At 41.9% G+C, this 114,952-nt stretch overlaps 9 protein-coding genes across 23 annotated transcripts; 5 read left to right on the plus strand and 4 right to left on the minus strand.

Annotated features, from left to right (window-relative positions):
- Positions 1–4,767: 4,767 nt before the first annotated feature.
- Positions 4,768–14,565, minus strand: matk (megakaryocyte-associated tyrosine kinase). The gene is made up of 13 exons (XM_085774335.1): positions 14,404–14,565; positions 14,142–14,189; positions 13,316–13,429; positions 13,051–13,166; positions 12,499–12,718; positions 10,195–10,288; positions 9,910–9,975; positions 9,729–9,828; positions 9,453–9,537; positions 9,060–9,133; positions 8,703–8,898; positions 8,246–8,332; positions 4,768–7,152 (listed from the first exon to the last, which is right to left on the minus strand). Exons 2-13 carry the CDS (start codon positions 14,148–14,150, stop codon positions 6,925–6,927), a joined length of 1,389 nt encoding a protein of 462 aa, XP_085630461.1. The 5' UTR covers positions 14,151–14,189; positions 14,404–14,565; the 3' UTR covers positions 4,768–6,924.
- Positions 14,566–14,835: 270 nt separating this feature from the next.
- Positions 14,836–34,125, minus strand: zfr2 (zinc finger RNA binding protein 2). Of its 10 annotated transcripts, XM_085774347.1 has the most exons (20): positions 34,049–34,125; positions 31,192–31,447; positions 30,849–30,966; positions 29,299–29,526; positions 28,732–29,066; positions 28,095–28,283; positions 27,604–27,835; positions 27,362–27,409; positions 27,204–27,331; positions 26,845–26,964; positions 25,788–25,933; positions 25,107–25,233; positions 24,786–24,994; positions 24,242–24,410; positions 22,740–22,914; positions 19,244–19,332; positions 17,931–18,026; positions 17,645–17,756; positions 17,059–17,156; positions 14,836–16,631 (listed from the first exon to the last, which is right to left on the minus strand). In XM_085774347.1, the coding sequence occupies exons 1-20, from the start codon at positions 34,099–34,101 to the stop codon at positions 16,455–16,457; spliced, it is 3,105 nt and encodes a 1,034-aa protein (XP_085630473.1). In that variant the 5' UTR covers positions 34,102–34,125; the 3' UTR covers positions 14,836–16,454. The 10 variants fall into 10 exon arrangements, with proteins under 10 accessions (XP_085630473.1, XP_085630472.1, XP_085630470.1 ...); XM_085774346.1 differs by having other exon boundaries at positions 27,204–27,409; positions 29,299–29,523; positions 30,849–30,963; positions 31,207–31,447; XM_085774344.1 differs by having other exon boundaries at positions 27,204–27,409; positions 30,849–30,963; positions 31,207–31,447.
- Positions 34,126–35,677: 1,552 nt separating this feature from the next.
- Positions 35,678–46,790, plus strand: atcaya (ATCAY kinesin light chain interacting caytaxin a). 2 transcript variants are annotated; one of them, XM_085774349.1, is made up of 13 exons: positions 35,678–35,884; positions 37,403–37,502; positions 39,569–39,627; positions 39,716–39,994; positions 40,508–40,681; positions 40,841–40,943; positions 41,202–41,333; positions 41,424–41,510; positions 41,832–41,930; positions 42,122–42,157; positions 42,307–42,384; positions 42,518–42,570; positions 44,459–44,593. In XM_085774349.1, the coding sequence occupies exons 2-12, from the start codon at positions 37,426–37,428 to the stop codon at positions 42,549–42,551; spliced, it is 1,158 nt and encodes a 385-aa protein (XP_085630475.1). In that variant the 5' UTR covers positions 35,678–35,884; positions 37,403–37,425; the 3' UTR covers positions 42,552–42,570; positions 44,459–44,593. The 2 variants fall into 2 exon arrangements, with proteins under 2 accessions (XP_085630475.1, XP_085630477.1); XM_085774351.1 differs by lacking the exons at positions 35,678–35,884; positions 37,403–37,502 and adding an exon at positions 38,232–38,472 and having other exon boundaries at positions 44,459–46,790.
- A 1,610-nt stretch (positions 46,791–48,400) lies between these two features.
- Positions 48,401–52,291, plus strand: mibp (muscle-specific beta 1 integrin binding protein). 2 transcript variants are annotated; one of them, XM_085774336.1, is made up of 8 exons: positions 48,401–48,649; positions 49,479–49,569; positions 50,100–50,148; positions 50,402–50,576; positions 51,394–51,465; positions 51,562–51,668; positions 51,799–51,884; positions 52,000–52,291. In XM_085774336.1, exons 1-7 carry the CDS (start codon positions 48,624–48,626, stop codon positions 51,882–51,884), a joined length of 606 nt encoding a protein of 201 aa, XP_085630462.1. In that variant the 5' UTR covers positions 48,401–48,623; the 3' UTR covers positions 52,000–52,291. The 2 variants fall into 2 exon arrangements, with proteins under 2 accessions (XP_085630462.1, XP_085630463.1); XM_085774337.1 differs by having other exon boundaries at positions 48,441–48,649; positions 52,003–52,291.
- A 4,597-nt stretch (positions 52,292–56,888) lies between these two features.
- Positions 56,889–61,718, plus strand: loxl5a (lysyl oxidase-like 5a). Its single transcript, XM_085775416.1, has 7 exons — positions 56,889–58,035; positions 59,171–59,279; positions 59,938–60,075; positions 60,573–60,729; positions 60,923–61,018; positions 61,140–61,255; positions 61,364–61,718. Exons 1-7 carry the CDS (start codon positions 57,036–57,038, stop codon positions 61,368–61,370), a joined length of 1,623 nt encoding a protein of 540 aa, XP_085631542.1. The 5' UTR covers positions 56,889–57,035; the 3' UTR covers positions 61,371–61,718.
- Positions 61,719–67,160: 5,442 nt separating this feature from the next.
- Positions 67,161–74,923, plus strand: mydgf (myeloid-derived growth factor). 3 transcript variants are annotated; one of them, XM_085774376.1, is made up of 6 exons: positions 67,161–67,401; positions 70,255–70,305; positions 70,410–70,471; positions 70,754–70,852; positions 72,927–72,982; positions 74,586–74,923. In XM_085774376.1, exons 1-6 carry the CDS (start codon positions 67,249–67,251, stop codon positions 74,663–74,665), a joined length of 501 nt encoding a protein of 166 aa, XP_085630502.1. In that variant the 5' UTR covers positions 67,161–67,248; the 3' UTR covers positions 74,666–74,923. The 3 variants fall into 3 exon arrangements, with proteins under 3 accessions (XP_085630502.1, XP_085630503.1, XP_085630504.1); XM_085774377.1 differs by having other exon boundaries at positions 70,754–70,835; positions 72,919–72,982; XM_085774378.1 differs by lacking the exons at positions 72,927–72,982; positions 74,586–74,923 and adding an exon at positions 72,089–72,208 and having other exon boundaries at positions 70,754–70,835.
- A 1,387-nt stretch (positions 74,924–76,310) lies between these two features.
- LOC146988723 (uncharacterized) lies at positions 76,311–86,819 on the minus strand. The gene is made up of 3 exons (XM_085774374.1): positions 84,961–86,819; positions 80,500–81,635; positions 76,311–76,442 (listed from the first exon to the last, which is right to left on the minus strand). Exons 1-2 carry the CDS (start codon positions 86,116–86,118, stop codon positions 80,649–80,651), a joined length of 2,145 nt encoding a protein of 714 aa, XP_085630500.1. The 5' UTR covers positions 86,119–86,819; the 3' UTR covers positions 76,311–76,442; positions 80,500–80,648.
- A 4,786-nt stretch (positions 86,820–91,605) lies between these two features.
- On the minus strand, positions 91,606–107,003 carry tnfaip8l1 (tumor necrosis factor, alpha-induced protein 8-like 1). Of its 2 annotated transcripts, none has more exons than XM_085774352.1 (3): positions 106,689–107,003; positions 95,484–95,763; positions 91,606–94,181 (listed from the first exon to the last, which is right to left on the minus strand). In XM_085774352.1, the coding sequence occupies exons 2-3, from the start codon at positions 95,753–95,755 to the stop codon at positions 93,893–93,895; spliced, it is 561 nt and encodes a 186-aa protein (XP_085630478.1). In that variant the 5' UTR covers positions 95,756–95,763; positions 106,689–107,003; the 3' UTR covers positions 91,606–93,892. The 2 variants fall into 2 exon arrangements, with proteins under 2 accessions (XP_085630478.1, XP_085630479.1); XM_085774353.1 differs by having other exon boundaries at positions 106,685–107,003.
- A 1,245-nt stretch (positions 107,004–108,248) lies between these two features.
- On the plus strand, positions 108,249–114,389 carry cope (COPI coat complex subunit epsilon). The gene is made up of 10 exons (XM_085774359.1): positions 108,249–108,363; positions 108,546–108,608; positions 108,732–108,832; positions 109,169–109,321; positions 109,677–109,730; positions 109,957–110,038; positions 110,497–110,652; positions 112,108–112,176; positions 113,263–113,337; positions 114,068–114,389. The coding sequence occupies exons 1-10, from the start codon at positions 108,262–108,264 to the stop codon at positions 114,119–114,121; spliced, it is 909 nt and encodes a 302-aa protein (XP_085630485.1). The 5' UTR covers positions 108,249–108,261; the 3' UTR covers positions 114,122–114,389.
- Positions 114,390–114,952: the final 563 nt, after the last annotated feature.

Below are 114,952 nucleotides of genomic sequence, written 5' to 3' on the forward strand. Positions count from 1 at the left end.
CTTGTCAACAACGGAGTAATGATGGTCAAAGGTGCTCATTTATCCCACCCCTTATTCGTTAATTCATTTTTGTCCTTCCACTGTTTCTCCGTTATTCTAATTGAGCACAAATTGGTTAAGAAGGAGCAGTGTAGTTGTCAAGCAGCTTAGTTTTATCAGATGACAATCTAAGTCCTCTTGATCCTACTAGGGGTAAAAAGCAGCTAATGTGTAAATGCGCAGCTTACTGAGGGAGCTGCAGAGAGAGGAGGCGGGGTGGTGGTGGTGGTGGGGGGTGGAGTTGAAGTGGAGGGAAAGGGGAAGAGTGGAGACGGGGACAGTGGAGGTGAATTCATGTGATCCAGTTCTCTGTCGTGTAAAAAGTGCATGCACACTCATACATGCACACATGCACAGAACTCTTTCATCTACAAAGACAAATGTTGGTGGACCGCTGCTGGGGCTCTTGCAGCAAAGTAAAATCTGACGCAGCCTGGAGGCACATTTCGCTTGGTTATCTCTTTTACCATTTCTTTTGGATGAGTGGCCAGCTCCAAGTATAGTCCAGTTTTTTTTGTTTTACAAACATCTTCCATTTAAGAATAATGGGGGGCCACGGTGCTCTTATAGGAGCCTCCAATGCAGCAGAAATGTTATTGCCCTCCCTGGATCAATCCTGCATGAGCTTTGGGGCAGTTCATTCCTACTTGGCTTTTGCCCTGATAAGCCAAGTGGTGAAACCTGATAGATGCAGATGTGAGCCACACACCTGTTCACATCTTTCTCTTTTTTGGTTTTGTTGTGCCATTATGAGGTATTGAGTGTAGATTCGATGAAGGGAGTTTGGAGAAACAGACTGTTTAATCCAGTCCTCACTGTCAGAGAAGTTGAAATTACTTTAACAGAGCTTTATGTTGGAAACTACACTTCCCTCTTTCCCTTTCCTTCAAAGTCGTGGTTAAAGTTGTACTCTTACATCACAGTTAGCTTTTTAAAGCTAATGGCCTCTCACATGACTGAAGCCAAATTGACTTGATTACTCGTTTGTCGCCAGGTGCACGTCAGGACAGCCATAGTAAGGTCAGGGTTGGGGTTATTAATGCTGTACAGCTACATACACAGTACACTGCCTCTGTCTTTTTGAACAGTGTGTAGTTTTACATGAATCTTCCAGTAAATTTAATTCAAGTAGCCTATGTTTCAGTCCCACATTGAGTAATAATGACATCACATAAATAATAAAAATCCAACACAGTAAAACTGTGTCAAGCATATTTCTTATTCTAAGCTCAGTGGGCATTATTTGCCCCCCTGTCAGTCACCTTGTCACGCAAGAACCTCCAATGTCAGACATTGAGGTAGACAGACTGGCCTTAACCTTGTTCACATAATTGAATTAGTGCTGCCCCCTCAGCAGGGTAAGCTTACACAAAGGCAGTATGTTCATGCCCATCCTGTCTTGTCCTGTAGCATCCAAATATTTGCCATTGTTATTATGGCGACATAGTCGTAAGATAAGAGTCAGAATGAGTTCAGTTGGGTTATCCTGTCCAAGATATTAAAGAGGACATATCGTCGCCAATTTCACTGTTGATCACTTTGTTCTTGGTGTAGCTTAAATAGGTTTACATTGTTCAGTGTTTTCAACAACATCATTTTTCTCGCACTGTATCTCGGCCTGAAACACTTTCATTGAGCTCCTACTCCAATCCCTGTCCTCATGGTGACCGATCACATCCCCAGTGTGCTTGTTACGACAGCACCTGCCCACGTCTTCCTCCTTATTCTGACCTAAAGCCTCTGCTACCAGGCAAGTTCAACATACCCAGGATGACGTATTGTTATAGGTTAACTGAACGGAGTGCATTAATGCAACAGAGGTAGAGCTGTTAATAATAGGCATAATTTTCAAAACATTGGGCTCACTTAATAAATTAGGAGAAGAAACTGATACCAGCAAATAATTTTGTGCTTAAAAGTGATTTACTAGAAGGTGCAATGTAATAATATGATCTATTTTGAACTGAATTATGAATTGCAATAACAAAAAAATTGATTTCAATGAAACTGGGGATATATTGTAAATAGGTGCACAACACTACCTGAGTATTTCTGCACTTTTGTCTAATGATTAACAAACTGTTGTGAATATGTGATTCAGAAAATGTATTTCTGCTGGTAAGAGAAAAATGACGAAGAGTCAAAGTCCCTATGCTGTTGGATATAGAAACTGTGTTCAATTAACATGAAGCTATATTTATTTAGTCTCCATCAGCAAAACAGTTCCACTGGTTTATGTAAATGTACTGATTGTTATTATTTATCTGTGAATTGTAATTTATTGTGTTTGACTTCCAGGGATGTGAGATTAAATGAAGACATGGTTTACTTTCTCTGTTTGGTGTAATTCCACTCAGACACGTATGATCTGTCCTCTGTGACGAGGCCAATCCAAAATTTATACGCACCATGTTAAGCCAGACCTATTTATTACTGTACAGCATGTTCTAGGCTAAACATGGTTCTTAGGGCATTTTAGTAGACAGAGAACCTGTTGACTCCTGGCCAGACTATTGATCCCTTACTAATCATCTCCTGACCTCAGTTGACCTGAACGAATGTAGAAAACTTCTCCTAAGCAGTGTAGGCAATCAGCCTCAGAGCAGAAGATGCACCAACTGCATAAAGGTGATGTTTTGGTCTGATTGTTGTTGGAGCACATGACAAACTGTAGTGCTAGATTCATTTCTTTACCTACAGTTGCCATTGTAAATACCTTGAAGAATGCAATGCAGAGCTTACGTGCATTTTGATAATCTGCCATTAATTATAATTGTTAATTGGTTCCACAGTTTTTGGAGTCCAGCCCACACCAGTGTTCATGTAAATCAATTATTAGCTCTTAAGATATTCCTCTTGAGGCCTCTGTGACAAAACTAGAGAGGCTAACAGTGATGGACAAAACTATTGATGCCTTCTCACATCATACGTTACTTTCCCTGCATTTTAAAGATTTACTTTGGGAATTTTTTTTAAATCAGCAAAAAAATATTTAGAAAAGTATCAATGATAAAAGTACTTTCAAGTGTTTCATTATAAAATATTACTAATATATCTTGCGACAACCCCAAGTGGGTGTGTATGTGGTGCCTCTACCCCTTTCCCTTCTCTTTCCTACAGAGTCTGATTCAATCATGGGCCTCTGGTGCGTGTCTCTGAGAAGGGGGGGGGGGGGGGCTGTGTGGACGCCAGCGCTTTCTCTTCCCATTCCCGGCTTGGCACCCATGCAGCTCACCTGTCACTCTCTCCTTTGCTTTAGTTTGCATGATCCAACACTCACACAGCCAGCCATGCACCTGCACACACGGCTGACCTCCTTCATTACAGATATAGGTTCGGTTGTACTTTGTTATTGTTGGATGTTGTTGTCCACGTTTGTTAAATAAACACTATTTGCCGGCAACTTCCCTCTTGTGTTTATTTGTCAGAGATCTGATCCAGCTCTGACAATCATTACAAATCTAATACATAAGCAACATTTAAATGTCACAATGGTGGAGTTGGCAGTGAATTAATTTACTTTCACACTGTTGAATCAACAACCTATACTTAGGTCATATATTTATAAATGTCTGAAATGTAGTGAAGTTTGAAAATGGAAAAAAAAACTAAAAGTGGTTAAAGTAACAAAGAATAAAAATAAATAAATAAAAGGAGGTAAAAAGTATGTGTCTCTTCACATAACAGCAGAGTGAGGAGTTTATATTGGACCATTTAGATTCATATTGTTGTTTTAAGATTTTGCAGCCTGGCTCGTGCAGGATCTGTCAGAGAAAGCAGCTCTCCTGGGATTAGCAGCTGCTGAGATGATACAGTTTTCTAGGAAGAACATATTATGTACTTAAAGGCTCAGAAGGCGGGGCATTTGACTTGGCCCTTGACCTCAGGTGACCACAATCTAGCCAAACTGAAGTGTCATGTTGCAAACTGGATATTGATAGGATCCTAATTTGTACAATTACAGCTGCTCTCTCAATAACTGTAGGACTGTTGTTAGATTTGCAGAAGTAAGCACATAGTGATTCTCCATTTCTCATAACATCTGAGTTGAGTGAAAAAATGAAAAACAATCTTAGTGTCCTGCCGCTTATGGACTGCACTGACTGTCCACAGCTGAAAACAACAACTCACTCTGCTTATCCATTCCAGTGCTTCAACAGATTAGCTCTTCACTACGTATTAGTAGAGAAGCACACCTCGAAAAGTCATTAGACTCTGAGAAAAACGACTCAGCTCACTCATTAACATGGATGCCAGGATAAAACCCTTTGCCTACAGTAGATCCCCACATCAGTGCCACAAAGCCACACACTGACAAACCTCTACTACTCAATAACATATAACTCATCCTCATCAAATACAGCAAATCTTTTAATATCTTTTTTTTTTTTAAACGTTTGGTTTCTTTATAAATCCTTGTGCAGAAAATCACTGCTCATCCCATTAGAAAGGTTCAGGAAAACACAGCAGATTGAACAAATAGTGGCCGCCCCTTGCTCACACTGTATGACAAGAGATAAAGGATCAAGCCCCAATTTGAGGTTTGTCTCCTGGGACAGACAAAGGCTCACGACGACTTAAAACAAATGACATCTTTAATTCTGACTTTAATTTGGTTTTGTGACGTGACAATAATCCAACAAAACAGAGGCTTCGTTTGTGCTGACTTTTTAAAAATTAAAAACTTTAAAAAGATTTTGACCAGTACATATGTTGAATAAGTGATACATGCCCAGTAATAAATAGAATAAGTATTTATGCATGTAAAATTAGCAACTGCATCAAAAACATTTGTTTATATCAAGTCAAAAAAGTACTTAACGTTTTGTACCTGCACTGACAGCAAGACATCCCAAGAGATGCAGGAAGGGGACAGCAGCTAAAACAAAGTCGCTCCTAATCTCAAAATTCGGGAGGAGGAAGTCGTAATAAATACTGTACTTCCCATTGATTTAGTCTTGCGCAGTGAATTCAATTTGAACAAATTTGATCAAATTTGGATGAATTGAATCAAAGTCCACCCCAAGTATGTGGACAATGGATGTGTGGAGGACAAAGAGGTGATAGCATTGTAAAAAGTTTGGACTGCTGGCCTTTGTAAAAGTGAAAAAATACCCATTTTATAGGAGAATTAACCAAAGGCCTACAGAGGATCTGCTACAAATGAACAGTCAAATCCTCCCAATCTTCTCTGCACACAAGCAAAATGCCAACCTTTTTTTTCAAACCAATAAGTAAAATCTTTACTTAAATATTTTTCATATTAAGCCGTGAGTCCTCGGCATATTGCTGAGCATTAATGCTGGGATACAGGCAGATTTTGTTGATCTGTGATTAAATCCAGGATAAACATTTTTCCTTTTTCTTCATCTCTCTCTTTTCACCCTCTTTCTCACAGACAATATATTTTGTTTTTCTCTTTCTCTGTAATAATGTTTTTCTCTGACATGATTAAAAATCACCTGTATGAAATCTCCATGTGAATTATTGAACATTCAGGACATTCAAAATCAATGAATTTTAAGTAATATTATGGCACTAAAGATAAGACTGGTGGTACTGTATTCTCCCACTTGTCTCTCACTCTCAAACACATTTCTTCCTACTGAAGACATGAATCTTAAAAAAAGAGGCCACAAATATTGTTTCCTTTCTAACAAAGAAAAAAAAACAGTTGCCTAAAACATCTGGCACTTGTGTTTTTACCAAACAGTACAAATAGGATTAAATAGTGCTTTTGTTGGGGACTATTTTCATTCAGGGATTAATACACATTAGTTACAGCAGCAGGATGTTGTACTAGAGATCATTTTGAGGGAACATGTGGCTCACTGGTATACTTTCAATGATTTTGGATAATGATGGGAGTCTATATGGCACAAAGGAGTTCCTTTTATATCAGGCATCAGGCAGTAGTCCTTGTTAGAGAGATCAAGTCATTGTTAGCTTTAGGCTTTCATATGTTTTGTTGACAACAATTTGACCAGATTTAGCCTGTGAGGAAAGTGCGAGAGCATGTTTTGGAAACAGCTATTCTACAGGCATAGTGTCACAAATAGTGGCTGTGCAATTATTTATCATTACAGTGAGAGGTTTGACTGTGCCTCACAAGAAGAAGAAAAAGAGTCTACAGCTAGATAAGAAGGCATAGTGATGCTTTGACCGCAACACTAACATCAGCATGCTAATATCAATATTATGATGAATAATATCAATAGGCTGATTTAAGAGGGTCTAATGTTAACTAATAGTCACCATAGTTTACAATGTTAGCATGCCAACTGATAACAGCTGAGGTTTCCGAGGATGTTTTGCACAAACTTGCTGATATATCAAACAACTGTGCAAAGTGAAATTTGACCAGATGATGGTGCTACATTCAAAAGAAAACGGTTTCCCAAAGCTATTAAAACTAATTGTGAGGGATAACATGAATGTATATTCAAAGTGCCGTGGCAATTCTTTCAGAAGTTTTTGTTACTAAATTGGTGGAACAAGAACAGTTAAGAAATCCTAATCAAGTGATCAGGATTTATCCTCTGTGGACCATGAATATCTGTACAGTTTCACAACAGTCCATCCAGGAGTTGTAGAGATATTAAAGGCCCAGTATTAAAATGTTGCTTTTTTGCTTTGCTCAGACCTGCTAGAGCAAAGTTTGCTTATTCATGGCTCCATCTGCACAACCTGTCCATGAACGGTACAACAAGAATCACTGTCCTGTCCCATCCGATAGGAATCCAGTTGTGTTATCTGTATGAGGATGTCTACTCCGCTGGTTCCTCTTGTGTGATGCACACAGGATACCAGCAATGTGTGGAGAAGCTGTCCAAAAGAGGCCGTGCTCTTTTTCCATCATTGTCAGTTTATGATAGACAACCAAGATCAACAGCCAGATCCAGACCTGATCCCATCCCGACGCTCCGACCCAGGGTTCGGGCTGTGTTTACCCATCTCCCGTTCAAGTTTCTCCCTCAGTTTGTGGAAGGCAGGTCTTCTGCGCGGCTCCTGTTCCCAGCACGACATCATTATGGAGTAAACACCGGGGGGGCAGTCCTCGGGAGCCTCCATTCGATAACCCCCCTGCACCTTCTCATGAACCTCCTTCAGAGACTACAGGATGAGGAGCAATGGGGAAAGAGAGAAGCAGAAAGTGTGGAGTTGTCAGTTTGCAAATTGAGGTATAAATTGAGAGATTGTGAATAGTGGTAAGTGAAAGAAACATTTAAAACAAATCATATTGGCTTGGTTCTGTTAAAATAAAATAATAAACACTTTTACAAACCGTACAGTACTCTTATTTGTACTGTGTGGCTCAGTAAAGCAATACTCTGCCTTTGTAATTTTGGCTCTGTGTGCCAGCAGATAACAAATTGACAGGTGAAGAGTTTAATTAAGGGTTAACAGCCATAACCCACATAAACCAACCCCTGTTCATGTTAAACAGGATGTAATTAGGAGATACTCACTGGCATTTAAAAGGAAACCACTTTATGGAAGGTGTGAAAGAGATCAAGACCACGTCACATTAACTGCCCCTTCAATTATTGCTGCCTGATCCTGATCCTGCTGCCCACACTGGAAAAGAGTATCGCCTCTTTCCTTCCTACCAGTATAAACAATTCATGAAGAAGATTAGTCGACTTCCTGAGGACAATGAGATTATTTTACGCGTTTGTGTAACGTTTACTGTACATGTTACACAATGTACCATAACAATAGCGATACTTTGATGGGCTCGTCTCTCTGCTAAACCTCTATCCTCACTGATGCAGTACAGGGATCCGAGTGACCTCGAGTGGTTTCCTGCTCAGACGCACTCAGTTGATCCAGTGACGTGATAGTGACACAGCTGACCACTACGGCTTGGTAGCTTTTCCACTGACACACCTACTATGTAATAGACCGCGAATCCTTGCATGACATAGTAACAGAGTTACGTAACAGCTTGATACTCCTTCCTATCAGGGTTTGGGCTGGGTGGAAAGGCAGGGAGATGACAAACATTTGTCAGAAGTCAAATGTTGTAGAGTCCATACAGGGTCAACCTTTGTAATTTATACAAACAGTGAAAGATACAAAAAAGGGTGAAGTCAAAAAGTTTTGTGATAATTTGACTACGATTAGACCATAGACTGTGGATTAGACACACACACCCACACACACATACAGTACATGAACAGTGGCACCTGCTGGTGTTACGTACCATCTTAGGATAAGGCAGACGACCATATGAGAAGATCTCCCAGAGAAGAACGCCATAACTCCAGACATCTGACTTGGTGGAACATTTCTGCAAAGACAAGGGACAAAAAATATTTAAAATGTAGTCACTTTTTTTGATGGAAAAAATCTGTATCAGGTCACACCAACCTGGATTATGACTGATTTCAAGGCATACTGTTAACAAGGACAATTTTTTGTTGTGTCATTTCTAGTTTTAAATTAAGTAAAACATAAAATGTGTAAAATCCAGTGTTTCTTTGTTGGTAATGGTTAACTTCCCAACATCAAAGAGAATCAGTTGTTAAAATGTGTTGTCTAAGCTGTAGTTGAAATACAATTGAAAAATGGTTATTATGGTTAATCAGGATATAAAAAACAAAAAACAAAAAACAAATCCAGGGTAAATGAAAAGTGATGTAACAGTTATTTGACCTGACCTCTTTCCTCAGAGCTTCGGGGGCGGTCCATTTCACCGGCAGTTTGACACTGTCTGACACCTTGGAGTCCACCTTGGTCAGACCAAAGTCGCTGACCTTAGCCACTCTGTCGTCAGAGACCAGGATGTTTCGAGCTGCCAAGTCTCTGTGAACAAGCTTCTTAGACTCCAGGTACTCCATCCCCTCGCACACATCGCTGCAACATCAACATGACGGCACACACAGGGAATTCTCACTTTGAGCAAACACACTGTACAAAAATACAGAGACCATCCCTAATCCCATCTGGATTTTGCACACAGTATAATAATGTTTTACTGTGGAGAACATACACAGAATGAAAATAAATGAACTCACAGTGCAAAGCGAAGCAGCTGCACTGAGTTTATGACGGAACGTCCCCGTGTCCTGAGGAAGTTAACAAGGTTTCCCTGCAACACACAAAATAACATGACAAAACAAAGTTAATTGGCTCCTTTAAGAGGATGTGGGAGTTTGTGTTATAAGTAACAATACGCTTCACAAAGTTTGTGGTGCAACAGTATATTTGAAAATCAGGATAACAGTGATATGGGTCAAATAGTTTAATAAAACTATGGGATTTCACTATGCTTTTATTTGTGTAATATATTTTTCTTATGAATTTGTACATAGAATATGATAAATTCACAATGCAAGCTATTTTGAATCATTTTATCTGATGAGAAGATTTCCATTGAGAACCTCTGACTAATGATGTGTTCACTGTACCTTACTCATGAGCTCCGTGACAATGTGAAGTCCTTTGTGAAGAATGACGCCCAACAGCCGCACCAGGTTTTTATGCTGGAGTTTCCTGAAATGAGAGAAAACCCATTCAACTAACATGAGCCCAGAGTAACAACAGGAGAGGAAACACTGTGTTCATTTATTGCTGACACATTGCAGACACATTGAAGCTGAAATTCATGCAAAACTTCCTCAGAAGACTAAAAAAGAAATTTGATTGAGGTTGCAAAATTGAAAGTGATGAAACCTAAGACTCACGTCATAACTGCGGTCTCCTGCAGGAAGGCCTGCGCTGTGACGTCACATTTAATGGTCTTTACCGCCACCCTCTGGCCCATGTACTCTCCTTCATAAACAGCTGCAGAGGAGAATCACACACATTATTCACACGGTTTATCATATATGTTCTATATATGAAGGTACAAACAAGGAAGCTCACCACCAAACTCCCCCTCTCCAATATTCTCTCCCAGTGTGAGCTTTGTGATGTCCAGCAGCCATCCAGCTGCAAAGAAGAGAGACATGGACAATACTGTGAACCTGCCTCCTTCATTTACTTGCTTTTATGGTCATTGTTATCTGATACACTAACATGACCAACAGTGATATATGGAAATTATTTTACAAAGAATCCCTGATCTGGTTATAAAGTTTTTCAGTCCTAGGAAAGTAAGTCACAGCTGTATAGATCTAATGTTTTATTAGGTCATAACACCAAACTTACTTTTAGACAGCTCTAACTCAGCTGACTTGGCTCCTTGTTTTTGTTTGGGCTTCAGAAGAGTTGTAGCAATAGATCCTTTGTCCTTTGAGTAGAACTGCAAACATGGAAACACAGAATCAGATCAGTCAAAAAATGAATCAGGTATTAGACCATAATTTCATCTGGTATCTTCAGTTTATAAATTGCTTGGCCACATGAAGTACATGAGGTTTCTGGTCAAAAGAATACGTAAAAAAGCTCACCGAAACTTTGACACAGAGACCTTGAGCTCTGAAAGAACATTTTATCTGCACTCAGGAAGTTGTAACCTGTGGTCGGTGCTGTGGTGAGTAAAATACAAACTGATGTATACACCTTAAGATGCCATGGAGATACTTCACCACACAAAATATGTAGAGACATAGTCAAGTGTCAGTGTAATGTCTCTAATGTTTTTGTAGAGTTCAGGAAACGATTACATTTGTTTTAGATGTAAAAGGCCTCTGCTGATAAATGATAGGCTATACTGTATGTATAAGAGTATTCTGTATTGATTACATTGGTTCAACACTTGAATATGTCATATTATGTATCGTTTTAGATACTAAGCTCACAGCTGTTCCACGGAAACATTAGGTGACAGTGTTAAAAGAGGGAAATCTTTGGGATGGAAACCAGGAAAATAAGCAGAAACCCAACAATGGGGAACTAAATCTGAGCTGCCAGAGCTGAGCTGAGCTCCTCCTGACTGAGAACAAGTGGTGTATCCAGAGTGTAGTTCGATACACCACCCTGCTTTGAAAGAGCAGGGTGTTGGCGACAGCTGAGGTACCAGTACCTCAGACGCCAGGGGGAGGACAGGCATCTTGTGCTGATCAAAGGTAGTTAACAAGCAGCTCACCTGAGATAACTACTTTAAGGAACATCTGGACAAGTGATAATATCGACTCTAAAGCTCTTGGTCTGGGTTGGGCCAGAAAGACCTTGTGTAGCTCAGGTAGGCAGTGAAGGAGACAGAGAGCAATTGAAAACATCATCCTTCAAGATCTTATTTCTACCGAAACTAAACGGATGCAGACCCTAAATGTCAAAGTGTGTCAATAAATGTCTATACATACAAAAAATGATGTTTAGAGTGAATGTGGCACATTTGTTAGATCATATGTGTGAACGAATGCTCGAGCTATAGGGTAGGGTTGTATCTGGAACTACCTCGAGCAGTCAGACCTGGATCCTGATTCAGTTTGAGTTGTAAGAGTCTCAGCTTTAAATCCTGAAGTTTGTCGAGTTGTCTGAAAATGACCATACTGTACAGTAGAGTATGAGCGGGGACCAGTAGATTATGAACTCATCTACAGTGACACATTGGAGTCTGGTTTACTGTCAGCAGTCCACAGGCACTGGGGCAGAGCAGTTAAAGTACAACATGAGTCAGTCCAAATGTTAATCTGGACTATCCTCCTTTGTGTTTCCTCACAGGACTAAGTCAGCTCCTCTGACTCAGGCCTGAAGTCATCTGCCGCTCGCTGATAAGATGTTGAAGAGCTCCAGCTGCTATCTCTGTGGAGTCTGCCTCCAAATGGGCCCTAACACACACACACACACACACACACACACACACACACACACACACACACACACACACACACACACAGGCTAAATACAGATAAACCGTAAAAGTGCTGGGTATCATGGGTTTTTCCTGCCAGTGCCTCAGTTTGACACATGATATTTTTATACTTGTGGTTTTCAGGCTGACAAACACTTCTGACTTAAACACAGCAGAGTGTCAATGATCTTAAAGTGTGAAAGCGTTTTCTCACTGACAAGGTGCAAACCGTCAACTACCATGATACTGAATAAACAAAACGAATCAAATGTCGTTGTTGGTGTTCATGTCCTTTCAGAATGTAATATGAAACTTTGTGAGAGGACTAAGTAGGTGAAATACAGAGAAAGGAGACCGAACCAAACTGACTCTCAGATTAGAAACCACTCAGCACGGAGGAAACAGGAAATGTGGCTGAGCTAAATTAATTAACTGATTATTTATGCATGCGGCAATATCTGGCTAAATTTTGATTTAGGCCACAAGCTTAACTTTCAAGTAAAGGGGAGGTTTCTTTCTGTTTCCTTGCACAGTACATCTTAGATGTAGACGACACTATGCCTGAAATCCTCAGAATTGTGAATGAAGAAAGCGCAGGTGAATCTGAATGAACAATATACTCTTAGTCTGCAGGCCATGCGTCTGTTTTCCATTTCATTTTCCTCACATAAAAGACCCTCAGAGATGTTGTGAACACTCAATCTCCCTTCTCTTACCTCGATCATGTCAATGAGGTTGTAGAAATACTGCGTGTGGTCGATGGTCAGCTTGTTGTCCTGATAGATGACTCGATAGTGGATGACCTCTCCGGAGACACTGATGCACAAGACATAATCACCGGGATGGCGGATAGACTCCCTCACCAGGAACAGGCCGTCCTCCGCTGGCTGCAGCTTACACACCGCCTCTGGACCGGAGATCTTCCCGTGAAACCAACTGAGGAGAAGAGAAAGCACACAGTGAAGCACATAAAAAAAAAAAAACATTTGTCTCTGTAAATAAAGCTGATACATATGCAACTGGGACATCAAAGGAGTCACAAGCATTTTAGAGATCCTGTTCATCAACAGGCAGAGTTGAATTCACAAAAAGAGTAAACCTATACGTGCTGCAGCTACCACACCAAAAAAGGAAGTCACACACTGATTAACCCTCAGACGTACGTCAGCCCACACAGTGTAGTCACAGGATGGATTTACATTTACAAGAGTCAATAATGACACAGAGGTCAGAGGGAGAAGTAATATTCAAAGGAAGAGGAGACGTACGGCATGAGGCTGAGGCTCGGGTCGACACGCAGAGCTTCTCTTTCACGAACGTTGGTGGAGCTGATGAGTCCCTCCTCACCTGTGGTGTTGTGTCTGGCAGTGTAAAACCCCTTCCTCTGCAAAAGAGTGATCGAAGGTCTCGTGTTACGGGGTGACTTACAAAGAGGTGGATGTTTGGTGGTGTAGCCTACAGTACATGCAGGCACCATCACTTCCCTTCTGCTCATTAAACAAACAACGTAGCTTCATTATAACGTGACAGTACCGTGTTCGTGTCAACAATAGTGAGGATGTCTCCCTTGTGGTACATGAGTTCCCCAGGTTTGGGTTTCCTGTGGTCTCCCTTGGCTACACACTGAGTACCTGCTGCCCAGTTCATCTGCAGAGGCAGAGAGACAGTAACGATACAGACATCAACCCTACAAGATCAACACATGTTAAGTGAGAAATAAGATATTTTGTTTTGCATAACCGGTCTGTTATTACCTTAAATATCATTTAGGATTATTTAAGAGTTTTGATAGAAAACCCACCTACAAAAAAATCCTCAATTTAGATCCAACAAAAAAACAATTTATTGATAACTGTATTCTTGATGTTAAAGTTTGGTTGTCATATTCACCTCCATTGACTAGAAAACTACAAAAACATCAATTTAACAATCTTCCTATTACTGTACAGTTTAACAGCCTGATATCATTATTAGTCATTTGATTTGATACACTTCACTAAAAGTCCACCATTAAGCATTCATGTCAATCTATATACATACATATACTGTGTAGGCTATTTGAATTCCATATACTGTATAAACATAAACAGCCAACAGTTTGCATAATAACTTGTATGCTATATACAAACAAGCAAAGCATCTGGTAGCTATGTCCTCTGGGACAGTCTCAATGTACCTGTGATGTCCATATCAAATAAAATAAACATAACATAACATAATATAACATAACACAACACCATGTGGACTTGTTCCAGCCCGCCACATTAGCCTATATTCAGTGAGATCTACTGATTATAGGTTAATCTAATACAGTAGATTCTGCTGTATTAGCAGTAAACAGCTGCAGTGGGCTACATACCTTTGCCATGAATGGGGCAGGAGGTTTGGATAATTCTGTGTGGGACACCTGTCAAAGAGAGACATGTCTCTGAATAACACAAGACACTGTCCATCATGTTTGTTTGTTACACTCTCGAGGAAAAATAGCACCACAGTCGAAAATGTATTCACAGTGAGTGGCTGCTCCTGTCGCATAAATTAAAAGTAAGAGGCAGAGAGCGAGAGAAACGTCCTGACAGCTCGTTCCGTCTGGTTTCTCGTCCACATGAATCTTTCAGTACCTGCGGCTCCGTGGACCGATGCCGACAGCCTCCTCCTCCCAGGGCAGATGCTGCTGCTGCTGCTGGATCAGTAAACTGGAGGAAAACACCAACACGACCACTTCAGCCTCTCAGCAGCTGCAGATCAGTTTAGTCTCATTCAGATTTTTTTCTTTTTTTACTCTCATTCAGTTTCAGTCATATTTCCTCCTTATAACCAGTCAGCAGAACCCGATGGTGTATTTTTTATATCCCAGATGTGGAAGCTCGTGCGGCAGCCGTGAGCTCGGAGTCCGTCTGTCAAACCACTTCCTCAACATTTATGTATAAAATGTAGTTCTCACTAAACGAGGCGGCGCTAGAGGTGACGCTGTAGGTGACAATGCACAAAGCATGTAATCGGATGAAGACCAACCACAGACAGAAGACACAAAAGAGCCCAGTGGACAAAAATGGCTTAAAAGTGTTTTATTTTTATCTCCCCTTAATTTTAGGCAACACTACAAAGACATTCAAATAATAGGACAGCAACGTTCACACTTTCTGTTTAAACAATACAAAAAAATAGATCCTTCAGAAATAAAATAATAAGCAATACTTATATAGGATGCTCTTGGTAAATGAAAATCAAACTAAAAACTGCACAGTTGTTTCTCTCACATCAACTTTTAAGCCAAAGAGTTGTGCAACGGTCCCTTCCCAGTCCTACATCTTTGTGAAATAAGATCAATACCATTAAACCTGACAAAAACAACATGTTCCCCTTAGTCGGACTTCAATAAAACACAACATGATGCAGGCACAAGGAAGAAAAGTCAAAGGACGATAACCATTTGATCATTACAGTAGATACTCAGTCTTATTTTTCTGACTAAAGCTTCTCTCTTCTGCCCTGGAAGAAAAAAAAAGATTACTAAGCGTATTATTTAAAATGATAAAATTATGGTTGCATACAGTCACATTGTCATTTCTTAAGTGCTTCATTCCCTCAGCATGCTACAGACTGTGCAAGGTAAGACTGGCCTCATCTGAGACAAATTCACTCTCCAGTGTGACCTCCACAGAAAACCCACAGGGGAAGTTGCACAAAGCAGAGTCTGATAAAACCTTCATGACGTATTTTGAAGGGGAAGCTTCTTTTTTTTTCTTTTAAATCTTTTTTTTTTAGGCGAGCAGTCTTCAGTTTAAGCTGCAATTGGAGGGGCCTTTGGTTTGATTTCAAAACTATTTTGTCAAATCTCCTGCAACTTTTCCTAATGTATCAGGTGAATGTGTAGACAGCAGTTTAGAGGATAGTTCAGAGGGAACGACGAGCCATAGAGGTCTGCTCAACAGCATCACAATAAATTATTACTGATGTGTCATCTTAAGCACAACGAACATCACCGTACTGTGTGAATGCATGTCCTAAACAAAACCAGTCTTCTCTGATCCCTCTCTTTCTCACAGTTTTAAACTTTCAACAACTTAAACACTCATCTTCTTTTTGTAACATAGACTGAAAGACATGTTTTAGTGTGCACGTCATGCACCAATGTTGTTACTTCAGTGACGCCCTGACTCGAGAGTCGGGTGGTAAACACTGAGCTTAGCCTGAAGAGCAGGAGAGTTCAGTCTCTGGAAATAAAGCTTAAGGTGCTAATGATTTACTGGAGGCTTGAATATCATAGAAAAGAAAAATACAACTGTATGTGACAGTGGTGGTTTAACTATGGTGAATAAACATGGGTAGTAATGGTCAGTAGTTAGTGTGCAATTATAATGAGATGGAATGATGCAATCAGTTATTTTCATGATTGGTTTTTAACTGAGCCAATTTTCTCTGCACACTTTAAAATACACTACATCTGCAGGAAATCACAACAGGGGAGGATTTTCAGACTTCAGCCTTACTCCTCCTCCTCCAACATTTATTATTCCTCTTAATTCAAGGGCAGACATGTAACATGTAGAGTCAGTTATATTCATATGTGTGTAGCTGCGTGTTAAGATTGTTTTGAAGATAAGAAAATTTCTTTAAGTTGTGACATTCTACCAGTCTCTAAACTAGCAAACGCCTCTGGAGGCAGAGGTCAAGCGCTCTCCACCTCCTCCTCCTTTTTGTCTTTTTTGCCCTCCCCTTCTCCCTCCCCCGTGTCACTGACGTCCCGTCGACGTTTGCGGTTGCGAGCGCTGGCCTTGGACGCCGGCAGGGACTCCATGCCCAGAACCTTGTGGATCTGACGGAAAGCGAGCAGCCGCAGAGCATGCTGAAACCAGAGAAAACAGGAATGAGATGTGCGTGTTGTGTTAAGGCAGTTTTGTTTTATGAGACAAATTGAGGAAGAGATAATATGCTACCAGCTGTGTACTGGAATTTCACCATCTTTCCTCAATCATGGCCATTGACAACAAAATGGCATTCATCATTAAAGTTAAAGTTTTCTGTTTTAAATGTCATGAAATATTTCAAAAGTAAGTAATATGGTAATTAAACTAGATATGTAGAAGATGTAAGTGGTTCATTAGATCATTTATAAAGTGTAAGTAAATGATTAACAAACTATTGAGAGGAACAATGTAGGTTAAATGCATCATAAATGACAAGTTTGGAGTTATTATAAAGAGTTACAGGTTAATTGACATATTGAAGCCAATCAGACTGGGTGGCTGTGGTAAACACGTCTCTGTGGGTACCTGTGCGCTGGCGGTTATGTCCTCTCTAGCTTGAGGCATCATGCTTTCCAGAGCATCTGTCTGCTCCTTCTCGCAGGGGTCCATCAACCCTGGTCCATCTGAGGCAGGGAGGAAGAGAAAACAAATTAATAAAACAGATGAATATACGTAGATATAGATAGATTTAATAGTAAACCATTCCCATTTCAAAAGTTCAAGGTCAGATTATAAAAAATGACATGAGAAATCTTTCTCTTTGACACACTAAAGCTCTTGATATAAATAGAAACTTTGTCTGAGTTGCATAGAAATTGCTTTGGGTGGGTTGTTGTGATAGTTAAGTCTACTGTATTTTTTCAACATGCAGGCAGTTTCCACCAAATCATCCAAGTAGTGTGATGATCTGTAGTGAGTAATAATGGATGACTGTTAAAACCACACGTCATTCCAGTTTATATTTAGAACTGCTTATCATTACACCGTCACAGACCTAAAATGAAACACCTACATACTGTATCTTAATCCGAGTAAAAAACCTTTATTGTCTATTTAAAAAAGACTCAGATTAAATAATCTGCATATTCACGTCTCGTTCCTCTTGTCTGACCTGGCAGCAGGATGCCTGTGGAGATGCACTCCAGGACTCGACGCATGGCCTCCCCCGGGCTCAGTGGGCCGGTCGCACTGCTGATCACCTTCTCCACCAGCAGCTCCATCGCCTAGAGGGAGAAACACACAGAGAGACACAGACACACTGAGGCTGAAGGAAGACGCCCACATGGGATTCAAGGTAGGTGCAGAGCTCACAATATTTACCCTCATACACAGAGCAGATAGGCTCACTAAAAGAGTATTTAAATGTCAAAACATAAGAGACAGATGGAGCCACCTACCCAGCTGGGCATCTTCCCCCAGGTCGGCACCCTCTGACATAAATCTCTCAGCACCCGGATGATGATCACACAGGACTGCAGCCCGTTGGCACGCGCCTTCAGAAATGAAAATAAACACATCAATAAGAACAATCAACAGAAAATATCTTTTGACTTGATGGTGATGCAAAACATTTTCAGCGTAGTACGAAAACACGGTGGATTAAACTCAGTTGAATGAGCGTGATGAAAAACAAGGATTGGGTCTTGTTGGACCCTGGACTGTATCATTTATCCTTTCTTAGGGATGAAACAGCAAAACAATGGGATACAGAAGAGGATGAAGCAGTCTGCATGGCTACTGAACATAAGATGCATTCACCATCTACAGTCTCAAAGGTAATGGGACAAACCCTAATCCTGTGGATACACCTATGACGACAGGACATTGTGTTTCTGTCATACAATACTGTGGGAGACCAATCTAACCTGGTGGGACATTTCCTGGAAATACCTACACGTAAGAAGTTATAGTGTCTATACTCTGGCTGACAACAATTTACTATCTGTTGAGACTTTCTAACCTATTGAAATATGACTGTTACTATGCCAACAATATGGCAGAGGTGACTGTAAAAGTGAAACTAGGGCAACGGGTGTGATGATGTGGTAAATGTGTGAAATATCTGCTCCCACAGTGAACCGTAATTTACACCTTTTAGGTGTCATTAATAAATAAGTTTCACAGTAACTCTTTAAAATGAGAAAGTCTCACAAGATACATTTCTCTCATTACACATCACTAATTCTGCAGTGGTAACTTTTCAGAATATAATGAGAGGCTTTTTGTTTTAAGACCCCCTCTATAGTTAGAAGAAGAACAGTCTCAATGAAATACTAGTATATGACTGGAGGCTTAGCAGACCAAATAAGACAAGACAGAATGAGCAACCCTGAATGGAAAATAAAAATACTCTTGAATTCCTCGTGAGAAAAAAACACAATGACTCTTTTTCTAAACCACAAAGACAAACACCTACAAAATGTCTGCTGTGGATGACAACACTATTTATATTGCTCAAACACTAGAGCCCACCATCTTTTTTAGCATTTAAGAGGAAGTGAGAGCAGCTCATTTAGGTTTTCACACTTACACACACTGACTTGTTAGAGGATATTAACAGTTATAACAACCAACATAATAACTTGTTTTAAAGGTCAATTTCATGCCAGTAACCTTTTGTATGAGTAGAAGGAAAGTCATAAAAACAAAGTCAAATGACACTTGTAAGCGTCTCTTGGTGTCACACACACAGACTTCTTGATGCATTTACCTGAAACCATTTGGCGTGACGGAGAGCAGCCAGGTATTCCAGACATTTCCTCTTATTCAGCAGATCGGGAGGATCCTTCTCAGCCACACCTGGTGGAGATAACATGCACTGGCTCATGACTTACAGTCAAACTAAAGCAAAAAACCTACATGATGACTGCAATTCATTGTAAGTGTTGCTGCTTTTCATGTGCATTAGGGATGTCCTGATGAGAGCCGATGCTTCGGTGCCAGGGCTGTGCCGATATCTGAATCTCTGTTTGTCTATAGGGACGTCGTAGGTGCAGGTGATGTGATTCTGACGAGCCAGTATGTCAACGCTACAACAAACATGACCACTCACAGTCTCTTGTTTTTAGTTTTTTGCTCTGCTATGCTATCAAATTTGGTAACAATAATTGGGAAATTTCATTGGTACTGGTACCAAAAATTCTCATGACATCCTTAATATACATATGTTTAAAAAGGCCACTGGACGGACGCTCCTGCTTATTTGATGTGATCAGGCTTTTCCTCGAATCCTTGAAAACTTTCTGGTGTGTTTCAGTTTGTTTGGTGAGAAAAACAATGAGGGGAAGATGTGAAAAAAGGCAAAGGCAAGTATCTGACCATTAAATAGAGGAAGACTAAACTTCAAGTTTTACAGAAATAGTCTGAATGGGAAAAAAAATTATACAAGTGTGGTTTTTTGGGGGTCATAAGTACGTACAAAAATGAAGGAAATCCAAGTCATTCAGAGAAATTAGTGGTCTCATTTCTGTTTTTAAAGGTAATTTTAAGTGTTTCTAGATTTGGTTTGAACCATGCAGATTTAAAATGATTTAAAATGAGAACATCTTTCTCCACATTTGGACTTGTTGAACTAATAACTTTATGTAAGTCCACTTTCCATTTTTCACAGCTGTGCTACTGAGCCTGTTTGCTCACTGTCACAGCTGAGTGAGCCAGGTCAAATGGAACAAAGCCAGTCGATGTTATCAGTTTCACCTTTCTGGTGCCACAAGTCACATTTTCTATTACGAGGAAGGTGCATCAAATTAGTTCATCATGCTAATTTAGTTCCTTCTCTCTACACATATTTCCTCATTTATTATGATGAAATTTCAAACATATGTCCACACCCCCATGTAAATTAGTTTTCCCATGAAGCCTGGCAGAATTTCCCTTTACCAAATGCCTACCCTGTCTGTTTTGGATTTCCTCTATTTTTGCATTCAGTCCTCCTACTTTGCACGAGGAACTTTCAGAGACATGTTACAGTGGATCTTCATCTCTCTGTTGAACGATCACCAAATTTGAGTTTTGAAGTTGAGACCAGTTGTTGTGTCGCTCTAGACCAAATGTTTTTCATTGGCCTCTATATTGAAATTAAGACGTATCAAGCAGATAAAGGCAACAAGAGCGAGCAACATCACTCTCTCCATGCCTCTATATTTTAAAGGATAGGTTCACAGTTTTGTCTTCAAAACAATACTGGCCTTTACAAGATCCCTTCTTCATCAGCTTTCAGTGGAAGTGATTGGGGAGAAAATACACAGTCTTTGTTCTCTGCAAAAATGCATTCAAAAGTTCATCTTGAGTTAATCTGAAGCTTCAGCAGGCAGAGTTAGCCAGTTTTCTTTAGCATAAAATTCCCTCCTTGCGTTAACTTGTTGAGTTCCAGTTGAAGAATAAAACAGAAGAACTTCTCTACAAAATGTTTGAAACCCACCTCATTTGACTAATCCAGACTGTCAAAGCCTCATTTTGGCTTCATATGAACTTTTGAATGTGTTTCTGCACAAAACGAGGACTGTGGATTTTGTCACTTACACTGAAATCACATTAGGAAAGGATCTCTTGACGACCAGTACGAACAGCAGGAATAATTACAGCAAGAGTAACCTACTGTAGCCGGCTGGATTTGACCTTTTTTTTTCTCACCTATCCTTTAAAGCAACATTAACTTAAAAAAGCAAATAAATTACAGTAAAGTCAAACCAATTCAACACAATGTGACAAAGCTGAGGTAAATGGAGTATAAATATAAATATAGTATAAATTTGAATTCAAAGTTGTGTATTGGTCTGTGCTGGATGTTCATGAAATAATGAAAAACTTGTGGACAGATCTGAGACAATTACAAGACTTGCCACCTAAAATGACAAATGACACGCCCCCAAAACATTCAGTGTGGTTACTGCCGACTAAGATGGGGTAATGTTTCACAAAGGCAGCTTTGGGTGCTTTCCACACTTCCATGTTCACTATAACTGTAGAAACAACATAAGACAATAGCTTTCTTACAGGGGAAATGCATATCAAAAACAAAGCCACTTGTTTGAAGTCTACACTACCATACCACTTAGAATCAAAGACCCATATTTATCATGCCTCTTAGAGCTGGGATGTTTCATTTAGCAGCAGCTGAGCCCCTCTTATGACAGTGAGCAAGAGGGTTTTCCTACTCTGTAAAGCTTAATAAATATGGGCTACCTGGTTGCTTTAACTTGTCTATTCTTAGTGGTATGTGTACAAGTGTGGTCTTCAGATTAGCCTTTGGCTTGCCTAGGTCTGCTGATACAGAATTACGGGCACTGATCAACAAACCCAAACAAAATTGAAAAAATGTAAAAGACAACGGCCACAGAAAACATTTCTACCATGTTTTCCAAATGGGAAAAAACACATTAAAATGCTGACAGTTGTTGGAGCAGGCGGAGGAGTGTTTGCAACACAATGATCTTGAAAATTCCTGCACTGTTGAATGGGGCGGAATAAGGACAATGGATTCACTACAGTTGTTTTATTGTTGTAATTATAACAGTACTGATCATTGTGGGGCGATAAAATGACACTCCAGCACCTTTATCAGTGATAATGCCACACTAAGATGCAGGGATGAGACGAGGGAATGGGAAGTCAATGGACCTCAAAATTCCCTCATTAGGAATCATTGCCAAAACGAAACAAGAAACTAAACGTTTTTCTCCAGCCTATAATAGATAGATTTAATCGGTAAAATGGTTGCTCATTAGAAGTATTTCCATCCCTGGGCATTATCTGAACACTGACCATCACTTCAGTCAACTATTATAGTTTTTCCAAAGGTTTTATCTGAGCATGTGTTCATAAAATAAACACACACCCGAGTGGCACAGAAAGGTCGGAGAGCCCGGCTTTTGATTCCCATGTTGTGGAAAAGAAAGAAATTGGCAGCTAGTGTAACTGCAAAAATGGGGAAAATGAAAAGAGTGGGACAAATGAATATGTGAGTTCATTCTTATTTTAGGGGTTAAAGGGAAAAAAAAAATCTTACAAATCTTAAATGTGGGCTTAGTTACAGTCCCACCTCTCATTCTGTGTAATTTAAGGTTTTCAGCCTAAAATTTAGGCTGCTAATGGGTGAAAAGGTGGAGAAAGGGTTATATAATATATATTTATATATATATATGTAGTGTATTACACACATTGCTAGCATTTGGTTGTCTGGTACTGAAAGCTTTGGCTTCTCTAACCTTTCTCAGCCGCTTTTCCTCCTGCCTGCTTGTCCTTCTCAGTAGCAGGGTCCTCCCTCATCAGCGGCGAGGTGAGAGAAATGGTCACCTGCATTTTGGGCTCCTTGCTTGAAAATATCACGATGTTCGCCTCCTCGGGTTGAGCCTGCACCTCATACTGATCTTCAGAAAATGTCTGCCGGTTAAAAGGACACTTGGGATTACTCACTACAGAGGAGGAGGGGTGTAGGGGGAAACAAGGGCCTTGTTCGGCAAAGTTACAGGGTAACACGGTTAGGTTTTTAACCCTGAGGTTGTTTTTTTTCTCCTCTTGAGGCTATTGAGATTACAGTTCCCTTATGCCAACAGGGTCAGTGACGAGAAGAAAAGCATTTCTCAACAATGTGTTTGCAATAGTTACGTTTAAGAGAGAAAAATGGGGAAATTATGAAAACTAGCCCCATCTCACTCTGTAGGATTCAGGTGTCATAACCAGGCAGTAAATCTAAAGATCAGTGAAAAGCACCTTCAATGAAACACTCGTTACAGCTAAAGCAGGAGGGAGGAAGAGTGAGGAATTACAACACATCACAAGCTTGCATTTAGTACCAAACCTCTGTTTTGTGGGCCTTAAATGGAAATTCACATGGGTTTTTCTCTTCTGCAAAAGGGGCAGTTCAGTCATTTGTGAACATGGAAAAAAACCTCCCAAACCTTGAATCCACACACTTTGTCTGAGACATAACGTCCTTGGGTTGAAGCCTAGAAATCTTCTTACAACAATAAATGGAAAACAGACAGAATGGTGCTTAAAAACAAGCTTCGCTGAGTCATGGGGGACGTCAGCAGCAGCAAACATGTGGATCATTAATCCACAGAGAACTGAAATACCAAGAGTCAAATCTGTATATTTCATTCTCAAAGTGGCAACATTGACAATTGTAATCGTCAATACATTTGTGAAGGAAAAACAGCTCCTTTTCACAGCTGTCGAGGACAATTGTACATGTTCACAAATGATACATGGACTACTCTAGCAGAAGAGATAAACCCAACTACCATAGAGTGACTCTTTTTTCTGGTCCTGTCTATGTGGGAGTATAATGCAATTAATACATCAAGGCGTTCGGTTGATAATTTACTAAACAAAAGAACTAGGACTAAAAACTTCTGCTTCTCATTCTATTTGTTGCGTAACTTTAAAACCCATTTCAGTCCCACAGTACTTTGCTCTTATGACACAAGTCATAAGGCAGGGGATGACAAACAATGTGTTCCTCTTTTTCACTGCACCTGACAAGATGATATTCTTGAAAACATTTTGATTTCATTTCTTCTTTACAACCCCACAAAGCACAAAATATTACAATTTAATAGGAAACTTAAACCACGAATATGTTAAGAGCTGTGAATTCCTGAGTAACCACAGTCCCTCCCTCCCACAACCTCACACACAGCATGGAAAGAACAAAACATTTTCTAAAAAGAACTGTCTTTTAGTTTAACGTGTGAGGTTTTCTTACCGCCAGCTCCTTGGGCAGTTGCTTTGCGATGTTCTTCAGTAAAGAGACGGTGGGTTTCTTAGCAGTCAGCAGGATGAGCTCCACGTTTCTGTCCCCACGAAGCAGCAGGCCTTTGGCCAGGATGCCCACCCTCATCACACCTTTCAGCAGCCGGGCTGAGTTCTCAGCACTGTCAGAGAAAAAGTGAGAGTTCAAGATTAAAACTTGGCTGTGCAGACGTTTTTTAAACATATCATGATGTTGAGGTAAAACTTCAGCAGATACTCTTTTGTTCCCTTTTCTGTTTGTTTAAACCGATCTGTGCTCAGCCAGCTAAAGCAGTTGCATTTGGAGCAACTTGATGGATCTCAAACAGAGACAGAGTCACAATGCATTTAGGTATGCATCACTTCCTTTTTTTGCTAGACCACCATCTGTTTGATATTCATGCATCTCGATGTCACTCTTTCACCAAAACAATTAAAGTGCCTTTGGGCTTCAAGTAACTTGTTGCTTGTTTTAACCAACATGCCCAGAGAAACATATCTGCTCAAGGTCGCTTCACCCTTTCTCATCTCCTCCTTCAGTATCTTCAGTGGCAACAGCAGCTGGTGCCTCCTTCTCCAGCAGGGAGTCAGACACCAGTTTCAGGGCTCTCTCAGAGTGGGAGACGATCCTCTGGACGGCCTGCAGCTCCTCCTCCACTGGGTAAATGGTGGAGTGCTTGGCCATGATGTGACGATCATCGGGTGAGTCTGGCCGGCGCACACATGTCTTAGAGGACACGGGAGAATCATGTGATCAAACTTGACATGATAAGTAAAGTTTTAAAAATATATACAGTATATTCTACACAACAAGCAAAAGACCTGAAATTTCAACTCACCAGTAACGGAGGCACTGGCATACCGGGACGGCTCATTAGTGGTGGAGGAGCCATTCTGCGTCGCTGCTCTCCCCAGTACATCTGCTCCTCCTCCATCCTCCTCCAGTACATGTCCTCCTCATAACGCCTGCAGTGGAGACAGGTATTTTTAACATCATCCATTAAAAGGAGTGTCATATCATGTTTTTTTTAGTAATACTGCACTGAGGTCCTGCACTAGAGGTCGGAAGTTTGAAAATGTACACTTGTACCAAACGATTTAATGGACTATCTACAACAAAAATGTCATTGTGCATATAGGGAATTGATTGAAGTGATTGCCCTTTTTCTGGTGATGCAATGTTTATGGTATACGTAATTCAATGATTCACTTTCCGCTGATGATTGAAACTGTATTTCATTGTACAATCAAGAAAGACTGGGTGATTGAACAAGGTCAGAGTCAAGAAAACGTGATGGACATTAAATCCCTTTTTTCCACACATACATGCATCAGCCTGACAGTCAGCTGAGCTGATGCACTTAAGGACTTCCCCTTTACTAATATTACCTGTGTGAATCCATCTTCCTCATCTTTTCCTTTTTAGGTTATTCTGTGCTGACCAAGGAAACTTACAAATCTAACGTCAGAGAGGGAACAAGTTTGGGATTCTGACTAAGATCTGTGGCCACAGGTCTGACCTCATCTCCATGTGCCAGCGCTGCTCATCGTCTCTCTGTCTCTTCAGCACCGCCTTCTGCTTCTGCTTCTTCAGCTTGCTCTCCTGCAGCTTCCTTGCTCTGTTACTGGGCTTGATCTCCACAGGGAGCTCTGGGTTCACTTTCTTCTACAGAGACACAAAGAACAAAACAAATCTAAGAGCAACGTAATGTGAATGTTATGAGCCTGTGGTCATGATCCTGTATTTCATCATGTCAGACCAACACTACTGCAGACGCAACGAAAAATAGCATTTCTCTCTCCATCCTGAGCTTGTATTCAAAAATTAATGTGGACCTTTAAAATAAATAAACAGCAGCAGGGTGACAACCTTTAAAGAACAAAGTTGAGTTCTGACACAGCTCCTGAATGAGGAAGCTAACTTTTTGGAGGTCTCTGCAATAGCTCATATTGTGCATCAATACTAATACCAAGATCAATATTTAGGGCTGCACAACTAATCGAACAATGATTGGGATCACAATATGACCTGTGCCATGTCAAAAGCAGGATCTTCAGTGGTAAAATCTGTCACAATATTGTTCGCTATTAGCAAATTAACATAATTCTATATTTTTTCTGCAGCATCTAAGACCTGCTATCAGACCATCACAATATGATGTCACTTTATAGCAAAATAAAACACTTTTTTGTATTTACACAGGAACAAATGTAATTGAAGAAGTTTGTATTATGTATTTGGTCACGGTGATGCTACAGAGTTTACAAACAAAGCTGCAGAGATCAAGCAAAGTATCCAAACACTGCTGTCAGACTGGTCCTTCCATACGACCTTGCTCCTTATCAGATAATGTTGGCTGAACTGTGTGTGTTTTGTTGCTTTCCAACCAAAAGAAGAGGAAGAGATTTGACCAAGTGTGTGGGCTTGAGTGCATCTCTCATCTCAACTACAGATGGCACCAATTCTAATGTCTTTAAAAAGCTGTGGTCAGGGCCAACCAACTGTTTGATATATTTTTTTGTTATCTCTCTCTGGACAGTCAATCAGTCAGAAAATCAACTCAGTGATGTCTTAACCTTGTACTGCAGTCTGTGCCTTCTTCCCTTCAGGTGCATGTCTTTAGCGTTGGGGTCATTGAAGCTGCACTCGCAGAGTTTACAGTGAAATCGAATCACTTTGCCGTCATCGTTACGAACCTGAGAGAGACAGAGCAGTTTCATTTCATTGAATTCATGACCACGCAGGACAAACACTTCAATTATTAACAAATGATTGAGTAACGCTACAAATTTGATACATAATTCATTAGCAACGGATGTTACTTAAGAGATTACAACAAAGACACTCAAAGTCAGAGTCTGTTGAGCTGTAACAGACCTTTACTCTGATATAAATTGGTTTATACTGAACACCATTTTCCTTTTGAGCTGCCTACCTCCTCTACATAGTCGTGTCCCACCGGTTGGATGTCTCCCTGGCTTCCTGCTCTGTCGTCCTCGTCGTCACTCTGAGGCTCCGTCTTCTGAACTGACTGCAGGATGGGCGCCTCCACCTTGGCAACCACTGCTGCTGCTGCTGCTGCTGCTGCTGCTGCTGCTGCTGCTGCTGCTGTCACTGCTGGAGTGCTGGCAGGCTTATTAGCTGTGGGCCAGGCAACATGTTAAAGAAAACTGTCTGCAAAGGCTGATGAATAAGTTTCATAAGTATTTCATAAGTATTTATTAGTATGACCTGTGCAGTTCTGCTATGGGTTAAACATTATCTCTTAATTATTTGTAGTGGAACTGTGACTTAAAAATGTCCTAATCATCTACATAATAAATCAAACAACTTACAAATGACAGTTATTTTAGAAGGAGCTGGTTTCTTGACTGGCGGCGGCGCTGTTTTAGCTGTGGCGTTTACAGCCACCTGTTTGGATGTCGTAGTAGTTGAGACTGGAGCAGGAGTGGAAACGGGGACTGGAGGTTTCCCAGCTGTCGAGGTTGTGACAACTGGAGCAGAATTCACCAACACCGGCTCAGTGGAAGGTATGGGTTTGCCCAGCTTGGTATGAAGTTTCACCACCTTTCCAAGGTTGACAAAGAGAGACAGAGGGAGATACAACCATTTAAGGCTGCTGATACTTAATCCCATCCCAAATCCCTCAGGGAGGTTTTGTTCTAAGACTTGGCAGCCGACATGGAACATCACATGAGGACACCACGGCCACATCCAGCAACAAAAACACGTCACTTTCTTCTCCAGCTGCCTACAGTCCAATCAATAACAACAAACACTGAGAGACTACAGACAAAGACAAAAGCACCACAGCTGTCCTCCTAACCTTCTGGTGTTTGGCTCCACGGATATGGGCGGCGTAGGCATCCACTCCAGTGCAGGAGACGTCACATAATTCACAGCGTAGCTGAGTCTGGACCCCTCTGGGCCCGTTGCTGGTCCCTGTCTGTCCCCCAGACTTCAGGGCTGCCTCCTTTTTCTTATGCTTCTGACCTTCAAGGTGCTCCCGGTATGTCTGGTGCAGTAAATCAAATAGAAATAGTCAAAAAAGTGATCTTTGATCTGATTCGTATTTTGTCTATAAATTATATTCTTAAATTATATTTCTTATGTAGGCCTTCAATCTCAAATTAAATGTTTTATCTTCTACTATTTTGTATTTTTTGGTATGCTGTCATGCATGACCCTATGGTGCTGTTACATTAAAGGTCCCTAAAAATGAAATCTTTTTTGACGGACCAGTATGTCGGATTCAAGCAGGAGAGAAATGTTATCATCATCACTACGTTTTCATAAAAATAGATGTTCTGTTTGATCTGACTGAGCCCCTCATGTCTACAAAGTAAAAGGGTCGTGTGGGGAGGGGTTTTCAGCGGGTTGCAATCTGCAACGTCACCACTAGATGACACTAAATTCTACACATTAGTCCTTTAATTTGACCCCACGTCGTGTTTGTTGTGTACCTGAGGGCCTGCACAGCTGATCTTGCAAATGTCACAATAGTGGAGCTGTGGCTGCTTTGGAGGCCCTTTGGGCTTCTGCAGCTTGTTCTGGTGAAACGTCGGCTTTTTATAGGCGTTTCCCGCCGGAGCCGTCACCATGTTGCTCCCCGAGTTGCTCCACGATGAGCTCGTCAGCTGCTTGGGTGGCGGCTGGATGGGGGGCTGGGTCTGTTGCGGCTGCTGTGGCTGCTGAGGTGGAGGCTGCGGCTGGGTGAGAGTTTGCTGAGCCGGCTGGTAATAGGAGGGGGTGGATGTGGAGGTGTAGCCGGTTGAATCATAACTGGAGTAGTTAATGCCTGAGGGTGAGAGAGCAGAGGATGGAAAGTTATTAGAGATAAGCATGCAAGATCTTGGCTTAATATGAACACTGAGTCATGCAAACAAATAAAAAGGCTGCAATTTATTTTAACCAGGCGTAGCATCCTGGACAGAAAAAAAATCCCCAAACTGGTAAAGCTTCAAGCATCTTTTGGTCCGGCATGCTACAAGTCATACAGGATCTTATCCCATTGTCTTATTTAATCTTACCTGAGTAGGAAGTCGCTGCAACGGTGGAGCTAAAGGAGGAGCCGAGTGTGTAGGAGGAAATGGGCGTTGGTGGCTGTTGGACACTGGTGGACACTGGGTAAATGTTGTAGCTGGTGGACACAGAGCTGGAGGGGGCCAGAGGTTTCAAAGCTGTCACTTGCCTCTGAGGAGGGGGGGGCTGGCTGTACACAGTGGAGGGCGCCGGACTGTACGCACTCTTCACTCCTACTGATAGAGAGACAGACAGAGAGACGGGGGGCGTAAAGAGGAGGTGCAGAGGAGGGTGAGAGCAAAAGAGATCTGGACCAGGGCACTGCCTGTCAAAGTGTTTGGCAGGGGCAAGAGGGATCCTCGTTTCAGTAGCAAATAGGCAGCTGACACATCTCACATATGTCATAACCCTTCACAAGTGCAAAGTAAATAATACCAAGACTGATGACCGACAAATCCCCAAGCCAGACTGAGGTTCGTGTGTCATGTTCTACAGTTAATTAGACCTGACGCAGTAGCCGTGTATAACAGTCAACAAAATTGTTTGTGAAACTGATATGGACTCTCCTCTATAACAAGCCACGGACAAGAATGACTTTAAAGCCTGTTGTCTCCTTTGGGCTCAGTCTTCTTCCCTGTGTGCTCTCACAAATCCAGGCTGCTGTGTTCTGCATCGTTTCATGTCTGACTGCTGCTTGGTTTGTAGATGTGGGTCACAGCAGCAGCCACACTGACACAATTTGTTCCTACAGTTCTGACAGAGTCTGAATTTTCTTGTAGCACATTGTTGGTTGCTTAAGCTCCAGATCAGCTGTCGGCGGACCACAGATTTTTAAGAGGTTTTTCTCATGACAGTTAAAGCTTACATCCCAAACAACCTTAAACCACAGTGTAAAGGGAACTTCAGTAACTCCTTTCTGTGACAAGAGAAGGCCAAAATCAACCAAAATCAATAGTTTCTGTTGGCTCATGTAACTCAAGTGCTGCAGCTCACTGTATCTTCGACTCACAGATTACAGTCAACTGTGTGGTAGGTAGGTAGGTACATTTGGTTTGCAGTAAAAGAGTCCTACACATACACAATTAACAAACAGCAAAGACGACATCATATGCACAGGGTAAATGGAGATACATATACAAATGCTTCTATGCAGTGTCACTATGACTTATTTATGCATGTCATGGCAGAAAAGAAGCAGAAATAAATCAGTATGGGCTGTGTTTGAATAGATTAGAACAAATATGTTTAGACGTCGGTCAAACCTGACTTCTTGAGAAAGCAACGACCAAGTGTGTGAGGACTTAAATGAACTGTGACAAAGACATTTTTCAGTTAAAAAATTCATGTGTCAGTGCTCCCTAGTGGACAAAGTATGTAATGGTGACACAACATATAATTTTCATTTCTGTACTAAATAAATCCCAATAATCAGCTAAAATCAGGCCAAAACATTGATGTGATATTGTTTGTGCTGTATGCAATAATACTAAATTAGAAACCAGCTTTACAACTGACTAAAACTTTAGACGGACATGATAATAAATAGAAACTGACTCACCAGTCTGGTAGTAATTCTCTGTGGGGGTCCTCTGAGCTGGGGCTATACTCGTCTGGTAGTATTGTTTGTTGTCATAGGTGGTCACAGACGCAGGACGTCCGTAGCTGTAGTTGTCCTGCTGGTGTTTATGAGAGAACATTTAATCCAATGGGAGAGCAGCATATTAAAGTACATAACTGCACAGAGACACATCAAAGCATCTTTTACACAGGCATTGTGAAAAAAATCATTAAATAATGCTGTAAAAGTCAAATTATACGACTAAAAACAAACAACAAGACCACGTCATGCAATCAGACGGAGACAACGGCAGAAATCATAAAAGAAGCAGAAATCGACTGACCGTGTCCGAGTATACCTGGTACGTCTGTGGGGTGGTGGTGGGCTGTGGCGGGGCGGGGGGGTCTGGCTGCCTGTAAGCGTAGTCTGGAGGGGCCTGGTGGCTCTGATAAGCAGGGTAGGGGGCCGAGGCCACAGGTCGAGCTGCCTGGACTGGAGCTGGAGAGTATGATGCAGTCACTGCATGAGCCACAGCTGGAGCTTGCTGGACGCTGTAACTGGCGGTGGAGGGATGGGAGTAGGCCGGAGGAGGCTGGGTACTGATGGAGGGGGGAGAGGGAGGGAAATTTAGTGAAGCAAGAAAAGCATTCACGACAATCTTTATCCAGAGGGAAACCCTGAACTAGAACAAGAAAAAAAAAAAAAGCAGAACGTTCAAACTAAATTAAGGCTTTTTAAAAAACATTTCCACAGTCTTAACTGCGCTGTTGAGCTTTTATCAAAGAGTGTGCTCACAGTATCATCTATCTGAGCCTGGGTTGAACGTGATCTTCCCAAAATATTAATGCTTGCTTGTTTGATGGGCACAGAAAAGGCAATGTGTGATCAGGTTACATACATTCATACCAAGTGCTAAAACAAACTGCTAGATGATATAGCTGAGTTATTTAAACCACGACCAAGGCTGATGCCCAATCCTACAGTGCACCTCACATGGACAGTGGCCTGGCCCGCTTCTTCTAATCATTCAGCTTGTGTAGCAAATCATTTTCAAAACTACAACTAACAATTATTTTAATCTAAAAAACAAACAAAACATCTGGCATTTGTCTCCAAATGGTAAATAATATATCTCAATTTCTCCGACCAGAAAACCCATAGATCTTCACTTTGATATCATACAAGTCATGTAAATCTTCACCACTGAGCAGCCAGCACAGGTAATACTATAGCCAGAAACACAGATATTACTCAAAATAGTCGCTATCAGTCAATGACTCAATACTAATAATCATTTCAGCTCTGCTTCAGAGACAACACGACTTCCTTCAAATGCACATTATTAAAAAAAATATATCAATAACGGGCATGATGAGAAATGGGCAGGGGCACGGACATGCGACATGTCAACCACACAGTTTAAGAGTTCAAATGGATTAAATGTGGAGGAAAAAAAACTGAGATTACAGTGACCAGTATAATGCAACTGAATGAGTAGCCACATAGTGACCTCTCTAATCTCTTCTGTCAAAAAAAAACAACGCAGAAATGAAAATAAACAAATAAATAAATAAGCGGCCACAGCAGCAGTCTTGTCATGTTTCAAAGATGGAGACAGCAGTTTCTGGCAGCGACATCAGTGAGTGATGCTATCAGCATTTTTCTTTATTAAGCTTTCAGTGTCAGGATGGACAAGAACACGAGAGGGCTAAAATTAAAATGTCACCTTCGGGTCATAAAAGAGCGCACATGCTCTAAGATAACAGCAGTGGTTTATCTTATTGAAAAGACACCTGATCCAATGCACAAAACAGTTCAGCAGTAAAATATACAGAGGAAACGGATGAATGAACATCAATTAAATATGTTGACATGTCTGTGCAATGTCAGCTTGGCAGCTTAATAGCTCATCCATAAAAACTGTGAACCGGTCTGAGCATTTGCTTCATTTCCAAGATCTAATATACTGTAACATTGTAGTATCTGATACAATCCCAAATACCTCACCAGTAAAAATAAACAGGAAAAGTAATCAATAAGTTTAGTCAGACACTGGGCTGTTGACCTATTTGTCTGACTACCAAAACTGCCACCAGAAACATTTTAAGTTCTGCAGAAACAACTGAGAGGCCTGATAGACACTATACTCCTCACACTTTGCCTTATTGTTTATAATATTGTCACTATCCCTGTAATACATGTAGGTGTGAGTATAGCAATTCATCAGCAGACCTGCTTTGTGATAATAAAGCATTACTGAGGATTTTTAGCATCAATACAATCATGTACATTCATTCAAGTGAGGCAGAATTTGCAGGATTATACACATAGCCTGCAATGATGTAAAACTGTATCCACGCTGCTCACCTTCTTTGACTACTGTAATCCTGCACTTAAAACTAAATTAGACCTTTGGTTAAAACTGGTCTTAAACATTGATCCAACCCCAGAAGAGGTGGTGAATGAACTCAGAAAAGAAACGTATAGCCTAGATTACTAGCATTAGACTGTGGTGCAGAGAAATCAGTCTTCTCCTGCCGCAGGCAAGTTGGGAAACATTCATATCTGACTGAGTCATAATTACATGTGCTATTTATTTATAATGATCTGTCAAAGTCACCGGTTGGATGATTTATCTCTCTCACTAACTTGCCAAACACCACCTCATCATGCTGCTTGTGATCAGTTATTAACTTTATTAATCTAGTTATTTTTCTTTCTTCCTTTGCAGTAGCGCGTTGTTATTGTATGCACCTATACAGCAAACACTGTGTTTGTGAGACACAGCACCTTCAGTGGTGCCGGACCAGGGTTAGTCCTCTTAATCCTAAACGCCGGCCAAAACCTCACCCGTCACCGCTGCAGCCAGCCCCGCTGCAGCCGCACCAGCCGCCTGACACTCACTATTTCGGGCTGTGCTATTACAGTAAACGACGTGGTAAACACTTGGACCGGCGGCCGCAGCCGTCCGAGCTCAAACGACCGCCCGGGGGTTGGTTCACCTAATGTCAGGCAGCGTGTCGTGAAGCACCGGCCTGCAGCGGACCTCGGCTCGGCGCTAACGCGGAGCTAACAAAGCTAGCGGCGGCTCTCCGCGCACCCAGGCTCCGACCCCGGCCGTGTCTCGGCCCGCACACGACCGCCACCGCCGGCCGCGGCCCCGCAGACACGATGACACCGGCCGGCGCCGCTTCAATTACCTGTACTGTGGACCGGCACCATGTGCGAAGCCGAAGTAATTGCTTGCAGCCATCTTGGCATCTCCAGCACAGTAGAGAGAGAGAGTGGCAGCAGACAGACAGCACCGGAGCAGAGAGTGGCGGCGACCCACAAGATGGTTCACCCCCCGAGTCAGCGGCGGCGGCGCAGCACACAGACACACACACCGGAACTGCGTAACAACAGTCAGTCTCTCTCTCTCTCTCTCTCTCTCTCTCTCTCTCTCTCTCTCTCTCTCTCTCTCTCTCTCTCTCTCTCTCTCTCTCTCTCTCTATCTCTAGGCTACGCATGTTCACCCAAATCATAGGATGGGACAAAGCTAGCCTACATCCTACATCACACACTGGCTAAATATTAACAAGGCTACATGTCATAGTAGCCTAGCAGTAGCCTAGCAGTTATTGAATTATTAGGCTAGCTAGGCTACATACATTTTAAATTCAAATTTTGTGTATGCATATATATCTATGGCCTGTGTATACAACTTAATGGACAAAAAACAGACAAATATTTTGAAAATTAAAGGGGTCTATTTAAAAAAAAATACAAATAAATAAATAAATAAGCGAAACAGGAAGTTGATCGAAGTGAATCATCTCGTTTCGCCATTATCCTCTCTTGCGGTATCTGCCGAATGTCAGTCACGCTTGCACCGACGATTGAGATGAAATCTAATGTAAACCAAACCACCAGGCAGCGAGACATTTGGCAAAAACAGTTTAATACACCATCACATTGAGCAGCGCTGTCAGCGCGGCTATAAATTGCCTGCAAATCGAAATCTTACAGATGTCTGATGAGGAAATGACCTTGGGTTTTTAAAAGGGAGCACCCCCGGAGGGGCACACAACTCCAGACAGATGAGAAAATAATGCTCAAATAAAAACATGGATATGTGGAATAAAATTAACATTTCGATTTAGACTGAATGCACAAAAAAATAAATTAGACAGAGACCTGATATAAAAAAACATGGAGAATAAGTTGGTTTCCTATCCAGCGCTTGTGAAGGGGTGATGGTTCAAGTGAAGTAAAGGCTTGAATAATTCATGTGTGTGGGGAGAGTTGGGAAAGAGAGACTGGGGTGAGGAGACAGAGAGGGAGGGGAGATGCTCTGGATGGAGAGAGATGCTGTTGCCAGGGAACAGTAGCCACATAGAGGACCACTGAAAGCCACAGTCGGGTTATCTAATGGAGTGAAGGGACACAGAGACTGGTACACATTTTACTCCAAGTGGCTGTAGGGATGCATAAGCTGCTGCCATGGAGGGATCAGGATTCAGATGAGAGGATTTGAACTGATTTTGAGGCGAAGGGGAAAAGATGCTCCAACCACAAGTGGGGAAAGAGGATGAGATAAAGAATGAGCTCATGTTGCCAGAGCAGATGTAGTCTCATTTCAGGAATTTTGTGTCTTGGTGGCGTGGCTGTATAGGAGCTAAGAGACAGGCTGTCGTCTCGCTCTTCACGGCCAGTCTTTCCCCAACAAAGGTGGCCAGAGGCGGAGGAGAGGAGGTGGGGGGAGTCCAGCACAGAGGTGCCCCCTGTCTTCAGACACCTGCTGCTGGCGAGTAGCAGACATCGAGGACACTGTACAACTGTGTCTGTGCGTGAGTGTGTGTGTGTGCATGTGTTTGCATGTGAATTAGTCGAAGACAGAGAGGGTGAGGAGGGATTTGAGCCCGACCCATGCTTTTCTGGTGGTGAGGGGGATCAGGACTTTCTCCCCTCGAATCCTTGCATCTGTGACTGAGGAGGAGGGAGGAAACACAGGCACCGACCAGTGAGAGGTTCTGAGGGGATCTCATACCGCTCATGTGAGTAACTACTGACTTAATGTTCTTGCATAGATATTAGATGTCCACTTACACATCGAATCCATTTGCTCCTGTTTTTTTCTCTATTGACTGTTCCAATTGTGGTGACCTAGAAAGGCAGTGGGACCGTTTCAATTTGCGGTGCTGCAGATTTGGCTGCAATTGCTTTTGAAGATTTTTATTCAGAATGAGAGGATTTACAGCAAATGGCGCGTGCATAGGAACAGGGTCTTTAAGACTAATGCAAATACAATAGATATCACATAACATATCATTAAAGCTAGTCCATATTGATTTTAAATATCATATAACATATTATTAAAGCAAGTCCTCCTTATTGACAAGTGCTCAACATAGAATCCATGTTGTTTTCTCAAGGCAAAGGTTAGTTAGAAATCTAAAAATTGTTAATTGAAAATTTTCACATACAGTGACTGATGAACATGACTTTTCCAGTCATCAAAATGCACAGCATGAACAAAAAACGTCTAATATTTAAGAAATAATTAATAATGATTTAGTCTCATTTCATTGTGCACCATTTACAACCACTTTCCCTTATGGGTGACAGATGACATGACAGATGATTCGACCTGCCACCAACCAGAGTGTCTCGAATCATAGTGGATTCAAAAACATGCTGCCATCTCATAACATTTTGCTTTGTTCCTCGTGTATAATTAAAGACTGTGGAAATGAATGATTTCCTCTATGTGAGGCATGGCCACCATCCAGTTTGCAGCTACCAGCGTCGCTGCCAAAACCACGACACTCCTTCTAGTAATTATATCATAGAAATCTATTATGCAGGATAGGAGACAACAAGGTGTTAGTTCCAGTTGAATAGCCTAGTCGTGGTGTCACCAGCTAGAACAGACATGTGCTGCTGATATTAATCTATACTCTGGGTTTCAGCATTAAGTTCAGTAACACTGTTCATTATGAAGCCAGTCACTGTATTGTTCAAAGTAACACTATGTAGATCCTGCTTTATCGGGTCTGAAGTGAGGTTTTTCCTTTTAATACTATTGTTGACATAAAGCCTGAGTGTGACTAGAGATCAAAAAGGCAGCAGTCACATCAGTGAGCTGGGATTAAGGAGCAGTGAGAGAAGATTAAGCCTTAAAGTCGTCCTCCACACTGGCCTCTTGAATTCCACTCAGGAGCAAATTTGTAGGCTACATAATTTTTTAACTTTGCAGGGAGCAGAGCTCAGAAAATGGGCTCTGTCCAAGTCAGTCACATGCCTCTCACATGTGCTCCTGTGGGCAGTGGGATAAAACCCATGTGACCAGCCGTGGTGGCAACCCCAAAACTGGAATGAAAGAGAGTAAATTATATGGATAAAAATCCTCCTACAATGCCGACTGTTCCCTTTTGCCGTTGGAGTCAACCACATGTCCCAGCACTGCAGCCATTAAGCTCACTGTAAAGTCAGTACCCTCAAGCTATCTGACCGTTTTCATCTGTTGTTGTGAAATTTTGTTCATTAATAAATATTTCTCGTCACACCTGCAGGCCCCTGCTCTCGTCTCCGAGGGATGGGCACCACAGAGGCAACTCTACGAATGGAGAACATGGAAGTGAAAGACGAGTGGCAGGATGAAGACTTCCCCAGGTGGGATCCTTTTATTTCCTATTCTGTCTTTCTGATGCCGAATATAAGCAAGTGCTGAGATTTGAGGCTATATAGTAAAATTCACATCAGGGTGAGTGAGAGTTTGTATCAATTTGTGGGTGAATATTTCATTATTTATGATTCATTATACAATTTATAAGTTATAAATGAATAAGCCAGCATCATAAGCATCATATCAGTTCAGTTCAGTTTATTCTATGTGGAGAAGCTGTGGTATTTATGTTACTGTTATTTTCACAATATTGATTTTTAAAACTTCACTGACCTGCATCACTGGAGCCATTCATGTTAATTATAGCTAAAGCTTTTATTACTGTTGTCTATAATATCAAATGATTTGCACAACATGGTCTGAGCACAGTGTGACATTTGACTTCATGTTCACAGTGAGAGGGTCAGAAATAAGCCAGATAATCAATGATCTGCAACAGTAGGAGAGGAAAAAGTGTAGAATATTTCATGGATTCAGGATTTAGAAAATATGAGAGAAGAATCTGATGTTCAGAGGTTTAAATGCAGAGCCTGTCGGGGCAGGGAAAGAGCAGAGGAGAAGTGTGATGATAGTTAGTGCTGGCCTCCCGCCTTCTCCTTCCTCCTCCCTCTCACTCCTCCTTCCTCCCCCTCCCTCCTCTGTCAGATGGGGAGGCAGGAAGCCAGGGAGCAGGTGCAGCGTCTGTCAGTAAATGGTCTCAGGCTACGTCATGTGACGCAACAGCAGTCACCAGCGCCAGGAAAATGGTGGCAGGTTTTGGTTAAAGACAGACAAGAGGCGGAGGAGCAGCTATAGCAGCAAATGGATTATTAAGACAGACGCAGAGAGATGCTCTGCTCTGGACTGTCTCCTACCAGCTGAGAGGACAGGGAATGAGTAAGCAAATCAAATATAAAGTAGTGTGAAGGTTTAAAAGCTCAGTTGAATCGGCTTTGACAAAAGCAGCCCCTCCGGAAGGTAAGCATCATCGGCTCATCCTGATATTGATGTTTGTTGACGAAGGACAATGCAGTCATAAACAGGAACAAAAGAGATTTTCTGGCTTTTGTTAGAAGACGAAATCCACATCAGTCTGTTATGTTTATATGAAAGGCTTCGTTTCTGACAAAGGAAGCGGCGGACTATAAATCACTGCAGGGGTCCCCAGGGAATATATTCAGACCGATCACTCGTGCCTCTTTCTCTGGGCTAAAGCCAGTGTTGTTGGCTCAGGATGGGGCACACACTGTCACACACTGTCCTCCTGCAGATGGGTGGATGAAGCAGTTGGCTTTCATAGGAATGCAGCTAAAACCGCCTCTGCTGAAAAACACTGCGCTGTCGCTCTCTGCATCCCTTGCTTCTTCTTCTTTTTTTCTTTTTTTGACCATTTAGCTGTACAACTCCAACTCTGTGTTGTTGCTGATGGACACACAACTACACATGCATGTGTAAGCACATCTGTCATTATGTGCATAGGTTGCTTCCTTACAAACAAACAGTGTCAGCACAAACACACACACACAGGAGTGAATGCAGAGAACGATTTTGACCTATAGTAAACAAGCTGCAGCTTGAAACAACAGCACAACTTTGTATGCAGGAGAACGCAGAAGAGTTCTTCTTCCCTCTCCTCCACTCGTTCTTTGTCTTTTATTTCTCCTTTTCCCCTCTAATTTCACCTCCCCTCCCTCTCTCTGCTCTGCCTCACACCCTGCCCAGCAGCCATGTAATCTTCATCTCTCCCCAGAGACACGTTAATTACCATCTCTATCCTCTTTCTGCTTACTGATCTTTTCAGTGCTTATCCAGATCAGTGACAACACCCATGCCCTGACTGGCCCCCTGAACACCATCCTAAACACTATGTTGCATTTTATTCTGAGGGTATACTTAATATAGACTTATTGCATGGAGGAGAACAGGATAAATTATATTAGTCAAAAGCTAAGGTTGGTTTTATTCTAGGCCCGAGTAAGTGGGCCAATGAGCAGAGTCATGATTGTTTTGCTGAACCATGACTTTGATGATATTAAATATTAGACAGTGATGATGTGTGGATGTTTCCCTCCAGACCACTACCTGAGTACGGAGACATGGATCCCTCCTGTGGCCTCACAGACGACAGAGCATGTGAGTAACACCAGCCACTGGATGGATGATCCCTGATTGGAGGTCATGCTTCATGGTTTCACTTACAGCCTGTCCTCTCCTCTCGTAGCCCCCCCTAACTCCCTGAATGTGAGCCCACCCGGAGGAGGAGGCGGCGGCGGCGGCGGCGGCGGCGGCAGTGGCGGCGTGTCGTCATCCCACCGTAAACGCCGTACCTTGCTCGCCCCGGAGATGAACCTCTCACTGGATCAGAGTGAGGGCTCTCTGCTGTCGGACGACTTCCTGGACACACCAGATGACCTGGACATCAATGTTGATGACATCGACACTCCAGATGAGACGGACTCACTGGAGTTCATCACCAACGGCACCGAACTGGAGTGGGAAGGTCAGGGATTAAAATACATGCACTTAAATTTTTACTGTTCAGCCATTACAGTACATAACACTGACCAATTTCCAAAGGTAGCGCCAAGAATATGTTTTCAGTAGTGGAAGTGAATCAGTAGCATTTTTGCACCTTTAAATACCTTTTATTTTCCAGGTCCACTGTGTTTTTATCAGTTGTTTCCCCTTTTTTTAAACACTATCTAGCGTGAAAGGAACTATATATAAATGTTTATTGTTATAACATTTAATAAATGTATGAGCCCACTTTTCAGTGCAGAACTAGTAGGCCTACCTTTGCTATTACAATCTAAAAAAAATTATGAACAACTAAACAGTAAATAAATAAAAGTCTGGTCAGCATAATTCAAAATGTCACCAAAAACCTAAAGTCCTAATCCTAAATAAGTGTGAATCTGAATCCTTCAATTGAGACTAAGGGTAATACCGATGTAATCAATCCAAACCTCTTTGAAAAGTAATTCACACTCAGTCTGGTTTTGTCTCTGTTCAGACGACACACCAGTGGCTTCGGCCAAAGCAGGTCCTGCGGACGGTTCAGGAGACGTGGGTGACGAAGGCGGCGCCAACAACGGACGCCTCTGGAGAACGGTGATCATTGGAGAACAGGAGCATCGTATTGACATGCAGGTCATCAGGCCTTACCTGCGGGTCATCACACACGGAGGTCAGTGAAAGGGCAGAGGTCAAGCCGATGATTTCTTCATTGTATTCAATGGACTAAAACTTGAAGCCTTTAACTTTTCTGATGTTTTTTTTTTCTTTTTTACATGTTTCACTGTCAGGCACCACTCCTCAGCTAACTGCTGACTCTCTCTCACATTAGGTTATTATGGAGAAGGTCTCAACGCCATCATTGTGTTCTCTGCCTGTTACCTGCCTGACAGCAGCTGTCCAGACTATCACTACATCATGGAAAACCTCTTCCTGTGAGTCTGACATGGCTATCTTTTTATTATTTAAGCACATTGTTTGATGGCGTACATGAATGGCTTGATGAGCCCCCAGATCAGAAAGGGCTGACATAAGACGATCTTGTTGGAAATACACAGTGCTTGGATACACATAGGCATGTTCCACTTCTACATGTCTGTGTCCATGTCATGGGCTTATGATTATGTAACGTCCTTTCACAATGCTGTACCCTTTTTGTAACTGTGAGAAAACCTGCCTCGTCCCTTCTGCAGGTACGTGGTGAGCAGCCTGGAGATGCTTGTGGCTGAAGATTACCTGATCATTTACATGAATGGAGCCACTCCTCGGAATAAGATGCCTGGGATCAGCTGGCTCAAGAAATGTTACCAGATGATTGACAGAAGGTGAGAAAGATAGTGTGTCCATTATAAACGTGTAAATACTCACCAGTCCCTGCTTACTGTATGGACTTGTCATTTGTGTTGTGATGGCAGATTAAGGAAGAACTTGAAGTCTCTGGTCATCGCTCATCCAACCTGGTTCATACGCACTGTCCTGGCCATATCAAGGCCCTTCATCAGGTGATGCACACAGAAACTACAATTGAGTGATTATACTTCAAAGTAGGAAACTAGGAAACTTGTTCAAGTGCTTTTTGTGGTACTAATTACATATTACATATGACCAAATGTTCTCGCTACACATAGTAAGTCATATATAGCAACGATGTTTGTAAAGAAGTTTCATGTAATGGTCTGTTTCTTCTCAGCTGCTATAATTTTTTACACTGAGAAAAACCAGGTTGTGTCACAAAAGAAACTGCTCTGTTGCCATGACTGCAATAACTTAACCACCGTAACTGTTTTTTTTTTTTTTTGGTGTTGTCTCGTCCCCATCTACAGCGTGAAGTTCATGAATAAGATCCAGTATGTCCACAGTCTGGATGAACTGGCAGAGATTGTCCCCATGGAGCACGTCCATGTCCCGGAGTGTGTGGTGCAGTAAGTATCTCTGACCACTAGATGGAGCAAATGAGCTGCAGAGGTGAACCTCAGCCTCCAGGCAGCACAGACTCCTGCTGTATGTCTTAATAAATGTAAAAAAGAGATTATCACTCTAATTTAATGAAATAGGCTTATGCGGCAGGATTTACTGTGTGAACTGGGGACATTACACTCTTATTCATTTTCAGATTTGATGAGGAGAGGATTAAAGCCCGGCGGGAAAGGTAAGATACAGTATATCTATCATTTATCACTTGCACATGTATAATGCATATAAAGAATTGTACTCAAAGTGAACTGTGGTTAGGGACTTTAGCTAAACTCGCCAACTTCTTCACCATCTATAACTCTGTGTGTGTGTCTGTGTGTGCAGGATGGAGCAGGAGCAGAGACAGCAGGAGCAGCAGCAGCAGCAGTCACTCCCACAGGAGCCAATTAAAAAGTCTGAGAGGTAGCTGCTGGTCCTCTGTCATGAATTCACATTAGACCAATTTTAAATAGTTAGAGACATTAATCAGTTTTGACACACTGTCGTCAATCCAACTTCTTGTAATGCTATCTTTTTTTCTTATTATTATTTTCAGGCCAAAGTCAGTGATTGCGGATCAAGGGTTATGAGAAGGACCATGTTTTGCAGGTGGGTAATATTCTGTACCGCTCTATTTCTTATATTAGCCACAAGATGGCTCTGTCCTCTGAAATAGATAGAGCCACTACATTGTCCATTAAATCTCCGCCTAAATAGTTATTTAACACTGTAGTGTTTTTTTAAAATACATACTGTATATTTCAGGACAGAGATCAAAATAAGGTCAGAATCTGAATCAGATTATTGAATATAATACATAGTTGTACAGTGTGATATTATAATTTTTGTACAATAGCAGGACAATTAGATGCATCTGTTGTATAAGATGAACTGATTTGCATTTGTACAATGGCCTCCTCATCTGATAAAGAGCGTTGTTGCAGAGGGTTGTTGTATGTGGAGGTGAAGGATTTGTGGTTGTTTGTTCAGGGTGTGAATTGGAGCAGATGGGCAGTCAGTCACAGTTTGGAAATGTAGGCTATGGCACACCTTTTCACACTTACACTCGGCCACTGGATGAACTGGCTTTTCAGCGTTTAGACTAGCTTCTACTTCAGTGTGCTCCTCCTGTCTGATTATACAAGGTCATGTCCATGTAGTGTAGAGCAGGGGTTTCCAAAGTGGGGGTTGTGAGGCACTGAGAATGGGGTCGCAAGAGGATTTCCAGAAATCAAATAGCATTTGAAAATGATTAGAAATACCGCATTTACCATGCAAATAAATATTCCTCCTCATGTTTAGATGCATACAGATCGTGTCTAAATGTGGAAGATGGTCTCTGAGTGGCCATCTCCAAAATTAAACCATCTCATTAGGAGATGTAAATTTGCACAGCAACAATGTTCATATGTTTACTTGGTTTGTGGATAACGCCTTGACTGAGGTATTCTGCTTGTATCTTATCTGCTTGTATCTTATAGTAAATAGCTATATAGTACTATGAGCAAAGGTTTCTTTAAAAAATCTTTCACATTGTGTTGAAGGATTACATATTCCTTTCTAGGTTGTACTAGTAAAATATTTAACTTTAGACCAGTGTTGCATCATTTCACAAATTTCCTCAAAATCCATTTGGACATTTTTGATGCAGTACTTTGTGAAAGTTTGGGATCTATACTAGAATTCAAAACAAACTTCTGCTGTTTTTTTAGGAGTCATTTTAGTGCACAGCACGAGTTTGTAGTTGATTTAAGACACAACATGTCCTTGTGGGAGTACAGATTTCCTTCCAAAAGCTGATGTAAGACTTTGTTATACTGTAAACTTTGTCCATTGGGTCCAAAGCAAAGCATGCTGGATAGTATGATTGACATTTTCATTGACTGCAGCAAACAGCAACCATAAATAACATCTTCCTGAGCGCACACTAGAGTGTTAATGAGGCACTTACAGTATGAGCTGGTTGAAGCTGGCTGGTACAAGGATATAGAGTCTATGTAGCTGTCTGTCTTATCACACTGATAAAGGTCATGAGACTGAAACGCAGATGATAACAGTCAACACAACTGATGCTGTACTGATGTAAAACTGTATAGACAATGTACACGAGTCATTCTTGGCCATACGGGATAAAAGAAGCTGAAACTCTATTGGCCCGAACTTCAGCGTTAAAGTGGAAATGAAGCCTCAGGTCATTTTTTATATTAGGATCAACAGATTGAATTTTATTGTCCAGTAAACAAACATAATAGTTTCCCTTAAACCTGTATTCAGAAGGATAGAGTTGTACTGAGGACAGTGTTGTTTCAGAGTCTTCCACATTCTGTACAATACAAGGATCAAGCAGAGACAAAGTTGTACATTTTTTAAATTAGTAGTTTGAATATTGTTGTGATTATTGTTTTTAATTTAAGCCTATTTGTTTAACTTCAGCCAAGAGGGCAACATGTTTTTTTTGTTATTGTCATCCACAAACATGTTCTCTCTCTTCACACAGGGTACGACAGAAGTGTGGAGCATGAAACCTTTGATATATACCCATCAGAAGCATCAAAACAAGTCTATATATATATATATACTTCCTTGTTTTATCGACATCCCGCTGAAAATTTGTGACATCATTTTCCAAACAAAATGGCGAACACTCCATCTCTCTCTCTCTCCACCTTCCTCCACGAAAGGTTTATACATGCAGCTTCAACGTGTAAAGGGAAGGAGCTGCTGCTGTGTGGTTTGACCATGTGAGTAGCTCATATTGAAATGTTGCATTGTCATGAGGACATGGACAGAAATTCTCTATTGGAAAAATATCGAACACAAAATTAATCAAAACTGCAAAAGTTGTTTCTCTCATGCTTCAACACCAGTTGGCAGGTTATAGGCTTGTCTCTACAATTCTGGAGCTTGTTCATAATAGGCTAGAGAATGGCAACTGGATTGTCTGGGGAAAAAAACAAGACAAAAAAAAAACTGTTGGCCAAAAATCCCGGGTATTTTTATGAGGGACTTGAAGATACAACATTTTCACTTGACAAGAGGGATGTGTGCATATACAGTGCCATGACCACACCAGAGATGTTAAACAGCAATGTCACTGACTTAACCAGACCACAGTGGTGACATACATACATCTACTATATTCATCCTGGTTTGTGTCAATATATTGTGTATATAATAACGACAGTATTCCAGTCAATCAGATGCCTTCATGGTTATTTTTTTGCCTCATAAATGCTTTACCATAAGCTCTTTAAACTCTGTCTTATGCTGTAATAACATTTTGACAATGTTAAAATGTACTAACATATAGGGATCGTTTGATACTGTTGTTTCTGATCCCATCTGCTCTGTGACAGTTTCCTCTGTGCCCTTCCATCTGTACTGTACCTTATGTTATGACGTGCCTCAGTCTTCTTATGTGTAAAAAGAGGAGACATCATTTCCATTCTGTCAATATCTAGAAGAATCATATGTGTTGTGAAATATTTGTAAATGGGCAAGAGATATCTGTCTATTTTGTGTTAAATGATGATTGTGGCAGCATTACTACTAGTACCACTACCTATTCTGTGTGAGGAAAATTCTAACCCACAAAATACAAACCATATGTATATAATCTGTATGCCCATGACAACAATCAAGACACAATACACAAATATTGCACATATGGTTCTTTCTCACTGTACATTTTAAACATAAAGAATAGGCTAGTTATAAACTACAACCTGACAGCAATCAGGATTTCAATGTTTTCCACCTTTATTCCTGGTTTACAACAAAGTTTAAAATGTGCATTGTACTTTAACCCATACATCATTTTCACATGGAAAACATGTTCTTAACACTGACTGTATCAGATATTAAGTGACCCCTAAAAAGAAGGCCACAGCTGAGTAATTTTGAACTTGAAAGAGATCGATGACTTTGATGCAGCTTGGGTCGGGGGCTTTTATTTGATCATTTATATTGTTTGCATGCACGATGCCTTGTAGATTTGACATTTTCTGGAGATTCCTTGATTTTATCTCGTCTTCCATTCACTGTAGTCGTTCAACTTATTGTAGCAGAAGAGGGCAGAGGAGTGAGAAATTTTATTTTTGTAAAGAACAACATACTTGTACTGCCTGTATACTGTTGATATTGTTTTGCACTGCTGGATTTGGTTGTTACATAACCTTTGAAGCAGACTGTGATAGATTAGGAGGCGTCGAGTCCCCTTATATGTTTTTTGTGTTGTTGTAAATGAGCATGCCTGATGCCATGCAGCTGTTATCTGCCACGGTCATGCTTATGCATCTTTGGTGAAGAAAATAGGACTCATGAAATGTCTGTTTCTAAAGTGCCATCTCAGTTCTGATTTTCCTCTTTTTCTGTTGCCTTTTTGGTGCAGGGGTGTTAGAGAGCAGATTTGATTTCTAGGGTGAACAATTACATCATCCATGCTGGAGCCGTCCCTGCACAGCAACCGCAGCTTTTCATTCACTGAGAGAAGGTTTCTCTGTGCTTGTTGGGTGAACTGAGTGCCTATTTTTGAACCAAATGTTTAAAAGAAAGTGTAGCCTTTCCATTTTTAGCCATTAGGGTTCATAGGTTTACGACATGAAATGACATCCAATATCAAAAGTCATATAAATGGCTGATGTGAACTTAAAATCTAAATGTTCATTTTGACTATAAAAGCACAATATTCATACCGTTTATTTGCCTTCCATTTGTCTGCTGTAAAATCTTTGCTCAGATTTAAATGGGAAAGATGGTCTATCATCTTTCTAGATTGCCATGATTGTTTTTGCCTTGTAAATATAACTGAATAAATTCTTCCTCCCAAGTTCTGTTCTGTTGTTTGTTTTTATACTTTTTCTTTACTCACACAAAAAGAGAAGCTCTAGTCTTTGGATGCAAACTCTGGTCTGGAAATACTGCCCTTTAAAACCTTCACCAATATAACTTTTATCCACTAGACTTAAATGTGTGCCATGGAAACAAAGTGGAAGTAGTTTCAGTGATAAATCTAGCGGTAAAAGCCAAATACACAACTTGTTCTGCAGGATATTCTGCTTGAATTCAAGTTTAACTTTTTGCCTGCTACTGAGCCTGAGGTGGCAGTACGTCATTTGTAGAAAAAAGACTGACACACCTTTTATCAGTGTTTAAAATGTTGTAGATGCCCAATCCTCTATTTCACGTAGTGCACAGTTGGCTAGAACAAAAAGTACAACTGCCTCTTGAACATATTTTTGCTTGAGGGGCCTCTTCAGTTTTAATGTGAAGCAGTAAAACCACACCCCCAGCAGAGACATGACATGTATAGGATGTATGTTAAATATGTTGCTGCCTTCTCTGTGTGAACTTAACCACATCAGGAGATGTTCAACAAGCCTGGACGAGGCTGTGGTCGTGACTCCAGACTGCACAGAGCTTGAACAAGATAAGACAGACAAAAAAAGTTTCTGCCTTTTCTTGAATAAAGGGAGTGCTTCAACATCATCAGCATAGCATCATTACGAGTCACCCATCACGCCCTATTACCTTACACACTAATACTGACAGAGTGACCCTAACTGTTGACCCCTGACCCCTGAGAGGCTGTGGCAGGATTCACATTGCATATATGCACAGACTCACAAATAGAAACATCCATATTACACACAGCGACCAGAGAAAAAGAGCGCAGCACTCTGTATGGAAGGTGATTGACATCTTAGTCTTAATATAACCCACAGCCCAAAATTAATGCACGATATACAATTCTCTGGTTATATCCGGTTATTCCAAGGACTCCCAAACTGTGGAACGACCTAGGCCTACATACTGAGATCAGACAGGCTACACCTTTAAAGTCTTTTAAAGGTATTCTTAAAACACTCTTTGTTGAAAAACCTTCATGAATGTTTGATATGTTGTTGTGTCTTATTTGTCAATGTATTGTGTTTTTTTGTTGTATGATGTGTTAGGCTATAACTTATAGCCTATAAGCAGTGTTTTAAATCCTCTTTTTCCATCTAAGCACTTTGTAATGTTGTTGTACAACAAAAATAAAGATGATTAATATTATTATCATTTTATTTATTTAGGTTTTTTTTGTCTGCACACTCCTGACACTACAAAAGCTCATATAGGATGTGAGATAAGTTATAAAGTGTAGGAGGCTATTGACTTTTCATAACCCTGTATGGACATAAATAATCATAAATAGGCTATACAATACATACACATACATATTTATAGATATAACTTGAACGGTGTGGTAGTTTTCCACCGCAGCGGGATCATCAAGTGGATTAGCCTACCTGCTGATCCTCCATCTCGCCCAGTATGTGATAGGCTCCTCTGATTGGTTGCTGTGGCGACGTTCACGTACGTAGCACGGAGTGGAAAGAAGAGAGCGCGAGCACGTCCAAGAATGGTCGGTCACGAGAACGTCTGTGACGTCAGAGGAGGCAGCTGGGGTATAAACCGCAGCGGCTCGAGCCCGTAGTGTATGAGCCGGGAGAAGGAGGAGCTGCCGCCTCGGAGCTTTAACGATATTGAGTTTTTGAATTTAAAAACTCTCCGGAGATCTTAATTTTGTAGGATTTGTTTCCCACCTTTGGTTAAAAGTGACTCTTGAAGTTAGTTTCTCTAGCTGAGGCTGAGCTGCACCGTTGAGAAGAAACGAAAAGATGAAATACATTATAGGAATTGGCGGGTAAGTTTAAGAAAAAAAATAACTGTCAGTTGTTTTCTAACGTTTATAGGCTAATGTATGTGAACATCTGTAGCAAACTAAAATACTGTGACGTTGTTTGACTGAATGACTGTTAGTTATTGGACCTAGTCGGTTTGTATTGATAAGTTGACTAAAACAGCACGTGTACCACCATGTTATTGTTCCTGTTAGTCAAACCAATTGTTTATGCAAATTAATAGCCTACATCTATGTAATTTTAGCGTCTGATCGATAGTTATTATCCTTTTAACCACATGCGTTATCAGCTGCGCGCCAGAAAGTTGCATGTCTGCTCTGTTTCACCGGTCTGAGGTCGTGTGTGGTGCGACCGGTTTGTTGTCATAGATTGAGCGGGACATTTGAAATTCACAGTGAGACTCTATTGTAAAAGTGGAGGGAGAGTGAACATTGTTGTCCCACACCACAAAACACTGTATTACTACTCTGCCATTGATACATCAACGTTGACATAAGGAAATGACAAATAAATTGCATTTTATTTACAACATAATTCTTTCACTCAGCTCAGCTGTGCAACTTTTAACACACCAAATTAACTAAAACACATTTAACTCTGCTTCAGTTTATTGTATTTTACCTACATATGGATTTTTGTTTTATGTGCCAAAACTGCCAACATAACTTACTAAATCTAAAATTTAGACAAAAGACACTATTTACTGTGGCAGCAAGTTTGCACAACTGATCTCTTTAACATCAAATTAATTCAGCTTGTAATTGACTTTGGCTGATTAAAGTCAAAGTGTATCTTTTTTTTTTTAAATAACCTTTTGACTTCTGTTCACAGAGTCACTAATGGTGGTAAAACCACCCTGACCAACAGGTTGATCAAGACTCTGCCCAACTGCTGTGTTGTGCACCAGGATGACTTTTTCAAGGTGAGTCTTAGCAGATGGCTAATCAGTGTTTTATATTATAGTTTGCCTCCATTTTCTCTTTTATGAGCGTTGCATGTGAGGAAGGTGGTGGCTGCTGCCATGTTGCATCCCATCCCCCCACCCCCTGCTCTCTGCTTAGATATGGAAATAGGTTTTGATGTCTCTGCAAAGTAGTGTATTTTACCTGTTTGCTTCTTGCTGCTTCAGTCATCTAGCCTAATTAACCTTAAATCAGTTATCCTTTCATTACAGCCTTTATCTCTAATCCCTTTAAGCATATTTATTTTGTGCATTTTTGGCATTTTCCCCTTTCCCTCCTTTTTTCTTAGTTTTATTAGAGCAGTGTACTACTTGTAAATTGCTTGGTTTATTCAGTGTATGCTCTTGTTATGTGCTGTTTTCCTTCTTTTGTGTCTGTGTGAGTGTGTGTGTGCACACTCGTTTTGCCGAACTCTGGCATGTGAGTCGGATCTGCATGTGTTCAGAGCTGTGAGGTTGCAGCAATGTTTTATTGGTGACTGTTATTTCAGAAACCTGATCAGATAGAAGTCGGAAAGGACGGCTTTAGACAATGGGATGGTAAGACTTCACTGAGGACTGCCATTAACTCATTGATTACCTGACATTCACATACCTGCCCCTTAAATGTAATATGCCCACATAATCCAAGATTACATTAATTTATCACCCCCACCACCATATCAATCAACCTCCAGTAACTTGGAGTAAAAAAACAAACACATTCCTGATATTTAGCACTTGGCTTGTCCCCATTTTAATCCTCTCTGTCCTTTCTGTCGCCTTCTTTTCCGTTGTTGATCTTGCTCTACAGTGATCACAGCCATGGATATGGAGGCCATGACCAACACAGTAAAGGGCTGGATCGAGAACCCTGTGAAATTCGCCCGCTCTCATGGTGTCACTCTGTCGTCTGTCCCTGATGTCGCCGACCCTGATGATCAGATCCACATCCTGATTGTGGAGGGCTTCTTGCTCTACAACTACGGGTAAGTTTGCGATGCATGTCCTCTCATGGCTTGTGGTCTGCATTTTCTGAACTGAGTTTAGAAAACTGGGGCTTCTAACTTGGTCGCACTGTCTCAAAAAATGACCTACATGGGCCTTTGATATTGGCTGATAGGCCATCCAATTAATGTTAAAAATAGATATTCTAAACTGAGCTGTATGCTGTAAGATGGACAAAATTGCACCTTTATGTGACAAAGTAGTGTTTATCCTCCCTGTGTTTTTGTATTTCTGTATATGTTTTTATTGATTGGAAAAAAAAAAAGGAAAAAAAATTGATATTCTTCTACACAAGTAGGCATGCATGTCTATACAATTAATTCAGTGAAAGATACTTTTTTTATTTTGCTCCTTAAATGAATATGACCCACATGTTCACCTTAAGCGAGAAGGAGCACGCCATCTTGTTTCTGGTAAATTCTGAGAAATTAATGACAACAAACACGTGCCGGGGTGGGGTGGTGGCGAGTTTTTTCTGTACCGTCACGTGGTAATTTTGCAGCCTTGCTATTGGACCATCTGCTCATGTACCCCTGCATTTAGACTTGGGCAGGTCCTGCAGTCAGAGATAAGAGGTTCAGCAGTAAGAGGCTCTCTGAGTTGCACTTAAAGCTGGGTGCTGGGTGATTGGTACTCGGCGTGCTATGGGTGAATGTCGAGCGTACTGCAGAGATGCAGATAACACACAGTGGGAACAGTTGTATAACGATGCCCCCTTTTTAGTCAGGTTTAGCTGAGGACATAATGTATCCTCGCAGATAGCCCTGTTCATCATCACCTTGTGCATCTCCCCTCTAGGCCCCTGCAGGATGTTTTCAACAAGTGCTATTACATCACGATACCCTACGAGGAGTGCAAGGCAAGGAGAAGGTGAGTGTGGAACATGTTTTATTTTTTGCCCTAAAGTCAAATCTCATCATCTTCTCCTGAAAAGTGTCTTTTCTCTAACTGTGTTTTCATTTCCAGTACAAGGCAGTACACCGTCCCCGACCCTCCTGGCCTGTTTGATGGCCACGTGTGGCCCATGTACCTGAAGCACAGGAGAGAGATGGAGGACAGCAGCTTGCATATCGGTATGTTGCAGCTGATTTAGTGTCAGCATTCAAAATGTCATTTTCTGTAATTTGGTGTACTCTACTTGTTCAGGGTGATTCTGTTATAAATAAATAAAATGCTGATCTGAACACTTTCTCTGTGCTGCAGAGTACCTGGATGGTTTGAAAACAAAAGAGGAGATCTACAACCAGGTGTATGAAGACATCCAGAACAACCTGCTCAATCGTTTATAGGTGAGGAGTCAACGACTGTTAGTTTTTTGTAGAAGTAGTTGAGGAACAGAGCTGTGACTGTGCACCTGCTCATTAAAATCACAATGTCTAACACTTCATTTTCTGTGTCTTACAGCAGGAAGATTCCTCTACACCCCTGTATATAAAATGTAAATAGTCCCAAGGATTTTTTTCCTAGTTTTTCTAATTTTATTTGTGGTTTTTGTACATACAACAAAACAATGTTAACTTATCATTGTATTTTTTTTTTAAATCATCTTCAGATGATCAGTATGTTTTTGTTTTTCTTCAAGGTTGATTGTTGTACTGATCTATGTTAACTGTTAAACCACTGACTTGTACTGGACCATTTCTCTGCCAATTGCATTCTCCTACAAATAAATGCATTAGTTGCTGTTGACATACAGCACATCAAGTATATGTGTGTTTGGCTCAATCATAAAACATTTACAGATGACACAATGTTAGAGCTGAATCTTTATGATACCTTTCCTCGGATTAAAAGCCAGTCCTGGCTTTTATTGCCTATACTTCACATTCATCTTTCTACACTGATTATTCTGCCTTCAACTGATGGACATTAGTGTTCCTGGTTTGAAGGAAAAAGGAAAAGAACAGTTCTGTCCCAATAATTTCCAATTTCAGTTTTTTTTTCTTTTTAAAATACTGGATACATCTACATCTTCACCCTTTTGAAGACTTTGCTTTAGCGGGACAGGAACCAAAATGTTTGGTTTATTGAAGCGGTGAACAAACACTAGATAGAGAAAGTGGATCAGTTTCAAGTGGACTTGCTATACATAGCCTTGTGTAAAATCCTTCTTATCTTAAAGTTGTTTCCTGGATTGCTCCATTAAAGTATACAAACACATATCCATATGAACTACATCCATTTTTGCTCCCGTTTATTTTAGAGACAGGTAAGGCCCTGTCAACTTTTATATCTATGCTCCTGAGGATTTTAAAACGTGAATCCCTGAAATAGCTGGCCTCCCTTTCTTCAAGTAGAAGCCAGAGTAGGTCAGAGACTATCCACAAGATTTAGGTTATTAGCACTGGATTTACAGCACATGAGGCCCAAAGCACGTGCTCACATCACCTATGTCCCCACACCAATATAAATAGGCCAGAATAATTTCTCATTTCCCCCTGAGGGAATGCCCCATCCTGTCACAAAGTAGACTGTGTGAACTACAGCTTATCGTACCACAGCCAGCCTAAATAAAGATCGGGTCAGGTAGGTGCATGTATTGTAAGGCCTTCTTTTTTAAAGTGGATGGGAGCCCACTAGCCCAGTAATACTTTCATTAGGGGAGCAAACGTATGAATCTAGGTTTTATGTGTTTACACAGTTGGTGGATCTGCTCCTAGGGGAAGTAACTGTGCAGAGAGCACAAGTGGTTTTTGTGTACTTTTGAGTGTCTATACAGGAAGTCATTATACTGTAGTTATAAATTCTCAGATGGCGATGTCTTAAGGAAAATAAAGGTCCAATGCATTTAAAGTATGGCCCACACTTTCCCTTTCGTACCTCACTGTAACCATATTTTTTGAATTTGACTCCTATTACAGTCAGTTGAGCTTTAGGTAATTATGTAAACTGTCATGTGCCTGTCAAGTGGAAATGGAGTGACAAGGTGGTCACTGTGACGCTCTAACAGGTGGAAGTGGACTAAACCACACTGGCCTGGACTCCCGGTGCTAAAAATGACAGCAGTATGTGCTGATGACTGTGAAACCACGCACCCAGGTGGGTCCACTTCACCAAGGACACACTATAAGAACACACTCCAGAGAATGAGAGTAATATTTCTGTGTTTAAGATAAATGTACACATTATATACGCAAACATACAATCAAAGGAATGGCCGTTTCACCACATGTAAATCAGGTGAGTGTTAAACAGTGGCTTTATTATCCCAAGCTGCTTTACAGCAAAGGGCAACCACAAATCCGGTCTAGACATTTTCTCTGACAAACTTGACCGCATTACTCACAGCTTGTTTTTTAACCATGTGACTGAGGCACATCAATCAGCAGTGTGAGCCTGTATGAAATCACAGACACGGTACATGAACAGTAGGTATCCTATGAGCAGGGTGTAACACAGGCTATTTTCTGTTTTTATCATGTCAGTGCTTTGTTGATCCTCTCTACGCAGCGTTGCATAGTGCATGCATACAGAACATTGCAGTGGATTTTGTGTGGGTGCATGTGTTACGAGTCACCCTGCTCTTGCTTTTATATATGTCTTACAGTAAATTATCCTATTTGGAACAGGAGGCTATGATGGACAGCTGTCATCACATGGTGTCTCTCTCTCACACACACAAATGTCAAAACAAGCTTTAACTTGCTTGAGTAGCCAGTAAAACACAGAGGACATACAGCTTTTGATTTTTATACAGCTTTTGTACCCAAAATGAAGAATATAACTCAAATTGTGATTTGGGATTTTACAAAAAAAAAACAAATATGTTAAGATTTAAGGTTTACACTATCAGTAACTCTGGTATTCACTTTTGATTCACCACCAGCCTGTTCTTTATGTGTGTCATCGGACACTGGGGTTTATTACCTATTGGAAAAAATCTCATTCACATCCAGAGCCAGCGGTGGAATGTAACTCTATACACACATGTACTGAAGTAGGAGGTCACAATGTACTTTAATTGAACTATTATGCAACTTCAGTATACTACATTTCAAAAGAGGAATATTGTACTTTTCACTGCACCTCATTTACCTATGTAGAGTTGTGTACCCACCAAATGGACCTTCTAGTGAAGAAGTAGTTGCCCACATTTATCCAGAAATTAATCATGAGTTCTAAATATTCTGTAATTTTAGTGGGAGAGGAAGAGCGGATCTAACTTGAATATGTTTTACAGTAAGAAGGTAAAGTAATTGGATTTCGCTTTTCAAAAAAACAACAACACAGACACAAGTTATCATTTAAAACATTTTTTCGAACAACAATACAGAGGTAGACAGAGACAGGTTAATACGTATTTTAGTATGTAGGTATAGTTACTTTAACTTAATCATGATCTCTCTCTCTCTCTCTCTTTATATATATATCTCTCTCCTCCATATATACTGTGTGTGTGTGTGTGTGTGTGTGTGTGTGTGTGTGTGTGTGTGTGTGTGTGTGTGTGTGTGTGTGTGTGTGTGTGTGTGTGTGTGTGTGAATTGAGTATAGCAACTACAGTATGTTGTTTGTACAGTGGAGTGAAAAGAGCAGGTTAATCTGGTTATTATTACAACAGACAAACTGAAGCCTACGTGTTTATTGACGGTCTCAGATATCATATGTGGGACATCAGCGCGAGGAGGCGGATGTCTTCAATCATGTGTGTCACTGGGTGCTTACACAGTGAGAGACCCCGTCACGCTGGAGCAGAGACACATCCGGTCACAACCTGCCTGATCCAACTAGACCCCGTTATGGTATTGCATGACACACACACATACATCCATGCTTGTCTACTCCTGTTTCTCACACTTATTCATGGGTTTATACTCACACAGATTGCTGAAAGGCTCTGAGTGCCTGCCAGGGTATGTGGGTATATTTAGCAGAGGTGAGGTTAGTATGGGGGGCATCCAGTCTGACCACCTCTAATCCTCAATGTGCTGGTTGACTTCGTCACCATGCACTCGGGACTGACAGCATGCTACTGGCCACAGGTCTGTTGGCACGTCCCTGCAGCCGTGGATGTTGTGACAGAGTATGCATGGGAGACAAAGAGGGGAAAGGTGAGGAGCCTCTCACCCACTTCAAAGCAGCTGACAAGCTCTTTATAAAAGAGACAGCTAGAAAAGCCTGAACTACCTGTGACTGTCATCTGGTGAATGCAGTATTCAGTGCTTTGTTCTGCCACTGTATCCGTGTTATGTAAGATCTCCTAAGAACTGGAACAGTTCTCAAAAATGTTTTCAAAAAGAACAGACATCATGGGAAGTGTCTCACTTTGCCTCTTTTTGTCCAAGATGATGCCTACAGTTATCATGCTCATTTAAAACAGCTTTTATGTTGTTTTACTCACATGTTATTCCTCGGGATCACATAAATTGAGGCCATTTTGAATTTGCTGTCAAGGTGTGTGTGGAGCCACTTCTCCAGCCACAGCCACATTGCAGTAGTGTTTTTAATCCACAGTGGGTGTGACAGATCAGCTGCGTAAAGGACATGAAGCACATAGACACACTCTGAATTAATCCATCCTTTTAAATGGTGGCGAGTTAATCATAGAATAAGGTAAGATGTGAGACCACTAATGTATAGATTTATTAGGTTACATATAAATACTGTGTTGAAGACTGATTTTTATACAGTAGATGGTCTGTGGCTTCATATAAGGATGTGAAGCCCAACATACATTGATAGATCTATAGCTAATGGGTTTTGTGGTTCTTGAATACACACAGAAAACGGGTTTGAAAGTGTTAACCACTCACACAGTTATCTTGTCCCCAAGTTTGAAAGAACTTTGTCTTTATCCTCATTCATGTCAAGAGCTGAAGAAAGAGACAAGTCATGTCAGTGACTCAGCAAAAGTTTGGACTAAGTAAAAGTAGTTTTGAACTATGAGTCAGCAGAGAGCTGTCAGTCTGTGAGGATCCACTGCCCTCAAGTGGTGAAGACGACTACTCAATTGTGGGGTACAGTTCATTCATTACTGCACTCCCTGAAGATGTAAATAGATTTTATCCTGGGCAGGAGTTTATCACATGCACCCCCACATGGATGTTTCTTGTTTTTGAACAGCATTATTTCATTAGTTAATGACATAGACCTACATAAAAGATATGGGGGTTATGGTTGTTGAATTCAATGCTTTTAATATGAAACTCCTCGTGGCAGAGGCCAGGCTAAAATCTTGCATCCTACTTGGCTTGAATACAAAAAGAATGCTGCAGAGGTTTAAAGGTGGCACCTCTCCTGGTTGGATAAAAGCTGCTTCTTAGAGGAACTCATATTACAAACTTTGGGAGTGATGCTGTGCGCAACTGCATGACGGAGGCAAGTGCATGGTAAACACCTCCTCATCAGAAACCATCACCTCATCACACATGTCAAACTCCAATGTTCGTCCTCAGTGTCTCAGTGCTGAGGATCTTCAGACAGAGACACGATCACACTGAACCATGGAGAAGTTTTCCTTCCTGTTGATTGTTCTACTTGATGTTCTGGTGCGTCTGAGCACCGGTCAACAGCATTTACGCGCAGGTGTCGGACCATGGAGACACCGGATTCAGTGGGAGAATAACGGGCAGCTGTACAGTTTACTGAGCACGGGGACTCAGTATCGCTCCCCCGTACAACCGAGAAGACGCACACAGCTTCTACTGACATCTAGGAACAGTTTCAACAGAGTTGATCCTCCTGTTGCGTCCAGTAGAGCCGCCAGAGCCAGATTGGACCTGGAGGAAGCACCTGGGGTTCACACTCAACAAAACGACCTCAGTCCAATGGATGCATCAGTTCTCGGTGCTGATGCTGGTCCCTATTTACTCACCTCTGGACGAGCAAGGACACCCACTGTGTCCCCGCCGCGTGCCACCTTCCCTGCGGCTGTGGGATACCGGTCACGCCAAGTTCCGACAAACAGCAGCGATGCCGGTCCCTCTGCCATCCAGGAGTTCTCCGGCAGCGGAGTCCAACGAGGCGGCCGGAGCGCAACCGGAGATGAAGACGGTGCGTCGCAGGCCGCGGCTCCAACTGTAAGATCACCGGACTTTACGCACATCCGAGGCGGCGGGATCAGATCTGAGAACTCGGATTCACTTGTTCGGCCACCACCCGCCACATCTGGACGGCTCACCGCGGCTGAGGAGGATAGCGAGAGCGCGCGTCGCGTCCCGCAGCAGACCACTGTGGGTGACCCTCGCGGTGCGCAAAGGGCGCAGTCACTGACCAGAGTCGCCCCGGAATCAAACGTTTCCCCCGTGTCCAATAATGCTGTAGAAATACACTTTCCCCGCTCAAGGCCGGATGCAACACGGACGGAAACGAGCGACCCGCGAGATCCACACAGTATTTATCACAGGAACTCAGTTTTCTATAATGTTTACCCACCAGACCGCAGGAACAGGGTCACAGCGCGCCCTCCAGGAACCGGCTACGGCACCAGGTTCTTCCACAATGGTGAGGCAGGCAGAGGAACCAGAGTTTGCACTAATAGCACAGTGGGTTACACTGCCTAAAAACGGCCTAAACCTTTTAGTCAGAAAAAAAACAAGCACGTCTAACTAATCTTAGTGGACTCTGAGTGGAGCTCCGAGGTACAGATGCCTCGTGTTCATTTTCACATTCATACGTTTAATCCATCCTATTTATGCGAGTTTTAATGTATTTTTGATGAGAGCTGGATTTAATAGCCCCGATGATAGAAGTAATGTCTCCGGTATGAGAGCCTCTGAGCAAAGTTAAAATAAATAGCTGCCTGGGAGCGAGTCATTAGTGCTTATCCAGTAGTGATGGAGAAACTACATCAAATCCTGACAGTGAACTCCACGCGTCTCCATGTAGATTACTGCATGCTGTTTATGAAATAACATCTCATATGTGCACTCGTGAATGTTAGAATTTCGTTTACAACACTTAAAGTAGCAGCTGGTGTGCACAAATCCACAGGAAAGTTTAAAGCAAAGTTTTTTTCACATTATATTCTCTGCCAGTTTTTTATCTGGAAAATTAAAACTCTGCTGTTTTTTTCCCCCTATCATCAGTTATTGAGTGATTATGATTATGTGCAGATCTCAGTGACACTGTCAACATTTTTTCGGGGGGGTGAACAGTGTGCTTATGTGTCTGACATGAAATGAAAGACAAATTTAATTTTGTGATTCCAACCCTAGGTCTTTTCATTTTTGGAAAGTCTAATTTATCTGTCAATTTAGGCAGAATAAATCACTTGTCATGTCTAGCCACATATCTTGACAGGTTTCGGCATACTAAACATAATGGTTTGTTATTAATGGTTTAAAGTATTTGATATTGAATAGTCTGGTTTAAAAACCAAATTATTCCTTTAGAACGCGCCCTCATCAACATCATTGAGGTGTTTTCATAAGTAAAAATGTCTTATATTTTTCCCTGTTTATAGGCCTACACATATATCACCATATATCATATATCATCAGATCTTATACTAAGCAAAAGATACACAGTTGTGTCTAACATAACAACACAATGCCCTGACTTTCATAAACTTTTAGAAACCACCTTAGTTCTCACACATATCAATGACTCATCAATATCCATTGATTCTTCCCTGCAGGTCTCCCAGACTTGGTACCAGACCCTTTTTACATCCAAGCTGCCTCTTACATCCAGAGAGTGCAGATGTACGCTCTCCGCTGTGCTGGAGAGGAGAACTGTCTGTCCAGGTGCTTGCCTTCATTTTATCTGTTATTCCAGCATCTGATCACATAATCTAGCCTACATATCAATCAGGATTTTGTTTGTTGATTCTTTTGTATCTCACTGTGATATGACCTGTGCTTAACATTATGAGATGCATCAACTCTTTGCTGTGACAAGTCATATTTTTAGAGATAAAAATCAATGGGGGTTCACATGTATGAATAAAACACAAGATAACCATTAAGAATTCCTTTGAGGTTGACACATTAGGATGTGTGTTGGCCACTGTCCCGTTTGGAAGCTACAGCCGAGTGACAGAGTGGCTGGACGCAAACCTGGCAACCGCCCGAGATTCTCTCCTCTGATCTGAGCAGCCACTCCGCCAAGTAAAATAAGCCCTGAAATGAAAAGGCAAAGCATTCCTGAGGTGAATGCAAAAGCTTGTGAGGCAAGACCAGAAACCACCTCTGTCACTTTGACACTGGATCATCATTTGTCTAATGGCCAGTGAAAGGGCGAGAAAGAGCCCAGTGTGCAGAGAAGCAGATGCAAGGTATAGATGCCACAAACAAAGTGGTGACCCCGGCTCTATGTTCAGCAGCTCAGGTTCCTTCACATCGTCATTTCAGCCCAGAGTGAAAAAACCTGCCTCATTCCTTTCCTGTTTCCTTTTCCCTTCAGGTCTGCATATCATCCAAGTGTGAGCGACCTCGACTACAGGGTCTTGCTGCGGTTCCCACAGCGAGTGAAGAACCAAGGAACAGCAGACTTCCTCCCAGTGAAGCCCCGGCACGAGTGGGAATGGCACAGCTGTCACCAGTGAGTTACCACAGCCCTGCACATTGCTGCAGGCACTTGATTTCAACCACATAAATAGTTTGAAGGACTATTTAAACTGAGTTGATGAAAGGAAATTAAAGTTTATACTGTAGTTGTATATTCTGGGCTTTAAATCAGTGGTCCTGAAGAGGAGCTGAGTCGCTCCACAGCATCTGTTGAATAATTGAATACAAGCAGCCTTCATGTGGTGCTCAGAAAATGAAAAATGAATGGTTGATTTCTCAAAGACAAAACATCATTCAAATATATCTGAAGAAGTCACGTTGTGTTTGATAACTCGTAGCTCTGTTTTGTGACAGTTACACGATGTTCAGCTCCATTTAGATGTGAGCAAATAAGCAAGTATAACTTCATTCAGAATAGTAAATGACATAAGAAACACAAAACCTCACCATTTAAAAACTTTAAATCATTTTAAGGCATCAGCATGATCCGACCAGGACGATAAGACAATGACAGTCTCTGTGTCTCTCCAGGCATTACCACAGCATGGAGGCCTTCAGTAACTACGACCTGCTGGACGTCTCCACTGGACAGAAGGTGGCTGAGGGACACAAGGCCAGTTTCTGTCTGGAGGACACTTCATGTGACCCAGGAGTACGACGGCGCTTCGCCTGCACCGCTCACACACAGGTTGGGGTGCACTGCTATGATTTATTTATTTTTCAATCAATCCATTCATTCATTCATTATTCTTTTTTATTACTATCTTTTTATAAGTTTTATTTTTTATTTTTTCATGTGACTAGATGATTCATTTGTGTTTTTTCCTATCATTGGCATATTAAGACATATATTTAGAATAATGAGTGTGCATTTTTCTCAGGGGCTCGGTCCTGGTTGCTATGATACATATCACGCAAATATTGACTGCCAGTGGATCGACATTACTGATGTACCTCCTGGAAACTATGTACTCAAGGTGTGGAGCAGCTTTATTAACAATACAATAAAAAAAAAGAAAATAAAAAATCTTATCTGTAACAATAATAAAACAAACGTTATTTTTTAACTATTTAATGGCTATTTCTCCTGTTTTTCAGGTGACAGTGAATCCCTCTCAGCTGGTCCCAGAGTCGGACTTTTCCAACAATGAGGTTCTCTGCGACATCAGGTACACAGGGCTCTACGTCCAGGCCAGAAACTGCAGGATCACTACGTAAGTGAAAGACATTCGCTGCTCTCACCCTTTAAACAGAGACATGAGAAACACAAATACACACTCACATCACATCACATCGCTCATGTCTGTTCTTTGTTTCGACAGAAGCTGACCTGACTGAAGACAAATATTTTCCCACATAATTATATATTTAATAACTTGTTGCTCTCAGCGCACAGTTGCTACTTCTTCATGCAGCTGTTTTACACTTAAATGTTTACTACCTTTATTTGTTTGTTCATATTTATAACATATAATATATTGTACTTACAGCCATGCTGCCTCTAGTGTCTTAGTTGTAAGAATATCAATTTTCACTGGGTTTTAAGCAATGCAAGATTTTAGCAAGTTAACAATTCAAAATATTGAAAAAAAAATGATTTAAAAAATCCTTTCATTATTACTAAATGGACTGGACTGGTGCTTATATCGAAGGAAACTGTGGTGATTTTATCCTCTAAAATGTCACAAAAATGTCATTGTATAAAAATTCCTATGATTAGCACAGAACAAATGGTTTAGTGCTATCACAATTAACTAAATAGTTTTGAAATGCTTGAAAGTTTCTCTGCGTTTTTATTGTATTTTATAATAAAGTTTGTTTTTTGAAAACAAAAGTAACATTGAAGACTAACAGCATCTTTTCTTTTCTCGTGACGTGACAACCTGTCGATCAAACATTGGTTTAAATAATCACCAGCAGTGGGATAATTTGAACAAACACATGAAGTCATTCTCCGGCCCTGCCTATTAAAAACAACTTGAGTTAGTGCTAAATGTCTTAAATGTTTTTGGAATAACACGCCTTGGAGAAATACGTGACAACGATTCCACTTTGCATGTTTATGTCGCTCAGAAATAGCAGCGGGAGACGTACGAGTTCACATTGGGTGCCTGCTGTTGTTTGTCATGTTGTGTTACAGCAGATGAGTGATCAGGAAAACATTTATTCACCTGGCTCCATGTGAGGTGTCTGAGAAAGTCTCGTTCTATTTTCACTTTGTCAACAGACTCATTAGAGGCACTGTGTGAGTGGTACATGAAGGTATAAATATTCACAGCTACATTTTTTTGAACACAATTCATCAATTCATTTTGCTCTTTTACAACAGTAGGCTACTTTTACAGCCCAGCACAAATACATCGCCTCACAGTCTTCCCATGTTAAATATGCAGTAAACCACAAAAAGTAAGAGGCTTGTCTGGCTGTTTGGACTCACATTTGTTTCAGCGTTTTCTTTCTCTTTCCCTGTAAAAGATGTCAGCTTGAATCATTCTGTGTGAACAGACGAAAGAGCTCCTCTAATGTGTTTCACTTAGTGAGGCTACAAGGCTGTCATGGTTGTCAAAACGAAATATAACAACTGGAGAGATTTGTGCCTCGACAAAAAAAAACCTGTTATGGTGTTTTGGAGAGTGGGAGATTTCAGCAATTTCTGTGAAAAGCCTTGATGAAAAATGAATTGGTTTCAGGATGTTTATGGAGGCAGGTGGGAGCAGAGGTCATGGAGTCTGTTCTCTACCACGCAGCATCTGTTACTATACAGCTATAACCACAGACACATAGACATGATCTCCACTCTCCTGTCACGGCGATGCTACTCTGTCTGGCTTCTTCGACCACATGTGCTGTAGGAGTTGTTGACCATCTGTTTGTTTTTCATTATCTTTATGAAACCATCCAGAAAACCTTCCAGTGGGAGGAAGTGTTCAAGTCTTTTACTTGAATAAAGGTTCAATAAAATAAAAAGCCTGCATTACAGTGTTAGAGAGGTAAAAGTACAGCTGTAGCCTATCATCAGCAAAAAATATGAACTCAAGTATTAAAGTTTAAGTATTTGTTGTACAGAAATATTTCCATGTGACTGAAATGACATCATCCAAAAAAACATTTGATTACTAATGCTGTTGTAGCTGGATGAAGTGAAGTCAGTTTAATCACAGTTGTAGTGGTTTCTAACTATTTGGTCAGGCTCGCGCTCCAGATGACTGATAAGGCACGGAAGACAGAATATTAATGAAATACTGGATCATTTCATTTATTAAGGCCTTGAACAATTATTTTGATATAATGACACACACATTTAGAGAAATGAATCTGAAACATGATAAAGAGCTTTAATACTTTTCTTGAAAGAGAGCCAAAAAAAGTTGGAAACCACTTCACAAATCTTGTGTGGTATTTTATAAGCGTATTACTCAGGGAAATTTTTAATCTGAAAAGTATTCAGTGACTATAGCTATCTGTTATAAATGTAAAAGTCGAGTAAAAAGTATATTCCTCCCAGAGGGTTGTGGAGTAGAAATATGTGTAGCATTATAAATTCTCTTTCCAAGATGCATGAATGTAAAAGTATCAGAAATTCACATCACACGGGGCTTGAACCCATTTAACAAATCCCCAGATTTCACTCATCTCTATCCAAACATGGCCTCCCTGTGGAGCAAACACTATCTTTGGTCAGAGAGCCTCGGAGGCGAGGCCCCCTGATGTGAATTTGAGTGTGACAGAGGGTCAAGACAGAGCCTCCTCTGCCGCTGCAGGTGCTGTTTGCTCAGGGCAAGCCGACGTGCTAATCCTGCAGGGCGTGCAGGATGCAGCCGAGCTGTCAGTCGCTGCTGCCTGCATCTTGTGGAGATGACGAGGAGGAGCGAAATTCCACAGATCCGCAGACGGCCAGCGAAAAAACCCGACTGCAAACTGCTGACATCAGCAGCACCAGGGCTAAAGCGTCCTTATCACGGGCTGACTGTGTGTGAGGCCGTGCCCAAAAGGCCTGACTGTCTGAGATTCCCAGTCAACAAGTGTCAGAGCCAACAGGCGAGACTGCAGTGACACATGGTTTGTTCCATGTACAGACACAAACCACCAACATTGACTGTTTTAGCTCACGCCTAATGTTTCCCTTTATTTTAGCCCCAAAATAAAAAGGTTTTATTTGTCTGGCATTTTCTTTTACAACATCTGAACCTCTTTCACCTGGAGCATGTCAGACTTTATCAAAGCAACACTGAAACTATTTCACCTGAAAATCGTTTTTATTGTCTTCAAACACTGAAAGTGGCCCCCTGTCTTTTACACACTGCGCCCAGCTGGACTGGTAATGCACTCTGTATTGCCTTCTCACACACACAGCAAAACATCACGCACCAACCTCAACATCACTTACCCAGCTATAAGAAGTTATACTAGTTCACTGTTCTCAGTATGTTCCTGATGTCAGAGCTGTCGAAGTGACAAAGGAGGGCATTGTTGGAGGAAGAGAAGAAGGGAGAGTAGCCGGACAAAGGACCGGACAAGGATAAAGACTTGTTGTTCCACTGTCAGTGAGTGGGGCTCAGTTAACAACTTGTATTTATGACAGTCCTGTAAGAGGGAATTAGACTTACACACTACAACTGGCCACTATGAATGGCCTTAAAGCTGCATTCATTACAGGCCCTTAATCACAACACTTCAGCATCTTATGATTTCCTATTTACAAATCAGCACACACTGAGGAACATTATTATTCTGAGTCATGTTTCTGGCCACCTGAAGAAAATAAGTCCAGTATTCACTCTCTCTGTTTTGTTCTCCATGAGGATCATACTTGTCTCTTCAGCGTGTTACATCTCCCACAAGCTTTAGTCACAAACTTATTCTGTCTGCTGTTTGGAGGTGGGCTGACACTGTCCAATAGGTTATTTTAGTTGCTGAGAGAAACTCCAGAGTCTCTGGGGTTGGAAAAGCTAATCCAGTTCTGACAGTGTGATCAACATTATGCCAGTGTTTGAGTCAACATCAATCAGAGTTCATTTTACACTTTCGGAGAGGTTTCAGCTCATCACTGCTGCGAGCCTGCAACTAGATAAAGAACAACACAATCAACATTTTGTCATCTATGACTAATCAGCCAGTGATGTCACACCGTGGTTTTCATCAACCAAATAATCAGAGTGTGATTTTCCAGTGCTGAGTTTTCATCAGTGTTTTATTTTGGGTTGACAAGAACAGATTGGAAAGTAGTTTTCTCCCCATAGAAGCTGATTCAGCTCCGCAGCAGCTGCTTAGGACTAATAAAAGTGTTAAATTAACCCCGATGTGTATAAATCTGCACATATATCACTAGTGACACACTGAAGTGTTGGTTTTAAACGCTCCCTGCTGTGTGTGTGTGTGTGTGTGTGTGGGTAAAGTCTGGAATATGAGCTTGTATCGTTAGCGAAATGATTTGAACGCCTCAGCGCTAATGTGTTTCACTGTCTGGATACATGGTCTGTGTTTACTTTTTAGATCACTGTTTGTGTATAGCAAAGAGTAGAAGCTATTTGTGTGAGCACAGTGGAAATGACTGAATATTTTTCTCTCCTCCTTGGTAATATAAGAAGGAAGAGGAATCTGTGCTTAATGACCCCTGTACTTTCCCTCCTGGAGCTGCTGTGTAAATATTAAAAGAGTCAACGGCCTGTCTTGGTGAATGCATGCTGTTATTAATCCTGTTATTGTATTATTTTTGGGCTGGGAAGTGGGAATGGGCAGGGAGGAGGTCCGGATGAGACTGCAAACACAGGAGGAGAGGGGGGGATGAGGGCGGACAGGTTATTCAGCTGAAACCCTCCAGTTATTTTGGGTCTGAATCTGGTTCTAAATGCCCGTATTGTTTTATGGTATTTTTACACCTGAGTGTTAGACAATGTTTAGGGGTGTCTCCTCTCGTAGCAGACATATGTTCATCTGTCAGGCTGCACGAGGAGGATGCTTCACGGCTCCAGACACATACATATAAAAACACACGCACACATACATTCAGAAGTGCAGGAGCAGACATGAGACTGTCGTTTTCTCCTGTAACACAAAATGTTATTCTACTGTGAAAACAAGAGGAATGTACATGTCAAGTGGTTGTTTTTAAGATTGGACAAGATTGGACAGACATGTCCAAGACTTGCCAAAGATTTCCGCTGATTGAGGAATTTTAATAATTCAATACCAGCTAAAACCACAGAATTTCAGATTTTCTCTTTATTCTCCAAATAACACTAGTTTATAATTAATGTGTGGTGTTATGAACATTTAATATGGTCTATTTAATAATAATCAAACCAAGACTGCAGATAACAGACTGTGCAGGAAAAACTCAACACCCTATGATGAAGCCTTCAGTTCAGTGCTCTGAGAACAACCTCAATGTATCTGTTTCCATCCAAACCACTTAGGAATATATTATTTGCACCTCATTTCAGTGACGTTAATACACCTCATAAATGTAGGAGGACAATATTTTAGGCTATATTTTGTATTAATCATTTGAACTAGCAAAAAAAGAGAGAAAAGCAGTTATATAAATATGATAGAATAATAATATTTACCCCCAAAATGCAGTGTACATGTATAAAAAAGCATAACATTTAAAACTCAAGTAAATTCAGATCTATTTTCCTCTCATGTTTATCAATACATAACAGCTTAGGCCTACCTACTTCAAGATTTCCAGCCAAGCCCATTTTCAGTCCCGGCCTCAGTCTATCCTGACGACCTTGCCTATAAACACAAACTTTAAATGTATCTAGATTCAGCACTTGAGTAAATGTGTGTAGTCAACTTAAATACAAATAGCCTAAATAAATACAAATTTATATGCTCCATTAGTGGTCATACTGCCCTGTCACTGTAACCAAGTGCACTGCATAATATTGGTTGAAAGGGGACGACACTGTGTGGCCGAGAAAATTACTGCACGGTGACAATCCGGTAACAATCAAAGCTTTTCACGATTACAATTTTATTTATAAACTCCAACAAAGAGGGGCGAATTTTCACATGCCAAATCATAGGGGAGAGATTGTGGATGCAATTTTATCGTTAGTATTTTTGTTTATATTTTGTTTTTGTTTGCTGTGTGACGCGCGGTGTGACGACATTCTCGGGCGACGAAGCACCTGAAAAGCAGGAGCTGCCACTTTCAATCAGCGCTGCAACATCTACCAACCAGGGCAGGAAGGAAGATATGGCGACTGGTTTTAACTTCAGTGTTGTTGTGAACCTGGCGGTTCTGTTCGTGCTCGTCTCGGTCTGTGCCTCCGACCCGGCCGAGCAGGTGAAGACGGTGGAGTTCAACGTCAAACCGGGAGGAGTGGTGTACACCTTCACCGAGGCGATTGTAAGTGACTGAGTCAAAGTAGGCAACACATTTTACATTTTACACTGTTAGCTCACGTCTTTAACCACCTGCTCATTGACAGCGGCACTGGTGCTGCTCAGTCTGACTCGTCACCGTCCTTTTTAAGTTTTAATATAGGCTAATGCAAACCATGTTGCTGTTGTTGCTGTGCTCGCACCAGTGTTCCTCATTAGTCAGCAAATGTAATTCTTACAACTGCAGCGAACATATTAGGAGTTGCACAGTGTTTGACAATTGAGTTTCTGTCATTCAGTTGTGGTAAATTTGATATAATTTGACCGTGAAAAAACGCATAAAAGGAAGAAACTACATTCACTGTGGTCGCAGTGTGATGACGACACAGCCCGTGAGAGGCTGACACGTCGCTGCCACAACGGCTCCGCTGATTGGTTCACGGTTCAGATGAATGAGAGCTGCTGTGTTTGATGCAGTCTATGGTTTGATGGGATGTTTGTGCTGAGACTGATTACTTTAATTTTTATTTTTCTGTCAATTAATAATTAATATTCACGTGCTGTGTAATTGATAATATATTTGTCCATATAGCCTAATCTAAATTAATTAGAAATCTGCATCTAATCAAGCAGACATTTTGACTTGACAAAGCAAACATTAATGGTGGCACTGGGTAGGGCTTCACAATATGATGTAAGACACTATTATCATACTAAAAAAAATAAATTGTACAGTCAGAGTTAATCAGACAGACACATGATCATCTCTCTCTGAACATTGACATTAAGGAGCTGTCAACCTGTGTGTTCGCGCTTCTTCACACTTGCAGAACTATGTTGTGTGTCTTATTTGGTACATTTTTATAGGAGAAAACACCCATCAAAGTTCACAGGGGGCCCCTCTGTGCGCCCTGAGTGTCTCAGTATATTGTCACAGCTACATGGTCATTAGACCTGCTCAGGTGGTGGAGCAGGTCTATCACATAGCCCAGCCTACACACCTACACTCAGGTATAGGACAGTACCGTACTCACATCCTCTGATTGTGTCAGCCGATAGCGACTGATGGCTGTCTGTCTCATAATTATAAAAAAAATAATCAGCAACATTTCTTATACTAGTAGTAGTACCATCCTTTATGCTGCAGCAGTGTACCCTGTAGCCTACATGTTGCCTCTTTGCTGATGGTTCTTTTCAGTATAACATAATTACCATAAATAATAATAATTTTATTCATATAGCGCACTGTTCAAAAACAAAGTTAGAACGTTTTTACAACAAAAACTGAAATGTTTTCCTAACGGCTGTCATTTTGCCGTCGGCTGACGTTACACTGAGTATTGTCATGTCTGTCTAAAACACCTGTGTTAGACTGCCGTCAGAGGTTCTCATGGTGATTTTACCTGCTTAGTTTTTACCGAAAACTCAGGCTTACAACTTATCCTAACTTTGATCACAGAAAGTTACCCGTGTGTGTGTATTTGTATGTCTATGTAAGTGTTTGTGTGTCTGGCTGTGCTTCACAGAGACTTAATACAAATGTGTTGGGGGGGAAAAGGGGTCAGAGATATCAGAGGAGTCGCTGTTCACTGGGCTCAGCTGCCTCTGGCCTGAAGCTCAGAGGTTGCCAAGTGGAGAAAGAGGGTGATTTTCTGCCTCGGTGAGGGTCACATTATGATATATATAATTTCCCTGGGTCCTCTTAAAACTGTAGGAGAAGCGAATTGAAATTTGGTACAGAAGATGAATAATAATAAGAAAGAGGAGAATAAGAAGAAACACACAGGATACCAGTAGTGCCTTGGAGCAGAGCCCAATGCCACTGATTACTGGTAATAAGGATGTTTTGTGATACTGATAGGCAAATATATGCAGAATCAACCTAACATTGGAAGCAATGCCCTTCATACCCATTACACCAGACTAGACTAATTTACATCAGACTTTGTGGAAGTTTTCAAAGCTGCTTTCAAAAACAAAGCGAGGTTTTTATTTTATACCAAGTGCAGTAACCAAAAAGGAAAATTGAATCAGTAGTTAATGTGACCAAATTCAGAACGACCACTCCCCTCTGTATACTTGTTTGTTATTGGCTGGTTGTTGTTCCAGTGTCTCGCTGAACTTTCCACAGTTGTCTGTCTGTGGGTTTCCGCTGTCTCACTGTCTTCTGTCTCTTCATGTGATCCCAGACCGACTCCACGGTGCTGAGATCAAGGCTCTGCGGGGGTCAGACCATCTGTCACATGAATCCTTGTTCTTCTTGTCTCTGAAGATAATTCTTTATGACTCTGGCTGTGTTTGGGGTCATTGTCACTATGATGAATTTGATGCTAATCAGACGCTACCCTGATGGCACCAAGTGATGGATAAGAATCTAAATCTGATTGATTACCCAACCCTGTTTTAGCATTGATTCTTACTCACGATACCAGGGATGTGAAACTGGCACACATAAATTAAATTTGCACTGCGACTAACGACATATTTAATTATAAAGTAATCTGTTGAGTATTCTTAAATTATTCAATAAATAATTGAATCTACAACATCTGTTTGAAAAATAGCTTGAAAAATTCATTAACAAAATATTATTTTTCTGCCAAATGATTTATCAGCTAATCATTTCATTTCTAAACAAAATGCAGCCATGCAGAGTGACGGTGGTTATTTAAGTAGATTTTAACAATCTACACTCACACACACGCACACACTTATGAGATTGAGCAGCAGGCTGTTCACGTAAAGCTGTGTGGCACAAACCAGAGGTGAATGGAAACTACTACTGAATACCATGTCAAATGGATTGATATGTTAACAATGGATTTAATACGCAGGCTTAACCACTACCACCATGTTATGTTGCGCTCTTTTATTACAGGGGGACCATGAATGCTCATTCACTTACGCTTCACAAGGGGGAACCAATGAGGTGAGTCTATCTCACTGTCGGGCGATTAGTGACTCATCATATCATTGATTTTTAATCACGGCAGGTTTGAAGCATGAATGTTCCTTTGCTTTTGTGTCAAACAGCAATGGCTGATGAGTGTGGGGCTGAGTGACGATGACAGACTGTTTTCCTGCTCCGTGTGGAGGTGAGACACACACACACACCACACAGAGAGAACGAGACTCTCCTTCAGTTCAGTGACCCTGATGTTCAGTGTCTTCATTGAGAAAACTGACCCATCTGTCTCTGTTTACACTGCGCTTAGCTCTTTGATTGTGATTAATTGTGACAGTCACAGGAGTAATACAAAGAGAAACAGACCAACAAAGTTTCCAACATCAAATGTATTCAAGTCTGCTTTAATAAGTTAATGAATATATGCAAATAACTTAGAGTTGATAACATTTTTTTTTTACCTTTCTGTCAGGCCTCAGGGGAAATCCTACCTGTTTTTCACTCAGTTCAAAGCTGAGCTGAAGGGAACCAAAATTGAATATGCCAACGCATATGTAAGTATAAAGAAACACTGTTTTATGCAAATGTTTTTTATGGCCTCAGCTTGTCCTCATTCTCAACACACAGTTTGACCGAGCACACAGTTCGAGCTGAAAGCTTTAGTAGTTTGGATAAGTGGTGCATTCAGAATAGGAATTAAGGTAACCGCACACAACAGAGCTGCTGCATGATTCAGTTGAGTTTATGTTTTTGCCTCTTTCTGCTGACTCAAACTCAAACCTCCATTTTCAGTGCAGGTTCCTCTTAATACCGGTCTGACCCACTAACCACTGTGTAGTGTATCTTTAAAAAATGCATATCCCTAGTCCTCAGTGTTGTAATTTGTTGGAAGCCAAATTGCACCACATGCCTGCACAATATAGTTATTAATACTCCTGGTGTAACGCATGATGAACGCTCTCCTGTGTTTTTGCTCTTCAGCTTTTCTCCCACTGAGTGATTAGTTGGAGTGGAGCTCGTGTTAGACAGCAAAAAGAAAAAAAGCTCACAGGACTTTTACCACCAAACAAAGACAAAGTGTGGTAAAGCGTTTTTCCTTGATATTACCCTGCAGTTTCAGGCGCCCTGTCAGAGTGGAGATTAAAGCTTCTTCAGAGCCCAAATGATTTTAGAGGGTAGAATTTAAAGTGTCTGCACAAATGTCAGAAAATCAAGGCAAGGATATTGTTGATGATCATTTTTTTGCATAGCCTGCAAGTAATAATCCCCCCACCTATGCACCAGCAATACAGGAATACATTTACCACTAGAGTTAAGGGCTAAAACTCATGGCAGATTTTTTTAGCCGTGCAGTTTCTCAAGTAAAAACAGCTGTCACCATCTTATCTCGGTTTCTGAGACAGAAAAAATTGATTAACATATTACTCATTTTCCTGATGCTGATTCTGTCCTTAAAAACAAAACATGCATTTTAATTTCCTAACGCCCAAGCAGATCTCTGCTGATTTCTTATTTTATGTGTTCAACCAGGGATATTCAGTTTACGATCGTATAAATCAGAGAAAAGCAGCAAATGTTCCCATTTGAGAAGCTGCAGCCATGTTAACGTTCACACTTTTCCCTGATAAATGTCTAAAACAATTATTCCCTTATCAGAATAGTTTCATCTCTAGATTTAGATTTAATTGAATTTCTTTTTTTTTTATCCAACCATATATTCGTGTTATCAAACTCACAACTTGCCAACAAAGTGTCTGCCTCTAAAAGTTTTTACTTTCCCAAATTATTCTGATTAAATTTTCTGCAGACGTCTGGCTCTGGGACACCAAGTGTCACTTCACATCATCGTCTCGGAGACGGAGCAGTGCAGAATCTGGCTGACTGTAACGTCCTGAGCAGAAATGAATAAAATTCGCTGTCACTTGTACTTTGGACCTGTTTTTTTTTTTTTTTTTTTGCTTTAGCACAAGTCCCCTCCGCCTCTATACTCATGTCTCCATGGAAACCATGCGAGCTTCACCCGTCCTTGCCCCATTTAAGTGGTGCGAGCTGCACACCCCAGCCCAACACATCAGAAACAACAGAACAACCAGAGTCAGGCAGGGTAACACCAAAACTTTTTATTTGTCCTGGAAGTCAAACTCAGAATCGTTGTGTCTTTGCACATAATGTTTCATGGAAGGTTAATGTCTGAGCTCAGTCGCTTAGCGGAGGTCTGCCGTGTCTGATGTGGTCGTCGGTGAAGTGAAGCACACCTTGACACGCCTCCTTCCCCCAGCAAGGACAGTCCTGACATTCGGTCATTAGTGAGAGCACATGTTTCCTCCTCCCGCTCTGTCTCCATGCCCTGCAAGAAGAAGACAAAACACACAGAAAATCACCTCACCAAATGATGGGACAGGAATAACCTCGCATACACAAACAGAGACACCTGCCACCCCCACGCAGCATCTCCTTGACCTTGTCGTCACATCCTCCCAGCTTTTCCCGGCCCGTCTGCTGTGAAAAAAAACAACAACTAATATATAAAGAATTGTCATCTGCTGTGCCGCCTCTCATCCTGTTTATTTTTCTCTCTCCTTGTTCCTTTTTCCTCCCATCCTCCTCTTTATCTCTCCTGCTTGTTTGTGTCGCCAGTCGCAGACAGGACAGAGTGATGTGCCTTTGAAGCCGGAGGAATTTACCGTAGGAGACTCAACAGGTGAGAAATTGATTGTATTTCCAAGTGTTCAATCAGCTTTCTCTGCTTGTCAGGTCAATCTGTTACCGCCCCCCCCTCTCTCTCTCTCTGCCTCCCTCTGTCTCTCGTCACGTTGCGAGTTCCCTGCTGGTTCCCTCTAAAGCATATGCTCCAGCTGCGAGTGGGTTGCCATTTGTCCCCGTAGCGTTATTTGTTGTTATTCAGTTTCGACAGAAAATCCCCACGGTGGCTTCGGTTCCAGACTGTGATTAGCAGCAAGTCACACCGAAACAGCAATTGACTGTAACTTCCATTTTCAGCAGATTAGACTCTACGGTGCAGAGGGCTCACATATTCAAAACCTCTCCAACTACGGCACTTCATAAGGATAATCCCACCTCTGGAAAACAATACCAGTCATAATTCCTAGGGATAGACTCCTTAACATTTGTGCAATGGATAAGTTGCTTTAAAAAAAAAAGAAAAAGAAAAAAGATGCGATAGAAGTAACACCAGGGAACAAACTGTGATTAGGAGGTTGCAGATTGTCCACAAGGGGGAGCTGTTTAGTCAGGTACAGACCGGTTTTCCCACAGACAAACCAGCTCCACCAATCGGAAAGAAAAAACTTGTGCGTTTTAGAGCCGACAGATTGAGGTCGCCACCTACAGGCAAAGAAAGTCACAGCTGTTGAGTAAGTGATAACGACAAAAGATTTTAGATCCAACACCACGTCAAGCTAATTGTTGAACTTAAGGAGTTGGTAGCTGTTTTGCTGTTTTGCCTCGCTCCTAGCCGTGACCCAACCACGGTTGATGCCGATCTTTTTTTTACGTCACTCTTGGAGGGCATCGTATGATGCCGGTACTAAAGGGTTATCACGTTGCCCTGGTACAGTGCTCTATTTTATCAAGACTGGTTGTCTGAGATTGAAGGTTTTCTGAAAAGAGGTGCTGTGTTTCCTGAGCTGCATCAGTGTGTGACAGTGGGGCAGTGTGTCTCTGCTTCCACTAACCATGAAGGTGACAAAACGGGAGCAATGGGTGCAGGTACAGATGCTCTTGCCAACCGTTCACAGTTTGTCAACAGAGCAGCTGCAGGAAATGAAATATGGGGTTGTTAGACAGGTGTCGTATCTGCTCGGAAAGAAAGCAATTAAGTGCTTCTCCAAAAATACTGAACTATTCCTTGAGCATTTCTTAGACCAGTGTTGTTGTGCTACTGGAATAACCATCCATCCACAGACAATACCCAGTTCCTCTACTTAACAACAGATGTATATAAGATAATACAGAACTAAGAATAACATAGTCGACCTGTGCTGCTAATTTCTTTCTCTCTCTATCACACACACCTGTTTCTCTTTCTTTGGACAAACGGTCCAGAGTAATAGAAAATTCACCGTGAGCAGAATAAACCCTCAGGTCCTCTTTAATCTGCTGGTACTTTTCTTGCCAACAGGCAGTGCAGGTTGGACTGAGCCGCTACCTCTGCAGCTTCTACAGCTTCTGCAGTCAGACAATGCTGTTTGGGCTCAGCTGCTTTGCATCACTGTCAATGTTTCTATCTATTCTTGTTAATCTACTGTCTGTGACAGCAATTAACTCTGCCTTCTGACTTCTAGTGACCCACAACGATGGAAAGTTCAGCGCTCAGCTCTCCAAACTGACCGCCATCGGACGGACACGACACGACGAGCTGTAATTGATCAGAAGTCGGACTCGGCTTCGGGGTCATGTTGTGACCAATCAGAGCAACTTGTTGAGCCGAGTCGGCCCACGTGTTCCAGCTCAGTAGCCAATGAAGGATGGATGTCCGAGACTTTTCCCTGAGTGACAACCAAAATTTGAAGTAGGATGATACTGACTCACAGCACAGAGTCAGTACCTTAATAACCTGGTATTTTCTTACCACAATGGATTTATGTTTCTTGGGACAAAAAGAATAAAACTGCGGTGTGTCGGCTGACTGTTATGTTGGGTTATAAAAAAAACAAACATATTATCTTAGTTTAATTCCTGCCATAAGATAAAGCGCTTCCATAGTTATTTCTTAGTTTCTGAGGCTCAAAGATTTACAGAGAATAAATCTGCCCTGATCAAAAGGAGTCATATGTGAATGCATAGGGGATTGGTCTCTGGGGGTTTTACAGTATAGATAACATATTTAGAGTAGGGAGGGATTTAGCCATCTTGTGTAATCCTGAGAGGAAAGTGAGTAATCCCCAATATCGTCATCGCACAAACATAAACAATTACATTTTTTCCTCAGTCTCATTCCGTTGTGAGCTGCTGTCAAGAAGTCGCCATCTTTCTCTGTTTCTCTTCATCTCTTCCACATAAGTCACAGCACTCATCTGATCCTCCCAAATCGGTATTATTTGTGATAAGATTTTGTGGTGTTCTTGTTTTCGGCCCGAAGCAACACTTGTAATTAAGCAGATTGCTGCATCATCATATGGTGCTAGGAGAGTAATAATAAACAGAAATACCCTTAAGATCATGTTTTTGAACACACTGTATCGTATACTTGGTCAAATCTCAAAAAATAGCGATGGAAATTAGTTGTAAAAAAGAAGGAATAGTCCTGAAAGATCATATATTTTATGTGCACACAAGATAACAAACTGAACACAGCTCATACACATCATAAAGTCTTATTGATCATCACATCAGATCAAAGACTCCGATTGCACAAGCAGAGAAACCAGTCCCTCTGTTGATCACATGTACTCATTTTATGTTTTGATCCTTAGACCTTTATGAGAGTAATATGTACATTTCACAGAAAATCTGAGGACTCCAAATTGATTATCAATACAGTGATCAGCAGTGTGTCTGAATTCCTGCTGCTTGCACATTAGATGAAATGTATTTCTGACATAAGCAAACATGAATTAGTTTAATTTAATTTAAAACATCAAAACTCCCATATAAACACAAAAATCCCTTATTTCTCGTATCGTTTTTGTTTTCCAATTTTAGGCTATTTGAGTGAACTTTCTGTGGCACGGTGTAAGATGTAAAACCAAAAAGCTAAAAGGGTGCGTGCCACAGACGTGCCTCTTGAACCCTTTTGCTTTCATCCCTCACAATCACATGTGGATCAGGGAGGATATTGTGCATGTTTCAGAAGTGCATCATCATTATAGGTCTCTCTCCTCTCCCTGCTCTTATGTAGCGAGTAGGATTGCCTTTATCTTCCCCACACTGATCCAACCCGCTTAGATCCACACGAGGTGTCCAGAGGATGAGTTCTGGGGATTGATTTCAGATTTGAGGATTGTGCTGATTTGATTCTGCGCTCGGATTAGTTTGTGTGATTCGTACCTTGTTTGGTCTTGGTTTGATTTCTCTCATCTGTCTAGAGGTGATCCTCTGGAGTTGGGGGGGAAAATGCTCAGCAGGGATGTTTGTGTGTCCCTTTTGTCACCATCAAGGGTCCCTCTGGGATAGCAACAGGAAATAACCACGTCTAGATCCTGACCCGGAGTGGAAAGAAAAAAGATGTTACTTATTTTGTACATGTTTTCTTTTTTTTTTTCTTCTTTTTTTTCTACTTCTTGATTGTTTCGATTCATGACGAAACGTGATGGATGTTTCAATAAAGACATGTTGTCACTGTTCTGGAGATAAGTCAGTGTTTTCTGTCTTGTTATGTCAGTCATAATCTGATTGAACCACCCACATGTTCGTTAAAGGGTAAACATGAAAAGAGGAGAAATCTGAGTGCCAGCAAAAAGGCATTAAATATTCTGAGCACTGACAGAGACAGGCCAGAGTGAACATGGCGAAGAGCATTTTTCTGCCCCCATCAAAATAATCTGTCCAAAGTAAGAGCAGTATTAGTACAAGCACTAATGTATTCCTCAGTTTGTGTACAGAATAAAGCCAGGTTGCCTTCCTTTGATACTTAACATTTAAAGAAGCATCCTGATACATTCACTTGAAAACGTATTCTGTGAGCGTACTCAATTAACATATATTGTCCTCGGATAAATGTTTGCATGAGATAAAGCGCTTCCATTGTTTCTTCTTAATTTCTAGGGAGGGAGGCTTTTCAGGGAGGATCTACTAAATCCAGAGGCACATATGGGAGTGTATAGAGCGGTGATCTTTGAGGGCTTATGGAGATACAGAATCAGGAGGGATTTATTCATCTTATGTTAAGCCGAGAGAAAATCAGTATTCTTGATTGTCCTCAAATTGGCATCAATGGTTTGAAATTTGTGATACAACTACATGCAACTTGACGGTGTTTCCATGATGTCAAATGTAGCCGTGACTGAGTCTACGAAACTATGAATTTTATGTCATGAAAATCTGTTTCAGCAAGATAACAACGAGATGAGTTCAGAAACTCCCACAGACTCTCCTGTTTGTAATTAAAGCATCTCATGGCAAAGCTGCGACTATTTCAAACTCTCACTTCCATTTTTGTGGCCTTGTGGAGGAGAAAAAAAAAACATTCACATTTTGTTCTCAAGATGGTTGTTCCATTGAGTAATGAGCCTCTGTAGCATAATAGTTCTTTGTTTAGTATCAGTTCGGTCTGCTGAGAGACTCGGAGCTGCCTCTGTGCTTTCATCCAAACACTAAACACACATCACTACTGTTAACCATCTGGTGTCAGTGGAGATGTTTGCTTTCACTTTTCCCCCCGCAGTATGACTGGTAGGAAAATATATAGGCTACACTTCATGCTGCAGGCTTTAGGCTACGATGCCGTGCATTAAACAAGCTTTGATCAGAAACTGTTTTTACAGCGCGTGTTGCTCAAGTGGTTCAAATAGCCTATTGGATGGATTTCAGTGAGACGTTACAATGACACTCATGGTTCCCAGAAGACGAGTCCCTGACTTTTCATATTGGATAAATGTTTGTAACCTTTGGTGTTTGACTATATGAAAAAAAAAAAGCTTTGTGTGGCATTTCCTTTTCTGTCCATCATATTAAAGCAGAAGTAAGTGGAATGTGTGTGTTAATATAAGTCCTAAATAGTTACGTAGCTATATCTTCCGGCAGCAATCACTTACATTGAGTGTTTGGTCTGAAACACAGGTCTGTCAGTCACTCTGCTCTGCTGTTAGCCGAGGAGAAAACGTTCCTTGTATCCTACAAGTTTTATCCAATGAGGAGAGAGAACGGCATGAAGGGCTGTGTGTGCACTGTGCAGCCAAGGGATGCGCGTGAATGTGGTGACGTAGGGACGAGGGCGGGGGCACTAACTCCATCGGCTTCCCGAAAGGGAAAGGGGGTCATTCCTATGTTCCCACAGCCCTATGTTCCCTCAGCCCTATGTTCCCTCATTTCTAACTTTTGTTGTCACTGAAAATTAGGCCCTATGTTCCCACAGCCCTTTGGTCCCACCATTGGTTGGGTTTAGGCAATGAAGAAAGGAGTTGGTTAAGTTTAGTAAAAAGACCCGGTAGAGGCTAGACAGGCCAGATAGATAGAGTCCAGATAGGTAGAGAGAGTCCAGAGGGAACATAGGGCTGTTAGCCAAAACGACCGGATCGCTTACTTCTGCTTTAATCATCATCATCAGGTAGCCACTTTGCTTTAGTTCATAAAATACCTGCTAAACTGACAAAAACTCCCACCAGGCTCAGCAGCACTTCCTGTTTATTGCCAATTACACAACAGTTAGTTACGACCAAGTAGTTTGATTGGATGAGAGTCATTACACGAGGCTTATAACAGCACAGGGACTTTTAACTACACGTAGCCTATCACTCCACTTTACTGTTAACTAGCGTTAGCCTGATGGTTGTTATCTAACTCAGACTGTACCACGTTTTACAAAGATAAATATATTTCCAGAAATAACATTTGAATTAAATTGGATTGGATTATGTGTGATTGTCAGAGGAGGATGAAGGGAAGGACCGAAGCCTCCAGGATACTTCAGCAAAACACCTGAGGTAACTTGTGGATGATGTTTGTTGCCTGGCAACAGTCCAGTTGTGAACCTATTGGTGTTTGCTTTGCCCAATAAATTATGAAATAAACAACCTGCAGCTAGTCATAATAGGTTTTCTTATCACTGTTAGCTAACATGGTGCTCATTGTGTAAAAAGCAATATGACACTCCATAGCATAGCTGTAGACCTTTACATATCCAGTACATTTTTAATAATTTACCTAATGTCAACAAATCCCATGAAAAGACCAGAGCTAATAATTTTTTGCTGTTGTTAGTTTCTTTTGTTGCTTGGTGCCTGATACAGATCATTTCCTCTGGCCACCGGCTTGTTGCTGTCCAAAAACTATTAAAAACACATCAGTGAGCCACACCATTGCATATTGCTTCCTTTCAAACATGAGCACTGTGATTAATTTCGAGTCAATAACCACATACACCGTCCTGCTGCCAGAAATTCGCAAGGGTATATTGAATGTGTATTAATCCATAGTTGAAAATAGCCCCAATGAAAATGGTAAGGCTCTAAATGGATTTGACATCCAAACACGAACGGAAAGTCAGAGAAGTAATGAAAAACAGACTAACACATTGTTGGTTTTAGTCTGTGGTCTTTTCATTTGATTTGTCTCCAGCCGGTAAGACGTAGTAATAACACTCACTTCATCCTTTAAGGAAGACATAAAAGTGAGCTGAAATGCTCTTCAGTAACATTTCCAAGAGAGGACAACATCATAGCAGCAAAATGAATGAGCCATCGATCTGCTGTGCTCTATTCATGTAGTCAATCTGACTGGCTCTGCAGTGGTGTTTTTTTTCTCTCTCTCTCTCTCTCCTCGCTCTCTGTTACACACACACACCTGCCCCCTGTTTCTCTCTCTTTGCATCTCCTGACATTTGGATGGGAACAGATGGAGATTGTGGCCGGGGCGGTCAAGCCAGAGGCAGCAAAGGAGATGGGATTTTTGTAACACCAGGGGCCCCGGTGAAGGGTACAACGAATGGCCAGCTGCCCCCTGTCTCCCCTGACGCACACCCCCGATGCCGGGCCGGTGACCCAGTCAGCGCAGAACCGCTCGGCCTGTTCGCTTCTTATCAGGCTTTGCTAAGTTTCTCATAAAACGAGACCTTTTCTGTCTGCAGCTCTATCACAGATCTCTGGCCTCTCTGCCCCCTGCGTGTGGCTTTCTCTCCTCTGAGCCAGAGGAACCCGCTGAGCTGTGAGTTCTCGTTATACCGTCAAGAGCCCCGACAGCAATTATCTGACCCAGACGTTGCTGATACATGTGAGTGGAAGTGTCTGGCTGCATAGGACGAAGTGCACAAAAGCAATCAGTTCTTACTTTGTCTTGTCGTCTTGGAATAATTACAATTTGCCTCATATTTCTATCTAATTAGGCCTTCTCCTTTGCCCTTTAACTGTGCAATCTGTGGGAATCTGAGAGCTGGAGTGCAAAATGAGCATCTGCATAGAGGCTCTTGTTACCACAGCAGTAACCCAAACAGATGTTACGATGCCCTGTGTATGTTCAGCTTACGCACTCGAGAGGTTTGTCTAGAAGGGGAGAGGGAAAAGGACGTCAGCAGAGCCAAGCTGCTCCTCCTGACATACTCACCCCAAGTTGCATTTACGTCCTGTCACCTTGGAAACTTGGTCTCAGCTCAACTTGGCGAGCCTTAAATCACTCTCCACTCTTGCTGACTCGCGGCTGGTGCTGTGAATATGGCTCTGTTCGATCGGCCTCCTCCCTCCTGCTGCATTGTCTCACACTGTGGTCGAGAGCAGCCTTCTTTTCTCTGGGTACGGAGGAGCTTTGCGGGGCTCCTTCACTTTCTTTGTGTGTTCTGAGAGTCTGTGGTGGGGGTACGGCGGGGGCTTGCGACCTCTGCGGCCCTTCGCCGTCGGTGGTTTAGCTGTGGCTGCAGAGGCGGCACACACTTGTGAGGACGAAGGAACAGGTGCTTCAGAGGATTCTCCTGTCTCTCTCTCAGGGTTGGCCACAGTTTGAGTTTCTGAGTCGGTGGGTGGGCGGCTGGCAGACGGAGGCTGGATCGATGACGGAGAGTGCGAGCCAGCAGATGGGTGGTCACTTTGTGAGGTCTGATAAGACCCGACTTTGGTCTCTATGATGACAGACGGGCTCAGGGCGGGGGGTGCTTGAGATTTCAGGGGCAGAGGAGAGGAAGGGGAGACGGGGCTGACGCTGACGGGTGAAGACGAAGCAGGGGAGTAAGGCTGAGAACCAGGACTGTTGGGGGGATGGAGGTTTACTGTCAGAGGGGAGAGGCCGGGAGTGGGAGGCCGAACAGGGAGGCTTCTTTGGGGAGGCAACGTGAGTTCATTGGAGGTGAGGTTTTGAAGTTGAGGTGGACAAGATGTAGGGAGGTCATTGCATGGCAGTGGTCCACCTTGTCCGGGAGGAGACCCTAGACTGCAGGTGAACCGGAGAACTCGACTCCTCTCCGATGAAACCCCAGGGGACACGGGGCACAACTGCACACTGGGTGGCGATTGGCTCCTGCCGTGGAAATCTCTCCTGAGGGTGCCAGACGAGCCTGTGGTGCCTGGCTGGTCTCCGGGCTCTGAAGGCCTCTGATGGGTGCCGCCTACAGTCGCTTCACTGGGACTTGAACCTGAGCTGGAGATGCTGTTGCTGGGAGGTTTGGCACTGTCGCCTCCTCTGGCTCCCTGCTGCTCCTCCTCCTCATTCAGATCAATGGACGCAGTGAGATGGTCAATCTGGTGCACAACCTAGAAAACATACAAACAACCATGGATAAATAAAGACAGCATGATGACGAATAAAATCCTGGAAAACACTTGAAGATCAGTTTACTCCTTGTGAGGAGAACCACTCATTCTTCAGATTTCCAATCAGACCTGCTTCACAAGCTGGAGATGTGGATGGAGTGTGTGATGAGAGTGTTTACCAGGCAGAGAGGCTGCAATCATTGAGTTGCATTATGGGAAATGTGGCATCCAGCATTTCTGGAGCTTGACCTTATAGGGCCTAACTAAATGCTGGGAGATTTTAATGCTGCTGCTTTGAGCATTTTGTTTCTAATCTGCCATTTTTAGGGTTTCCCAACAAGTTCAGAATCACTGGAATAACCATTGAAGATATGGCTGAGACTTGAGACTATTTCCATCAGGTGATTTATTCCCAAATCAATAAATTGTGAGAAGATAATGAAAAATGTCAGCCATATATTCTCAGAGCCTTCCTCGGATGTCTTGCTTTGTCTAACGAGCAGTTTAATTTGAAAGATGTCCAAATGCTCAACAGATAAAGGACAACAGATCCTCACATGCGAGAAGCTGCATCCAGAGAGTATTTGGCATTTTTACATGATAAATGACTCACATTTCTGTTGGTTAATTTTCAGTTGATTCTTAAACACTGTATTATTAATACAAAGAGTTTTCTTCCAGTGGGAGACATGAAGGAGCCAGCGCTGTAGCCTCTAGTTAGGAATGAATATCTAAAATGTTCAAGTTTTGAGTAATTCATTTTTCTGCATCAGGCAAAATTCATAATTTAAAGCATTTTTAGCAGTGAACTCTCTCCGTATGTACAGCTCTAATCTGTAAGTGTGTCACACCAGTTTGTACTACTTAGTGTAAAAATGTTTACCTCAGCCTAGAAAGGATGAGATTACCATTACGGGAAGTGTGTGAGCTAAAATTAGGTGGGTTTTCCTTCTAATACCTCTCGCTGGGCGACTGAGAAGCACACTGGATAATATATCACACAGGCATATATGACTGCATGCATTTATTCAAATGAGTGCAGAGTGTGAAGTGTGCGCACAACACACATACAGTGGCACATTCTTACCACAAAAGACACAGTCAGGTTGCTACGCACACGTGCACACAGACACACATACACACATACACACATACAGACACGTGGAAAATGGACAGATTGGAGAAAATTACACTGGGGAAAATGTTTGACCTATCTCTCCACCTGCTCTATGTGCACAGATAAATCCTCAGCCCCTGCAAGAACAGATGAATTATTGTTTTGTTCTCTACGTTCAACAACATCCTTGCCGATGTCAAAAGATGACCTGGTTTGTCTTTTTATATATATATATATATTTTATGATGTAGCTTTTTGGGTGAGGCATTTCATATTACTTTGAAGTACAGCCGGGTATACGCGCATCAAGTGACTCTGGGCAGGTGCTGCTTGTTAATGTCAGGAATCAGGAGATAAAAGAGCAGAGGACCCTGGTTTTCATGTGCTGCTCCCAAGAGTGTTTATTAAAAAAAACGCTTTTTGACCCCTCAGGTCTTCACATATTGTACCGATGAGTGCTGAGGGATGTTTTTTTTTCATATCACGCTCAGTCATTTAAGTTTCTTTTAACTCTTTCCATTCAGCCCTTCTGTTTTTTTCCCCTTAAAGTGCTCAGTCATGAAGCAGTTTTTTTTTTTAGATCTGCCAAAATGCATCAGCTGTCACCGCTGATGGCAGCAACACAGACTGACACATGAGCAGGTTCAGCAAAGGAACTGTAAAATGGCAAACTGAGGAAAAACAAGGTGCACGCATGCACCGGCAGGAAGCAGGCACATTCATAGCTACACTGCATACGTTAAGGCTGTTGATCTGACAAGTAGGCTACTGTAACGCTGCATGGCTGGGAAAATGAGGAAGCTGCATGGGAACAGGTGTGTGAGTGGGCAGGGGAAAGTGAGCGGAGGCCGGTGAGCAGGTGGATGTGGCAGTTGGGTCACTGGGACAGGGAGGAAAGTCTGAGGACATCTGGTGGGCGGATGGAGAGTGGCAGTAAATGGAGGCCAAAGTAAACAGGTCAGAGACAGGAATCCTGGAGGACAGGAGGGGACGCAAGTCCAGGAGAGCGAACGGCAGCCCAGAGACTAATCATGACGTTATGAGAAGACGACTATGTGCAATCTCTTGCTGTGTGTGTGTGATAGAGAGCTTGTAAGTGCTCCTGTAATATTTGTATTGCCTGTCTAAAATGCTTTAAAGGCTCACTCCAATTTCTTTTTATAACCATGATTGATTATTAAATAAAAACTGAGGGTTGCTGCTCATGCAACAGAATGATAAAACAGGGCTTTGAAATAAATATGCGACCAAAGTCTTGTCTGGTGCCTTATCTTCCTTTGATCTGTCATCACTGTTGTGAAAATTTGGGAATTTCTATCACAGTGGCTGCTCTCTCTCCTCCCCCTCCTCCCACCCCGCTTATTGTGTAGCCTATGTGCTCTTTCATCAGCGTTTTATTAATACTGTCACACAAAAAACCTCACAGGCAGGATGACGAGGTTAGTGCCGCAGGTTTTTGCCACAACCCCTTGTGCATGCAGATCAAATGCCAAGAGGCGAGATTTTCGTGTCACTTTTGCTGGATGAGGAACGCGAGGCAGAGATACTCAGACTTAAATGGATTATAAAAAGCATCGGACGCTATCCAGCTGTGCCTGGAGCAGCATCTGTCCACAAGGCGGGAGAGTGGAGGGGGGAGATGAGAGGGGATGTTAGAGGAGCGAAGACAGAGTGAGAGATGCAGAGATGAAGGCTTTGCCTAATGTCACACAGCATCGTCTCAGAGATCTCTGGATGCATCAGCCAAATGGGGCATAACTATTGTCTGATTCACCTCCATGACAATGTGGGCCTCGACTTGAGCATGAGAGTAATGTAAATTCGGAGAGGGATGACAGAGAAGAGTTGGAGAAATAGTTTGCAGACTGTGGTGGATTCACACAGAGCTGCCGCAGACTTTTTTAATGCATGTTAAATTCTGCTGAGGATGTGCATTTGCAGCCTGCATTGTTATCTGTAAGAGTACAAGCCCTCCAGGTTTTTTTCAGCATGAGGACGAACATTTCCTGCAAGAGGAAAATGTCTGAATTAATGTGAGAGGACATATTAACTTCTCTGGCTTTATTAGGTGCTGATTTGTTTTTGTTTTCCCCCATCAGTCCTGGGGAAGACGTGCTGATTTTGAGACACTTTAGCTTCTTTCTTGTCGTATCTGTCTCATTGTTTTTCATGAGCTCAGCAGAATCAACAAATAATGTTCAGCCTTACCTCTTTCATTTCCTGATGAACATCTCTCAGTGCCGTGAGCACCTGCTCCAGATTGCTCATCACCCGTTTGATCTGGTTTCGGACCGCCTTCCTGTTGCAGCCTCCCTCTTTCCTCTGTGACTCCTCCTCGCTGGTTGGTCTGTGCTCTGACGCGGGTCTGTGCTGGACCCACGTCTGGTTCTGGCCCAGGACTGCAATGCGCTCCGAGCTCGGTCTGGGTTTCCTGGGGCCTCGTAGAGTGGCGGTGCAGCCCGGGTCTCTCTGAGGAACTTCAGTGGAGAAGATGACTCTACTGAGGGGCCCGTTGAAACCATCCACAGCTGGTTCCCTCAGCACCGTCAGGTCTCTCTGGCTCTGGGAGTTCCTGCTCTGCTGCTGGATGTAGCTGAAGCCGGAGCTGAAGCCGCGCTGCCTCTCCGATAGTCCCTGAGTGTCTGGGCTTAGCCAGCTGCATGAATGGAGGTCTCTCTGGCGGTAGGTGGTCTGGCTGGCGTAGTCCCACACCTTCCCCTTCCTGTCCTCCATGCTCACCACAACAGGCGCCTTACAGTTCGACTCCTCAGCCAGCAGTGCAGGAGCAGGAACGTGAGGCGGTCCCACCAGTGGGCCATATTTCCTCGCTGAGGCACTAGTTCTGTCTTTCTGTGAGTGGAGGAGGCTCAGGTGGCTGCTGCTGCTGCTGCTGCTGTTCCTAACAAAAGTCTGATTGTCCTGGGCAGAGCTGGAGCTGGAGCTGTTCACCAGAACCTGCGGCCCGTCCCCCGGGTTGATCGGTGCGCCCGAGTCCTGGTCCAACTCTGGAGACTGGTTCCACCTCACGGGACTGTCCTCTCGTCTCTTCCCCAGACTCCCTGGCAGGATGTGGGGTCCCCTCAGCATCACCGGCAGCATCCTCGCCACCCCCATGCCATTGCACCGAAGGTCGCCTTTCTTGGAACGGTCCTTGCCCGGGATGGAGAAGAACCCGATCCCTTTGGCTCTCTCCAGCGGGGTCAGGTTGTTGCGGCCCTCGGAGTTGGGTTTGTACGGTCCGTTGAGCCCCAGGTCGCTGCTGTGATGGGACTTCAGGCTATTGCGCAGCCATGGGATGAAGTGAGGGGCGTGGGGCTTGAAGCCTTTCTGCTCCCCAGGTGCCGGAGCCTGGCTGTCAGAGAACATGGTGATGGATGATGTCCAGCAGCCTCACGGAGAGAGGGAGAAGAAGACGTAGAAGAAGAAGAACAACAACAGGAGGACTCCTGAGACGCAGAGAGCTTCCTCCTCCTTTTCCATGAATCCCCCCTGCCTTTGCCATTAACATAGACTCTATCTACCCTGTCTGTACTCCCCTTCCTCCTCTCCTCTCCGTCTGCTACTCTTTCTCCAAAACTTTTATCGTCTTCTCCCTCCTCAGCTCAGATCCCACCTTCCCACTCCCCTTTTTCCTGCTGTCTGTGATTCTTTATCGCCCCTGCCCTTCTCCCTCTTCTTTCCTCTCAGTTGCTTCTCCTCCCACGATCCTCTCGGTCGTAGTGCTCCTGAGCCCCTCACCCCCTCACTGGGCCGGCCTTGGAGATGCCGAGGGCCCCGCTCGCTCTCTCTCTCTCCTCCGTCTTCTCTCTCTGCCTGCCTGCGTCTCACTGGCTCAGTAGCAGTGGAGGCTTCCTGTCTCTACATCTCTCTCTCTCTCTCCCTCTCTCTCTTCCTGTCTCTCTCTCCCCCCCGCACTGCACTGCGCTGCCTCCTATCCTCGCTCTTTCTTCCTCCCACTCCCTCTACTGCTCTAACTCCCTTTCTCTATTTCCCTTTCCTCTCTCCCCATCTCCTTCTCTTCTCCCTGTTACTCTCTGCTCTCATCTGAGAATCCGTTATCGTCCTCTGTCTTTGTAACTCTCTCCTCTTTTTCTCTCCTCTCTGTCACTCTCTTTCTACCCTCCTATTCCCACCTCCCATTTGCCAGAGAGCAGCTAAACTTCAATCAAGACGCCAGTGTTATTAATCCCCGGTTAGCCAATGTATACCCACGTGATTCCCTCTGCCACTGTTTTCATCTGATTACTCCTTCCCCGGCTCAGCCCTTCACAATTAAATGCTGCTTAGGATACCAGAGGGGGTTTAAAGGAGTAGGGGAGGATGGCAGCAGGAATAGTAGGGGTGGGGGCGGAGGGGTACATAATTGCGACCTACAAGATCAGAGATCAGCAGCAGTTTGACAGAAACTATAAGCTTGCCCGGCTACAAACAACAGCCTGCCCGTGGCACGGCTCTCCCCAGCTTATTGTAACTGTCAGCAAATAGTGTCACGTTACATCCCAGTTGTTTTCTTGTTTTATTTTCTGCTGCATATCCAACTTCCATTTGTTCCAATTACGCCAAGACAGCTGCTATTTTCGGGGGGCTTCTCATTCAAATTCCAATTCTTGGCTGTCTGGATTAGATTTCTTGTGTCTGACAAGCCCAAAGATGCCTCCTAGGTGCCTTTTCACTCAGCTGCGGCTGCATGGATGAGTCCCTCCCTCTCTGGCAGCATCCGAAATGAAAAGGCGGCAGCAGAGCCACACAAAAGCCCTGACAGTTTGCTGTCACTCAGCAGTGAGACACTCAAGGCATCTGTCTTGCTGTTTAGTCAGCACGGCAATCTATTCCTCTGGTAGTGCCCTGTTGAAATATGACTTCATTCACTGACATATTCTACTACACAGGTAGGTAGGGGGAGAGAAAACACACAGGCTAAGAAGAATCCTGCCAACAGGTTGACACACTGCTGTCAGCCTGTAATGACCATTAGTCAGTAAATAAATGAAGAGCAGAAGTTACAGAGCAGCCACCCTCATGAGTGTCTTGTTCCTCAAATTCTGGTGCACATACCCAAGATCTGTACACACCATATATAGTATATATGTGTCTGCGTGTTAATGTTTAAAAGGTTTTGCATCATGAGAGTGAATTTCACTTTGAAATAATGGTTGATCGTTTGAGTTCAAGTTTACTTCAAGAGCTCAGGCTCATGCAAAGGTAATTCAAAGTGCCTCACAGAGCGCTAAAAGATATAAGATTAAAGTACAGACCCACATAAGCATGCACACACACATGGTGATGTAAATCTGATGACGGTGATGATGACTGACCATTGAAAACCATGTACCGCAATGTGTGTGTGTGTGTGTGTGTGTGTGTGTCAAAGACCTTGACTTCATGCCTCTTAAAAGTCACACTTTTCCTCCAATCAGCCACCCACTCTGTGAGCTCCATAAATAACATGGCAGCGAGACGCACAATCATTGCTCATTTCGAAGTCATTGTGGAGTAATACATAGCTGTCACAGCTGTCCATTTAAGGCAGGCAAGGGGCAGCCTTTTGAGTCCTGTTGCCTTCACTCCATCGGTTATATTACACATTGTCCTGAATATGTGTGTGAGTGATTGAAGGACAAAAACGGTCAGAGAGGGAGGACAACATGATCCTTCTCTCCCTGTTTTCCTTACTCACAACCTCTTCTGCTTTTCAAACAGGAAGCCTTTTTGTCATGCAGGCTTCAATATAGGTGCAACTGTCAGGCGCAGGGCGAAGACAGATCGAGCATATGGCTTCATTATAACCCTGTCCGCTGCCTCCTGTAGTGCTCCCTCTCTTGTTTTGAACAGTGTAACAGGCCGACTGCCCATTGAGAGGCAGTAGAGCATGTAGGCCAGGGACACTTCAGATGCATGCATGTGTGTTTGCTGAACTCTGCTGCCGCTGCAGATACAGTTTCCTGGTTAAATTTCTTCAAGGAGACACAGAGAGAGGCAGAGAGGGAGTTGAGAGATCACGCCACTGAACACCTTACATAACGTGGTTGAAAAGATAGATATGAAAGCAACGCTTTGAAAGGCAAAAGGGCCTCGTGTCTGTCAAAATTTGCCGCACAAAATGGCTTTTAAGTCACTCTGTGAACGCCTCCGGGCACTTTGGGAACTTTCTGTGGCCACCTGGACAGCAAAAATGTGGCGTGGTATGGAGGCCATTGTGTGTAGTGTTCATTGTATTTGACACTGTACATACAAAAAAAAAAGAAGTGAAAACGAGAACTTTCCTGAGGAGACAATGTTCTTTTATTATGGTGTAAAAAATGGAAGTGAGCAGATGCTGTCTTCCCTAAAGTGTCCAGTGTCACGCTGGTGATAATCCTTAGGGCTTTGCCAGGGACTTCTCTCTCTCTCTCTCTCTGTGTGAGTGTGTTTGAGTGTGTGCCTGTGTCTATGTGTAACGCCGTCTTTCCCAGCCTCTCATGTATATTTTTGTGTTGTTTGCTTTTTGGATTCCCCTCCGCCGTGCTTTTCATCCTTGAACAACACGTCAGTCAGGTGCTCTCTGAGGACTAGAGTGAGTGAGGAGAAGAGAAAGAGAGAGACGTGGGGACATGAGAAAGAGTAAAAGAGAGAAAGAGGGAAAAGGGGAGGAAGACAGAGAGGAAGAGGAGGGGGTGCGGGGGGTGGGGGAGTTTTGAAAGACTTCTAACTTCGAAGCTGACTGTCATAGCTGTGCTTGCCAGAGGGGAGAGCACCTTTAAGCATACTGGATGAGTAACGATGTACAGGGACTACAAAAGCAAAGCAATACATAATAAGCAGCGCTCACTCTGCTCTGCCAGCTAACCTACATGAGATTGGTGATGGGAGAGAAAACGGAAAAAAAATTTGGAAGTGCTCAAAAGGTCAGCAAAGGCCTCGCGTGAGAGCCTCTTGTGCTTTGCCGCTCTGCACGCGCCGCAGTAAGATTCAGAAAGCGTGGACATCCCTGTTAGACTGGGATGTCAGGCCTCGACTCATGGATTTCCATAGAGATGAGCAACAAAAAAAGCGACAATGTGGGGGTCTAAATCAAAAACGTGACAAAGTGTTTTACATACTCTCTGTGTAAGCTCATTTACATTCAGACAATAATTCACTTGTCTCTGCTTCAGGTAGATCTGCTGCCGAGGATATAAACCCACCGCACATTTATGCTGCAGCATAAATCAACAAACATATATTATTCTGCTGGATTTGTTTGAAAAGTATAATAAAGATATCATCGTGGAAACAGCTGCATCATTTTTTGCAGTTTCTTCTGTAGTGCCACTCATCCTTTGGCAGCAATCCCAGCCCTGTTTCACTCATTAGGCCTGAAAGGCATTTGTCACTGGCATCCACGGTAAAAGAAAATCTAGAAATATGACTGTGTGCTGTACAAGTGTGGAACGTTGCCTGCTGTTTCAACACAATGCCCTGTGGTTTGTTTTGCTGCACCACCCAGAACTCAAACATTAGGGTGTTTGTGCCCGTACTGACAGACAGCCAGACTTTGCAGTGTTATGCCAAAACTAACTGCCTGTATCCTTGCAGGGATGGACCGTGAAAAATCAGACTCGGTTTGTCCTTTTCTAGCAGCGTTGTGCATAAACACAGCCGAGCGAGAGAGTCCTTTCTTTGTCATATTTGATCCTAGAGAAGAGAAAAAGTACAACAGCTCGGCTCAGCCGTTGAGCTCAGGTTAGAAGTCTAGTGTTACGAATCCTAACTCGGTAATCTGTGCATTTACACAAGTGGAAAGAGTAATGGGCCCCCGGCACGCTTCATCTTTTCAGCCCCGTGCTTCTTAGGATGCAGGACAGCTCCTTTGTAGTCTCTTCATTATGTGGAAATGATAATTATGCCCCAGTGGAAGCTAGCTTCACCAAAATATATTAGAGCCCTCATTCACATCCACTGATAATCAAGTCGTGACTGTCATGTTGAAATTTTTAATTTTCTGAAAGTGTTTGAGCGAGACATACTCACACGCACATAGAGGAAAATATTCAAAAATAATAAAACTCAACTTTTGCCGCCTGCCCCTCCAAAAAGAAAAAACACTTTACGACCTACAAAACTGCCCTAAAAAGGAAGACACGCACAAATGAATCATTCAACTTGATGCTGGTGTGTTCTGACTTTATTTGACATCACAGATAAGTCAAATGAGAGGAGGAGGAAGCACACGGGAGAGAAAACAAAGACGAGACTGAGCTGAACTTGGATCTCAATTTAGTCAGACCTCTCCGAACCCGAGGGTGCATTTACTTAAAAAGAAAAAAAAAATGCATGTTGAGATAATGACCATTAGAGGATAATTGGGCACTTGGTGCTGCAGTAGCCTTTCAAGTGTGCTGCAGGGAGGATCTGCAGACGTGCTACTGGGCAAATTATCATTCCAAAGTCTGAGGAGCAGCACAAAGTCAATGACAGATTAAACTCAAACTAAATTAACACGAGAGTTACTCCATATGGCTACACATGGAATTAAACTACAGCCAAGCTCAATGTTTGAGTTTCTAAAAACAGAAGCAAGAAGTCTTTCCATCTTACTAATTTCCTGTTCTATCTTTGACCGCTTGTGGGAAAAAAGGGAAGAAAAAAAAAACAATCTTGAATTGTTTGTCTGTCAGATGGATTTTGTGTTTGCTTTCATAGCTTCCTAACAATGCCGCGAGCGTGGAGGAAGGGATTTGGCTGACTAAATCCAGGTCAGACATAGTCAGATTACCCTCCTGATCTGTCCAGAAAATGCCAACATCCAACGTACAAAACGGACGGTCTCTCAACGCTCCATCATGAGAGAGGGAGAGAGAGGGAGGGGGAAAAAAGGAAAAATGACAAGAAATATATTGTTTTAAAAAAGTAAACTGTATTATATTTGTCGTGTCTGGATATGATACAAACAGAAACAATCATATGTACATAAGTGAAAATAAAAACATCACAATTCACAAGAGTAAAAATGCAAAGTGAAAGGTATTGTAGAGCTTTAGTATAAGTGAGGCTGTTGCAGAGTTTCCTAATCTTTCAATCGTCATGGACTTTAATCGGAGAGAGATTTAAAGTAACCCTGAGTTGTGGAGGGATTGGAGAAAATGGCATCCAAAGACAATTAAAGTCAACTGTTTTGAAGGACTTAAAGAAAGGGATTTGCTTCAAAGCCTCCCAAAACTACGTGGTCAGAGTCAAATGGAAACAAGAATATATTCGGGAAAGTCTTTTAGGAATTAAAAAGGTGAGAAATAATAGTAAAAGGACCTGAAACTACAACAGCCACTACTTCTGTCTTCATGATCACCATCAGCGGGGTTATAATAATCAAGTGCATTCTGTTTTCTGAAGTGTTCCTCTTGGAGAAAAGACTGCATTTTAAGTAACATCAGTCTTCTTTTCTTTGGCGGCGGTGCTGTGGATGAAGTTAAAGTTTCAGCAATCCTATCTGGAAAAGCACAGCGCTTATTACACAGCTCAATTTCCAATTCTCTCACAGGTACGCACACAAACACACACACACACACACACACACCCAGACACAGAATACAAAATGAGGCCGCAGCACAAAACAATCTCCCAGACAGACTCAGTGATACAAAAACACATAGACAAAAAGGCAAAGGCAGACTATTATGTGAGGCTGCAGAGGGATAGTAGTAACTATTCATACGGTCCTTTATAAGGAATAAGCAACACCATCTTTCAGTCCATTAAAGGACATGCGTCGCACAAACAGAGATGGTTATCTCCATCACATTACACGAAGCTGCTGTGTGGTGAAATGGAGTGGCTGCTCGACAGAGGCAGGCTCCATGCCATTATACCACCCCAGAGCGGGGAGCTATAATTGCAGTGGGAGAGTACAATCAGGTGCTGTGTTTGTCTCTGCTCTAATCTCTATATCCTGCCTGGCCCCTTTCATACACACCAAGCTGCCGTTTTTCGTCCAGCCTTTCATCTGACTGCTCGTGGGGAGTCTTTTTAGTTCATATCTGTCAGAATTCAAACCAGAGTTTTTTTTTTTTTTTGTGCTTTTAGGATAAACCTGAGGCGAATAAATCTGAAACATAGCTGACCCACGGCTCCAACATCTATTGTGACGAGAGGTTTTGTCAGTTCTAGTGCTTTATTCTCATCTGATAAAATGCCAGAGCAACCTTTGCACCTGGTGTCACATTGTGTCGCCTCCTTGCTGTGATTCTGACATTTACAGACACAAGCTACACGTTTTTTGTTTTTTTTCTGAGCAAATGAGAGTACAGTCAGCACACAGCCAATTAATAATGCACCGCACAATCAAATTCCTTCATGTTTATGGTCCCGTTATGACCCAAATACTTCATCTTAACTGTGTTAGCTGCAGACCAGACTCTTAAAGGGAAACAGGGTTTATAGGACCGTCTCAACAAAAGCCTGGCCTCTATACAAAGTGGAGTTCAGTGCATGATGGTGAGAGCTGTAAAATGCAGGCTAAGCAGGATTACTTGCCTGCCATGCTTCACGTGGTTTCACTGTTGCACGAAAGTACAGTACAGCGCTTGGTCAGGATTGAGTGCAATACTACTTTTAGAAGAAAAAAAAAAAACATATAAGAAGAAGAAAAAAAAATCACTTCTTTATGTCCTCGGGTATTTGGAAAAGACGGAAATTCACTTCCTCTCCTGGTGCTCCCAGAAACATTTTAGTCCATTAAAAAGGCACCTAACAGAGAAATAACCGGGAGCCTGTGCCTGGATTCATGTCTCTCTGATTAAGTAAGAGAGCAATCATAATGCTCCTGGAATGTAACCAAAAATATATTTGTTTGTTTTTTTCCAAGGCACAGTTGTCAAGACTCCTACCCCTGCATATACTGATTAGAGTATGGAGTTTTACATTCATTTAAAAAAAAAAAAGAGCTTCAGCTGGGTTTTGTTTCCTGTGAGACAACAGAAAGTCAGGCTGGGGAAGAAACTTTGGACTAACTAGCCAAGAGAATTTCAGTGTTACAGTAATATATCTGAAAGGCACACGCAAACACAAACAACAAATAAAAAAAACAAAAATGTTCGTGATTGTCACCTTTAAGAATAAAACCTATAAGATGGTACATGAAGGGTGACTACAGGTGAAGGCGTCGGGGTGACGAGGCAAACGGAGGTCAGAGGTTGCCGTCGTCGAGCATCTTGTTGACGCCGTTGCAGATCCTCTGCAGGTGGGCGCGGTAAACCTCCGACGGCCCGTAGAGCGTGGCCAGGAAGTCACAGTCAGCGAAATGATTAAAGACGTGGTTGACTCTCGAGTGGCTCTTGGCTGTCAGGTGGCGCTTGATGGCCTGGTGTAGTAGTTCACGGCACTCGTTCAAAATTGCGCTCATGACGCGGCGGTCAAAGGTGAACTCGATCTGATGGAAACTGACTGCCGTCATGGCCAGAGTGTGGACTTTCTTCCTGTGAGACACCAGAGAGAGAGAAGAGAGGCTGTCAGTTTCTAATTCTGGCTGGAGCAGCAGAAGTATGTAAAAATAGAAACTGCTGTCTTATGATTTTCTTTAGAAAAGTTTTACTACCCCCATATATCAGTTATGGTATTGTCCTCCACAGCGATACATCTCCATGCTAATATAATCACCATTCTCCATACAGAGCGCTTATGTCAGCTTCACATGCCTCCAAGCTGAGTTTCACTATTTTAGAGGGAAATATATAAACTGATGTAAAAACCAATTTCCTTAATTTGCTTCCATCAGCAGGCAAAAACTGTTCTTGAGCTGCAGTGGCCTCCACTTGAAGCTCTAAAGCAGGATAAGTCCGTTTTTGTTTCTCAGGGGCTCTCATTCTGATATACTATTACACTATTCAATTATAATGATTAATTAAAACTATAATTATAATGAAAGTTTGATGAAAAACCACTCACATTTGTGTGTTAACTATAGAGGACTACACAAACCTTAACCTTTGCCCTCTGGCCAGTGTGAATGTCTTGAGCAAGTCAATGGAAATCCATACAATAGTTGCTGAGATATTTCAGTCCGGCCACCTGACCACCACTGCCTCCCCTAGAGACATACCAACACCACAGCTTGGTTTCAGTCATTGTTTTACAGGAGGAAACACAACTATTTCTTGACAAACACCAGCTGTGGCTGGTGCAGTCACTTCCTCTTCAATGACTTAGCAAGTTGTTAGGTGGATTCTGGAGCTGGCTGTTTCCCTCCGCTTCGACTCTTATGCTAAGCTAAGCTAAGCTAATTGCCTCCCAGCTCTAAGTGGTATAATCTGATTTTCCCAAATCCCATAAAAGGGACCCATTATGCTTTTCCTGCTTTTCTGACTTTTAAATACATTTGAAAATTGGATACTTGCTTTAGAGGACGTGGAGCTGGAAGTGCTGTATCATGAGGTAGGTGCGTGTTGAGGTAACCCCTGGGGGCAGTTTCAGGCAGCTCTGAACCGCTGCAAACACTTACGTTTGGAGAGTTTTTTCTCAAGTCTCATTTTGTAACGTCACAAGTTCAGAGGAAGTCCCTATATATAGTTTGGGGTTGAGGGGTGGGGGCTGAATCTCAGCGTTTCAGAGCGAAGCAGGGAAGAGCCAGAATGGAGGAGTACACAGACAGCTTGTATGCAATGAGTATGCACTTTTTTATTGATAGAAGCTTTCAATATTGCCTCACTGGGGTCCAATATCATATTAAAAGTCCCTGAAATTAGCATAATAGGTCGTCTTTAATGACTGTTGCTGCCTACCTGAAGTTCTCCACCAGAATCAGCTCCTCTGTGTTGAACTGGTTGTTTCTGTAGAGCACTCCCAGCTTCACCACCATCTTGATCAGGTTCTTGATGATCTTCTGGGACTCTTTACGGTTGCGCGTGTACTCCTTGGTGACGCGGTACAGCTCGTCCAGCACTTCGCTGCTGGTGTCGTCGATGAAGAGGTTGGCCACGCTCTTGGTGGCCATCTTGCTCATCAGCTTCTTCTGCGCCTGCAGGGCCAAGCTCTTGGTGCTGAAGGAGTCCATGGTCAAGTCTGGATCAAGATGAGATGGAGAGAAATAAAAAGAGGCAGTCAGCCTTGTTAAATACTTGTGAGTGGCAGGCAGCAGGCGTTTTTCATGCAGAAATATTTTGAAAACATCTTTGTCTGCTGGTGAACTAGAGATGAAAAGGAGCGGAACTTTTCCTCAAATGTCCATTTAAACTTTCCCCTCCTCAAAGCAAAAAGGGCCAAACATATATTACACTAACAGCCTGCAATGTGTGAGGTTATTGCAAATAACATCTTCACTAATACCGTTTAAACTCCAGGGCCAAGAACTGTCCCCTTTATCAGATAATGAGCCGTGGCAGCTGTCAAATTAGTCCCAGAAACCCTCTGGCTCAGAGCCTACAAGGTAGTTAGCGAGGAAAGTGTCATTACGCGAGTAGGACTAAAAGTCAGATACGGCACGACCATGTGAAGCTGACGATGTCAACCCGGACATCTCGACTCCTGAATACATTCAGAGAACAAGGTGTGCCTAAAAAATAAAAAAAATAAAAAAGTAAGCAGCAGACAGACGGCGGCAACTCATTCACGGCACGCGTGCGGCTTGATTTATGTATGGTTCTGTGTTTGTGTTCCTGTGTTGATGAGGTAAGGCGGGGGTGACTCAGTGAAACGCTGCGCCCATGATGGAGGCTCATAAATATTGGTGGGGTGGGGTGTGGGGTCAAGTCTACAAGCATACCACATCTCGATGCACGGTGCAGGTCACTATGGGCTTATACTCTCTGTTTTTGAAAAATGAAAATGAAAAAAAATGAGAAAATGAATCTATTTTTCCCCCATACTCTGTCTCTCACCTTCACACGCCTCCAAGGATAACCTGAGAGTAGAGGAGAGTAAACACACAGCAAAAGCAATGAAATTTGCTACAGATATTCAAGGTCTCTGCAGGACGAATTCTAACAAGCACCGTGATCCCCCTGACTTCTCCTATAGTGCCATCATCCGGTCAGAGTTTTCACTTATGGTGCCCATACTGGGGGAATGGATGCTGCGACTGATCGGTCAATTCTCATTAAAAATACATGATCAGCAGCAGATTGGAATAAATTCTTCTTGTCACGATCACCTGTGGTTGATACGGCGCTGTCTGTGGCTGAGGGAAGCGCCGTGGTCCGTGTAGGGCAGCAGCCTCGCCTCCTCCCACCTGGATTCACTGCGCCCAGACACGACGGGTCACCAAAACATGACATCATGTCGACCGTGTGTAATGTGCGCCTTCTGCAGTGCATGCCAAAAATGATTGAGCGATATTGGCTGATCTGTGGTTGATATCAAAGATGATTTGGTATCAACATCATCCTGGTATCCCTATAGCCCCGTACAATGAGTCCTATATATCCCCAAATGTTGACAATACCTGTTCTTCACAAAAACAGCACACAGGAGAGAGAAGTCTGCATTATGATTTATCAGGTGCTGCTCCTCAAACTGTGTCATGAATTGAAAACTGTGAGTAGCAAAAGCTGGCACTGAATATATGCACCAATTTAGCAAACATTTAATATTTGAAAAGTTCGGCTTCATTTGTTCCAGAAAAAAATGGGTTTGAAGAGAAACATGTTTGTATTCCTCAAAGTGAGCCACTGGATAACATCATGCGTCTGTGAGAAAAATGGTACCCAGTTTTATTGGGATGATTCAGAGGAATCATGGAAACACATATGCAAATATGTAAAAAGGCGTTTTTCAACCCCGGGGAGAAAAATTTGCATAAAAATCAGGCTCAAAAAGTCAGATCTTATTCCCTTCATACATCTCTCTGTCACTGAAATGCTAAATGTGGCCTAATAGGCGACTGCCACAGTGAAAACAAAATAATCGTGTTTAAGCAAAGTGTCCCATTCAAATCACAATAGGGGATTAATCTTAATACAATATCCTTCCAACACTAAAGCGTCTCTCTGCAAATCTGTTTGACTGGCAAATTACCTATCTCTGTGCTGGAGAATAATAAAAGTGCAGCAGACAGAATGAGCAGTGACATACCCCTGCTGGGTGACGTGTGACTTTTACTGTTGTTGGTACTAGAAGGCAGCGCCACTATAGTGTCTGACTTTCATCCAGCTCTCGCTCTCTCTCTCTCTCGCTGCAATGCCATTCTAAGAATATCAATAAGACTCCTTGGAGAGGGTGTCAGCAGGATGCTTCCCAGGGAGGAGACACATGAGGAGAAAGAGAGCAAAGACCGAGGCAGGGAGAAATAAAAGGCACTGTGTGTGTGTTGTGTGTGTGTATATATCAATCCTGAAACATTGGGGGAAATGTAGGTGCTGAATGAGAGGTCATTTATATACCGGTACTGCCTCTTCGTGCTGGTCTGGATCTAGTTTCGCCGCCTCTCTCTCTCGGTGCAGGTGCTGGATGTTAAATCGGGCCTCTCGCTGCGCTGATCAAGGATCACTGGCAGATCCCCATCCACTGTTTCGCCATGATTGTAACTCTAAACTTGCCGAGCCGCACTTGTTACAGAAAATCCTGCTCTGATGCAATGTATGTGAAATGGATAAAAAAAAAAAAGGAGAAAGACACTAATGATCGGGCTGAGAAAATAAATAAATAAATACACAGAACTCTGCAGATATTTATTTCTATACGAGGGGCAACTGAAAACAATGGGTAAGTCCTGCCATCACCCTGTAATCACAACAATCCTCCGGAGGAGAATCACTCACGGCAACAGGGCGAGTCTGCTTTTACCTCCCTTTCTTCCCTCTTCACGCCTCTGCTGATGGATGTACAGGAGTTTAGAAAAGTGCAAATGGGTAATGGGTACATTAAGAAAAGCAACCTCTTTCTCAGATTGGGGTGGGGAGGGAGGGAGGGAGAGGGAGGGGGGTTGATTTCACAGTGCTCATTAAAATCCACTCTCGCCTGGGACCACAGCCATCATAGCTGTCAACCCGCATGAACAACAAAAAGGAGAGAGAGAGGAGGAGATAAGAATGAGACGGGGAGGAGTGCTTGTCTGTCAAGCCCGTGAAAACAAACACTTTAAAACATGGTTGCACTTTGGATTGTTTGTCTGATATTTCACTCAATGCTCAAGTGTGACATAACAGCCCCCTGGTGCTCTTATCTCAAGGATGGAGGGAAATCCTCACTGTGCTCTTGCTTCCTCCCCCACTTCATCTCCCCAAGGCAAGAAAACTAAAGGCTTTGTGAAAAAAAAAAAAAAGGTCCTCCAGGGAAAAATGCTCTGCGTGATGAAACAGTTTTTGATCAAGGAATCATTTTTTTTGGTAACTTCGCAGCATGAGAGTGGTTAGTGCCGAATCTAAACAACCTGTGAAGTCTAGCGCCCGGGGACATTGTGGGCAAAACCCTGACACAATGTCTCCATAGTATATACACAGGCGATATTTTAACCAATTTAAAGTAGAATAAGACATGACAGCAGCAAATACTACTGAGAGCGGATGCAAAATATACAAGCCACAGTCATCGCAGCACGTAGAAATCGCACAAGAACAAACATCTGCGCACATATATGCATACACATCATCACTGATGGGCCTGCTTTGCCGAGCAGCTGAAAACCAAAATGAAAAACAAAGACAGACCGAGGCATAATAACTCAGCGTAATTACAGCAGTTAGACAAGCTACAAACTCATCGGCTCACTTAAAAAGCCAGCATGCATTCACACGTATGAGAATGCCAAAGCTCAGCAAACATGACTCATGGAAATTAAACCAGACCCTGCACAGTGCTGGATGGATGTCTTGTGACAGTGGGAGAGTCCCTGGGTAATGTACCCTGGGACTCTCTCAGCCTCCTGCAGGTGCAGACAGCACTGTCAAGCATCACAGCATGGCTGAGGTAAAAAAAAAAAAAGAAAAAAGAAAAGAGTAACCCACTCGTCCTCTATAGTCCTTTGAGGATTAATGAAGCAGGGTCAGATGAAGCTGGATGGGTCCTTTATTATCCAAGTTTCATTTGCTTTGCCTCTTTGGACTTCAGGGCAGGTAAAGCTGATGTCAGGATTGGGGACTCTTCAGCCCAAAGCTTTTCACAATCCATTTGGGGAAACGGGAAAGAGTGGGATGACAACTCCTACTGGCTGTCATTTTCATTTAATATTACTATGATGTGGTCACTGACAAGACCTTTGAGACTGATGCAGTGAGTAAGGTCTGCAAAAATCTTCAGGGTTTTATATCTTAAAACCCACAAGCTAGATTTGGAGTGTAACATATCTAAATGCCACCAAATCCCACTGTTTAAATTCTGTTTATTTATGAACCAACATCAAGGTGATTGTACGATAATGAAAAATATCACAGATTATTAATGATTTATACATTGAGGCTGTAAAAAATAGTTAGTAGTAGACTTAAGTCATGTGGCTTCCAACTTGTGGATCAGGACCCAAAGGGGTCGCAAGATGAGAACGAGTTTAGTATTTCCGACTTATTGCCATATTTCCTATCTTTGTCAAATGACAGATATATTATCTGTCCAGCCATCACCCCCCTGGTAGACGTAAAGAATGAAAACACTAAATTCGTCGATCACACATAAGGATACAGTCACCAACCGGCCAGATTGGTTTAGCACAAAGACTTGAAACAAAGGGAAAACAGCCACCCTGGCCCATCCAAAGTAAATGACATTCAACTACTACCGTTCCCCTGACTTCCAGCAAACAATCTGACAGGGAAAATCAATCTTTGGTTGGCCTGCTCTCTAATAATGCCTCTACTAGTTTCATTTTAAGTGGTAATACTAAAAAAAAAAAACTGAGAGCCACTAGTTAATCCTATAAAACATCAGAAGATGTAGAGGACATAGTATTGCAATTTCAAAGCAGAAGACAACTTCTTATTGATTTGTCAAGTCACAACTGAACCATATGAGACTGAATGAAAATTCACGACAACCTGGAAACAGTGAATGTTTTACATTTTTAAATCATCAATATGAAACTGACTATTACTCAAATTTAATCAACTGATCAATAGTTTTAAAATTGTACCATTTGATATGTTCTGTGACATCACTGTCGCTGTGGTTTTTCTCGTCTGTATTGGCTCATCGATTCAGAAAACCAAGAGAAACAACATAAACCTTCCACACTATACTTGACATACGTATATCTCCTTTCTTCCTGCTCATATTTAGGGTAAATCCAACACGATGAGAGCGTGGCATTGGTTTTCCATGAGGGGCGTTGAGCAGAGTCCAGGATGCAGCCTCTGCATCGACTGTACTCGCTTGTCAGTCAAAGGTGTGACAGGTGAGAACGGGCCAGAAATTGGATACACCTGTAGCTTCCGCCCACTCTAAACTATGCCATCATGCCTCGTGAGGAACAGGAGGCCACAGCACCCAAAATATCACCACTCCAGTACCTGCTGCCAACTCAAACAGCTTGGTGGATACTGATAACAGCCAGCACAAAGGGAAAATCAGCAAAGAATGCGTTTCTACAGTGCTGCTTGGACACCACAAGTTGCTAAAAAAGCTTTGGCAGAGATGGCAGAACTTTCCATGACACTTCATATTACAAGTGATTGGTTGATGGCAGCAGAAAATGTCACGACTTTTGTGCTCTACAGGGATCACTAGTCACACGGATCAGGACATTGTGACCCTGAAAGAGACGACTCCATCAGCAGACACAATCTTTACTGCTACAGAGACTGAGAAAAGCTCTGTATTCTGCTATCTAATCAAAAAAACATGTTAAGGCCTGATTAATATCATTTCTTTTTTGAATCAAGTCCCTAACAGTCTCAAAAGCGTAATCCTCGCTGATCCAGAGATCTGAGACACAACCCGTGTAACTGAGACGTCCCCAGTTTGAGTCCAGTCGATGACCTTTACTATACAGTATGTCCGTCCCCCTCTTTCCCTCCCCACCAACTCCCTCCTGCAGTTTCCTGCTGCTGCCGACTGTCCAACAGATGAAAAACACTATAAATAGAATATGTTAGAAGCTTAAGACAGTTCAAAAAGTACACAGGTTTTCAAAAGCCTTCGTGCTCTTGAATTGCCCCTCGGGGATAAATAAAGTTTTTTGAAATTGAAATTGAATTCAGTGATCTGCTTGTTTAGTCCAGAACCCAAATTCATTCTGTCCAGTGTCAAAGAAGACAAAGAAAACCAGAATATATTAAAATATACAAAACAAAAATATACAAAACAAAACATTAGAAACAGTTTTTTTGTGTTTTTTCCTACTAACGAAAAAAAAAAAAAACTACAATCAAATTTTCTACCAATTGATTTTCTGCCCCTACTAATCATTTCAGCAATAAAACTATTAAACGCATGTTTTAAACAGTCCCTGTACAGAAACATTGACGCTGAAACTCAAAATGTTACGTTTTGTTGATTCGTATATTTTCCCAATTATTCTTTTAGCCCTGAACATATAAAAAAATATATATATCACCATTTCACAGCGCCCAGGGTCATGTCATCCTATTTCTGTTTATGGAAACAATGGTCTAAAAATAAAAAGATATTGATTTTAACACTTTCCAACACAATATACAGTAATGAGAAATAACATACCGAGATAAATCAACACCTCTGTGACACGATGCTAGCAAAAAGTAAACATGACAAATGTTTATTGTAAGGCTGCCGAACTGGATTGGATGATGATGTGCTGTACACACTTATTGCACACATATTGTATTTGCTCTGCTGCCTTTTGGTAGAACTCCCACAAGTAAAATGTAAATAGGAAACAGCCAACGTGTGAAGGCGGGGAGTCTACGGTACCACTCTCCTACCTTTTCCAGTGCCAATTACAATAAAAGTCTCACAACATCGCACTGTTGCCAAAACAAAATGACAACAAAATTGTGAGTTTGTTTAGAGGCAGGGGCGGAGAAAAAGCGGATGTCATTATAATGAATTCCTATCAGGGAATCTTGAATGAGAAAACTTCTCCCTCCACAGATCCTCCTGTGCTGTATGATATAATCCGTCACTGATTTGAGAAACAATAGACAGTCCTGGTTGTTATATAAGGTACATCCGTGCTTTGTGTTCAGAGAGGACAAGTAACCACTCAAATGAGCTGTACTACTGGAGCCACTCCACTGTTAGGGAATCAACAGCAGGATTTCAGGACAACAGAACGCTGCAATTTCATCTTTCATCAAGTTTTATAGTGTTTGTTTCACTCTTCTCTTGAGATGTTGCATAACAGAAGAGGTGCTGACTGCTAATAACAGAGGCAGTGCTGGTGCTGGGAACATTGTGCGTGTTCACAATTGTATATGGCAGGAAATCTATGTAATGGTCTATTCGTACATACACTCACTTGTCCAACATGAGAGCCGTAATTGAACGCAGATCAGATGCAGCGCACGTACGGCTACATACTACATACAGACTTTCAGATGCGGTCTGTTTTTTTTTTTTTTTTTTTTTAGTATGTGCCGTTTCGTTCTCATCTTCCCACACAGTCATCATCTGTGAAGATGTGTGCAGATCTGCTGAGAAAGGAGGCAATCAGTGCCTTTCGCTCAGACACTGTGCCCCTTCCTACCCTTTTTTTTTTTTTAAAACAGTTTTCTCAGATCTGCCAGAGCCCGCAGAACAATTAATAATTAACACATCGGCATATAATGGATCGGGGATAAATAATTCAGCCTGCCGATTTGGACTAAAATAGACCTGAGGCTAAGAGGACTCTGCTTCATGTGCAACAGGTTGGGGCAGAGATGTGAGGCGGGGATAAAGGCCGGACTATCAGTACATTAAGAGGCCGTGGCTGCAAGCCGATGACTTTAATTTAGGAACATCAGTCAGACTTACGCATGCATAATAAGGCTGGGAATACAGTAACTGCTGCTCTGCCTAGGGGCCAACACAACACTCACTGACAACATTTGTTCAAGTATTAAAATTCATAAGTGCGTTGTTTTATGGTTACAACTGAGCTGATTTTAAAGAGTACATCTGTGAATGAAGAAAGCATAATATAGAGAGAGTGTAAAAAAAAAGGCCATTCCAGTCTCATGTGATTTCACTTTGACTGCCATGTTCGAGTTTTAATTACATATTATTTACAATATAATTAGCATCTAAAACAGCACTGCAAACAAGGCAAGACATAATAAAGGTGCTAACCGGTGCTTGAGCTATGACTGATGTCTGGGCCAATGACATTTTAATTAAGGCCACCATAAGAGCAGGGCATATTATGACTATTTTTTTTTTCAGTCCAAGCCTCGAGAGCATAATTTGTTAACTTAGTATGTTAATGGAGTGGCAAATACCAGAGTGCTTGGGTGCAAGAACAGCAGGGATGGAGATGGAGAGTGAAAACATGGGGGGGGAATATGAGAGGACATGACTGTGACTAATACATGACTCAACTGGGATCTCAAATGAGTTTAGTCTATTGGCAGATAGCACTGTCCCTCACTCTGTTTCAAACAATGCCATCATATTTGCAGCAGGTCATGCTGCTCTGCTCTTTCAGACAAGGCCACATGCTCCAGAGTTTTTCGGGTTTCCAGGGAAACTGCAGGACACCTGCGTGCTCGGCTGAACTTTGCAGCCTAGTAAAAAGCAGGTCAAACACCTCTCTTGTCTTGTCAATGAGTTACCATGGATTCTCCTCAGCAGGAACAACTGTCTCTACCACTATTGCTGCAATTTCAAGCTCTGCCCTTAATGAAACTGCATGGGGAATGTCTGGCAACGTGACTGCATTGTCCTATTCTAAAAGACTCACAGAGGAGGGGATCTGCACAGATACAGTTACACTGAAAAATACATAGAGAGGCCCAGAAGCCTGGGCTTAATCCTGCTGGGCAGATATTGTATATTATTATTTATTGTCTCTCAGTCATATTCTGCTGCTGAAACTATTATAAAGCCATTGTGAAGCACAAAGCTATGATTAATGAAGAAAAGCAAATACTCATTAAAGCCAGTCATGAGTGAAATCTAAAACAAATGGACTTCTATTGTACTGTATTGCACTTTCACTATTATTCCACGCTGCCCAAAGCAATGGATGCCAATTTTTTTTATTTAAGGGCTGTAAATCACAATTATTATTTTCAATCACCATATTGATTAAACGATTCATCTTTGATACAACAAAAGGTCAGATAATAGTGAAGGTGTCCATCACAAGCTAAAGATAGCTCCCTTCACATTGTTTAAATCCCTAGTCAGTCACATGCAAAAAAAAGAAGCAACTTATAATGTCAGAAATTGCAAGTGCAAGAAATGCCCATTTAAATTTCCAAGGAAAGTAGTTACAAATAGCAACTAATCGAATCAGCTGTCCCAAACTACAAGGGTATATACAGTACAGAGAAACAGCAGAAAACACTCACAGCTGAGAAGCTGCAACTATGATTTATTTCATAATTATCAAATTATTTGCTGGACTATTTAAGTTACCTCCAAGTCCCAGATCTACATTTTGACGGCTGCAACTTTGCATAGTGGTAGCTATTCTAGTGGTCCCACAGCTATTCTGGGATATTAGCTATGTTTTGCCTTGAGTCAGCTCGCTGCTCCTCAGCTGACGCCACCAACAACAAAAGACACAAAGGAAGCCCTGGCAACTAAAACAGGGTAGGTTGGAAAACGCCAAATTATTTCACCACTGATACAGCTAATGCAAGGAGAGAGGCAACTCCAAGTGCTAATGCAAGGCCATAATTTATTTGACATGTCTGTTGAGGCTATGCATGATAATATGTGCTACTACCTGCCATAGCCCAGGGTTGCACAGTGAAGCCATTCATCCACACTCAAGCCTTGTTCTGGAGAGGAGCTTTACAATGTAAACACAGCAATGTGTTATAAAACATATCACTGTTTGCAAAACATATGTCGTCACCCTTTTCAGTCTTGGTTTGCAGTGGATTACACTGGGACAACAGAGGCTTACTGTGTGTTAAAACAAGCAAGAATAAAACCATCGTCTTTATCTATATTTATTTTCTTGCTTGTCTTGCTTTAACACTTCCTGCATAGTAGAGGCATTGTGCATTCATAATAAATGCAAAACAAATTGTCTGTGTTGACCACTTATGCAGTCTGTGGTTGGCCAACAAATCATTTTTAGTTCTGATCCAATTTCTGTAAAAAAGAAAGAAAAAGAAAGAAAAAAGTAGGCTACAAGATGTATTACATCGAAAACAAAATAAAAAACAACACAGGAACACATTTTTAAGTGTTGTTTCTTGAGACATCCTCCACTTATGAGGAACTCGATCCACACTGAAATTACATTGGAGCAAATGGGTGTGCCACCTGACTAGATATCAAATGTTCCCTATGTTCTATGTGTTTTTCCACTACTTAATAGTTACAATGCCAAACCATATGATTTGTAAAACACAAAACTATTTGTTCAGTTTGACCTTCTACTCACTTTATATGGTAACTGCTGAACAGCAATCAGTTTCTAATTCAAACTTAACTGTCAGCCAATAAACCCTCATATCGCCAATGTCAATATCTCATTAAAATAATAATCACCCACAACCCACTGTAATGGGCCCGTCCACCATACAAGGTGAAATAAACATGTTTGTTGCCAGCTGCTGCTGCTAGCTTCATCATCATCATCATGATGCATCAGTGCTGCATCTGAATCACTTCCTAGCTGATAAATTCTAGAATTATGCTACTTCCGCTGACTTTGTTAAAAAAAAAAGAAGAAAGAAATAGAAACACAACCAAGCTTACTAATAAAACTAAATGTTATTAACTTAATTTAGTGGGGGGGGGGGGATGCTTTAAATTTGATTTATTTTTCTACTTATCTTAAGAGTGATTTGACCACAGGCCTCCGATAAGGAGCAGAATAAGAAAAAAAGAAGTGACCGTTGCTATGGCCGTCACTGCGCCTTGGTGTTTGATTTAAACCGGTCGACCGTTAGTTAAGTCAAAGCGACGTTAGGTGGACTCACCTTCCTCTCCAGCTCAGGGACTCACACAGGAGTGGGCAGCCGACAAGATGACAAGTTAATCTGAACCAAAACCTCTTCAAGTCTTCATCCTGGCAGCGCAGGAGGAGAAGGGGCTTCACAGCATGTTTTGTTGTTTGTTAGCTTGTTTTGTTGGAGCTTCTCGATGTAAAGAACAAGAACCGTCCTCCTCTTGTGCCTCCCTTTTTTTGTTCTTCTGTAACCGTGTATCAGGCACAGATGTGTGAATTATTGAAAGAGTGTTTCCTTGTCTCGGCTGCTGCTGCTGCTTTGAGATCGGTTACAAGAGTTTGTTGTAACCCGATTCCTCCCTCTTGTAAAAAAAAAAAAAAAAAAAAAAAAAGTTTCAAACTTGAGGGGGACCTGGAAATCAACAGATTGATGGGGGCTTGGGCCAATGAAGGAGCAACAAGGGGGAGGGCACCGGTCCAATCAAGCCAAAAAGAAAGGAGCGCTTTACAGCCAGCACATTCCCTGCCCCCATTTAGGGTTTCCAGTAATTATCCTGGTCCACTCCACGGTACCAAGGCTGAAAATTTCCCAGAGGAAACGGTGTTAAGGGAACAATGAGCAGGAACTCTGGGGAGCAATTTTTCTGTCATGAGTCAAATGATATATTGGCTTGTTAAATTACATATAACTGTGATATAGGCTAATAGTGAAAATATAATTTTTATATTTCATCATCTGCATGACATTTTCTAACATTTAATTCGCACCCAGGGTTGTCATAATTTTGGTGTGTGTGTGTGTGTGTGTGTGTGTGTGTGTGTGTGTGTGTGTGTGTGTGTGTGTGTGTGTGTGTGAGAGAGAGAGAGAGAGAGAGAGATTTTGTCGGCGGATGTTTTCAGGACAGGGGAAGTTTTTGCTCATTGAGGACACCGGAATTCCCGAGGTCAAAATAGTCTTCATGCAATGCATTGTTATTTCAACCATGAGGTAATGTTATTGTATGGATATTTTGCACGGCATTCAGCAATATAGATACAGATTATACTCCATTGTGCATCCAACTAATTGGTTGGACGTCTCTACCATAATAAAAGTCAACCTACTGTTAAACACCTGTGGTGATGGTGGAATGGATCTGGTGCGTCCTCTAGTGGTAACATACGATGAGTCCTGTATGATATCCCACTAAATGCACAAAAGGGATAGAGCCAGCCTGTATCAAACACACAAAAACAAATAGCAAGTATAGTTTATATTGTACAGTTTATAGCATAGTAGTGTCAGATACAAAAAGAACATAGAAAAAGTATTTTTTTTAAAATAATCTAATATTTGTTTTTATTCTTCCTTCCTTCAACACCGGCGATTTGTTTTAGTGGAATGCTTTTTTAAATGATTAGTAGCTAATATTGATGGTAGCTAATATTATAGTATTGACCAATCTACCAAATGTTTCCTTCATAGACTGTAAAAGGTTTCCTTGCTTCATCTACATCTGTTTTTTTGTTGTTGTTGTTGTTGAACTCCACCTCCCACAATCCTTAGGGTGAAGCAGGAAGATGACGTATTTTTGCTACGTGTCAGGAAGTTGTTTGCAGTCAACATGGCGGCGCAGCAGGGAGATGTTGATGAACTCTTCGACGTGAAAAATGCTTATTATATCGGTAGTTATCAACAATGTATTAACGAAGCTCAGAAGGTGAAGGTAGGTAACGTGTGTCAGCAGCTGGATGTTGTTGAAATGTTTTATTTTGTGTATTATCTGCCCACCCGGTTCACGGTAGCTAACGCTGCTCTCGCGAGCAACAATGCCAAAATATTATTTAATATTTGGGTGACATTTCAATGAATTAAATCTTTGTTGCACCTTGTGTTTTGTCACTGAAGCCGTCGTCACCAGAGAAGGAGACTGAAAGGGACATGTTTTTGTACAGAGCATACATTGCCCAGGTAAGCCCGGGTGCTAACATTACATTGAGCCCAGTTTCTTGTCATTAGCTGACTGTAAGTTATGTCTCCCATCTCAAATTAAAAAAACATAACCCCCATATGCTGTGTGCTTTTCTATGGCAGCGGAAGTATGCTGTTGTCTTGGATGACATCAAGGCCAATTCTCCACCTGAGCTCCAAGCTGTCAAGATGTTTGCAGAATACCTGTCGAGTGAAAGCAAAAGGCAAGAGTTTGCACTTTACATGTAGTTCACCAAAAAGCTGAACAGCATGCCTCACACAGACATTTTGTTAGTATGATGTACAGACTGTAAAACTCATTGTGCTAGTATTCAAACATTCATAGCTACAGAAATGAATATTGATTAGACTGCACACTAGCCACCAGCTAATACACATTATGACCTACATCTGATAATTAATACAACTACAGATCATAATACTGAAACTCTTAAATGCTCAATGTATCATCCAGTTTCAGCTTTTACAAGTTAAAACATTTGCTTTGTTATTGTATTAGAATTTATCACCTTTTCCTGAAGTTTTCTTCTTTTGTGCAGGGATGCAATTGTTGCTGATCTAGACAAGAAGATGGCTAAGAGTGTGGATGCTGCCAACACCACCTTCCTTCTAATGGCTGCCTCCATCTACTACCATGAGATGAACTGTGATGCTGCTCTTAGGACTCTGCACCAAGGAGAAAGCCTGGAGTGGTGAGAATTGATAATTGAATTTAAAAAATAGATTTTTTAAAAAAACAATCTACTTCGATTGGAATTGCAACAAAGATGACAGATAGTCATGTTTCATCCATGCTCCCATCATCAAATGTCATCAACAACCTAATGTGTTGTGTACACGCATCTAAGAACAGCTAAAACTGCGTCATCATTGATAATGGACGTGACTAAACAGGTTGGCCTTGGCCAAAAAGCATTGCATGAAGGGTGTCCCCAGCCAAAAACACTTGGTAGCAGCATCTACCACACCTGCCCCTCAGAGCTCTCTGATAAGACGCATGGTTTTTATGAGGTTGTAAGATGACTTAATCATTTGTTTATTTTTCAGCATGGCCATGACCATTCAGGTGTTGCTGAGTTTGGATCGTGTTGACCTGGCAAGGTATGGCTATGCTCATAAACAGTGGATGACTTTCATCACATTGTTTAGCCGGCTTCTTTTATGTAAAGGCTCAAAATGAAACTGAACTGGTTCTTCAATCTGTATGAAAACCTACGATATGTAATGTTAAATTTGAACCTGCATCATAAAAAGAGACTTTTCACACAAAGTCACAGACTTCGTATTTGAAATTATGACATTGGTATCTTCTTTTTCTTATTAACAGGAAAGAGTTGAAGAAGATGCAAGAGCAGGATGAGGATGCTACTCTAACCCAGCTTGCCACAGCCTGGGTTAACATTTCTGTGGTGAGGACACAGGCATCCATTCATTTGTAGAACACAGCTAAAAGAGAAATTATGAATAACTTCTGTATCATGAATTATTTGTAACCTTCCTAGTGCCCGTCCCCTCCCCACCCCATACATAATGAAGTGAACTGCATAATGGAAATTGAATTCCTGTTAGTGTGACTGACACAAGTAGCAATCAGGTTTGAAGTAGCTGGCAGACAGGGCAGTATATTACAATTCTTGCTGCAGTGTATAGCAATGGAAAATCATAGCAGTGTAAGAATGACTTCCTTTGAAACTGCTAATATAGCAAACTAAGTGGGTAACCCTGTCACCTGACCCTGACACCTTATAAAGACAAATTAAAACAATTGAACACCTGGGGTTACGCACTTGTCAGCATGGCCTCTGACTAGCACACGGATTATGTTTCTTCTTGCCCATGTTTGATTGAATTCTGCTTGTTGTTGCAGGGCGGAGAGAAGCTGCAAGATGCCTACTACATTTTCCAGGAGATGTCAGACAAGTACTCATCTACTCTGCTGCTTCTCAACGGGCAGGCGGCCTGTTACATGGCTCAGAATAAGTGGGAGGAGGCCGAGGGAGTGCTACAGGAGGCACTTGATAAGGTGAGATGACAGTTGAGTCTTTTGTTTTTGTCTCCTCCTCTCTTTGATATTAGCTGACACTGAACACACGGTGGTGTGCATGGACAGTTGTTTATTAAAGTTAAATCTCTTAATGGCTTGTTTCAGAGGCAGATAATAGTTTCATATCCTTCATGAATGAATGGCTGCTAAACAGGGGGGGTTGTGCCCGAGGAGATATGGATACAGGGTTGAATCTCATTACAAGCGGCATTGAATGATTTATTGTAAGGAAATATTAAAGAGGAGGGATTATGGAAAACAAATGTCTAGTGTTGCTCAATATGATGGATATATCATCTCAGGCAGGCAAAAGCATCTTGCAAAGTCTAAATCGTAATAGTCTGTGCACTCGACTGAGGCTCTCATTTGTACAGTTTGTCATGGTTCCTGTGTCAGTAGTAAAGAGGTTAGTGGTGTTTGAGTCGTTGTTGTGGCAAATGATAAGTGGCCTAATTTGTAAAGTACTGGTCCATGTCACAGTTTAGATAACCAAAGCACATCCATATCACTGAGTTATCCCCTGCTTCGGTACATTTTGTCCTGGCTTGTCCAAGCCCCTCTTCTGTTCAGAATGGCGCAGTTCTGTGTTACGTTCACTGTCCTCCACATTTGTTTGTGTTAATCCTGTGCAAATTTCCTGCCAGCATACCTGCCATGTGGAAGCCTTAGGCATCATCTAGATTAGAATGTTTATTCTATCATTTAAATTTATTGTACAGAGTACAAGTGTGGGAGATTCTGCTGTTATACCAAACAAACATGTCCGCCTGAAGAATATGATTTTTAGAGTAGGCAGGTCTGTAGCAATGCAAAGCCCTACTATAAATAATGCTATGTTGTTGTTTAATTGTTTTATTGAAAAATTGCCACATCTACAAAAGAAAATGTAGGAAATTGTGTGTTTTATGTATTATCATTCTAAAAACGGGTGAATATGTTGGATCCCTGCTTGGACATAGACCCTGGGTTAATGATGCCATCAGTGAGGGGCATACTACAGAATGAGCTGGTTAAATTTTCACAAAGTATTGGTTTTCCATTGATTTTTATCTCTCATTGAACACACAGAACATAACTGAACTTTAATGTTAGAGCACAATAATAATGCCAGAGCTATCTAAAACAGTTAGATTATTATATTATGATAAATGGAGTGACTAACAGGACTTACAGTGTTTGACACATACACGCAGAAATGTACTACACGTAATTTTCTTCCCCTTCCACTTTCATGGCAGATGTTAATGTTAGACTGGATCACTGCACTAGAGCTACTTGCATCACACTGTTTGTTCTCACGACAGAAGAAATTAATCATTTCTGCTAAGCACAATGTACTGCTCTCTCTCACTGTCCAGTATCCAGTTTTAGCGGTTTAGTGGTTTTAGCTTTCTGACTTCCTCACCATCTCTCTCTCTGTCTTCCCCCTTTTAGGACAGCAGCCACCCTGAGACGTTGATCAACCTCATAGTGCTGACGCAGCACCTGGGCAAAGCTCCCGAGGTGAGACTTTGGACCCAAGGCTGTTAAGGACAGCACTGCTTAACAGCCATCACTTTTCTTATGGACAGACTCTCCCTTGTTCAAAGAAGTCTTGAAAAATCTTTGTCCAATAACATTCTGCCTCTGAGCGAATATTCACATCTAAGAAACTTATGATACTGATTCAAAACAGGCAAATATGGTCAAGCAATTTCTTGACTGTGTTTGTTTTCTATCATTGAAAGTGTCATCTGTGCATATTTGCTGGTTTAGTGCTGTGTGTGAGTTTTATACCATTGGAACTCAGAGTTCACAAGATAAAGACTCAATTATCTTTCTACGTTTTGATGGACGTGATAGTAATGCAGTATAATGCTGACCATTGACTCAAAGCCATCATTAAAATGTTACCAGCTGTGATAACCACTGATTAGCGCACCTCACCCAAGGTTAACTGGAACCAAGTAGACGTTTTTTCTTTTCCTAACAAATCTAATCCTCCAGTACAGTATGTTAGGAAAGAGTCAGCTTTGAAATGAGTTATTTTAATGTTGTAAAAATCTAAGTTTGTCAGTCCTTGTGTTAAATGGCTTCCCAAAGATGGAAGATATTATTAATTTTCCTAGTCAGACGATTTTGTTCCATCTCCACTCACTGTCATCATTATGGAAATTAAGTCCTGAAATCTCAAAAGAACTCAGCACAATTCAACCACAACTGCACAAGATCAGCAGTATCCGAAGTACATCATGGTCTGAGCCAGAGTTTGAGACAGGAGGATTTAGTTGTGGTTTGATCTGCCAACAGACACAAATAACCCTTGGAGTTTGAGTGAAACATCATCTTTTTTTTCTTTCTTTTTTTTACTAATGAGCCTCCACCACTTCAAACTAGTGAATAGAGTACAGGTAACAACAACACAACTGCAGAAATTGGTTGTGAGAAACAAACAAAACAAAAATGAGCAAAACCGCATAAATATGTGCCCCAGTTCCTGATAAACAGGTTTTGTTGTTTACAAGCTTTCATTACCCTCGGGAGGGTTTTTTTCCTGTCATTTGTTGTCACTTAATAACATTAGTGTAATGGGTTTACTTCTTTCTTCAGGTGACCAATCGATACCTCTCCCAGCTGAAAGATGCACACAGAGCTCACCCATTCCTCAAGGACTATTTAGCTAAGGTAACTTGCTTTTTGCCCAGTGCGCTTGGTTACACTAGAATTGTAATTGTTTTAAATGTTTTTAATTGTCTGATTTTAACCATCCGTTTTGACTGGTCTACAATGCTAAAGCCATTTTTACTTATGAGTGTTAAAAAAAAAACCCCAACACAAATTCATAGCATGTAAGAGGAGAAATCAGGTTCACCTTTGACCTGTGTCCAGTGCTATTTCAGTTCACAAGGATCACGCACAGCTGTTGACAAATCTTCATAACCTTTACTCTGCTTGTAATTTCAATACCTGGCTTGATTGTTTTGATGGTCGGCCAGCAGGTGACCTTGGAGTAAAGCCAATTAGAACATTCAACTTCATCTGACCTTTGTTACATATTGTGTCAAACTTACACGTCTGCCGGGCGTCAAGTGGCGCAGTGGGTTGAGCCGGTGCCCCATATGTAGAGGCTAGTCCTCACTGCAGTCGGTTCGAATCGCGCATCGGGCGGCCCTTTGCTGCATGTCATTCCCCCTCTCTCTGCCTCCCCATTTCCTGTCTCTCACAACTGTACTATCCATTAAAGGCATAAGAAGCCCAAAAATATACTTTAAAGAAAAATGTACGTGTCTGTGCAGATGTAACATAAACATGCTGCAGCAGGGTTACAGTGTTACCAAACAAACCACAGCTGTTCCTATAGTCAGATGTTTTGCCTGGTGTTCAACTGTTTCCTCTGTTCTTTGTGTTTTTCCAGGAGAATGAGTTTGACAGACTATCCATGCAGTATGCTCCCACTGCTACAGCCTAAGACACCTGCTATCGCTCAGATGAGTCAACAATGGACGAAACCCTTCTCCAACTCTGTCACATAACCATTCTTGTTTTGATATTTTTACTAGGAAAAATGTGCTTAAATAAAACTATTTAAACCAGACTACAGGTCACAGTTCCTGTGGGGATAGATCAAACATGTCTGATTTGGATGAAATTCTTTTTACACTTTAATTTCTCTTATGGAAATCAACACATCTGTTTAATGTAAGCATTCCTTTAAAATGATAATAAATGTTTAATACGTTGTCTTTGAAGTGTGGGTTTGTAAACAAACAGACAGGCTGCAGATGCAGACATCATGAACTTAAGCCAAGGCTAGATTTCCAACTGGGCAAAACAGGCAGCTGCTCAGGGACGCCATATCCACAAGGTATCCAGCAACTTCAACTTTGCTGTGTTTTTTATTTATATACCTCTGAAATAGAATATAGGTTTTGTTGTAAATACAATGTTGATGGGTCATTAACGAATCGCACATATCTCCATTATATTTCAAGTGATCATACGTCTTGTTTCCTGTCACAGACCAACAGGCAAATATTCACATTTGAGAAGCTGGGCAAAGTGAACAATACTACAGGCCCCCAGAAATCTCAGGTTTACTCCTTACAACTCCTGTGGGTGAACACAGTAATCCACAATTAGTAGGAAATCCGCACTGGTTGAAACACACTAAGTCTTCCATCTTGCAGCATTTCCTATCTAGTTTTAACATAGTAATTGTCTGAGTTTATATCATAGTTGTTCACAATCAAGTGATGTATCAGTGTTTTTATTTATTATCAGAGAATGGAGAAACATGCCA

The sequence above is a fragment of the Trachurus japonicus genome, chromosome 4, assembly GCF_045865225.1.
Source record: "Trachurus japonicus isolate A0001 chromosome 4, Traja_1.0".
Classification (NCBI taxonomy): domain Eukaryota; kingdom Metazoa; phylum Chordata; class Actinopteri; order Carangiformes; family Carangidae; genus Trachurus; species Trachurus japonicus.

Coding starts and splice junctions, on each gene's coding strand:
- matk (XM_085774335.1), bottom strand. Junction 9,829..9,909: donor TGGAGAGGGGGAGTTTGGTG/GTGAGCTTCCTT, acceptor TCTCCTCTGCAG/CTGTTTATGAAGGAGAGTAC. Junction 7,153..8,245: donor GTCTGCCTTATCCTAAGATG/GTACGTAACACC, acceptor CTCATCCTGTAG/TCTCTGAAGGAGGTTCATGA.
- zfr2 (XM_085774338.1), bottom strand. CDS start 34,101: ATGGCTGCAAGCAATTACTTCGGCTTCGCACATGGTGCCGGTCCACAG. Junction 29,067..29,298: donor TGCAGCGACTTCCTACTCAG/GTAAGATTAAAT, acceptor TCTCACCCTCAG/GCATTAACTACTCCAGTTAT. Junction 18,027..19,243: donor GTCACGCCAAATGGTTTCAG/GTAAATGCATCA, acceptor TCATTTCTGAAG/GCGCGTGCCAACGGGCTGCA.
- atcaya (XM_085774349.1), top strand. CDS start 37,426: ATGGGCACCACAGAGGCAACTCTACGAATGGAGAACATGGAAGTGAAA. Junction 39,995..40,507: donor CACCGAACTGGAGTGGGAAG/GTCAGGGATTAA, acceptor GTCTCTGTTCAG/ACGACACACCAGTGGCTTCG. Junction 42,385..42,517: donor CCAATTAAAAAGTCTGAGAG/GTAGCTGCTGGT, acceptor TATTATTTTCAG/GCCAAAGTCAGTGATTGCGG.
- mibp (XM_085774336.1), top strand. CDS start 48,624: ATGAAATACATTATAGGAATTGGCGG. Junction 50,149..50,401: donor CGGCTTTAGACAATGGGATG/GTAAGACTTCAC, acceptor CTTGCTCTACAG/TGATCACAGCCATGGATATG. Junction 51,669..51,798: donor GGACAGCAGCTTGCATATCG/GTATGTTGCAGC, acceptor TCTGTGCTGCAG/AGTACCTGGATGGTTTGAAA.
- loxl5a (XM_085775416.1), top strand. CDS start 57,036: ATGGAGAAGTTTTCCTTCCTGTTGATTGTTCTACTTGATGTTCTGGTG. Junction 60,730..60,922: donor CCTGCACCGCTCACACACAG/GTTGGGGTGCAC, acceptor CATTTTTCTCAG/GGGCTCGGTCCTGGTTGCTA. Junction 61,019..61,139: donor CTGGAAACTATGTACTCAAG/GTGTGGAGCAGC, acceptor CCTGTTTTTCAG/GTGACAGTGAATCCCTCTCA.
- mydgf (XM_085774376.1), top strand. CDS start 67,249: ATGGCGACTGGTTTTAACTTCAGTGTTGTTGTGAACCTGGCGGTTCTG. Junction 70,472..70,753: donor TTTTCCTGCTCCGTGTGGAG/GTGAGACACACA, acceptor CCTTTCTGTCAG/GCCTCAGGGGAAATCCTACC. Junction 72,983..74,585: donor TACCGTAGGAGACTCAACAG/GTGAGAAATTGA, acceptor TCTGACTTCTAG/TGACCCACAACGATGGAAAG.
- LOC146988723 (XM_085774374.1), bottom strand. CDS start 86,118: ATGTTCTCTGACAGCCAGGCTCCGGCACCTGGGGAGCAGAAAGGCTTC. Junction 81,636..84,960: donor TTCATCAGGAAATGAAAGAG/GTAAGGCTGAAC, acceptor TATGTTTTCTAG/GTTGTGCACCAGATTGACCA.
- tnfaip8l1 (XM_085774352.1), bottom strand. CDS start 95,755: ATGGACTCCTTCAGCACCAAGAGCTTGGCCCTGCAGGCGCAGAAGAAG. Junction 94,182..95,483: donor ATTCTGGTGGAGAACTTCAG/GTAGGCAGCAAC, acceptor GGTGTCTCACAG/GAAGAAAGTCCACACTCTGG.
- cope (XM_085774359.1), top strand. CDS start 108,262: ATGGCGGCGCAGCAGGGAGATGTTGATGAACTCTTCGACGTGAAAAAT. Junction 108,833..109,168: donor CTGTCGAGTGAAAGCAAAAG/GCAAGAGTTTGC, acceptor TCTTTTGTGCAG/GGATGCAATTGTTGCTGATC. Junction 110,039..110,496: donor CCTGGGTTAACATTTCTGTG/GTGAGGACACAG, acceptor TTGTTGTTGCAG/GGCGGAGAGAAGCTGCAAGA.